We start from the raw sequence: 136,102 nt of genomic DNA on the forward strand, positions 1-136,102 counted from the left end.
CGTTGGGTTGTTTTGGGGTGGGCACTGTGTATTGTCATTGTAGTGTAGGAATTTTCGGATTGATTCAAATCGCTTCCGGATCATGGTCTGATTGTAAATTGGAGTCTGGTAGAAAATGTCAGAACTCGAATATTGCCTAACGTTTGGCTTCTTTACTACGCCCATATGCAGCACGAGTCTCCAAAACTTCTTCATCTCTGGTCCAACCTAGGGGCAACCTAGCATATGGCGAAACTAGGGTTCTGAGCAATGAATTGTTGGGCGTACAAATTGGTTTGGGCCACCATTAGATTTACAAAATCTTCAGAGGAAAAGATTTAGCTCAGTGAAGTCCGCATAATCTATCAGAATTCCTGAGTTGCCCACAAACTCAGGAATTTGGGGCTGATAATCGTCAGGGGGTGGGGTCCATGTGGGCTGCCTCCGCTGCTACCCTGGGGCACCTTCGGGTCCCTCATCAGCGGATGATGAGGGGGTAGAGGAAAGTGGCATCCTCTTCTCTCTGTAAACCTTTATTTAGTGTCAGGGGTGTGTATGTAGTGTTTCTTACACGTGAAGGGGCTTGTAATAAATTAGAAATAAAATTTAAAGAAGAAAAGTTTTCTGCACAGAAAGTCTTCTGCAGAAAAAAAAACTTGCAGAGCAGATGCAATCAGCAATGGACCCCCATTCAAGTGGGTCACAATACGGGCACGGACCTGCTACGGTCATGTGTAATATGGAGCGATGCGGAGCAGAAGCCCACTAAAGCACGATGGAGGCCCTCTGCACCGCAAAAAAATAGAACATCCTATTTTTTGCGATGCAGGCCGTCTACTGCGGATTGTTGACCCATTCAAGGTAATGGGTCCACATCCACAAACTGCGGGCACGTGGCTGGTGCCTGTGCAATGTGGACTTCTATTTGCATGGGCACAGGCCGCACACGTTCGAGCCCTTACACCTTATCTCTGTGGAGGCTCCACTCCTGGTTTTGGCTCGCAGTCACTGACCAAACACTGAGGCCTAGTTCACATGTCAGTGTTCGGTCAGTGATTTCTATCAGTAATTTTGAGGCAAAACCAGGCGCGGCTGTGAACACAGAACAGACGCAGACCTTTCCCTCATCTCTTATGTCCGTGGAGGCTCCTGGTTTTGCCTCACCATCACTGATGGATTGACGTGTGAACTAGGTCTGACATCATGTGAATAAGGCCTCGCTCACATTCCTATGTCCGTTTCACATCAGTTCATGGTACATCCATGAAGCATTTGTGTTTCAACGCACCACGGGCCATACGCTTGTCTGAATGAGCCCCAAACGCTACAATTCACACGTTTATTCCACAGGCAGAACGCACGGTTTTTGTCCATTTTGCAAAAGAGTTTCATTCACTCAACTCCGGGGAAAAAAAGACGGATGCCCCTGCCCAGAAATCATTCCAGCCGTCTGAACACGGTCTTAACATGGTGTGCGTGGACCACACATAGTTTGGCGGGTCTGCATATGCTCCACTAAAGTAAAATGGAGGCAGTGTCGGGGGTTCGGCTGGTGCAGCGGTCAGTCACAGAACCGCTCTGCCGCTCTGCCACGCAGCTCCGCCAGCAGCAGCACACCACGTGACTAGGCGGGGCTTGTGTCAGCGGATGTTGGTGGGGAAAACCTGTAAAAGGGGCGGGGCCACTTAGTCCAAGCCATGCGGCCTGAGGGCAACAATGGGCGTGTCCAGGAGGATTTCCTAGACAGAAGCACTAGGAGGGCGTGGTTTGAATAATCAAGGGCGTGGTTTTTGTTTGGCACCCGGTAATTCGGTACCGGCATTGTGTCGCCCAGACTGTGGGAAGCAGCGGACTGGAGGACGTGGGGCTGACGGTGAAAGCAGGATCGGGCATTATAGAGCGGAGGTAACGGGGAGGAAGAGGGACGGGGGAGCACGACGACACGTGTCACAGAGTTACATCAGACGTGTCACACATAGGCGCACAGGGATTTCTAGTGACGTCAGAGCATTGCATCATGCAGCCAGGGGAAGTCACCAAGTCAGGTTTTAGCTCTTTATAGTATAACGCAAAGCAACCTGCGGCTCCCCAGCTGCGGGGAACTACAACTCCCAGCATGCATTGGGTTGCAGACCACTGGGATGTATCAGCAGGTATTCAGGAGAGGCTGAGACTTGTAGTTCTGTACAGTGTGCGAAATGAGAGCCATTGCTGGCCAAAAAGTAACATGATAGCCGATCCATACAAAAGTGGGGTTGGCGCATTCAGTCCAGCATCCTGGTAGCCGCCAACAAGCTCTATGCATGGTGCTGGACCCCACGTATAGCGGTATACCACATGTATAGCACTATACTGCGCGTATAAGGGCTCTTTCACACGAGCGGATGCTGTGCGTGGAATCTGCTGCGCTAAAGAGTGCCAAACCCCGCTCCGGACAGCAGAGACACAGAGCAGTAACATGATTGATGATGCTCCGTGCCTCTCTGTGATCTTTTTACTACAAAATCACAGTGAGATAATGTTGTCACCGTGATTTTGTAATAAAAAGATCACAGAGAAGCAAAGAGCATCATCAATCATGTTACTGCTCCGTGTCTCTGCTGTCCGGAGCGGGGCTTGGCATTCTTTAACGCAGCAGATTCCACGCACGGCATCCGCTCGTGTGAAAGAGCCCTAACAGTGTACCAGACACATGGCAGTATACCGTACACGTATAACTATATACCCCACGTATAGCACTATACCACATGTATAGCAGAATACCGCACATTTAACAGTATACCAGACACATCTAGCAGTATACCAGACACATCTAGCAGTATACCACACACGTCTAGCAGTATACCAGACACATCTAGCAGTATACCAGACACATCTAGCAGTATACCAGACACATCTAGCAGTATACCGCACACATCTAGCAGTATACCGCACACATATAGCAGTATACCGCACACATCTAGCAGTATACCGCACACATCTAGCAGTATACCGCACACATCTAGCAGTATACCAGACACATCTAGCAGTATACCAGACACATCTAGCAGTATACCACACACATCTAGCAGTATACCACACACATCTAGCAGTATACCAGACACATCTAGCAGTATACCAGACACATCTAGCAGTATACCAGACACCTCTAGCAGTATACCAGACACATCTAGCAGTATACCAGACACATCTAGCAGTATACCAGACGCATCTAGCAGTATACCAGACGCATCTAGCAGTATACCAGACACATCTAACAGTATACCAGACACATCTAACAGTATACCAGACACATCTAGCAGTATACCAGACGCATCTAGCAGTATACCAGACGCATCTAGCAGTATACCAGACGCATCTAGCAGTATACCAGACGCATCTAGCAGTATACCAGACGCATCTAGCAGTATACCAGACGCATCTAGCAGTATACCAGACGCATCTAGCAGTATACCAGACGCATCTAGCAGTATACCAGACACATCTAACAGTATACCAGACGCATCTAGCAGTATACCAGACACATCTAGCAGTATACCAGACACATCTAGCAGTATACCAGACACATCTAGCAGTATACCAGACACATCTAGCAGTATACCAGACACATCTAGCAGTATACCAGACACGTCTAGCAGTATACCAGACACATCTAGCAGTATACCAGACACATCTAGCAGTATACCAGACACATCTAGGAGTATACCGCATATTTATAACAGTATACCAGATACATGGCACTATGCCACATGTATAGCAGTATACCGCACATGTATAGCAGTATACCAGATACATGGCACTATACCACATCTATAGCAGTATACCAGACACATGGCACTATACCACATGTATTGCAGTATACTCCACATGTATAGCAGTATACCAGACACATGGCACTATACCACATGTATTGCAGTATACTCCACATGTATATCAGTATACCAGACACATGGCACTATACCACATGTATTGCAGTATACTCCACATGTATAGCAGTATACCAGACACATGGCACTATACCACATGTATTGCAGTATACTCCACATGTATAGCAGTATACCACACATTTAACAGTGTACTGCACTTATAGCAGGAGGACTATGCTGCACGTATAGCATTATGTGGCACTATACCACACGTATAGCAGGATGCCACCATTCCAATATGCTTAACATATAGCAGTATGAATGGCACTATACTGCACACATAGCATTATGCTACACGCATAACTATACTGCACTTATAGCAGGATGCTACATGGTTGGCACTACGCTGCATGTATAGCATTATGTGCCACACGTGGCACTATACCACACATATGACGTATTCTGCACTTATTGCAGTATATGCAGCAACACGTGGCATTATGCCGCTCACATGGCACTATGGTGCAGAGAGTCACACAATATAAGTAACCCGGGAGGTCGCTGGTTTGGGTGCCTCCAGGAGAACTGCCAGTAGCGGACCCCCTCAGTAGCTGTTCACATCACAGGAGAAAACAGTGACACTGACAGCCGTGCCGGAACCATCACTTGACGGCAGCGGCGCCCGACAGACTTCACTGGCTATAATGGTGTCCGGCGTTTTACCTGATGAAGTAGCGCTGTTTGCTGCATTGGTTTGTCCACCATTTTTGACAGTCTGCAACGGAGACCTCGAAGGATTGGACGTCTTATAATCCAGGAAAGATTAAAGGACCTTAACATGTATAGCTTGGAAGAAAGACGAGACAGAGGGGATATGATAGAAACTGCTAAATACATAAAGGGAATCAACAAGGTAAGGGTACTTTCACACTTGCGGCAGGACGGATTTGACAGGCTGTTCACCCTGTCGGATCCGTCCATCCGCTATTTTGCCGGACCGCCGCTCCGTCCCCGTTGACTATAATTGGGGCGGAGCTCCGGCGCAGTACGGTAGTGCGCGGCTAAAGGCAGCCGGACTAAAAGTCCTGCATGTCCGACTTTTTAGTCCGGCGGCCTCTCACCGCGAACTGCCGTACTGCGCCGGAGCTCCGCCCCCATTATAGTCAATGGGAACGGAGCGGCGGCATAGCGGAAGGACGGATCCGACAGGGTGAACAGCCTGTTGGATCCGTCCTGCCGCAAGTGTGAACGTACGCTAAAAGAGGAGAGAATATTTAAAGGAAGAAAAACTGCTACAAGAGGACATAGTTTTAAATTAGAGGGGCAAAGGTTTAAGAGTAATATCAGGAAGTATTACTTTACTGAGAGAGTAGTGGATGCATGGAATAGCCTTCCTGCAGAAGTGGTAGCTGCAAATACAGTGAAGGAGGTTAAGCATGCATGGGATAGGCATAAGGCTATCCTTCATATAAGATAGGGCCAGGGGCTATCCATAGTATTCAGTATATTGGGCCAAATGGTTCTTATCTGACGACACATTCTATGTTTCTATCCAAGATGCCTGAACCTTTGTCTCCTCAGCATCCGACAAATGAATGTCAGCCGGACCTCTGTACAGATCAGACGGTCCTGCCGAGGTCGGGTAGGTTGGTCAACTTTTAGTGAGTTGGTATGTCGCCCCAATATCTGAAGGGGGACAAATAAGAGACCGGATAGAAAGGGTTCTCTACAGTAAGAGCAGTTAAACTGTGACCTGCTGGCTACTCCACGTCACCACTGAGGCCAGTGATAGGCTGCAGTGGTCATATGGAGTAGTCTGGTATGTCCTCGCTGGATCGGTGTCACTGGAACCCCTTTAATAAGAGAACATTGAACTGTAAAGCATCCCCTGGAGGTCATGTACCTCAGGACCCCTGTGCCCTGCCGCCAGTCTTTGCTTTGGCACTTGGTGGTGTGCCTGTTGCATGCCCTGTACAGTGCGTTTCTGCCATGGTGCGCCCAGTGAGAGGAAGCGTCACAGCTTTCCTCTCTGCTGCTGCCAAATAGCATCGCTCCCCCTCATTGGGACCATTGACCTCGGTTGCACTCGCCAGTAAATCGCTGTGTCTGCAGTTTCCACCAGAGATGCATGCACAGCGCCTGGCTTGTCTGCGTGTCATGCGGCAGGACCAGAGTCCGGTGTGCCTGGTGCTAGATAAGCCGTGGGCACAGTCTTCATACCTAGGTACTTTCAATGTCTGCTGCCTGACTGTCAACCAAGCACTTATCACTTATCCACTTTCCAGGGTTTGATTGCTGCTCGCCGGCTTTGTGACCTCTGTATCGATCGGACCAGGAATCATCATGAGTGTGGGGTTCATTGGCGCTGGACAGCTGACCTATGCCCTAGTCCGGGGCTTCACCGCTGCAGGTATGGTGCATTCATTTCTTTCATTTTCTGCTCTGTTGTTGCACGGTCCAGCGTTGCTACCACTGCTCTTGCACAGCCGGGCATTGCTGCTCTTGCACAGTCTGGCGTTGCTGCTGTTGCTCCGTCCGCTGTTGTTACCACTGCAGTTTCACAGTCCACCATTGTTACCACTGCTCTTGCACGGTCCAGCATTGTTACCACTGCTCTTGCACGGTCCAGCATTGTTACCACTGCTCTTGCACGGTCCAGCATTGTTACCACTGCTCTTGCACGGTCCAGCATTGTTACCACTGCTCTTGCACGGTCCAGCATTGTTACCACTGCTCTTGCACGGTCCAGCATTGTTACCACTGCTCTTGCACGGTCCAGCATTGTTACCACTGCTCTTGCACGGTCCAGCATTGTTACCACTGCTCTTGCACGGTCCAGCATTGTTACCACTGCTCTTGCACGGTCCAGCATTGTTACCACTGCTCTTGCACGGTCCAGCATTGTTACCACTGCTCTTGCACGGTCCAGCATTGTTACCACTGCTCTTGCACGGTCCAGCATTGTTACCACTGCTCTTGCACGGTCCAGCATTGTTACCACTGCTCTTGCACGGTCCAGCATTGTTACCACTGCTCTTGCACGGTCCAGCATTGTTACCACTGCTCTTGCACGGTCCAGCATTGTTACCACTGCTCTTGCACGGTCCAGCATTGTTACCACTGCTCTTGCACGGTCCAGCATTGTTACCACTGCTCTTGCACGGTCCAGCATTGTTACCACTGCTCTTGCACGGTCCGGCATTGTTACCACTGCTCTTGCATGGTCCGGCATTGCTACCACTGCAGTTTCACGGTTTAGCATTACTGCAGTTTCACGGTTCAGCATTGCTGCTGTTGCACGTTCCAGCATTGCTGCTGTTGCACGTTCCGGCATTGCCACTACTGCTGTTGCACGTTCCGGCATTGCCACCACTGCTGTTGCACGTTCCGGCATTGCCACCACTGCTGTTGCACGTTCCGGCATTGCCACCACTGCTGTTGCACGTTCCGGCATTGCCACCACTGCTGTTGCACGGTCCGGCATTGCCACCACTGCTGTTGCACGGTCCGGCATTGCCACCACTGCTGTTGCACGGTCCGGCATTGCCACCACTGCTGTTGCACGGTCCGGCATTGCCACCACTGCTGTTGCACGGTCCGGCATTGCCACCACTGCTGTTGCACGGTCCGGCATTGCCACCACTGCTGTTGCACGGTCCGGCATTGCCACCACTGCTGTTGCACGGTCCGGCATTGCCACCACTGCTGTTGCACGGTCCGGCATTGCCACCACTGCTGTTTCACGGTCCGGCATTGCCACCACTGCTGTTTCACGGTCCGGCATTGCCACCACTGCTGTTGCACGGTCCGGCATTGCCACCACTGCTGTTGCACGGTCCGGCATTGCCACCACTGCTGTTGCACGGTCCGGCATTGCCACCACTGCTGTTGCACGGTCCAACAGCTTCCACTGCCTGACGTTGCTCCAGATGACTTGTGTCCTGTAGCTTCCTTTTCACAAAGCAGAACGACCTCCATCAGTGATTGCTTCAGCTGGAGAATATGCTGTATTAGCAGGAGAAATTACAAAAAACTGCCTCTGCAGCTGCTCCACAGCTAGGGGGCCCCACTGCCGTAGGCTATTCTCTCTGCCTGGACACAGACCATAGGCAGCTCTCATCATTGTCACTTTGCATAAACGGCAGCAGTTGGGTTGTCCGGCATTAGTAAAACATGGCGGCTTTCTTAAAAAATAGCGCCATACCTGTCCACAGGGCGTGTGTTGTAATGCAGTCCAACTCCTTTTAAGGTAAGGAATGAGCTGCAAACCATATACAACCTGTGGACAGGTGTGGTGCAATTTTTGCAATAAAGCAGCCACGTTTTACCCATCCTGGACACGCTCCTCCTTCATACATATGCCCTCTTCTGGGTCATAGCGCTGTCCTGTCTTTTGTTACAGGGGTATTGGCGGCACACAAGATCACTGCAAGCTCCCCGGATACCGATCTGCCCACGGTGGCCGGACTGAGGGTGAGAGAAAGAGTTGGATTATAGATTATTCTGGTCTGATGGAGAACCATGCTCTGCCCTCCTTCCCCTGGCACCCAGAGGAGATGGGCACAGGATGAGGAGAGGTGGTATGCTCGTGTAGGGGCAGCAGGACCCTATCTGGTCAGTGGTTGATTGGGAGGGTTGGAAATTTCCTCTATTAGTGTGAGTATTGATAACGGACTGGCATCGAGAACGTCAGGTCAGCACCGCACGTCACGGCCATGAATATAGAGGGGCAGGTTGGCATATGCTATATGTAAGCCATTCTTAAAGGGGTATTCACATCTCAGACATTTATGGCAGGCAGACGGTGAACAGAGAGGTGGGCACGCATGTGCATATGGCTAGCTATTGACTTCTATGGGAGTTGGCTGAGCAGGCATGCACATATGTGGCCACTACAACCCTCAATTAGGAGGGCATTTTTTATCATTCGGGCAAAACCCTTTAACCTGGTGTTTAGTCGCCTTTCACTGGTAAGCGATAAGCTCCAGACAGGGTGATCTCCAGGTTAATCTGTATTTATTGGTGCAGTAAATGAGGCAGAAGGTAAGTCAGCTCGGGTCAAGGATCCATAAAGCTTCCTATCTCTCCTCACATTATCAGTTCCAGACTAGGCTAGTACTGACACCCACCACCACCAAAATCTAGAATTGGTCACATTATTGTTTTGTCCCCGGTTACCCCCACATCCAACAAGCCCACGTTCGCCCCACCGCTAGTTATTTACTTTTTGAGCTCCATTAGAGGATCTGGCAGATAACTGGAACCAATGGAGCCAAGCAGACCTCATTGACCATAATGGGGTCTGTTCAGGAGTCCTCTTTATTGGGGGGAGGGGAGAAGTCCTGCATGCAGGACTTTTTTGGACGCTCTTTTTGTTGGAATCTGTGGTCGATGCCCCAAACAGAGCCTCCAATGCAGATGTGAACATGCACTTAAGGGTCCATTCACACGTACCCAATTTCGTTCCGCAAAATGCGGAACGGAATTGCGGACCCATTCATTTCTATGGGGCACACGATGTGCTGCCCGGATCCGGAATTGCGGATCCGCATTTCCGGGTCCGCAATTCCGATCCCGAAAAAAATAGAACATGTCCTATTCTTGTCCACAATTGCGGACAAGAAAAGGCATTTTCTATGAGAATGCCGGTGATGTGCGATCCGCAAAATGCGGAACGCACATCGCCGATGTCCGTGTTTTACGGATCCGTGGATCCGCGAAACACACACGGACGTGTGAATGGACCCTTAGGTTCAATTCATGCAACAGTATCCATTTTGCAGTCCACGAATTGCAGATCCACAAAATAAGGATACCGACCATGGGAATCCCACGTTTTCTCCTTCTGCGTGTCCCACGCTATGTCACAAATGCCTATTCTTGTATGCAAAACACGAATAGGACATGTTCTATTTTTTTATTTCTTTTTTTGCGACGGACATCTGAATGCGGACGGAGAATACAGTCCTGACCGTCCAGATGCCGCATGGTGGACAATTGGGCGAAACTGTGGTTCTACCTTCAAAATCATGCGGCCATGATGTTTTCTAGATCTAGGCACCTAATTCCACAGTCACAGCTCAGGCTAAATTCTTAACCGCCCTGCAGCGCATATGCCCAGACGTGTGCCGTTGTACAGCTATGAGATTGCATATGTCTGTCGTTGGCTACAGTGTATTCTGTGACTGCAGGATCCCAGCCATTATTAGTCTAAGTCTATGGGCACGTCAGCTCATAGGTCAGGGTTTTTTCCTAACTTGAAGGCTATGAGGGCATCACAGAACCGGTGTAAATCGGAATATTTCTTTTTAGAGTTATGTTATCCTTAGGGTGAATTCACACGTGTTGTGTTTGCGACCAGAACTAACCATGCGTCCTACAGCCTTACATTATCCAGGTCTGCAGTGATGGTTTCCGCACTCAACCTAGGAAGTGGGCCAGCTCCTTCACCCCAACCCCAATACTCACAATAAGACATTTATGGTGGAGAGACAGGCAAACATTCAGTTTTAGGCTGGAGACTTAGAGGGCTTGTCTGAGATTTTAAGAAACTTGCCCAAAAGCAAAAAGTAAAAATGATTCATTACTTGCCTTGCTGGTCCTGCAGCGATGATGTCATCGACATCAATCATGTGACTGCTGCAGCCAATCCCAATTATTTGTAGGTCAGTGATTGACTGCAGCTTTTACAAGAATGATGTACATAAGGTCATCACTGCAGGAATGACTGGATTTAACAAGTCATTTTTCTTTTATATACAGTCATGGACACAAATGTTTGTTTTCACGAAGTCAGCTGCTTCAGTTTTTATGAAAAACCATGAAAATGAACTTCACAAAAACCCCATTTCCACTGCCACAAAATGATCTACTGACATCATGTTATCTTTTTGCTAGCTCAGGAGAAAGGGGACAAGGCAGTTGATCACTCTGTCATGCTTATTGAATTAGAAGAGCAGATTGGTTGCTTTGAAAGGGTAGGTGGGGCTTGAAATCATGGTCTTCTTCTGTTAACCATGGTTACCTCCAAGGAAACATATTCATATGCAAGGACACTGCCGCTTGTCAGATTGCACCTAAATCAACCATTTTTTGGACCATGAAGAACTTTAAGAAGAGGTTCAGTTGCTGTGAAGAAAGCTTCAGGACACCCAAAAACAAGTACAGCAAGGACCATCTGTAAGTTAGCTACGGGATCGGGTCACTACCAGTGCACAGCTTGCTCAAGAATGGCAGCAGGCAGGTGTGAGTGCATCTGTACACACAGTGAGGAGAAGGATTTTGGAGGATGGCCTGGTGTCAAGGGCAGCAAAGAAGCCATGCAAGAAAAACATTTAGGACAGACGGATATTCTGAAGGAAGTACAGAGGGACATCTGGAAACATTATTGTCAGGAGAAGAAGAGGTGAGAGCCACCATAAGTCCCGTGTCATGCCAACAGTAAAGCATCCTTAGACTGTTTACATGTGGAGTTGCTTCTCATCCAGTGGAGTGGGCTCACTCACAATTTTGTCCAAGAACAATGCCATGAATAAAGAATGAGATCAAAACATCCTCTAAGAGCAACTTCTCCCAACCATCCAGGAGCAATGTGGTGATGAACAAGGTTTTTTTCGAGCATGGTGGACTCGTTGAACGAAACATAGAATTTTTGGTCCACGACCAGGAAACTCCCTAGACCCCAATCCCATTGAGAACCTGTGATCAGTCCGCAAAAGCAGGTGGACAAACAAAAACATGAAAATTGTGATAAACTCCAAGCACTGGGTTACCATCAGTCAGGATATGGGCCAGAAACTGATGTCCATCATGCCAGGGCAAACTGCAAAAGTCTTGAAGGGTCAACACTGGAAATATTGAGTCTTTGCATAAACTTGATGGATTTATTAACAAAAGTTAAAAATCTTACAAAATGCTTATAATAGTACCTCAGTATACCTAATGTACTTCATTGACTTATAGGTTAGCAAGCTCACAATTGGTGGCATCAGAGGCATAGCTTTCTTTTCCTTTTGGAAGGAAGGCTAATTTGCATTTTCTTTCCCCCCCAGAAGCTCTACATAAGGTCTCCATAAAAAGAAATAGTACACACCCCGGATCCTGACCAAGGCCTCTCACGCAGTTAAGCCAGTTCTCTATGCTCTGCACTGATGAGGTGCTGGCTTAGCTATTTTATTTATGTTATGCTTCAAGGCCTGTTTAAATTGTCAAGCATTGACTTATACGATGATTATTTACATCTAGTGGCAGAAGAGGCAGAACTTTCTTTTCCTTTTGGAATGAGGGCTATTTGCACTTTTTTTCAGTATACCATAAGAACATCTGACAAAAAGATCTAAAAACACTAAAATGGCAAACTTTGTGAAAAACAAATATTTGTGTCCGATTTAAAACTTTTGGCCACTACTGTAATTTCTTGGTTTTACGCAGCTTTCTTGAAATCCCTTCAGGAATAGAAAATTGAATAACGGGTTTAAGGCATGTGCTTCCTGTTGGATCAAAACCAATATGACATTACATGCTGGGTAAGATTAGGACATTGGATAAAGTTCCAGTTTATACTCATTTTACTCCTTTTTTTTTTTATCGTCAGAAATTGGGTATAAATTTCACCACCAGTAACAAGGAGACGGTGAAGAACAGCGATGTCCTCTTCCTGGCCGTGAAGCCTCCCATTATTCCCTTTGTGCTGGATGAGATTGGCACTGACATTGAGGATCGTCACATGGTTGTGTCCTGTGCCGCCGGTGTCACCATCAGCACCATCGAGAAGGTAATGTCATTCTGACCACCCACTATATGTATTCCCATTGCGTGTAGCAGACGTTCTCGCTCTCAACCCGTTAATTCTCCTGCAACCCTACAGAAACTGTCCTGCTTCCACCCAGCGCCCAAAGTCATCCGCTGCATGACCAATACTCCTGTGATTGTCAGAGAGGGGGCCACCGTGTACGCCACAGGGACCCACGCCGAGGTGGAGGACGGGCATCTGCTGGAGCAGCTGATGCAGAGTGTGGGCTTCTGCACCGAGGTGGAGGAGGACTTGATTGATGCCGTCACTGGACTCAGTGGAAGTGGACCTGCTTACGTAAGTGCAGACAGAAGGGTCAAGATGTCTTAGTCCTTCCTAGATCTGAGATGTCCACTAATTCTGTTTAGGCGGCTGCTTTTAACCACTTAAAGAGGACCTTTCACCGATTTTTTACCCTATGAACTAACTATACAGACATGGAGAGCGGCGCCCGTGGATCTCTCTGCACTTACTATTATCCCCGGGCGCCGCTCCGTTTTGCCGTTATGCCCTCCGGTATCTCCGCTCACTAAGTTATAGTAGGCGGAGATACCAGTCCCTAAGTTATGGTAGGCGGAGTCTGCCCTAGTGCTGGCCAATCGCAGCGCAGAGCTCACAGCCTGGGAGGTTATTTTCTCCCAGGCTGTGAGCTCTGCAATGCGATTGGCCAGCGCTAGGGCAGACTCCGCCTACCATAACTTAGGAAACGGAGATACCGGAGGACATAGCAGGAGAACGGAGCGGCGCCCGGGGATAATAGTAAGTGCAGTGAGATCCCCGGGCGCCGCTCTACATGGCTGTATACTTAGTTCATAGGGTAAGAATCGGTGAAAGGTCCTCTTTAAGGACCACAGGTTTATACCCCCCTAGTGACCAGGCCCTTTTTTACAAATCGGCACTTCACAACTTTAACGGTTTATTGCTCGGTCATGCAACTTGGCACCCAAATGAATTTTACCTCCTTTTCTTCTCACAAATAGAGCTTTCTTTTGGTGGTATCTGATTGCTGCTGACATTTTTCGTTTTTCTGATATTAATCAAAATAGACCGCAATTTTCTCAAAAAAAGTGTATTTTTAACTTTTTCTGGTAAAATTGTTCAAATATAATTACATTTCTATACAAGTTTGTGTCAGAATTTATTGTGCTACATGTCTTTGATAAAAAAAAATCCAATAAGTGTATATTTATTGGTTTGCGCAAAAGTTATAGCGTTTACAAACTATGGTACAAAAATGTGTATTTCCGCATTTTGAAGCAGCTCCTGTCATGTTTCTTGAGGTGCTAGAATGCCAGGATAGTATAAATACCCCCCAAATGACCCCATTTTAGAAAGAAGACACCCTAAAGTATTCGCGGAGGGGCATAGTGAGTTCATGTATGATTTAATATTTTTTCACAAGTTAGCGGAAAATGACACTTTGAGGAAAAAAAATATATACTGTATAATAAAGTTTCCATTTCTGCTAACTTCTGGCAAGAAAAAAAAAAATCTCCTATGGACTCACTATGCCCCTCAGTGAATACCTTGGGGTGTCTCTACTTTCCCAAATGGGGTCATTTGTGGGGAATATGAGACTTTGTAAGAAAAAAAATAAAAAATCAATTTCCGCTAACTTGTGCCAAAGAAAAAAATCTTCTTTGAACTCGCCATGCCCCTCACGGAATACCTTGGGGTGTCTTCTTTCCAAAATGGGGTCATTTGTGGGGTGTGTTTACTGTTCTGGCATTTTGGGCAAGGCTAAATTGTGAGCAACCCTGTAAAGCCTAAAGGTACTCATTGGACTTTCGGCCCCTTTACGCACCTAGGCTGCAAAAAAGTGTCACACATGTGGTATCGCCGTACTCAGAAGTAGGGCAATGTGTTTTGGGGTGTATTTTTACAAATACCCATGCTGGGTGAGAAATATCTCTGTAAATTGACAACTTTGTATTAAAAAAATTAAAAAGTTGTCATTTACAGAGATATTTCTCACACACAGTATGGCTATATGTAAAAATACACCCCAAAACACATTGCCCTACTTCTTCTGAGTACGGCGATACCACATGTGTGACACTTTTTTGCAGCCTAGGTGCACAAAGGGGCCCAAATTCCAATGAGTACCTTTAGGATTTCACAGGGCATTTTTACGCATTTGGAATCCAAACTACTTCTCGCGCTTTAGGGCCCCATAAATGCCAGGGCAGTAAAAATACCCCACAAGTGACCCCATTTTGGAAAGAAGACACCCCAAGGTATTCCGTGAGGGGTATGGTGAGTTCATGTAAAATATAATTTTTTGTCACAAATGAGTGGAATATGAGACTTTGTAAGGAAAAAAATAAAAAATCAATTTCCGCTAACTTGTGCCAAAAAAAAAATATCTTTTATGAACTCGCCATGCCTCTCACGGAATACCTTGGGGTGTCTTCTTTCCAAAATGGGGTCACTTGTGGGGTATTTATACTGCCCTGGCATTTTAGGGGCCCTAAAGCGTGAGAAGTAGTTTGGAATCCAAATGCGTAAAATTGCCCTGTGAAATCCTAAAGGTACTCATTGGAATTTGGGCCCCTTTGTGCACCTAGGCTGCAAAAAAGTGTCACACATGTGGTATCGCCGTACTCGGAAGAAGTAGGGCAATGTGTTTTGGGGTGTATTTTTACATATAGCCATACTGTGTGTGAGAAATATCTCTGTAAATGACAACTTTTTCAATTTTTTTATACAAAGTTGTCAATTTACAGAGATATTTCTCACACACAGTATGGGTATATGTAAAAATACACCCCAAAACACATTGCCCTACTTCTTCTGAGTACGGCGATACCACATGTGTTTGACACTTTTTTGCAGCCTAGGTGCACAAAGGGGCCCAAATTCCTTTTAGGAGGTCATTTTTTACGCATTTGGATTCCAAACTACTTCTCACGCTTTAGGGCCCCTAAAATGCCAGGGCAGTATAAATACCCCACGAGTGACCCCATTTTGGAAAGAAGACACCCCAAGGTATACGGTGAGGGGCATGGCGAGTTCATGTAAAATTTTGTTTTTTGTCACAAGTTAGTGGAATATGAGACTTTGTAAGAAAAAAATAATAATAATAATAATTTTCCGCTAACTTGTGCCAAAAAAAAAAATCTTCTATTAACTCACCATGCCCATCACGGAATACCTTGGGGTGTCTGCTTTCCAAAATGGGGTCACTTGTGGGGTATTTATACTGCCCTGGCATTTTAGGGGCCCTAAAGCGTGAGAAGTAGTTTGGAATCCAAAAACGTAAAAAATGCCCTGTGAAATCCTAAAGGTACTCATTGGAATTTGGGCCCCTTTGCGCACCTAGGCTGCAAAAAAGTGTCACATATGGTAAAAGAGCAAACCTGCCTAGTAAAAAGGAATGCTTGCCAAGTAAAGCTGCGATCGCTAATAAAGATCCAAAAAACTCAAAAGTGATCTTTATAGCGCCGCAGCGATTTTACGGTGTTTTTGCAGTGATCAGAAAAAATAATTCTGTCACTGCGGTGGGGCGGACTGAACACAAGTGTGGGCACAAGATCAGGCCTGATCGGGCGAACACTGTGTATTTTTGTAGAGCCTAAGGTGACCCTAATGTACTGATATAGATCTGAATGCGATCAGTATTGATCACTTGCAGATACTATAAAGTACTAGTGCTGATTAGCGACAGCGATGGTGCTAATCAGGAACTGCGGTGCGGTGGGCGCTAACTACCTAACAAGTGGCTAACTAACTGGTGGTGATAAGGGACCCTTACAGGGGGGTGATCAATGACAGGGGAGTGATCAGGGAGTCTATATGGGTTGATCAGGGGTTAATAAGTGATTGGGGGGGGGGTGTAATGTGTGTGTGCTGCTTGGTGCTACTTACAGAGCTGCCTGTGTCCTCTGGTGGTCGATCCAAGCAAAAGGGACCACCAGAGGAGCAGGTAGCAGGTATATTAGAAGCTGTTATCAAAACAGCGTCTGATATACCTATTTGATTGGCTGGCAGGCTGTAGATTTTTAAAAGAACCGATGATCAGCGCTGGCAGGCTGTAGTTAAACTTGAATACTGCGCAATCCTGTGAGCGCGCGTTCACAGGAAATCTCAGGTCTCACGAGATGACGCCAATAGGCATCACTGAGACCTGAGAGCGCTGCCGCCCGGACGCCTATCGGCGTTACCGTGACGGCAAGTTGTTAAATAACATTAGATATTTGAAGGCAGATCCAGCTTTTAAAGGGAACCGGTCATCAACTTTTATGCTGACCTCACTGAGGGCAGCACACATTAGTGGGAAGAGTCCTGGTTATCCATAATCTCCTGCACTCTCACCCATCTGCTGATGATTGGCAGTTGTCTCCTAGAGAGAAAGGGAGAAAACTAGGTAGAAGACTGTCAGTCGTCAGCAGGTGGGCAGGAAGTCATGAATAACCAGGACTCTTCTCAGGTGGCCGGGACTCTTTTCCAGGCCCAGTCTGCAATGATTGTGATGTTGGTTCTCGGCAACCACTTACTTTTAACTTATAAATGACAGACGGCTGAAATCAACTCACCTGCCTCTACTTTATACTGCCGTTAGTATGGGCAGCATAAAGGTGATGACAGGTTCCCTTTAATACCATCTTCTAAGAAATGTTTGCAGGGCTGGGTAGACCCCCCCCAGGGAGACCACTTTTCACCATCTCTGCCTTCTCCATTATTGATCACTGTGTACATAGATCAGGAGCGGCCATGCTGCTTCTTGCTCCAGTCCTAATGATCACGTGATCTCTGAGGATCAGGTAACTGCACAAGCTGCCGGGTCTTAGCAGACCTAGATCAGCTCCGCAACAAGGCTGAACGCCTCCTGGGAGTATATTCCTCCTATATATGGGGCTAATACTTCCCCATGTCCATAATTTAGCAAAAAGAAAATTATATATATATCGCTATAATGACCACCAAAGGTCACGTATGGTCTTGGAAAGTGGGGCACAAAGTAAAATTAAAAATAAAGACCAAAAAAGCCATATTTCAGCTTCTTAGTCCTACCCACGGTGACTAAAAACGATATATCCCCCTTTACAAAAATACGCGTTAAAGAAAGGGGACTTAATATGAAAAAGAAAATGTAAAAAATACTTAACTTTTTTTTTTTTTTTACATTTTCAGATATAAAAACAATAAAAAATAAAGCTCACCGAAAAAAGGTGCTAAATTGATTTATGTCAAGAACAAAACAAAAATGTTACGGCTTTCAAAAGACACATGTACTAAAAAGACTGAAAATAAGAATGGGGGAGGGTGCGGCAGCCATCTTGAACTTAAGACTATAGTTGCGCCCGCACCGCTCCACAGCCAGGCACTTGGCAAGCAATACCATTGTGCAGTCTTCTTTACTTTCTGGGTTAAGAGTTGTCTGACAACTCTCATGGTCACCATTGTAGTTGTCATAGGGATTGCGTGTGAGATTTGACTCGGCTTTTCTTTTCAGGCCTTCACCGCTCTGGATGCACTTGCCGATGGCGGGGTAAAGATGGGCCTGCCCCGGCGGCTTGCTGTTCGTCTAGGCGCTCAGGCCATGCTGGTCAGTAACATTAGTTCTCTGCTTCAGCTTCTTTTCTCCTGAAGACGGCTTTATTAACTGTCTGATCTTTGATTAGGGAGCAGCAAAGATGCTTTTGGAATCGGAGCAGCATCCAGGACAGCTGAAGGACAATGTGTGCTCACCAGGGGGCGCCACCATTCATGCTTTGCACTTTTTGGAGAGTGGAGGATTCCGTTCCCTTCTCATTAATGCTGTGGAGGCATCTTGCATCAGAACCAGGTCAGCGTTCAGCCACCAGTATGAAAATGTTTCTGTCTTGGCTCGGGGACCACTGTTCTGTAGATCGGTGGGGGTCCCAGTGGTCAGACACACAGGAATCGTACATCTTGTGGATAGCTGATGCATGTTGTTTGTCCTATGCTATGAAAGGATATGAGAAGCCTTGAAGACAGAGGCTGTCTGCATGAGATTTACCTGGTCCCAGAGCCACTAGGTGGCAGTGTTGCACAGCTGAAAATACAGGAGATGCTTCTTCACCTACTGTAGAAATTAAAAGGGGTTTTCCGAGGATATTAAAGGAGAATTCCCATCACAGACAATGGCGGCGTATATCGTTAGGATCTGCCACCATTGTCTTACACCGAGAACAGAGCGGGGAAGGTAACGGAGGGCGCACTGCGCAGCCGCCCTACATTAATTTCTATGGGGCCGCCGAAAATTGCAGAGCGCTGGCTTGGCTATGTCTGGCGGCCCCATAGAAATAAATAGGAGCGGTGGCCGCGCAAGCGCGGTGTGCTCCCATTCACTTGTATGAGGAGTGCGCTTAGTGGTGACCGGACCCCAGGAAATCCGGGGTCCTCTAGCGTCCGCTCTCCCCGCTCTGTTCTCGGCGTAGGTGCAGGTCCCAGAGGTGGACCTGCATCTATCAGACAATGGGGCATACCCTAGTGATAAGCCCCCATTGTCTGTGATGGGAATACCCCTTTAATATCCTCAGGGCAGGCCACCATTATGTGATTGGTGGAGGTTCAACTCCCTGCACCCCAGAGTGCCAAAGCCTCTTCAGACAGCTGATCGGCAGGGATACTGAGTGTCGGACCCCCATTGCGAAACACTCGGACAACCACTTTAGTGTATTTTCAAAGTTACCAACTGTTCACACTGTCATTCGAAGGGAGGGGTCTCAGCACCCAGACCCCACCCCTAAGAGGAGTATACCAGGTAAGAATGTGAAGGCTTCATCCTCCAGTAGGGGGTGCAGTAACTATTCCCCATTCATATCCATTATTGCCCCCCCTCCGATTTATCTTCTTGCCACTGAAGTCAGTTCATGAATGGAAATATAATGTCAAACCATCTGTCAATGGTAGAACTGGGTGAATTGATGGAAGTGACAACACATTTTGCATCTCATTGTCGGGCCTCATGCACACGAGAGTTTTGCGATTTGGATGCGGACCCATTCACTTCAATGGGGACGCAAAAGATGCGGACAGCACTCCGTGTGCTGTCCGCATCCGTTGCGTGGTCCGCAAAAAATATATAACCTGTCCTATTCTTGTCCGTTTTGCGGACAAGAATAGGCAGTTATATTAATGGCTATCCGCGCCATTCCGCAAATTGAGGAACGGACGCCATCCGTGTTTTGCGGATCCGCAAACTACACAACGGTCGTGTGCATGTAGCCTTATTCTTCTACTTGAGTTGCTATTCTGTTAAAGGGACATTCCTATCAGAAAAGCATGGTCATAAGCGGCCAACTTTTGGGAAAAGTGGGTTCCCTGAGCCCCTCATTCACTGGCTGTCAGTTTAGTCACCAGAGGTCTGGGGACTTCTACCAGACATTGGCATATCCTGGGGATTCACTTTAAATTTCTAAAGTGGGAATATCCCTTTAACCCTCCCACTGATCGTCCTGAACTGTTTTGAACAAACACTGTTCAGGGGTTTTGTGTCCGCAGAAGAGGAGTGCACTTCTCGGGGCGACTTCTTATGCTGTCATTGGCCGACAGCCTCATTGTTGATCTTGTATTAAAGCTGAGAATCTAGTCTTTTAAACAAGACCACGATCATTGCACAGGCCCTGACAGATGCAAGTTACAGCCCTTAGAAATGAGTCCAATTGAAAGCAGTATATACCTGCAGCTTTCATTCCTGACCCAAATACTAATAGCTGTATCTCTTCATGTACATAATCTAGCCCTGTGATCTTAAAATAGTCCCCCCACCCGTCCGCTGGCTGACATCTCTGCCAGACTGGAGGAGGAAAGGCAGTGGGGGAGCTGACAGGCTTCAGGAAGAGAGAAAAAACAGTTTCTATCTCCCTGTTTTACCTGCACATTACCCCAATAGGGGAGAGGGGGGGGGGGGGGTAGCATGGACTTAAGTGCATGTTATCAATCCCCCTTCACCCATCAATCAGAATCTACAATAAAAAAGCTACATTTTTAGGAGAGCTTTTCCAATTTTGATGTGACTGTTGGGATGTTAAATCCCATCTCCTAAAAAGGGTTGTCTAGAATTAGAAAAAGTTTCTCCTTTTTTTTTTTTTTTTTCACGAACCAGCACCGCATTCATCCATGGCTTGTCTTATTGTTATTCACTTGAATGGGGATAAACTGCAATTCCAGACACAGCCTATGGACAGAAGTGGCGCTGTTTCTGGGGAAGAAAAAGAAAGCAGACCATTTTTATAATCCTGCCCAACCTTGTGTGTCTCTCCACCATCACAGGGAGCTCCAGCAATGCGCTGACCAGGAAAAAATCCCTGCCGCTGCCATCAAAAAGACAACCCTAAACAAAGTGCAGCAAGAATCGCCATCGGTTTCCACTGCCTCCTCAGGAGCTAAAGTGAGTCTCTTCAACAACAAGATGTCAGGATTTAAGAAGTTCTGAGAGATTCCAGGAACCCTCATCAAACAAATCCACTGACGAGCTGGAAGGCGCCGTCTGGGGGGGGGGGGCATCCTGCTCCTTCCCGCTACAGCCTAATATTTGGTTGTTTTTTTTTAAATCAAGTTCAAGAAAATTGACTGTAAAACATTTTAGCTAATTTTATCCTAATGTTCCCAAAAATTCTGCTAAGACTGTGCCGCCAGGTGATGTGTTGCTGCCACGCGCACCCATCTTACCGCTCTGTATGCATTTCATAGAGCGTGCTACGCAATAAGCGCCCTTTCCATATCATTTCCCATTAGCTCTTCATTGCATTAACTCATTCATAACCAGATCTCTTGTTCTGCACCACCTTCAATACAGGCAAAGAAGAAACCGAGATGTAAATGCTTAACCGCGCCATTTTGTTTTTGTAATTTTTGTATATTTACCTTGGTTTACGGCACACTAACAACTACATCTCCCATCAAACGGTTTGTCAAGACAATAAAGCACTTTCATCCTCCGGTGTAAGAGAAAAAGGCATTCATTCAGGGTCCATGACACCCATGAGATGAGCGGTCAGTATGATGTATGCAGAGATGTCACTGTAGGAAGCTGCGTTACAGAGCTCCAGAGCAGTATTCCCGGAGTGGAGCTTCAGGTTTCTGCCTCTGGTGTAGTGATCTGGAAACCATCAGTAAGTATCCATGTGAACACCATGTGTGTTCTGGTGTCAACCTAACAGGGACACATTATTTTTTTACAAAAAGTTGAATGAAATTTCAGCCTGCAGTCATTCATTTTTGACCCGATACTCAGTTTACTACCAGTTTCAAACTTTTCTCCCGTGGACGTGTGAGATGTGTGTGTCTAGGATGCTGCTGCCTTCACTAGCTCATGTATCAGCACAGCTTCCTCCCTTCTACAGCTCTTCAGGGATGTCTTCTTCCTTGTACCTCCAGACAAGGATGGTAAGGAGTGTGTGATTACCTATTTCAAGCTCTCCTCCCACTCCCTGATGGTTTCTCTAACCCTAAGTTCACACCTGAGCGTTTTACAGCGCATTCCTACGCGCTGTAAAACTCACAACAAGGAGAAACCAATGCTTCCCTATGGGAATGGTTCTCACCTGGGGATTTTACAGCGCGTGCGATCGCGCTGTAAAACGCCCGACGCTCAAACAAGTACTTGAGCGTTTTTTTGGGCGTTTGTCGCACGTTCCCGTACATAGACTTTTGGGAACGCGCGACAATGTGTGTTCGCTTGTCTCTGTATGCGCGATTGTAAACGCCCCTACAATCGCGCATACAGAGCGCTCCTTTCAGAACGCTCAGGTGTGAACCCGGGGTTAGGCCTCGTCCACATTTCCGTGTCAGTGACACATCCGTGGAAAAAAAAGCAAACTCGTTTCATCCGTTAAGATGTCCGTGAAGGATCTATGGTTGGTGCGTTTTTACCATCCGTGATTCTCTGACGTTGCTCAGCTGAAAATTAATTTCCGAAGAATCTCCTTTCAGTCTTCAGTGAAAAACGGACACAACACGGATGTGTGTCAGCGATTTTCACTGACCCATAGACCTCAATGGGCTTGCTTGGTCCGCATCACGGATCAAAGTACTGCATGTCCCCATAATTTTTTTTACTGACCCACAGTCAGTAAGAAAATACTGAAATGTGAACAGACGCAATAAAATCAACGGGTACGCGTGCTGTCCACAGAAAATGCAGACAGCACACGTCAGTGAAAAACGGAAATGTGAATGAGGCCTAACTGTGCTGTACTGTGAGAAGAGGGGGGGGGTAGAGCAGAGGATGATTGCACAGACTCTACAGCAACAACATGGCAGAAGACCATTTACAAGCGCTATTAAAGGGGTCCTCTGGGAATGATTTCAAATGATCGCCAGCAACCAGTACTATAATGTGAGGAGGACTGGTTGCCACTGGTTTATGGGGGTGAGGGGACGTGGTCTCACTACAATGCTCTACAATAGATGGTAATGATGCGATCCCGCCTGCTGTGATATGCCATCATGGCTGAGCAGCCTGATAGGAAAACTCACCAATATGTAGTATATGTAAGAGCCAGAGCGTCGTGAGATCCCGACCAGTCCGGCTCACATTCTAGGACAGATTGCTGGCAGCCATTGTAAATCATTTCTGGAGAACCCCTTTAAGGACAGCACTACATGAACAGTCCTGCTGCCGCTGACCTCAGGAGGGGGGCCTGACAGATTCCCTTCAACTCTGCATTAGAGGTATGGCCACGTGGGGCATTTCCGCACCAAAATCCACAAGTTACTGGACACAGGTTTAACCCTACGTGTTTCAAAAGGGGAAATCCACATCATAAATTGACGCACTGCAGTTTTAGAATTTATACTACAGCGTAATTTAGTTTGCAGATGGTTTTTTTTTCCTTCATGGAATTCTTAAAATGACATCCACTTTACTGCTGGTATTGTAAAATGAAGCAGATTCGCCGCACACACAATCCACGGTGAATATACCCATGGGAAGCAAATCAGCGATATACAGAATGGTGAGCGGGTGTCCGTACGGAGGCCATTTACACGGGCAAAGATCAAGAAGGAACCGTCCCATCCATATGCTGCAGTCATCCCTTCTGCACCTTACAACTGTGCATGCAGCTCTGCTGCCCGCGCATTACACACACACAGCTCTGCTGCCTGCGCATTACACACACACAGCTCTGCTGCCTGCGCATTACACACACAGCTCTGCTGCCTGCGCATTACACACACACAGCTCTGCTGCCTGCACATTACACACACACAGCTCTGCTGCCTGCGCATTACACACACACAGCTCTGCTGCCTGCGCATTACACACACACAGCTCTGCTGCCTGCGCATTACACACACACAGCTCTGCTGCCTGCGCATTACACACACACACAGCTCTGCTGCCTGCGCATTACACATACACAGCTCTGCTGCCTGCGCATTACACATACACAGCTTTGCTGCCTGCGCATTACACACACACAGCTCTGCTGCCTGCGCATTACACACACACAGCTCTGCTGCCTGCGCATTACACACACACAGCTCTGCTGCCTGCGCATTACACACACACAGCTCTGCTGCCTGCGCATTACACACACACAGCTCTGCTGCCTGCGCATTACACACACACAGCTCTGCTGCCTGCGCATTACACACACACAGCTCTGCTGCCTGCGCATTACACACACACAGCTCTGCTGCCTGCGCATTACACATACACAGCTCTGCTGCCTGCGCATTACACACACACAGCTCTGCTGCCTGCGCATTACACATACACAGCTCTGCTGCCTGCGCATTACACACACACAGCTCTGCTGCCTGCGCATTACACACACAGCTCTGCTGCCTGCGCATTACACATACACAGCTCTGCGCATTACACACACGGCACACAGCTCTACTGCATATACTTCATGCACTCTCACCGCTACTACATTGACATTACAGGTGCACACAGGCACAGCTCTGCTGTCTATACACACTGCACACACAGCTCTGCTGCACATACGTCATACAGTCTCACCACTACTACATACACATTACAGATGCACAGCTCTGCTGTCTCTATACACACTGCACACACAGCTCTGCTGCACATACGTCATACAGTCTCACCACTACTACATACACATTACAGATGCACAGCTCTGCTGTCTCTATACACGCTGCACACACAGCTCTGCTGCACATGTCATACAGTCTCACCACTACTACATACACATTACAGATGCACACAGGCATAGCTCTGCTGTCTCTATACACGCTGCACACACAGCCTCACCACTACTACATACACATTACAGGTGCACACAGGCACAGCTCTGCTACATATAAGTCATACAGTCTCACCACTATTACATACATAATACAGTTGCACAGCTCTGCTGTCTCTATACACGCTGCACACACAGCTCTGCTGCACGTCATACAGTCTTACCACTACTACATACACATTACAGATGCACACAGGCACAGCTCTGCCGTCTCTCTACACCCTGCACACACAGCTCTGCTGCACATACGTCATACAGTCTCACCCCTGCTGCATGCACATTTTACACTGAGCTAGACCGCCAGACCCAACCATTCAGCACTGCTGCATGCACGCTCCCCCTGACTCCTCCCACGCACGTGACCGATCACGTGGCCCTGACATCAACAAACGTCCTTTAACCCACTAGGCTCCGCCATCTACCGGGGATTCAGCGCCGGAGACAAGAGGCGACCGGGTCGTCGACTTCCGGGGCTGTGCGTCACGTGACCCTCACCGGCAGCGCTCGGTCCCTGCGCCGTCCTCCCTGCACAGGATGCGTTACGTCACCGCGGCCGTGATGTCATGAGGAAGGCGAAGGGGCGGAGTTGTGATTGACAGGTGCTCGCCGGGTTTGGCTGGGGCAGGTGACAGGTCATGTTGTGCCCGGGTGTATGTCATGTGTCTCCTCCGACACCCACCACCAAGGGGTCGCCCAGTGTGATATGCCCCCTGTGTGCGCCCACCCGTCCCCTGTGCCCCCACCCTCCATTACTCCTCATCTATTATTCATCATGTGTAGTGCGGAGCTGCAGGAATAACCCTGACACCCTTCAGCTCTGCTACATCTCAGTCGTGTACGTGCACCGGGCGGCTGCAAAAGTTTGTGAAATCAACATTGTATTATTCAAATAATATAAAGTGTAGATACAGATACAAATGGGGTCAGGATGCAACTGTAGCGAACAGTCAGCTGTGAGTAGCTCTGGTGTATGGATGCATTGTCATGATGGGAGCTGCACAGCTCTGTATTCCCACTAGGTGGCGCCATTTCATACGACTGGTCCCTATAGTAAGCGCTATACAGCACAGCGCCATGAGCGGCGGGGCCCTGCAATGCACCTGTGTCCGGCTTGTACGGGGGTCCCTCCTGGGGGAAGGGGAGCCGCCTAATCCTACTTTCCATTGTATGATTTCTTAACCTAACCCATTTGCCACAATGAAAGCGCTCATCGCCCATGGCCATTCTGCTGCCCCCTTCTTACCCCTACCTGGTGCTGCCTGAGGCGATCGCCTCACCTGGCCTCATTGGTGGTGCACCCCTGGTGGCGGGCTATAGGAGCTGGGGGGGTAGTCTAATCTCAGACTCCGCCATAGGACTCATACACACGAACGTTCACTTCAGTGGGGCCACAAAAGATGCGGACAGCACTCCGTCCGTGTGCTGTCCGCATCCGTTGCTCCGTTCCGTGGCCCCGCAAAAAAAAATATAACCTGTCCTATTCTTGTCCGTTTTGCGATCAAGAATAAGCAGTTATATCAATGGTTGTCCGTGCCTTTCTGCAATTTCGGAACGCACACGGACGCCGCCCGTGTTTTGCAGATCTGCAATTTGCGGACCACAAAACACACAACAGTCGTGTACATGAGGCCAAAGAGGTTTGATAGGTGCATGTCCCACCCCTGCATTTACTTTGAGGGGGGTAGGGGGACCCCCGTTCTTAAAGGGGTTGTCCTCTTTATGTATAATCTAGTTCAAGTTCTTTATTATACGTTCTGCTGCGTTTTGACGGATCCTGAAGACACACTCCCTTTTATTTAAAGGGGTTGTCCTCTTTATATACAGTATAATCTAGTCCAAGGTCTTTATTATAAGTTGTGCGCCATTTTGACAGGGCCCGAAGGACCACTCCCTTTTATTTAAAGGGGTTGTCCTCCTAATAATCTAGTCCAAGGTCTTTATTATATGTTCTGCGCCATTTTTATGGATCCTGAAGACACACTCCCTTTAATTTAAAGAGGTTGGCCGCTTTACATATAATCTAGTCACACGTCTGAGGCCTAAGTGCGGCCGTCTCTAGTACATCTTTATTATAAGTTCTGCCCCCCTGTTAGAGAAGTCTTCTGTGCCGACCACATGCTGCTCCTGAACCTAAAAATGGCAACCTTACTCCTCACCACCTTCCATTTAAATGCATTGCACCTGGAGCTGCGCATGAGCAGATGACTGTGTGGTCCCAGGAAAGTAGCGCAGGTGCAGCCTGTTCCTATGGAAGGCGATGGTAGATGGGTCACCTCACATTCCCCTCAGTCATAAGCGCATGCAGTTGGCACTGAAGACTTGACTAACAAGGGGACGCCACTTAAAGGGGTAGAGATATTGACGTGCTACCCTCAGGATAGGACATCAATAATCAGATCGGTGCTGCGCAGCGGTGGGAACGAGCAGTGTACAGTGTGGAGGCAGAAGGCGCCGTACACTATGGGGGGGCAATGTGTTTTGTGACACACAATGGGGGGAGATTTATTAAACTGGTGTAAAGTAGTACTGGCTGAGTTTCCCGTAGCAACCAATCAGATTCCACCTTTCATATTCCAAAGGAACTGTCCAAAATGAAAGGTGGGATCTGATTGGTTGCTATGGGCAACTCAGCCAGTTCTACTTTACACCAGTTTGACAAATCTCCCCCAATGTGTTTTATGACACACAATGAATGTAGTAATCACAGAACTCATTGTGTCTTTACGGAAATCTTTTTGTCGCACATAATGTTTGTGACACAGAATTCAGTTTGTTGTGTAGAATTCAAAAAAAAATTATTTTGTGTCACAAACTGCACTGTGAAGAAATGGCGCCCCATAGTACACTGTGTAGTTTCCAGCATAGCTGCAGTACTCCGGCACGGCCACTACACAGCGTATGGCGCTGTCTGCTTCCACTCCGTACTCTGTTAGTCTTTAGGGCCAGTACAGGTAATGGGTGGGGGTGCTAGGAGTCGGACCCCCACCAATCTGATATTGATGACCTACCTTGAGGGAAGTTCATCCCCTTTAAGGACCCGTGAAAACTCTGTGTGGCTTCTAATAAAGACCATGTTCACCATGTTCAGGGCTCATTCACACGACTGGGGCCGCACATCATGTGCTCTCCGCATCCGTACTCCCGTTCCGCGGCCCCGCAAAAAAGATAGAACATGTCCTACACTTGTCTGCAATTGGCATTTTCTATCATAGTGGCGGCCATGTGCGGAACGCACACAGGCCAGTATCCGTGTTTTGCAGATCCGCAATTTCAAGACCGCAAAACACTACTAAAGTATATATAAAGGTATTCATCCAGCCAGGATCAGAGTATGTGTGACACCTGCGTGATCTAGGAGTACATACAACATTGCGTGATAGGTTTTACACGTCACATGTAGGGGGGTTGCCTGGTGCAGCTGTATGGACGCTGTATGTGTGCAGGCAGCCTGTAGACGCCTGTGTGTGTACTGTGTGCACATGCACAGGATACAGCGTGCCGCTCTCTGATACAGCGCGGTGCTGACTCAGCATGACTCGCCTGCTCGGCTGCGCTTTCCCTCCCAGCCTATTTTTAAAGTTCTATTCTCCGGGGATTGGAATTGGTTTGTCCCCTGTGAACGGGAAAAGTCCTTCTTAACAGGGTCACAGATCAGGACCCGGGGGCACATGGACAGCAAGAGGTGAGGGGGGGGGGGGGGGTGAGTTCATGCGGGAACACGGCGGGTTTTGGAGGTCACACTAACGCATTGATTCCTCTGTCTATAGATCGCTGACACACGGTTCCCAGGGTATGACGACTCTCAGCAAGGGAAACAGCAAAGCTCTGAAGGTAAGTGGCTCGGGGCCATGGGGCTCAGCGACAAAAGCAACCTCTTCAAACAGCTGATCGGCGGGGGTCCTGGGTGTTGGACCATCACCAATCAGATACTGATGACCTGTCCTTAGGTCATCAGTATTAAAGCGGTTGTCTAAGATTAGAAAAACATGGCAGCTTTCTTCCAAAAACAGCGCCACCCCTGTCCACGGGTGATGTCTGGTATTGCAGCATGGCTCCATTGAAGTCGATAGGGCAGAACTGCAATATCGCACACAACCTGTGGACAGGGCTGTTTTTCAGAGAAGGCAGCCATGTTTTTCTAATCCTGGACAACCCCTTTAAGGGTTCATGCACACAACCGTATGCATTTTGCAGTCCGCAAAATACAGATCCGCAAAAAATACAGATAATGTCCGTGTACATTCCGTAATTTGAGGAACAGAACAGCCAGCCCCTAATAGAACAGTCCTATCCTTGTCCGTAATGCAGACAATAATAGGACATGTTCCATTTCTTTTGCGGAACAGACATACGGAAATGGAATGCACATGGAACGGACACGGAAACTAAATACGTTCATGCAGCTGGGGGGTTTTCTGTGCTGAAAAAAACAATGCAGAATCCACTGTTCATTTCAGTGGCATTTTTTTAAGTGGATTTGTGGCAGAATACACACCGTGAATGAACTCATCGCTTCTTTTTCCACGCAGCCATTTTTAAAACCAGGAGCTGGAAACAAGCACATTGTAAATTACCGTGTAGCTTTCCCATTGAAATCAGTGGAGGGTGGATAGCGCGTGTTTTCGAGTCACATTGAAAAAGCTCAGTGTGAACTCGGAGTTGATGCAGAAATTGTAAAAAAAATAAATCAAAATAAATTTTTGACTATTGTAACTGTAATAATTTGTCATCTGTGTTTCTCTTGGCAGAAAATCCTAAATGGGTGCTAAATTTTTTACATTAGTTTTTATTTTTTTATTTTAATCACCTAGATTTCCCCCATTTCCACCACTTTATCTAACCTAAACTCCTGCGCTGTATACAAATCTTCCTCTGGATGTGTCTATACAAATGAAGTGTCCTGTTGAATCTTCGCTCAGCCCCATCCCCTGGTTCTTTGCTTGATATGAGTTATCCTTCAGCATTATCCACTGGCCACACAAAAGTACTAAAAAGTGGCGCATGCACAGTGTATTCCCTTCTGTTATGCATCTGCACCAGTCCCACGCTCACTTGCGGGTCATCGTATTCCCTATTCATTTGACGGCCTGTGCTGCACAAAAATAATTCCTCTAAACTCACAAGGTGCAGACACCCTCTACTCATGTGGCAGGGTTCACCCGTACTGCGCAAGCGCAACATTTTTTTGCAGCCAGTGGATGATGCAGAAAAGTAGTTCATGTCAATTGAGAGGACCAGGGCAGGGGCTGAGCAGGGATTCAGCAAGACACTTCATTCATCCAGTTATGGATGGTTATCGGACGCTTGAGGGGTCACTTATATACAGCGCAGGAGTGTTTCCGTATAGTTTTATTTTAGGTAGATCTTTTCAACCCCCCTCCTGTTTATTTTTAGGTAAAGAGGGAGCCAGGGGAGAATGGCACCAGCCTTACAGACGAAGAATTGGTCACCATGTCTGTGCGGGAGCTGAACCAACATCTCCGTGGTTTGTCCAAGGATGAGATCATCCAACTGAAGCAGCGACGGCGCACCCTTAAGAATCGCGGGTACGCGGCAAGCTGCAGGGTGAAGCGGGTGACGCAAAAAGAAGAGCTGGAGAAGCAGAAGGTAGAACTGCAGCAGGAGGTGGAGAAACTCGCCTCCGAGAATGCCAGCATGCGCCAGGAACTGGACTCTCTGAGGTCAAAGTATGAAGCTCTGCAGAGCTTTGCCAGGACTGTCGCCAGAAGCCCCATCAACCCTCCCAGGGGAGCGTTTCCACCTGGCATGAGGCCTCTTATACCAGGAAAAGTAGCTGCCACTAGTGTCATTACCATAGTGAAGTCTAAAACGGAGGCGCATTCTTAGGGGGGAGTGGAAAACACGATGGGGCTACTGACCTTCCATAGCGTTTCCCAAAGCACAAGTACCCAAAGAATTCCTTAGCTACCGGAAAGGTTTCCAGCAGTGGAACAAGGTATCGTCTATGGGAGAAGTTGGGTGCTTTGGTAGGGAATACGACATTTCGGCATTTGTGTCTTTGCAGCAAGCGGGAAAGTGACGAATAGTGGGAGGTCTCTCACTAAGCTTCCTCTGACCAAGTGTTCAAGCACTTAGTCCACCAGAATGGTGAGTGACGGAGATGCAGAGTCAACGCCGGCTGTAGTTTCCACACTTGAAAGAGTCCATAGGATTTGTCTGTGTTTTGAGTTTTCCCGTCCTGTCGAGCCTTCAGTGTACAGTGTGACGTCCGGTTGTGCTCCACGTCTTGGGTCGGTATACGCAGTCCATATACTTGAAGTACGCGGTGTTGTGGCTCCGTCTGTACAGTGTGACGTCGGGTGGTTCTGCTTCTTTTGTGACTGGTGTGTGTTTGTGTGCAGTTCTCCTGCGTGTTGTGTAGTTTGTGATGTTGGACTTTGCTGCTCCTTTTTGGATCGTTCAGTTCGTTAGTGGTGTGAAGTCTTCCAGCCTGTGGGTCAGCTTGCTGTCCTGTGTTGTCAGAGTGTGTCCTCCTCCGTTGTGGTCGGTGTGCAGTCTTCACTTGGGTTAGTGAACGTGATGGTTTGTTCTCAATGTGGTGGAATATCCTTTGAAGTTGGTGGCGTTTTTTGTGCCAAAAATAATATATCATACTGCATTGATGGTGACGTTGATGGGAAGAGCCACTCTGCTCGTTTGTGACTATGTTGCCCGATCCATAATTCAAGTAGAAGATCTTTGCGTGAGGCTTCCTCTCTGAAAGACAATGGGCTTCTTCCTGAACATCCATCAAAGCCTGAAAGTACAGTATGTCTGCATAGTCATGGTGGTGGGACCGTCTTGAGAGGAGCCCATGGGCCAATCTTTTTTTGGACATTCATGGTCAGGCATCACAATTTGCAACCTTTGATCACGGCAGTTGCAAACTGAGGAAAACTGTGCTATGCTTAGATGACAAGAATTGTAGATCCTTAGGCCAGCCATGCTCAAGAGCTGCGTGTCGTCTGACAGCTGTTCCTCCCTTTCCCCCCATCCATACACAGATGTTTTTGGCTCGGCCAAGCATGCATGTGTTCTGAATTGGGAGTAAGCTGCTGCCATACACCTCCCCAAGAATAAAAGTATTGGGCATGTTGAAATCCAGCTACCCCATCCTTAACTCCTCCGGCAGCTGCTGCTGGGGAGAGTTAGGAGGCCCCCCATACACATTAGATGATCAGCCAACCCCGCTGTAATCTATTGTGTATAGTCAGGAATTGTCTATTTTTTTTTATAAATCTACCCCCGGCTATTGGGACCTGTGGAGAAATCCATACTCATCTGCTCCCCGCCGCTGATTTCTGGTCCACGTCCGTCAGCTTCCTGTATGAATTTGGTCCACATGTACCTCTGCGGCCAATGACTGGCCTCAGTGGTGACTTAATGCATCACCAATAAGTTCAGTCATTGGCTGCAGTAGAGCACGTGACCCTGACCACCCAGAGGTTTACAGGACAGGGACCAGAAGACCACAGAAAGGAGACTTAACCAAGTGGTGCAGATTTTTTTTTTTAAATATATACAATTCCTAACAGATTATTGTGTGGTATAATGATACGGTGTGGTGCCCCTGCTAAGTCCTCATGTGAGGTCTTCTGGCCCAAATAGTTAAAATCTGCTGGTTCACGTTACCGCCTTCGACTCCTGGTCTTCCATATTTCTGGTCCCATTGAGTCCATCATTCAGAAGTTGACAGTGTTGTACCTGGTTGCCTTGTAGACATGGGGTTCACCTACTTATGGAGTTGAGTACTTAGCATATCAATACTCCAGCAATTAGTGACATCACTGGATATTTTGGTGATGTCACCAATCCTAATAATTTGCACTGTAAAGTGATTGAATTACTATTGCCATCTATACACCAGGTTGGTTATCAGCCAGGAGGGATCTGGTGTGTTGTACACAGAAAGGACCATGGGTGGTGAATGTGGTGGTGTAGACAGGACTAACACAAAGCTACAGTCCTCCTGCTCTTGATGCTGCCACCGGTTTACACGTTTGGCATCTCTTATATCATGGATTGTAGGTTGTGCTTCTTTTTATTATGTGCACGTCGATGATCTGCATCCCATTAAAGGGCTGACAGACAGTGGAGAGCCGCAGTCTACCAGATTTATCCGTACCCTGCCTTCCTGCACCAGTCATGAGACTTTCTGGAAGGGGTGGCAGTGGTGTACATGCAGGACAACCGGCACATAACATTTCATTCAGGAAGGCAGTATTAGGGTGAGCATGATGAAAAAGTTTACCCCATCCCAATTGCTGCCTATAGAACTTAAATATTGCTGACCTATACTCATGGTATCTGATCATTGAGGTTCTAACTCCCAACATCCCCACCACTGAGCTATTGGAAGGAGCACTTGGACGAGCACTGCTGTCTCTTCCTCATGTCCACCAGTCAAATGGCCTAGGCTCAGCTCAGTCCTATTCAAGTGAATGAAACTGAGCTGCAATACCAATCCCAGCCACTATATGATGTGCGGCGCTGTGCATGGATTAGTAAGAAGAGACCGCAACGCTTGTCCAAGTGCCTTCAAATAGTTGACTGGCGGGGGTGCTGGGAGTTGGACCCTGACAATCAGATATTGATGACCTATCCTGAGGATAGCTCATCATCATCCTGAAAACTCCTTTAAAGGGGTATTCCCATTTGGGAAATTGATGACATATCACTAGGATGTCAGATAGGTTCTGGGACCCACTCCAATCTTCAGAAGGCCCCTAAAGTGAACGAGAGCACACCACGCATGCCCTCCATCCACTGCTTTCACTCCATTCATCCGATAAAAGTGAATGAGAGCGCACTGCACACGCACAACCACCTCTATGGGACTGCGAGAAATAGCCGAGCCAGCGATGAATGGTGTACAGGCAGCGCTCCGCTATTTTCGGAACTCCCATGACAGTGAATGGAGGGTGGCTGCGCTTGCACAGTGTGCTTTCATTCACTTTGGGAGCCTTTTCCATAGGCGGGACCCTCACCTCTCTGACATTGGTGGCCTATCCTAGCGGTATATGCTAGCGGAGATGAGAATGCCCCTTGTCTCAGACCCCTCTCTCTTCATTTTTTTTAGGGACCAGAGCTCAGTGCTGATCATATACATAGATCATACAGCATCATCATACTCATGGAGCTTTATTTTTCAGCATTTGATTAAGGCCTCGTGCACACGGCTGTTTTGGTCAGCATGCGAGCCGCAGTTTTGACGGCTCGGATGCGGAACCATTCACTTCAATGGGGCCGCAAAAGATGCGGACAGCACTCCGTTGCTCCATTCCTTGGTCCACAAAAAAAATATATAACCTGTCCTATTCTTGTCCGCAGTTATATTAATGGCTGTCCGTGCCGTTCCGCCATCCGCGTTTTGTGGATCCGCGGTTTGCGGACCGCAAAACACACAATGGTCGTGTGCATGAAGCCTAAGGCAGAGCCCAGCCCCCATACTTACTGAACTCACACGACATGATGTCCGTAATACTGAGAAATAGGAATGTACGCATGGGCCGTTGGAACCGCAAACATTTGACGTAATCAGGCGCTCTGTAACTATACATTGATCAGCTGAATGCATGGACGCAGAAGCTAGCTGTGCCCGTATCTTGCCATGTTCTGCCAAGTCATCTGTAGATAGATAGTTCTCTTTGACTACTTCCCCCATAATACAACATCCTCGATGGCTGCATTTAGCACTGGCCTCATAAGGCCGGACATGCACTCAAGATAGCGGTGACCAAGCAATTCATCTGACTGCTATCATATACACATGCATGCTACAGTCAGCTGAGCATGCATGTGTTCTCAGTAAGGGATGAAGCATTACACAGTGTCCATTCATACCAGCGTCTGGTCTGTGTAATACAGGACAGGAGTGGCCCTCCAGAGCGAGAGGCGTTCTCTTCCACTCCCCCTTTATTAACTCAAAACCCCCTATCAGGATATATAAAAACGTGTTTTCTAAACCGGACAGCCCTTTTTTATTTAATATCTCAAGTGCTTTTATAACGAACCAGGATATTAAATATCTCACTTTATAACGTATGGGTGGGAAGATGGAGAATGGGGCATTTGTCTCCGAGGAGGTATGGAGCTGGATCCCCATGCAAGAAAACATGGACCTTGGATAATCGGGTGCTGTTTGACTCCCCTCATTACAGTATGTTCAGCCATGCAATGGTCTCACTGTGAAAGTTCAGGTTTCTGCTCCTCACCGCAAGGCTTTTATGTGGTCGCACCTTCGGGAAAATCTGTCTCCGAGTCAGAGATGCAGGTTGCATCACTAACATATATACCGGTATTTATTGCTAAATTATTGTAGCATTTGCATCTGTACATACAAAGGGTATATGATGTTATTTATTCCTGTATATTTGGGATGTCCATTTCTGGGCCGTGGTCTCCAGCTGTCCAGGAGGTGCAGAGAACGGAGCGTCTCCAGGCCTGTTGGGAGCTACGGACGATGATTTGGGTGGGCCTCTGTTGTATATTATGTATGTTTGATATAAGGTCTATTTTATATTGTATATTGCCAATAAACATCTTCTAAAGAGCTGGATTCGAGTCAAATGAATGTGAGTAAGGGGGCGATACAACAGAAATAAGGGGTCAGTATTGCCTAGCTGTAAGGAAAGTCAGCAGCGTTATTAAAGGGGTTGGCCACCTTTTGGGGGAAGGGGGTTAGCAAACCCCTTTAATGGCCAGACATGCAAAAAGAGAAACATACTTACCTGTTCCCCGCTGCTGGATCCCAGCTCCTTTTATCTCCGTTCTTGACTGCCTCGCTTGGGTTCCAACATCGGCTTTGACACTGCTGCTGTCAGTCACTGGCTGCAGCAGTGACCTGCCACCCTTGCATCACATGACCAGTCGATCTGATGCAAAGGGAGCAGGGCTCCAATGCGCCCAGTGATTGGGGTCAAAGCAGATGTTGACAGCGGGGGACCCAAGAGAGGCAGCTTAGCGGTGTGGAGCAGGTAAGTGTGCTTCCTTTTTGTAGGTCTGGCCAGGAGAGGGGTTTGCCAAAAACCAACCCTGATGCAAGGAAGGACTTTGATACCATTAGTGTCTATAGTATATGGAGGCCTTTCTAAACCCACTACGTATACCACTGCTATAGCCTTAGTGTACAGTCATAACAGCACTTACCTGCTCACTTCTATATAGATTAAAAGTATTTTCTCCAGAACGAAGCAACATTTTTACGTACAAGGCTTTTTACTGCATGCTGGTTGCCTGTGGCAACGTGTCGTGTTGTCAGCATGTGTGTGCTCAGCCCCTTATATTCCTGGTTCCCTTCCCTGTCTTGTGCTGGAGGGGTTAACTATCTGGCTGCTGTGGATTTAGTTGTGTGCTAGGTGGAGCTGGGTGTGGCCTCTTGGCTCTTATAGTCTTGGTGTTGAGAGCCTGAGGTCAGATTCACTTCAGCTTTTTTGGGGCTGGATGCAATGCTCCTTTCTGGGCATTTCCAGCTGCCCTGTCCTTGAGGGCCACCTTGTGGGACATCTAGGTCCTTGCCTATGTCTACCCTTCCCCGTTGTTATGTGTGGTGCTGCACTTAAGGTTTGATTATTCCGCATGGTTGCTAGGCGTGTCCTGTTTGTTGTACCTCCGGAAGGGGGTCCCTGGGGTTCCCCGGAGAGGGAACTATACGACAGCAAGCTGTGGCTTCCGGTAAGTGTTCTTGTCGTTCTGCTGTCTGTGGTCATCTGGCCACAGGACACTTACCTGCCGTTCTGTTGTTGCTTTCAGTCTCCTCCTTGTTACTAGGCTTGTGGGAGACTCCGATTTATCCGTGTCGTGGATAAATCGGCCGTCTCTTGTTTCTGACTTCCATATTGCAGGGACCGATAGGGTCTGTAGGGCCCAGGTTCCGGTGCATGAGCCCTCCTACCATCTGGGTTTGCTCATGCGATTAGGAGGTCAGGGATAGGATGAGGGTGGCGATAGGAGGTGACCATCTCCCTTATCCTGGCTTCCAGGCCTAGTGGCTTTCCTAAAGTTCAGACTTTGGATGGTGGGGAGTTTCCCCAACTCCCCACCATGACAGAAGGCCAGTAGAGCTGTCATTTTGACAGCCATCCAGACTTCCAGCTACTATTCTAATGAGGATTACCATGCCGTTAAACAATTCCTTGTGCAGCAGCATAAACTGAGATTACCTTGCCATTGAGAACTTATCTCTCGGAGATTACTGATGCAGGAGGACAATGTGGGAGGGAAATTTTGTGCCAAAAAAACCCTGGTGTACCTGCTTTACAACACATTTAGACCCTTTCAGATGCATTTTTTTACTCCTTTGTCAAGGAACATGGTTTAAATATGGTAGAATGTGCAAAAAATGTGTCACGAATCTTGTCCTTTTTTTTGGAGTAAATTAAGCTGACAAACAGGTGGTGTAAAGTTAGACTGGACAGTTTATAGGTGCTTCTGATTTATCAGCCACTGGGATAAGGCTACTTTCACACTTGCGGCAGGACGGATCCGACATGCTGTTCACCATGTCGGATCTGTCCTGCCGCTATTTCGCTGTGCCGCCGCTCCGTCCCCATTGACTATAATGGGGGCGGAGCTCCGGCGCAGCACGGCGAAAGCTGCCGGTCTAAAAAGTCGGACATGCAAGACTTTTTAGTCCGGTGGCTTTTGCCGTGCTGCGCCAGAGCTCCGCCCCCGTCCCCATTATAGTCTAAAAAAAATGGTCTAAATGTAAGACGGTAAGGAAGCTGGCTTACATTTAGAATCGGCTGTGGAGAGGCTGGCGACTCTACATAACTTCAGCAATCCACTGCCAGCGCAGGGGTTTATTAAGACCAGCGTCTAAAACACCGGTCTTCATTAATGTGCCACATAGTTTTCTATGAATATTGAGTGTAAAAAATATCCCGCTGGAAGTCTCCTCCTTTTTAAGGCCCTTTCTGGTAAGTACAAAGAGATGAGGAGCTGGTGACGAAACCGATTTACAACTGATGACAGGACAGGAAGAAGTAGTGGGAACTGCGGCTACTCTGGCAGGAGATGCTCAGACTGAAGGTCGGGGTCACCAGAAGAAGACGAGATCAGAATGATTATAAGGGTACGGACACACAACGTTTTTTGGCCGAGGTTTCGAGGCAGATCTACCTGCAGGAGATCGTGGTCCCACAAGTGTCTTCATCCTGTGACTTCTAAGCTACAGCTACACGGTGACACTGGTGACGGCCAAGATCGCAGGGCGGCTCTCCTGTTTACTGTGACCTCAACATGAGTCCCAAAAAATCCAGCAGTGTTGGCCTTTCATGCAACTAGCGTGTTGGGTCGCTGCAAACATGCAAGTCGCACTAGGATCCCATTCATTTCTGTGGGATTACCGCTACACTGCGATGCCCCTGGGATCCTGGCCGTGACCAGTGTCACCGTAGCCACCGTAGCCTTAAAGCTGAAGAAAGCATTATGGAGGTTTATGTTCTTCAAAACCGGGGTGACATGGCCCATAAAACTTCGAATAGCAGGCTACCGGAAGAAATGATAGCGGCAATACTTTTTCTGGTTGTGACCAGACGCCACTTTTGGAAATCCTGCCCCATCTTGCATAGCCGTGACCCATTATGTGAAGCATCAAGCCCCCATCACAGCACATGTTCACCAACGCCGCATACTTTTTTGCACCCTACAGTCCTACAGCGCTATGTTAAAAAAAGACATCATTTTCCTTGTATCAAACACCACATTTCAATGGCTTGTAAATTAGTTCCAGCAAATGAAAACAAATTCTGGTTTAGAGGACCCCTTTAAAGGGTTTCTATCACTTGGTATGACATAATTAGCTGTCAGACACTAGCGATCCGCTAGTGTCTGCTCTGGCCAACCATCCTACTATAATCACTTGTGGGGCAGCGGTTTTGCTAAAAAAACTAACTTTTATTAATATGCTAATGAGCCTCTAGGTGCTATGTAGGCGTCATTAGCACCTAGAGGCTCCGTCTACTTTCATACACAGCCGCCGCCCAGCGCGTCCCTCCAGCCCGCCCATGTCCTCCTCCGTGTGACGCAGCGGACGAGTTCTCGCGCATGCGCCGTGCGCGGCTGTATTCGGCGCATTTGAGATCTCAGCTCGGAGCGGTCAGACATTCAATGCGCATGAGCCGAATACAGCCGCGCATGCGCACTGAATGTCTGACCGCTCCGAGCTGAGATCTCAAATGCGCCGAATACAGCCGCGCACGGCGCATGCGCGAGAACTCGTCCGCTGCGTCACACGGAGGAGGACATGGGCGGGCTGGAGGGACGCGCTGGGCGGCGGCTGTGTATGAAGGTAGACGGAGCCTCTAGGTGCTAATGACGCCCACATAGCACCTAGAGGCTCATTAGCATATTTATAAAAGTTAGTTTTTTAGCAAAACCGCTGCCCCACAAGTGATTATAGTAGGATGGTTGGCCAGAGCAGACACTAGCGGATCGCTAGTGTCTGACAGCTAATTATGTCATACCAAGTGATAGAAACCCTTTAAGATGCTCTTTTTAATGCATTTGCAACAAAGAAAGTACTGTAGTGTTATCAGAGCTGGTCAGTGGATGCGGATGGTGTCTCTTCCCTGACACCTCCATTCACATGAGCATGTTATCTCTATAGAGGGACCAAGATAAGTAGCTACCAGTTATCCCTGAAACTGCTTATCACAAGGGTGCGCACATGACCGACATGACCAGGCGGCACTATAAACAGTTCACAGACCAGCTCCTGCCCAAAGATGCCCACTGGTGCAGGACCTTTACTACCTTGGCTTTAGGAGTGTTCTACACAATTGTGATGTCCTGGGCTATCTCCAGAGCTCACATACAAATGTCAAGCATGACTGGCCACTCCATTCCTTTTGGGGCCTTCCACGGTGTACAGCGTCCCCGTTCTCATGGTCAGGTGGGGTCCCAGCAGTAGGACCTTGACTGATCTTATAGTTCTTTCCCTGATGCCTGCAGCCTAAAAGAATCCTACTTGCCTGCTTCCCATATTCTGGACGTTCCAGTCCTGCATGTTGGCTCCCACATGTCCATCTTCCCGTCATGGTCACCTGCTCTGCTGCAACCAATAGCTGGCTTCAGCATTAAAATGTGCACAAGAGACCCGTCACCACTGAAGCCAGTCATTGGCTGCAGAGGAGCAGGTGACCATACCGGAGAGAAGTGTACAAGTCACGGACCGGAAGATGGACACGTGGGAGCCAACATGCAGGACTGGAGCGTCGGGGAGAAGGTAAGTATGATTCTTTCCCTAGCAGAGTCGGCCTGCGGGCATCAGGGGAAAAAGATTTATTTCCAGACAACCCCTTTAAGGCTACTTTCACACTAGCGTCGGGGTTCCGCTTGTGAGTTCCGTTTGAAGGCTCTCACAAGCGGCCCCGAACGGATCCGTACAGCCCCAATGCATTCTGAGTGGATGCGGATCCGCTCAGAATGCCTCAGTCTGGCTCCGCTTGGCCTCCGTTCCGCTCAGCAGGCGGATACCCGAACGCAGCTTGCCGCGTTCGGGTGTCCGCCTGGCCGAGCGGAGCCAAACTGATCCGTCCAGACTTACAATGTAAGTTAATGGGGACGGATCCGTTTGAAGATGACACAATATGGTGCAATTTCAAACGGATCCGTCCCTCATTGACTTTCAATGCAAAGTCTGGACGGATCCGTCTGACTAACTTTCACACTTATATTTTTTTCTGAAATATAATGCAGACGGATCCGTTCTGAACGGATCCCATCGTCTGCATTATAGGAGCGGATCCGTCTGTGCAGACACCAGACGGATCCGCTCCGAACGCAAGTGTGAAAGTAGCCTAAGGCTTGGTATGTAGTTTTAAATCTGCAGCATGTCCTGTGTGTCACGGCTATGGCTCTGAAACTTTGGAAATGAACTGAATGGGAATTTTTGTTTTGTTTTTACAAACAGGAGTCAATATTGCAAGAATAAAAAAGGTTGATGAAAAAGAGAATATTTTTTTTCACTGGTGCGTCGTCAATGTTTAGTAAAGTACAAGATTTCTGCATGAACGAGGCCATTACGGCCAACAGATGAAAAGTTAAAGGGGTTCTGCAGTTTTTTTAAACTGATGATCTATCCTCTGGATGAGGTGTTTAATTTTTATTTTTTTATTTTTTTAACCCATCCATCCCTAATTTACTTTATCCCATCCATCCCTAATACATTCTGTATTAAGAATGCTATTTTCCCTTATAACCATGGTATAAGGGAAAATAATAAAGATCGGGTCCCCATCCCGTTCGTCACCTAGCAACCATGCGTCAAAATCGCGCCGCATCTGCACTTGCTTGCGATTTTCACGCAGCCCCATTCACTTATCAATATAGAGCTTGCTGCAATTTTTACGCAACGCACAAGTGATGCGTGAAAATCACCGCTCATGTGCACAGCCCCATTGAAGTGAATGGGTCCGGATTAAGTGCCGGTGCAATGCGTTCACCTCACGCATTGCACCCGCACGAAATTCTCGCCCGTGTCCTTGTCAGTGATGGAGCTGTGCTCAGGCTGGTCCAGGGGTCGGGTGGCGTTCTGGGCTGGTGAGCATGTGGCAGGGTGCCAAAGATGGTACCACAGGAAGAGGCCTGTAGTCAGAAGCAGGAATGGTGAGAGGGGAATTTTGTGGTCACCGGGCGTTCTGGCTGGGTGCCTACTGGCGGCTATGTTTGCTTTTTCAGCAAGTGATCCCCTAAGCAGGGGGACGGATGTCCGGTACGGCAGTGTTCCTCAACTCCAGTCCTTTGGGCCGACTTGCCGGTCATGTTTTCCGGATTTGCTTAGTATTGAGCAGGTGATATAATCAGTGTCAGTGCATCAGGACTGACCACAGGTATTCATACTGTGGGATCTTCTGAAATCATGACAGGCAGGTGGTCCCTGAGGACTGGAGTTGGAGAACACTGCTGTACGGCAATCTGAGGCTCCCCCGGCCGGAGCTCAGAAGGCAGGATCGGGCCTCACCCCACTGATGTTTGGTTCCGATCTGTCGGAAGGGCTCCTTGGTGTTGTGAAGGAGGCAGATGAGGGATGGAGAGCGGGACGGCAGGGATGAGGCACAGATTGTGGTTGTATGGTGCAGGAGCTCTCCGACAATGTGCTCGGTCAGGCCGCACACCCCAACTGAATGGTAAATCTTAATTGCCATAATCGCAACGCAAAAAGTGCGCTTTTGTCAGACTGAATTGTCCTGCGATTTTATATTTAAAGCCCCCTGCACACGTAGCATATTAGCTGTGGCTCTTCAGAAGGAAAATCTGCAGCGGATTAAAGGGGTTGCGTCACTTCAGCAAATGGCATTCATCATGTATTGTCATTGTCCATATTGCCTTCTTTGCTGGCTTAGTCCATTTTACATCACATCATACACTGCTCATATCCCGGGTTTACGACCACCCTGCAATCCAGCAGCTGTGGTCGTGCTTGCACACTATATAGGCAATAGCGCATGCAGCGGTGGTCGTAACCCCTGGATACAAGCAGTGTATAATGTGATGGAAAAATGAATCCAGCCAGCAAAGGAGGCAATATGGAGAATCCTAATACATTAGTAAGTGCCTTGTATTAACTTTCTGCGGATTTATAAATGAAATTCTACATGGGAACTCGCCTCACTGTAGAAGATCTTTGCTGGTTCAAAGGCCGAGTTTTCTTGTGATTTATGACATTTTTTCTGCATCAAGTCATGTGAAATCTCCATCCTGTTTTTCATGGAAATCTGCATTACCGTCCACGTGGCCCTGGTGTGTTTTTTTTTTTTTTTAATATATATTTTTTCACACAGGTTTAAAATCTGCATCAAGTAATTACAAGCCACGTCTTGACGCGGATCTAATCTGTGCGCATATCCATGTCAGTGCAAATTGCAAATATGTAGGGTCACCCTCCAATTTCCATCACAGATTCTGGGGATTTTTCCTCAACTGTTTGCTGTATAAAAATTATGCTGATTTTCTAATGGGAAAAAGGATGCATTTATATGAGGTGTTTTGGGCTGCACTACAATAAAACCGCATGCAGTTTTGCCTAGAACTGCTCCACCTGTTGCTTTTTTATGGGGTTTTTTTGTATCGCATTAAAACATGCGGTTTTGATCAAGTCAAAAACGTCTCATGTAAATACAGCCGAAGAGGTGTGCAGAAGGTAACCAATCAGGTTTTAGATATCATTTGCTCATCTGTTATAGACAAATGAGAGCTAGATTCTGATTGGTTGCCAGGGGGGGCACCACCTGCGGGCTCTCGTTTCTACACATGAGCGTTCTGTTGCTAGCCACGTGACGGCTCTTTCTGCAGAAGCGGTGATGACGTCACATCCGTTTCGGCGCCGCTCACGGAAGCGGAAGGTGTTTCTGAGCACAGAAGTTACTGGTATTATGGGCCGGGCGGAACGAAAAGCAGAAGCCCGTGAAGAAATTGTGCGGCGTGAGCAGCACCGGGAGCGGCGGAGACAGGTACTAGTGACCGGGCAGGTGTCCGCGGCTGATGGAGTCGGTGATTTCTATGTTTTGACCGGCTGTCTCCCTGCAGATCTCCCGAATTTTGCGCAAGCCGGCGGCCGAGCGGAGTCCCGGGGATCGGGAGCTGCTGGAGAGCTATGCGGAGCTGGTGCAGGAGCTGGAGAAGCAGGGGCTGCGGAGAGAACGGCTCCGGTACCGGGAGCAGGAGGTGGGTGTCTGCATGCGGTACCGCACCCGTGTGAATAAAGCCTTTCAATGTGTGCACCTTGCTCCATCCTAATGACAGCTCTGCAGGACTGTTCTACCCTGTGAACTGTGAGGACTGAGGGTTTTCAGTAGCTCTGCTTGCAGTCAGTGAAAGTCTACTTGTCATGATAGAAAGCAGCTTACTTGGCCCCCCCAGCCGACACGCCGACCCCTTCCCTGATGTGTTCACGCTGCGGAAAACGCAAAACCGCCTCCCGTTGCGGGCAGTGGGGAATCCACCGCACTGTATATGCCGCCATTGGTTTTTTTGTGTGTCTATTTGCAATCTGCATTGCTGGGGAAAAAAGCGCCATGTGACGTCCTGGAGCAGCGTGCAGCTGGTGCGTGCCGTTAATAACCGCGTCAGGATTTTTCGCACTTATTTTGCATTTCCACAGTGCATTTCTCCTGGGCAGTTGTAACTGCCCCATCTGAATACACCCAGCGGTGGGCGGGCCGGTGTCGGGACAGCTTTTTCAGCAAATGAGAATGGGCTTCATTCATTTACAGAAAGCAGAGTTATTGAAAGCTGCCATTCATTCAAAAAGTGTTAGTAAATTGCGTTTCATTCCCTTCTGAGGCCTCGTGCACACGACCGTTTCCATATATCCATCCACAAACTGTGGACACCCCCCACGTGTCATCTGCAGTACTCATGCACACGGGCAGATTGGGCATCCGTTTCTGATCCGCATTTCTTACAGATCACACACGTAGCCATCAGAGGGGTTGTGTCCCTTCAGTAAAGAGCATTTATCATGTAGAGAAAGTTACTACAAGCCACTTACTAATGTATTGTGATTGTCCATATTGCTTCATTTGCTGTCTGGATTAATTTTTCCATCTCGTGATGCACCGCTCGTTTCCATGGTTACGACCACCCTGCCATCCATCAGCAGTGGTCGTGCTTGCACAATATAGGAAAAAGGCCGGCCTCTCTGGTGGTCGGGACCGTGGGAGCTCATGTAGGCTACTACTTTTTTCTATATTATGTAAGCACGACCACCACTCATGGTCGCTCGTAACCATGGAAGCGAGCGGTGCATAATGTGATTGAAAAATGGATGCAACTAGCAAAGGAAGCAATATGGACAATCCCAATACATTAGTAAGTGCCTTGTATTCCCTTCACCAGGATAATCGCAGATGAAGTAAAGCCGTGGCCTAATAGCACTTACCACCTGACTTCCAGATGTGCCTTTGTTTTATCCTCTGAAAATCCAGTTTATTTGGTATGCAAATGAGCCAGTAAGGTGCCCAGAGGGGCGTCACTCATGCAGGAAGGAGCCCACACACGCCCCCTGCTGGGAGCAGGGAGAAGCTTGAATGGGATGTAGTAGGGGGAGGGGGGGGACACATTGTGGCTGGGGGCGTGCCTGGGCTCCTTCCTGCAAGGGTGACGCCCCTCTGGGCACCTTACTGGCCCGTCTGAGGGGTTAAATGTCTGATTGGCGTTCGCCCTGGGTGTCTGCAGTTTTAAAGGGAACCTGTCACCTCAAAAACGCATATAAAACCGCCAGCGTTGTCTTACACTAGACTAGCACGCTCATATTCATAGTCACAGGGGCATATCCACCAAGCAGACATGGTAGATAAAAAATGGCTGCACAACATCTCACATACAAACAGTAGAACTGAGAAATGGGGATCATTCTAAATAAAAATGGTATTATACCTACTATAAATGGAAAAATAGAAGCTCTTAGCGCACATTGTCGGGCCCATCTACCAGGCGTCAAGGTGGCTTCTGCAGTAGCCCCCGGTCTATTGTCGATCATGAGTTTGATCCGGTAATCTGATGCGCCATACATGACAAAAACAATGTTATCAGCGCCATCTTGCCGGTCAGCCTGAAGTCAAGGGGGCAGCGGCTTCCTAGCTTCAAGTCAAGGTAATCACGCCCCCTAACCGTCCCCTGGTGTGTGACATCCTGCAGTGCGGCCTGGGATCGCGCAAGTCTTGTGCGCTCCTTGTTACTGCGCGATCCCGTCTCCAACGCCTGCAGTTTGCCAGGTTTCCATTAGCACACCGCGCGAGACTTGCGCCATCCCAGGCCGCACTGCAGGATGTCACACACCAGGGGACGTGCTTACCTTGACTTGAAGCTAGGAAGCCGCTGCCCCCTTGACTTCAGGCTGACTGGCAAGATGGCGCTGATAACATTGTTTTTGCCATGTATGGAGCATCAGATTACCGGATGAAACGCGTGATTAATAACAGCCTAGGGGCTACTATAAGGTAATGCTGGCGGTTTTATGTGCAATTTTTGAGGTGACTGGTTCCCTTTAAACCCAGTGGCTTTGGCGCCCGCTGCGCTCTGAAGCAGGTGCCATTTTTAAGGGGGTTATTGTGGATAATGCCCTATTGTACAGATCGGCACCTGAACATTTTCTGGCACGTGTTAAGGAGCCCTTATAAGTCACTGTCATTGGAACGAGGCTTCCAGCAAGCGATGCGGGTGAAGGCGTCATCAATGTGAAAAGCTTGGAAAACCCCTTACACTTCTTTGGGTCTGCAAAAAAAAAAAAACACACGGAAGTGTCAGCATCCCTATGTCTAGATTATTTCTGTATTGCAGATGACAACGGTAAGAGAAAAATGCAGATGGAAGGTGTCCGTATTTTGCGGATCTGTAGTTAGCGGAATGTGCGGAAACTGACATACGGATTCATACAAGTGAATGGATCCATGTACAATCTGCAAAAAAATGTGGATCGCACACGGATGTAATAGACAGTCGTGTGCATGAGCTGAGCGCTCATTGTACGGGCACCATCACTTTACCAGCACATGTCTGCCCTTGGCTACCTCTGGCAGGCACCTCCTGCAGCTCCATTCATGTACCGGTCAGACCCTCGCTGATCACATGCTTGTCCCCTGATATATGGGCACAACTCCTTTTTTAAAGTGGGCTTCCAGGAGTTAAATATTGATGACTTATCCTCCGGATGGGAGGAGATCTGGCTCCTGACACCCCTCCTGAACAGGCTGTGGTCATTTCATGGTATATCAAGCACAGCGCCGCACATTGTATAGTGGCCGTGCTTGGTACTGCAGCTCATTCACTTAGGCTACTTTCACACTTGCGGCAGAGAGATCCGGCAAGCAGTTCAGTCGCCGGAACTGCCTGCCGGATCAGGCAAAATGTATGCTAACTGATTGCATTAGTAAGACTGATCAGGATCCTGATCAGTCTTAAAAATGTCTGATCAGTCGAAAAAATGCATTGAAATGCCGGATCCGTCTTTCCGGTGTCATCCGGCAAAAACGGATCCGGCATTTATTTTTTCACCTTTTTTTTTTTTTTTTTTTTCAGTCTGCGCATGCGCATACCGGAAGGACGGATCCGGCATTCCGGTATTCTGAATGCCGGATCCGGCACTAATACATTCCTATGGGAAAAAATGCCTGATCCGGCATTCAGGCAAGTCTTCAGTTTTTTTAGCCGGAGATAAAACCGTAGCATGCTACGGTTTTCTCTTTTGCCTGATCAGTCAAAACAACTGAACTGAAGACATCCTGATGCAAACTGAACGGTTTACTCTCCATTCAGAATGCATGGGGACATACCTGATCAGTTCTTTTCCGGTATAGAGCCCCTGTGACGGAACTCTATGCCGGAAAAGAACAACGCAAGTGTGAAAGTAGCCTTAAAGGGGTTGTCCACTTTAAAAAAATAAATATTGATGACCTATCCTCAGGATAGGTTATCTGTATTAAGGCCTCTTTCACACTTGCGTTGTTGGGATCCGGCATGCACTTCCGTTGCCGGAGGTGCCCACCGGATCCGGAAAAACGCAAGTGTACTGAAAGCATTTGAAGACGGAATCGTCTTCCAAATGCGTTCAGTGTTACTATGGCACCCAGGACGCTATTAAAGTCCTGGTTGCCATAGTAGGAGTGGGGAGCGGGGGAGCGGTATACTTACAGTCCGTGCGGCTCCCGGGGCGCTCCAGAATGACGTCAGAGCGCCCCATGCGCATGGATGACGTGTCCAATGCGATCACGTGATCCATTAGCTTGGGGCGCCCTGACGTCACTCTGGAGCGCCCCGGGAGCCGCACGGACGGTAAGTATGCTGCTCCCCGCTACACTTTACCATGGCTGCCAGGACTTTAGCGTCCCGGCAGCCATGGTAACCATTCAGAAAAAGCTAAATGTCGGCTCCGGCAATGCGCCGAAACGACGTTTAGCTTAAGGCCGGATCCGGATCAATGCCTTCCAATGGGCATTAATTCTGGATCCGGCATTGCGGCAAGTGTTCCGGATTTTTGGCCGGAGCAAAAAGCGCAGCATGCTGCGGTATTTTCTCCGGCCAACAAACGTTCCGTTCCGGAACTGAAGGCATCCTGATGCATCCTGAACGGATTACTCTCCATTCAGAATGCATTAGGATAATCCTGATCAGGATTCTTCCGGCATAGAGCCCCGACGACGGAACTCTATGCCGGAAGACAATAACGCAAGTGTGAAAGAACCCTTAATCAGTGGGGGTCTGACACCTGGCTCCCCCACCAACCTGCTCCTTGAAGAGAAAGCAGCGCTAGTACGAGCGCAGCCTTCTCGTCATTGACATCGCAGCACTGAGCAGTGTAATTGCATCTCGGCCGTTCCATTGACTTCTATGGGACGGCTCTGTAGTATGCACTTGAATGGGACGACTGAACTGCGCAAAGACCATTTGAAGAGACTACACAGCCTGCGCTGATACAGCGCTCTGGAAGAAAGAGAATCGGTATGACTATTTAAAAAATAAAGTAAAATCGTCGGACACTAAAAGGGCAAATGAATTGAATAATTAGATGAATGACCCATGTAGCACTTTGTGAACGTTGTGTTTCCATAACTGACCCACATGATATTGCAGGCCGGAGAGCCTCGCTCATTATGCACTGAATATAGATTTTGAAGGATCTTTATACTTTTTTCTTTTAGGTTGTTGATGGATCTGAAATCCTCCAGGAGAAAGTTTTGGAGCTGGCAGAAGCCGTACGTGGAGCGGAGCATATGGTGATCTACACTGGGGCCGGGATCAGCACGGTAAGAAGGAGACCCTGAACACCTTGTCAATCTGAGGTTGTTGGGTTTAGAAAAAAAGTCTGGATCTGGCCGACACACACAGGCGCTTTCTGTGCCAGTCTTGATATACCCTGCGCTGCCAGTGGATGCCCCACATTTATGACGAAGCGCAGGCCTCATCATAAGTTAGGTGCAGTCCATGCACCTAAACAGAAATCTACGACCGCTCTGAGCTGCTTCAGATTTCTGGCTTCTTTGCACCAGAAAGCTGGTATAAATGAAGATAAATTTGTCTTAGCTGTTGGGCTGCCCTTGCCACGCACCCTTTTGGAACAAGTGGCAAGGGCGGCATCAAAAGAGACACAGGATTTTTTTCTTCAAAAAGTCTCAAACACACGGCTTGTGGCTTCTTAAAGACCCTTTTCTCCCCCAAAGAGAAGACTTCTTTATATATAAAATCTCCGTTGCAATTGTAGTTGAAACAAAATGGAATTAGTATTTATTCTTTTTCTATTTTTTATTTTTAATTTTTTACCTTTTTTTTTTGTGCTTTTTTAAATAAGCACTGTTTAAAACAAAATTTTCCTTTCGGTGCTTTTTATCCAACTGACCATGGGATTGCCGAATAAACGTAAGTCAGTAAAAACGCATCACTTGAGCCGATGCTCACATGTGCAAACGCCATGTAATATGCCTATGGTATAGAGCACTACAAATGCCTATCAGAAAACTGCCATCCTGGAGGAGGCACATAATGGGTAATTGATTCCGTGTTATGTATGTTGATAGTTTTGGCACTATGCACTTCACTGTTACCTATACAGGGAGTGCAGAATTATTAGGCAAATGAGTATTTTGACCACATCATCCTCTTTATGCATGTTGTCTTACTCCAAGCTGTATAGGCTCGAAAGCCTACTACCAATTAAGCATATTAGGTGATGTGCATCTCTGTAATGAGAAGGGGTGTGGTCTAATGACATCAACACCCTATATTAGATGTGCATAATTATTAGGCAACTTCCTTTCCTTTGGCAAAATGGGTCAAAAGAAGGACTTGACAGGCTCAGAAAAGTCAAAAATAGTGAGATATCTTGCAGAGGGATGCAGCACTCTTAAAATTGCAAAGCTTCTGAAGCGTGATCATCAAACAATCAAGCGTTTCATTCAAAATAGTCGTCAACAGGGTCGCAAGAAGCGTGTGGAAAAACCAAGGCGCAAAATAACTGCCCATGAACTGAGAAAAGTCAAGCGTGCAGCTGCCAAGATGCCACTTGCCACCAGTTTGGCCATATTTCAGAGCTGCAACATCACTGGAGTGCCCAAAAGCACAAGGTGTGCAATACTCAGAGACATGGCCAAGGTAAGAAAGGCTGAAAGACGACCACCACTGAACAAGACTGGGCCAAGAAATATCTCAAGACTGATTTTTCTAAGGTTTTATGGACTGATGAAATGAGAGTGAGTCTTGATGGGCCAGATGGATGGGCCCGTGGCTGGATTGGTAAAGGGCAGAGAGCTCCAGTCCGACTCAGACGCCAGCAAGGTGGAGCTGGAGTACTGGTTTGGGCTGGTATCATCAAAGATGAGCTTGTGGGGCCTTTTCGGGTTGAGGATGGAGTCAAGCTCAACTCCCAGTCCTACTGCCAGTTTCTGGAAGACACCTTCTTCAAGTAGTGGTACAGGAAGAAGTCTGCATCCTTCAAGAAAAACATTATTTTCATGCAGGACAGTGCTCCATCACACGCGTCCAAGTACTCCACAGCGTGGCTGGCAAGAAAGGGTATAAAAGAAGAAAATCTAATGACATGGCCTCCTTGTTCACCTGATCTGAACCCCATTGAGAACCTGTGGTCCATCATCAAATGTGAGCTTTACAAGGAGGGAAAACAGTACACCTCTCTGAACAGTGTCTGGGAGGCTGTGGTTGCTGCTGCACGCAATGTTGATGGTGAACAGATCAAAACACTGACAGAATCCATGGATGGCAGGCTTTTGAGTGTCCTTGCAAAGAAAGGTGGCTATATTGGTCACTGATTTGTTTTTGTTTTGTTTTTGAATGTCAGAAATGTATATTTGTGAATGTTGAGATGTTATATTGGTTTCACTGGTAAAAATAAATAATTGAAATGGGTATATATTTGTTTTTTGTTAAGTTGCCTAATAATTATGCACAGTAATAGTCACCTGCACACACAGATATCCCCCTATAATAGCTAAAACTAAAAACTACTTCCAAAAATATTCAGCTTTGATATTAATGAGTTTTTTGGGTTCATTGAGAACATGGTTGTTGTTCAATAATAAAATTAATCCTCAAAAATACAACTTGCCTAATAATTCTGCACTCCCTGTATGCGGACACCATATTGAATTGCTGTCTTCCTCCTGTGGGTGCCGCCTTTCCCTGCACCTATTCTCTATGTATGGATTGTCCCTTATGTAATGCGTTAATAAAATGTACTTGTATTTTATGCGGTCTGGTAGTTTTTTGATGGGTATTTTGAACCCATCCGTGTAGTGCCGTCCACTGACTGATGATGATGACATGTGAGTAGTAAATGATGTCTCCTTGATTCTGACAGGCAGCTGCTATTCCAGACTATCGTGGACCGAGCGGTGTGTGGACTCTGCTGAATAAGGGCAGGAGCGTGAGGTGAGGCCATGTGATGTGCGGAACATCTCGCATCAGACTGACTCACACGACCGCACTCGGTCCCGGAACCGCGGCCTCTATATCGGCCACTTGGACTGAACGAGTCTCCCCAGACCCAAACTGGCTGCATCGTAATGATTTGTCATACAGTTGTTTCCTATGTGATCGTGTACATCATCACGTGAGCGCAGTACAATAGACCCGTGATCCGATGGGGTCTGATGATATCGTAAATCACTTGGATGCAGTCAGTTGGGGTCAGGGTTGCTGCAGTCGGTCCCAGAAATGCAGCCAACACCCTTCCCGCGGTTCCCGGACCATGTGAATCAGCCTTAATGGTGACTTTTATTAAGTGATTGCCCTTTATGTTCACAGCACTGGTGATTTAAGTGAAGCAGAGCCGACCTTCACACACATGTGCATCGCCCGATTACACAAAGCTGGACTGGTAAGAGGCCACAACTCCCATCATCCTATGATAAGCTATGTAATGATGTCTTATGAGCTCTGCATAATGCACCAGAGAGGGAAAAGTGCTAAACTGATGCAGAATCTTGTGTCTGGCCCATAGGTTGGAGTGACCGTATGTTATACTGTCCTATAGATCCACGGCTACCTTAGATAAAATCCATTCTGTCTCATTAGGTGCAGCATGTAGTCTCCCAGAACTGCGACGGGCTTCATCTTCGAAGTGGATTACCACGAGACGCCATCTCTGAAGTTCATGGAAACATGTATATTGAGGTACGGAGGTTCAGGCCGTTGAGACCTTTAATAAAGTGGCGTTATCTTGGTCCCATGAATGTGCCATGCTGATCATGGAGACATGTCCTCTGGTACAACAACAAAATATTCGGCATCTGGCTATTGATCATTCTAGGACCGATGTATTGATGACGGGAGCTCTTCCATGCCCCTGTCACGACAGGAACTCCCCTCAAGAATACAGACCCAACCCCGCCATTACGGAGGTGTTATCTTTTCCCCTTATGGCAGATGTCCGGAAGGAAAGGGGTCAGGCATGTTTTGTCTTGCAGTGGCTTGTTCTGAATGTGTACAGAAGGAATAGCTGTCGGCCAAATAGACATTCGGCCATCAGCTATCTGAGGTGCATGGGCACCTTAGCAGTAGGGTGAACCTCTCCCTGTAATATGCTACTGTCCTTATATTCCATGATTGGTGGGTGATGATGATGCCATATTGACCGATAGACCCAACAACTGACCCCTCCTCCTAAAATAAAGGGATCATGAAGCTGGGTAAAATGCAGCAACCCCTTTAAATTTATTGTGAAAGAGCACAGCTGCTGATTCAGAGCAGTGTCCACATTGGTTCAGGTGATGTACGTAGCACGGGCAGTCGGGGGATGCTGACTGACATTTCTGTAATAAAATTGCAAATGGTAAGTGCACTATATATAATACTGTAGAAGAATACTGCCTTTTTAAGCATAGGAAGCGGTATGAATACTTAATGCACTGACATATCAGACTGCTTCCGTAACGGGTGGAGGTTAGGCACAGGAGTTCAGAAGCAACAAACACCTTTGCAGGGATTAGGCAAGTTAGGAACCTTATTGCTCCTGTACCCTTCCATAAAGAAAGGTGCCTCATATGTCACAGGAAGAGCAGCCATTGGCCGGGCATTGGTTAGGCATGCGCTGGCCCTTGAAGAGCCAGGCAGAGCGCATGCGCCCTAAGGAAATATGCAGAGCAGGTGAGGCTGTGGAACAGCAGAGAGAACCCACAATCCGGCGGCCTTACCAGCCAAGAGAGGAGGTGCAGGAGCCGTGAGTATTCTTGCTGCCGTGCCCACTGGGAGAGGGAAGATGCCAGCAGGCACATACCACTGGCATCACACGGGGAACGCCATAAACAGTAATGGGTAATACAGAAAGGCTCCTTTTAAAGAGGTTCTCTGGGGATAATGACTTTTTATCTAATGCCCACAGCCGTAAAAAGAAGATTCGTACTTTCCAGCTCATCCCTCATGACAGCACAACAGGAGGTTGTTCCCCTTTGACCTTCTTGAGACAGGAAACGTGTTAAAAGGTCCCTCTCACCTCCACCCACCAGTGTTCTTCCTGTCCCTACAGGGGATAGACGCAGAGAGGTTCCCTGCTCTAGGGTTGAAGAGATTCTACAAGAACTTTTAGGGCCTAAGGCTGGGACTAGGATCGGGGGTGTCCATCCTCTCCTTCCAGGTCTCGAATAGCCTTGCTAACACCTCTTGGGGTAGAGGTCCCTTAGCAGCCCGGAACCCACCTGGCAGAGTCCGCGCCTATAGGTGGGTTCTCTGATGACCTGGGTTCGATCGTTGGGTTCATCCTCCTCCTTCCTACCCTATAAGTGGCCGTGCCAGTACCTCTTATGTGGAGCTCCCCTGGCTTGCTCCTAACCCTGATGAAGTGGGTAAAGCAGCTGGTGGTTACCTCACTATGGACGGCTATGGGTTCATGGAGCTTAGATCCACTGTTCCTTAATGGAGTTCAGTAGGATCGCTCCTCAGTGCGCCTGGAACAGTCAGCAGCCGGAATGGGGCCTTTTTCTTTTCTCCTTTCTTCTCCCTTTTGTTCATACCAACACCTCCTGGTACGGGATCCCAAGCTTGTCCTGGACCGGTATGAAGTTAATGGTACAGTTTGGTTACCTCCTCGTTGATGTCCATGCCTGCCGTGTGCCAGTGCGGTCTGCTTGGCTCTGTTTCTTACATTTACTTAGTAGAAATTCCGGAGTTAGTTGTTTATCATATTATAACAATGAAGCTCTTGGGAATGAACGGCAATGGGGTCTACAGTAATGGGGGTCTACAGTGGTTATATATATATGATGTTACAATATTTTATCTGGTTTTAGACAGTTGCTTTTACGCCATGGTACTTACCATATAGACTAGGCTTAGGTAAAGGGCATCCTTTTTATGGCCGATGTCTAATAAGACAATTTTTATTCTTCCTCTAAGTATTTAAGTCTATAAACAGAGGGAGGTCTATTGGTCAAGGATGCAGATAGAGACATTTCAGTTACGACTGGGTTCACAAATTCTATCATCAAGATTTAGTTTTCTGGCAGAATCAAAAAGTTTCTGTCTCAGGTTTATTCCTGATTCTATGAAATTGTATTTTTATCTAATGATAAATATCTGAGATTTGTTGTCCTTAGACTTGGTTCCCCCCTTCAATTATAATCTGGTACGTCTCCTGTTGTGCTGTCATGAGGGATGAGCTGGACAAAAGGAATTAGACTTACGGGTAATTCGGTTTCCAGAGAGTCCCTCATGACAGCACCCGGACATCCCCTCCCTTTACTAACTACTAGGTAAATATTGCATATAAGACTTTCTTATGATTTTAATAAATCGGTTGCATCCATCCTGGTGTAGTAATCATGGAAGAACACTGGTGGGTTGGAGGTGAGCGGGACCTTTTATCCTCTGTTTCCTGTCCCAAGAAGGCCAAAGGGGAACAAGCTCCTGTTGTGCTGTCATGAGGGAATCTCTGGAAACCGAATTACCGGTAAGTCTAATTCCTATTTTCTGGCTCCCTGCCAACTCCGGTCCTCTGTGCTTGTTCCTGTATGTCCTTGTACCACTCCCCAGTCTTTTTTTTATATATGGCACTGCATGGGCACGGTCACATGCTCCACTGCAGCCAATAATTGGCTTCAGCTGTGATGTGCCACTTGCGGCCACGTCACCACTGAAGCCAGTTATTGGCTGCAACTCCGGAAGAAAACAAGCCAGGGACCGAACGTGGACACACTGGAGGACTGTAGCAGTGGGGAGCAGGTAAGTGTGCATTAGAACAAGTCATTATTCCCAGAGAACCCCTTTAAAGGGAACTTGTCATTAGATTTTAGAACTTTGGGGTAATACCGTTCTAGATCTGCCCATGTCAAAATCTTCCAGTTCAGTAAAATGTCTCAAAATTAATAACTGATGCACATTATAAGTAGATGGCACACGAAGAGTCATCTGGGTGGTGCCAGCATGGTAAGAGTCGTGTGCTCCTGGCTGTGATCATGCCCATTGTGCTATAAATGGCCTCACACGGCAGGAACACACCAGGGCCATCTGGCACATGCACAGTGAACAGGGGTGCGCTGGCCTTGGCATCACCTTGGCATAGAAGCTGACGTATCCCGTCAATCCAGGCAGAATGGATGGAGTTCTGGTCGGTCGGGGAGAATGTATGTATGGATTAAACATCCGATACTCTGCAGAAGGCTTTGTGCGCTCCTGTCCTCAGAGGTCTCTTCTCTTGCAGGTCTGTACATCGTGTTCACCACACAGGGAGTACATGCGCTTGTTTGACGTGACGGAGAGGACAACCCTTCACAAGCACAACACTGGACGCTCCTGCCACAAGTGCGGGGGTGAACTGAGGGACTCTATTGTGCACTTTGGAGAGCGGGGGAAGTTGGCACAGCCGCTCAACTGGTTAGGGGCAGTGAAAGCTGCGAAGAAGGCGGATGTCATTCTCTGCCTCGGCTCCAGCCTGAAGGTAAATGAAGCTCTGCAAATCTATTGCATTCTCATTTTCTGCATCTTTTAACTTTTAGAGCTGTCACTTTCCGATTGTTGTAAAGCCTTGAAAGCTGCAGACTGTCAGTGCGCCTGGTCATGTGGTTGGGAAACATTTCGGAAGCCATAGGTGCACCATATGTAGTAGCAGCTGTATTTAAGGGGTATTTCCTTTTTATAAAGTGATGGAATATCACTAGCCAATGCTATCATTTCACGATCATGGGGGATGGACCCCTACCAATCCTTAGAGTAATGCAGAGTTGATGCAGGCTTTCGTAGCACGACGACGTCCCGTCCACCCGGTTTCTGCCATCTACCACCAACAGTAAAAGGAGGCAGTGCTGCAGACTCTTCATTCATCCTACAGGTCGGACCCCCATCGATCATAAAGTGAGGGTTATCCTAGTGATATGCCATCACTTTGAGATGGAATGCCCCTTCATGTAGCATATCAATATCACGTGGCTTGTGTTGTATCTGAGTCTTTATGCTTACTGTGAGGTCTTCTACCCTCGATCATCACCACCCTGTGCGATCTCTCCTTTCAGATTCTGAAGAAATACCACTGTCTGTGGGCAATGAATAGACCTAGCACAAGGCGGCCAAAGCTTTACATTGTAAATTTGCAGGTAAGTCTGTGTGCAAATTTTTGCCACCACTGTTGCTGGTGGTCTTATTGGTCACCAGACTCTGCCACAAATCAGGCAGTACTGTCCCTGTGGCAACCTTACAAACACCAGCAGCCTGCCCCGTGCAAAACTCTGCGGGAAGAAGGGGCTTTTATGGCAACAGTGCCACCCAGTCTTCTGTGTATGTTTCCCTCCATCAAATTTAACAGGGTTTTCTGAGATTTTAATACTGTTGACCTATCCTTAGTATCTGATTGGTGGGGGTCTGACACCCGGGCACCCCACCAATCAGCTGTTTGAGAAGGTTGTGGTCCTGTAAGAGCTGCGGCCTTCTTGCAGCTCACCAAGCACAGCGCCGTACACTGTATAGTGTCCGTGCCTGGTATCATGCTCTGCCCCATTCACTTCTATGGGGCTGAGCTGCTCCTAGGTCATATGAACGTGTTGTCACTGGCCTAGGGAAACCTGTGAGAAGGCTGCAACTGCGAGCGTCACCACCTTCTGAAACAGCTGATCGGATCCTGGATGTCAGACCCCACATCCTAATTGATTTTTGGGGGACAACTTGTATTTTTCATTGGTATTATTTTAGAGTAAATGCCACTTTTTGATTGCTTAAGTTTTTTTCGGTGGCAACTAAGAATAAATGAGCAATTCTGTCCTTTATTTATTTATAATTTAATTAGAGTATAATTTACGTGATATTTATGTAGTCCGGGTCGTTACGGACACGGCAATACCAAACATATGGGGAAGATTTTTTAATTTTATTTTTTGCAATTTATTTAATTGAAAAGCGTATTTTCAATGAAAAAAAAAGCTTTTTTTATATATTTCCATAGCATCATCACGACGGCATACAAGGAGATTGACCCTTGACCTCTGTAGGGGCAGGAACAGAGAAAGGTTAAATACCCCCCAACACCAGTGTTTCCTGTCCCTACAGAGGACAGGGCAGAGAAAGGTCTCCCTCTATGCAGGGAGATGAAGCTAGGAACCAGGACGCTTTTTGTTTTTTTCTTTTACCTGTGGAAATCGCTGGCATCCTGCATGGCATCCCCCTGCCCTCCCACAGTCCCAGTACTAACGCTGGGCAGAGGTATGTGGGGTATACTCGTTCCGGTTGATCCGGGGCCTGGTCCCAGGGCGATGGCTCCCTCCTGGCCTACTGAGGTTTCAGCCTGTGACGCATATGTGTTACGTCACTCCCGGCGCTCCGGAGGCCTGGATATTCAGTGGATGCTCCTGAGAAATCTGGAGCCCCTCACCTATTCTTCGGTTTGAGAGGGCGAAAGCATCCGGCCACGATGTCTGGGACAGAGGCACGATTCCCTAGAGAGTCCGAACCACCGCTGCCGCCATCCGTGAGTCCCCTCTGGGGGGGTTTTTTGCTTGGTCAGGGAGTCTGCTGATCCCCCTCTCCCGAAACAAGAAAAGTGGGAAAAAGATTATTGATTCCCCCCCCCCAGTCTAAGGCTTCTGTTAGTCTGCTTAACACAAAAAATGCTATGGGTCTCCTCTCTATCTCTTGAGGTCCCCCTTTTTTGCGTTCCCGCTAAGTCTATGTACGGGAACGCGCGACAAGACGCCCCAAAGAAGCTCAAGAACTTTTTTGAGCGTCGGGCGTTTTACAGCGCGATCGTACGCGCTGTAAAACGCTCAGGTGAGAACCCTTCCCATAGGGAAACATTGGTTCTTGCCTGTTGAGCGTTTTACAGCGCGTAGGAACGCGCTGTAAAATGCTCAGGTCTTATTGCTACCTTCTCCTCCTTTCAGGTGTCTAAAGAAACACCAAAAAAGATCAAGAGATCCCTCAGATGCATCTCCTGTAGTGGCAAACTTCCTGACAATTATCCCAAGAAGCTTTGCAAAAATTGTATATCAAATATTGTACGTGACGAAGCACCCTCTCTGAAGGAAGAACTTAAATCTATGATACAGGAGGAAATTCGTTCATCTCTAGCCCACCTATCTGCTAATCCCCCCCGCCCCTCAAGAGGAAGCGTGTTTGGTCACCTTTCTCTTCTGACTCTGAAGCCATAGCGGACGAGAGCGTCCACTCAGCCAAGTCATGGGAAGAGGGGGAAAGAGTCTACGATTCGGACTCGGTGGATAGTGGTCATAGATTCTATTTTTCTATGGAAGATATGTCCGACCTATTAAGAGCGGTCAGATCCACAATGGGTGTAGAGGAAGTACAACGCACCCATTCCGTACAGAAAGATGTTTAGAGGATTGTGAGTTAAAAAAAACACGCGTTTCCCATAAACGAGAGTATTAGAGATATGGTTCTAGAAGAATGGGCAGACCCTGAAAGATGTCTGGGAGTCTCTATTTCCTTTAAAAATAGATTACTATTTGATCCCGAGGAATCCAAAATCTTCAACGAGATCCCCAAGATAGATGTTCAGGTTGCTAAAGTGAACAAAAAGACATCCCTCCCTTTTGAGGATGCCTCCCAACTCAAGGATTCTATGGATCGCAAAGCCCACAGCCTCCTCAGGAAGTCTTGGGAGGCTGCCATGTTTAATATTAAAACTAACATTGCGGCTACCTCAGTCGCTAGATCCATGTTTCTCTGGCTGGGAGAACTAGAAGACCATATAAAAAAATAAAATTTCTAGAGAAGAAATCTTCAGTTCCCTTCCTCTCTTAAAATCTGCTACTGCGTTCCTGGCGGATGCCTCGGCCGAGTCGGTCCGATTCTCCGCCAGACATGCGGCACTTTCCAACTCTGCCAGACGGGCACTTTGGATGAAGTGCTGGTCTGGGGACAAGACTTCAAAATTAAAACGTTGCTCTATACCCTTTTCCGGGGAGTACGTTTTCGGCCCAGTCCTAGATAAAATTTTAGAAAAAGCCGCTGACAAGAAGGGGTTTCCGGAGGATCGTCCCTTCAGGTGCCGATTTCCCTTTCGCTCTTCCTCTGGTCAAGAGAAAAGCTACAGGGGGGGGGAAAGGGAAGTCGGGGCGCTGGAGTTACCCCAAAGGGGGAAGAGGAAAAGGTCAATCCTCCTCCCACCAGAAACCATCCGACAAACAATGACGCCGGAGTGGAGGGAAGACTCTCAAATTTCCTGGCGGAATGGGAATAATTTCCCAAAATCCCTGGGTCTCCAAAATAGTCGGTACAGGCTATCGAATAGAGTGGTCTTCAAAACCCCCAAACAAATTTTTGCTGACACGATTTCAACCCAACCTTTGGCAGGGAGTCCAGAATCTACATCAGATGAATGTAATCACCCCAGTTCCACCTCCAGAAAGGGGCCGAGGATACTATTTAACATTATTTCTAGTCAGGAAAAAAGAAGGCACATTTCGAACAATCATAAACCTGAAACCCTTAAACAAGTTTATTCTTTACCGGAAATTCAGGATAGAAACCCTTGCATCTACGATACCACTCTTAAGCAAAGACTTCTTTATGTGTACAATAGACCTGCGAGATGCTTACTACCATATTCCTATTCACGCCGATTCACAGAGTTTTCTCCGGTTTGCAATCCAGGATGTAACGCGGAAAGTTCATCATCATCAGTTCTCAAAGCCCTCCCCTTCGGGGTCTTATCGGTCCTGAGGATCTTTACCAAGGTGGTGGTAGAGATGGTTGCCTTCGTCAGGAGAATGGGACTTTTGGTAGTTCCCTACTTGGACGACTTTCTTCTGATCAGCGAAGATCTCTATCAGATCAACTTAGATCTGAAATATTTTCTCTCCATCCTAAACAACCTCGGGTGGATTATAACCTTATACAAGTCCATCCTCACCCCCTCAAGGAAAGTCAGTTTTTTGGGCATGATTCTAGACTCCCGAAGGCAAGCGGTATTCCTACCCCAAGAAAAGCTCTCGACTCTGCAGCAAAAGATCAAATCCTTTCAGAGAAGAAGGTCCTGCTCAGAGAGGCAATGAGTCTGTTAACATCCTGTATTCCGGCAGTTCCCTGGTGCCAGATTCACTTCAGTCTTGGATCCTGGGCGTCTGGAACAGGCACCAATTCGGGTACTTCAAGATCTAAACTGGTGGAAAAACCACGAAAACGTATCCAAGGGGACTCCCTGGCTGAAAACTCCCCTAATACAAATAGTAACGGACGCAAGTCTGTCCGGCTGGGGCGCAAAGGTTGAGACATTCTGTTCCTTAAACCCCAGGGACAGACCTCATGCCTTGGACGCCTTCGCCATCCGTTGGCATTGGAAACTATGCTATGCCTTCCCTCTGCTTCCTTTAATTCTGAAGGTAATCCAGAAAATTTGCCAGGACAAGGCCACAGTGATCGTGATTGCTCCCCTATGGCCGAAGAGGAGCTGGTTCGCATCTCTCCAGAAATACTCCCTCCAGGATCCTTAGCCCCTTCCTATGCGGGGGGATCTACTCCATCAGGGTCCAGTTCTACACCCAAACCCACAGCTTCTGAAATTAGCAGCATGGATGCTGAGACCCAGACTCTTAAACGACCAGGGCTTGTCAGATAAAGTTATTACTACCTTGAAAGCCTCCAGAAAGAAGGTGACAGCCGCAATCTACCTTTAAAATCTGGAAGCGCTTCTGTTCCTGGAGTGGCGACAAGTCTCCACACCTGCATAGACCCAACATTCAAAGAATCCTGGATTTCCTGTAACAGGGTCTCGACCTGGGGCTTAGACCCTCTACCCTGAAGGTCCAAATCTCAGCCGTAAGTTGTTTTTTTGACCAAGATATAGCTAGTCATCGTTGGGTCAGAAGATTTATTAGAGCAGCTACCGGACTCCGTCCAACAATCACCTCCCGTGTCCCCTCCTGGGATTTAAATATTGTCCCTACGGGTCTCACTCTACCACTATTTTAACCCATTACCTAATTGCAATAACCTCGGCCCGCAGATTAGGCGAGTTGCAGGCTCTATCCGTTAGGGAACCCTACCTTTCGTGTCCTAGATGATGGGATCATTCTCCGACTTGACCCAGGTTTTCTCCCTAAAGTTGTTTCCACCTTTTATCGGAGCCAGGAAATTACCCTGCCTTCCTTTTGTCAACACCCCTCTAGAGAGTCTTCCTTCCACTCTCTGGATGTTAGACGGGCAGTTCTAAACTATATTTCTGCTACCGGAAAGTTTAGAAAATCCGACAACTTGCTAGTTCTCTTTGGAGGAAGGTACAAGGGACAGAAGGCCTCCCGGTCTTCTATAGCTAGATGGATCAAGGAAACTATTTGCCTGTGTTACCAAATTCAAAATCTTCCATGTCCAGTCAACATTAAGGCCCATTCCACTAGGACCATGTCTTCCTCTCACGCTGAGAGAGCTGGCGCCTCCCTGGAAGAAATATGTTGAGTTGCCACTTGGTCCAGCATCCATACATTTATAAAACACTACCGCCTGGATCTTTCCAGATCCTCTGATCTGTCCTTCGGATGGAAAGTCCTCCTGGCCGTAGCCCCCCCCCCCCCCCCTTAACTGATATATTTTTTATATCTCCTTGTATGCCGTCGTGATGATGCTATGGAAAAACCGGAATTAGACTTACCGGTAATTCTGTTTCCATGAGATCATCATGACTGCACGTTATTCCCTCCCTACATATATTTCTCAATTTTTAACTTTGGAGGGTCTCCAGAAGGTATGAAGTAATACCTTTTTTCACTGTTTGTTTTTGTCACCACCGGGTTACTCTGTGTGATTTTGGAAACACCGGTGTTGGGAGGGGTGTATTTAACCTTTCTCTGTTCCTGCCCCTACAGAGGTCAGGGGTCAATCTTCTTGTATGCCTTCGTGATGATCTCATGGTAACAGGTTTACCGGTAAGTCTAATTCATAATAAATATATATATATATATATATATATATATATATATATATATATATATATATAATTTCTTTTTACTACTTAAAGAGGACCTTTCACCGATTCTTACCCTATGAACTAACTATACAGATATGTGGCCAATCGCATTGCAGAGCTCACAGCCTGGGAGAAAATAACCTCCCAGGCTGTGAGCTCTGCGCTGCGATTGGCCAGCGCTAGGGCAGACTCCGCCTACCATAACTTAGGGACTGGTATCTCCGCCTACTATAACTTAGTGAGCGGAGATACCGGAGGGCATAGCAGGAGAACGGAGCGGCGCCCGGGGATAATAGTAAGTGCAGTGAGATCCCCGGGTGCCGCTCTACATATCTGTATAGTTAGTTCATAGGGTAAGAATCGGTGAAAGGTCCTCTTTAAGGCCTCTTTCACACGGGCGTCGCGGGTGAGGGCCGGATGCAATGCAGGTGCGTTCAGGGAAAATCGTGCGAGTAGGCACGCAATTTCAGTCAGTTTTGACTGCGATTGCGTTCCGTTCAGTTTTTTCCGCGCAAGTGCAATGCGTTTTTCACGTGCATGAGAGAGAACTGAATGTGGTACCCAGACCTGAACGCGGACTTCTTCACTGAAGTTCGAGTTTGGTGTTCTGTAGATTTTATTATTTTCCATTATAACATGGTTATAAGGGAAAATAATAGCATTCTTAATACAGAATGCGTAGTAAAATGTCAATTGAGGGTTAAAAAATAATAAAAACATTACTCGCCTCATCCACTTGATCGCGCAGCTGGGATCCTCTTCTTCTTTGTTCTTGAAGGACCTGCAAAAGAACCTTCGCTGATGTCATCACCTTCATTCAGCAGGACCTGCACTGATGTCACCACGCTCACCACGTGGATGACGTCAGCGAAGGTCCTTTTGCAGGTCCTTCAAGAAGAACAAAGAGGACCATGTTATAATGGAAAATTATAAAGTAAATGGGGTCCCGGGTCATACATCCCTCGTCTCCTTAGCAACCATGCGTGAAAATCACACCGCCCCATTCATTCAAGTGATGCGTGAAAAACATCGCTCATGTACACAGCCCCATTGAAATGAAGGGGTCTGGATTAAGTGCGTGTGCAATGTGTTCACCTCACACGTTGCACGCGCGCAGAAAACTTGCCTGTGTGAAAGGGGCCTAATAGTCCCACAAGGGGACTATAACGGACAGCTTTTTGATTGCTTTTAAAATGCAATGCACTATCTCTATAGTGCATTGCATTTTAATGGCAATGCTTTTCTGACATTGACCAGCAGGCTGCTGGAAATTACTCAAGGCTGGTCTAGGGCCTACATCAGACCCCAGGCAGCCTTCACACACATATAGGCACCCCGGATCGGCACTTCTGACGGTCCAGGCTGTTAGAGTAGGGCCGCGGTTCTCATGTGAGAGTCGGGTCCCCGCTGCACAGGGGACCCATGCAGCGCTTAGACTGGGCCGCTGTAAAAAAGCCTAAGCCCCCTTAGTGACCTCCGTAAAAAGGTGTATGGGTGGTCACTAAGGGGTTAAAATTGAGCAGAGATCTGCTGGAATGGATTCTATGTTACACAGAGCATATCACCAAAATAAAGCATGTTTCGCCAGCCAACCTGGCTTCATCAGGGGTAATGGGGTAAATTCTGTCCATTACCCCTGATGAAGCCAGGTTGGCTGGCGAAACATGTTGGGGGACCTTAATTTGTGTTTTTTAGATTCCTATGTCCGAGTCAGTTCTGGCAACTAGTGCAGCAAATTACCAGTGAAGCTATCCTAGAGTAAACCTTGTTTGCCACAAAGCACTATTTCTTTCAAACACACATAGGACGGTACTGCACTGGTCTGCTAAACAGAGTTCAAGCATGGGGGGTGCACCCCCGATTACCATTGCAGATGCAGCAATTTAGCTTCAGAACTGACAGGGCATGAGATACTTTTAATCTAGTTTTTGCTCACATTCACTTCTATTTAGGAAAGTGTTTTAACTAATGGTACTAAAATTTAAACTTTTACTATCTGAGACAAGTGAGGTTATTAGCCTGAACGGGCTTTATTTTGGTGATTTATAGAAACCCTTCCCAGATAGGGTCGCGTTGTGAGCTACACAGAACATATGCTACTTATTTCTAGCAATTGTCAGCATAGCAGTGGTTTCCTCTCAGAAGTAGCATTCTCGTGGATATACAGTTCCCTCTGTAACAGGGCATGTTCTAGGCAGGGTACAGAGCGCCACTGTCACCCATCAGCACCGTGTATTTCCTCAGTGGACACCTAAAGATGCACTAGCCACCCGGAAAATCCATGGAAAATGTGATGAAGTCATGCGGCTTCTGATGGACGAGCTGAAGTTGGACATCCCAGACTATAACAGGTGATTTAAAAGAAAAATAATTCTTCTTATATTAATATGAGGGGGAGGGGGGTTGTGAGCTGAGAACCTCCAACAATCGGAAGAACAAAGGATCCCCCCGGTGGTGCCCACTCTGGTAGCACTTAGATTTTTAGATCCGTTCCCTTTCCAATTGTCCAAGACACAAACACACCTGGCATCATGTCATACCTTGCGTGAGGTTCTTCCATTAAAGGCTATGGACACGTTTAGGGGCATTTTTTTTATTATTGCATTTAGGGATCGACGGATATTGATTTATTTTTATATATATATTTTTTTGTTGGTGAACTTTGAAGCTGATAATTTATACCGATATTTTATATATTATATTAGTTGGTAGTCACTGAGGTGGTGGAAATTTGCATTTGGCACTAGTATATTATAAATTAATAAAGTCCTTTAGTTGGTAGTCAATTTATAATTTACATTTATAATAATAGTGCCAAATGCCAATTTCCAAACCCCCCCCCCCCCCCCCTCCTTCCTTCTCACTGAATTTTTTTTAACCCCTAGCAGACCTCAGATGAATAGAATAAAATAAAAAACTCACCTTTCCTGCACCGCGGCTCCTTTTCATCTCCGGGTCTGGTGTCGTGCTCCCCTGTGTCCTGCGGCCCGTGCTGCACTGTTACCTTGCGTGTCAGGTCATAGTGCGCGCACTACGTCCTGACTCTGTACGGGGTCAGGACAGTGCAGCGCAGGCCCCATCAAAGAAGACCAGGGAGGGTGAGTATCGGAACAGCTTGCTGCGCTTCTTCCCTGCTCCTGATGCATACTAGTGAGCGCTTCCATAAGCGCTCACTAGTATTCGTTTTATACACATTATCGGCAAGGTTAGGTGCCGATACTGATAATGTGCAAAATCCTTAATATCGGTACTTCCGATAATCAGTCTATTCCTAATTGCATTGTACTCATTTTAAGCTAAAAATAATGTTTTTAACAAAAATATGCCAATAAAGGGGTAAAATGGTATATAATCCCACCAAGCCTACCAAAACCTTCAAATGAGCATATATAAGGAGGTAGTGGAGATAACAAAACTATTTATCAGTCAGGTCTAATATTGCATATAGCAAGCACTTTCCACAAAACAAACAGCAAAGCGTGCACACAAGACAATGTGCCGCAGACAGGGTGGATAAAGATCAATGATTTTATTTTTAATCGGATTTTTTATTTATTTATATAAAATGCTTTTTGAGGAAAATATAATACCATCCAAAGGTTATTCCATCATCAAATAAAGATTAGTTTTTTTAATTATGTAGAATAAGGCTGTACGTGGACTCCCATATTGTTGAATGGATTAGGCAGTGGCTGAGGGACAGGCAAGAGGGTTGTAGTCAATGGAGTATATTCAGACCAAGGTCTTGTTACCAGTGGGGTACCTCAGGGATCTGTTCTGGGACCCATATTGTTTAATAACTTTATCAGCGAAGTTGCAGAAGGCCTCGATGGTAAGATGTGTCTTTTTGCTGATGACACAAAGATTTGTAACAGGGTTGATGTTCCTGGAGGGATACACCAAATGGAAAAGGATTTAGGAAAACTAGAGGAATGGTCAAAAATCTGGCAACTAAAATGTAATGTTGATAAGTGCAAGATAATGCACCTGGGGCGTAAAAACCCAAGAGCAGAATATAAAATCAGTGATACAGTCCTAACCTCAGTATCTGAGGAAAGGGATTTAGGGGTCATTATTTCAGAAGACTTAAAGGTAGGCAGACCATGTCAGAGCAGCAGGAAATGCTAGCAGAATGCTTGGGTGTATAGGGAGAGGCATTACCAGTAGAAAGAGGGAGGTGCTCATGCCGCTCTACAGAGCACTAGTGAGACCTCATTTGGAGTATTGTGCTCAGTACTGGAGACCATATCTCCAGAAGGATATTGATACTTTGGAGAGAGTTCAGAGAAGAGCTACTAAACTGGTACATGGATTGCAGGATAAAACTTACCAGGAAAGATTAAAGGACCTTAACATGTATAGCTTGGAAGAAAGACGAGACAGAGGGGATATGATAGAAACTTTTAAATACATAAAGGGAATCAACAAGGTAAAAGAGGAGAGAATATTTAAAAGAAGAAAAACTGCTACAAGAGGACATAGTTTTAAATTAGAGGGGCAAAGGTTTAAGAGTAATATCAGGAAGTATTACTTTACTGAGAGAGTAGTGGATGCATGGAATAGCCTTCCTGCAGAAGTGGTAGCTGCAAATACAGTGAAGGGGTTTAAGCATGCATGGGATAGGCATAAGGCCATCCTTCATATAAGATAGGGCCGGGGGCTATTCATAGTATTCAGTATATTGGGCAGACTAGATGGGCCAAATGGTTCTTATCTGACGACACATTGTGAATGGATTAATGGAATTCATTTACCAATGTCATGCTCTTCCAGAGGTTTTTGTTGATTATTGGGCAGTTTCTCTGCCTACAAGATATTATCACAGATGTTGGTTTACTTTTTCAGTTCTCAAAACTGAATTTGACTCAGCAGAGATCACAGGCCTCTTCTTCACAGCAAAAATGTTATAACATGAACAGAGTTGAGAAAAAGACCTTAATCCTAACTTCTACAAACCTATGAATGCAGAATCAACCTAATCAAACTAATATGAAAAGTTGTTCTAAAAATCTTCATCTACTTGCATATTATAAGTTATACCAGCAAGAATTAGTCTATGTAGAAAACTATGATTTAAATCAAGCCTTACTGACTAGTGATTTAAATCCAATCCACCCTGGCCGCAGATCAGCATCGATACCCCCCGGTTACTGGGGAAATATACTCCCACCATTCTGTAGTTACATGTTGTAGTAATAAATTGGAATGGTCTTACCAGTTAGGCTGAATTCACACGTCTGTGGAACACAGTCCGTCAGATACCGGACTGGCATCCTGCTGAGAGCATGAGCGCACTGCGTCATTAGTTGCTATGACGCCGTGCGCTTTGTGTCACCGCTGCTGTACAGTAATACACTCGGATAGATCATACCAGTGTATTACTGTACTGCGGAGGCACAAAGTGCACGGCGTCATGGCAACCAGTTAAGTTTATCTCCACTACCTCCATATATCACAGCTCAGTTCTTATCTTACTGATAAGTGTGACCTTTTGGTAATTTACAGATGGGGGGGGGGTCATTTATGATCACAAAATACGCTAATATTATATAAGGTTATTTGCCCTGCAATTTTTCTCGGCTCATGTAAGGTCTAAAAAAGTGGTCGTTGTGCGGAAGGGGACGGGTCGACAGGCACATCTCATTCATCATTTTCTGGAAGCTGGCTTACATTTAGACCGGTGCCAGCGCCTCTACATAACTTCGGTAGAGCCAGAGCAGGGGCCTATTAAGACCGGCGTCTAAAACTCTGGTCTTAATAAATGACCCCCAAGGTGTATTAGGCCGGGTTCACATCAGTGTTGTGTACTCTGGCACTGTAATCTGGTGTACATGCCGACTTTTAGCCGGACAAAAACTGCTGCACGCAAATTATTATTTTTTGTCTGGCCGAAAGTCTGCATATGGAAAGCAGTTGATTACCGCTGGATACCATTACAGTGAATGGGGACCCGGCGGGGCAAAGTGGTATCCGGATCTGGCGAACTCCAGCAGTGTGTTCCTCTGCCGGGACAGATTGCCAGAGTTCACAGATTTGGACCCAGCCCTAGATGACTGGCACAAAATGAAAGTATGATTCACACTGCTCAACGGTTAACCTTTTGTGACAAAAAGGCTAAATATTTTTAATAAATATTGAAAAACTGATTTTTAGCCCAAAATGAGTAATATGCAATCAGAAAAAAATATTGCCCTCAAAGGTGTACATAGCCTTTAACTCATAGCGAAAAACACAATTTTTCTGCCTAAAAACAGACGCAGACACTAGTAAATGTGCCCCTCTGACTTTTGTGTCACATCATGACCCCCATTGCCAATCACTAGAAGCGATGTTGCTCCACACAGGTAACCTTGCACCCCCACCATGGGGGGGGGGGGGGGGGGGGGGGGGGTTTCCCAGAACGAACAATTGTTCCCTATCCATGGGCTGGGGACCCCTCGAACACCCCTTCTCCTACTGATGATGAGGGCTGAGGTCATTATCCCTTTGGTGGATGGAGCAGTGGTCGAGCATGCACAGGGTTGGCCTCTCTGGAACATTGATGGTATATCGCTAGGACCTCTAGGTCCTGCTCCTATCACCAGAACGGGGCCCCTGAGCAGAGACCATCCTCACATGTGCGGCCACCATCTGTTCACTGCTATGGGAGTTCGGAAAGTAGCCAAGCGCACTCCGCTATTTCTGGTACCCCCATCGCTGTGAATGGAGCGGTGGCTGCGCTTTTGTGGTTTGCTTGCCCTTCACGGTTATTGGATTCCTCTAAACAGCCTTGGCTATTTTTGGATCTTCCATAGTGAGCTTTCCTTCGTTCTGGGGTTAGGGGGGGGGGTGGGGGGGCAGTGTACATGCTTGACCACTTCTCCATCCACACAAGGGACAATGACCCCCCTCACCACCCCAGTTCTCATGATCAGAGGGGATCTCAGAGGTCAGACCCCCACTGATCAGACATTTGATTCTGGGACCCCTTCTTCCAGCTCCTGGTATCTGTGCCGTGACCTGACTACAGCCTGTTTTCTAGATCCCTAGACCCAATCTTTTCTATGGCCGTACCCCTGCGCCCAGGAGAAGAAGCCAGCCACAGCCGTAAGCTCATCAAGGCAGCGGAGACGCCGGATACACGGTTGGATCAGCCGCTGTCCCCGCAGGCGCTCAGTGGCGGCTGGTTTGGTAAAGGATGTACCAAAGGAAGAAGGAAAGCCAAGTGACAATGTCCTTACTGCCTGTGTCATGCTGGGAGGCCTCCTCCTATCACCCATTTGCACTTTTGACCTTTTTTACATTCAGTGTTTTTAAATAAAACTTTCCAGTACAAACCCGTTTCCTGCCTGTGCGCTTGTCTCCCACTGTGGAAGGATGCCCGGAACAAAGATGGCCGACTCTTCAAGGCGCGTTGGCTGTTGCTATGGGAGCGGGGTTTTGCCTTGCGTCACTTCCGGGGGGAGGAACCGTTCTGCTTGTGGGACGTTTCCGGGTGGTTGACATTTCATTAAACTCCCCGAGATGATTCGGAACGGACACGGTGACCCCGCCCCGCAGGAGACGGCATCCCGGAGGCCCGTACGGGTGTGGTGCGATGGCTGGTGAGAGGAAGAGCCGCGCTGCGTGTGTGTATAGTCAGCGTGCGGGGGCACACCTTCTTAAAGGGGCAGTACACCCCGGACTGACCCGTCATCTGATCGCAAAGCTATTCGTGTATGCAGCTCTCCTGCCAACTAATGGCTGGCTCTGGATAAGGGGGAGTTCCAGGGCTACAAGAAGATGGCAGCTTTCCAGCAAAGAACAGCACCACATCTGTCCACGGGTTGTATCTGGTATTGCAGCTGGGCTCCATTGAAGTGAAGGGGACTGAGCTGTAATACCACACACAACCTGTGGGCAGGGGTGGCGCTGGTTTTGGAATGAAGCTGCCATCTTTTTGTAGCCCTTTGGAACCCCCCGCCACAAGGTCTCCACATCCCTTTCCATTCTAAGGGGGTATTTGCACGCTGCAGACTTGGTGCAGTAAGTTCTGCAGCCGAAAATGCCTTCCATTTGTGTGAACAGCGCCTTGGTCTTCTCTGCTCCATCAGATGGTATGTAAGGTCTGGTGAGGACGCGAGGCGCCGCACCCTCCCACCCGGAATTTGGGTAACAGGATCTACCCTATGGCTCCAGGATACAGAAAGGACAAGTTCTGCAGCTTTCTAAACACGCTTAACATTTAAACTCCCCTCCGTTAATATCTGTGCTTGCTGTCGGTGAATGGGGGCACGATTGTTTGCTTGCAGAGTGTGTAAACCTGCAGAGACCTGTTACCAGTGCCAGCGTTTGGTTCCTCAGTATCCGGTCTGGGGTGAACAGCTCGTGTACCCCAGTTACTGGTACATTGTAGCAACCCATCAGCACAGACAGGGAACAGATATGTGGAGGATTGTCTAGGCCGGATGCCATTGTAGCGAATCCGCAGCTGTAACAAGGATTAGGTCTGTAACGGTTCCCGTTCACTGACAGCAGGCCAAGATATGGCGAGAAATGAAAACACAAGGGTCCAGATTTCCAGGGTTTCTACACTTTTATTTTTGTCTGATTAGTACATTTTGGCCAAAGTATTCAGATTCTGCAAACTGTAGAGGACATTCAGTTCCCTAGAGCTCTGTGCTGTTCCTCTGTTGTTCCTCCTGGAAATGTGTAATTACGTTGACATCTGGTTGCTACCGTTTCCCCTAGTCAGAAGGGGTGACACAACAGTGAGTGGATGATGTCACCGAGCGTAGAAACGCGCCCATTTCACCATAGGAATGCTAACTCCCAGCTGTCGATTTAATCATGCATTGCCAGGAGGAATAACAGAGGAACGCCACATTGCAGAATCCTAAGGGGGGGGGGGGAAATTGAGGTTGTGTGGTAAAATGACTATGTGAATAATTGGTTCTTGCTGTGGACTGATGGCGCAGGTGTCACCCCAGACTGGTTGCCTGTAGGTGCCCCGGTGCCATGTTATGGTTGGCGTCCTGGCAGAGTCGGGATTTATTTTCTGTGCCTGTGGTGATCTGTAGAGGACTTTGCCCTTGTTTGGGGTACACGGTTCCAGCCTGGAGCTTGTACAGTGTAATTCCCGTGGTACGACGCGTCCTGTTTTGGCGACCTTTGTGCCTGTCCCTGTATTATCTGTGTAGAGATAAGCGGCGTCCTCTTGGGTTCCTCCTGTCGTCTGTGTCATCGCTCAGGATGTCACAATGATGAGATCTCGTGCAGTTTACAGCTTGTGGGGTGGCCCTGGTGCCCCCCAAAATGGTAGCGGAGGTTGAAAACCTATCCTGCTCATAGAGCTCTCTTCTGTCACTGACAGCAAGCAGAGGAGGGTCTGTCATAACTTGTCATTCCACAGGGACAAGTGACCAGAACATGGAGGCTCTTGTTTCCCATGAGACGGCGCAGACAACTGTGTTTTGTGTTGGTGCTCGTCCTTGCGTCATAATTTTTCAGTCAGGTTCATCCCCTGGTCTGAGATGCTCTGCAGTTCTGTGTGCCCCCGGCTGGAAGAGATGCTCTGCAGTTCTGTGTGCCCCCGGCTGGTAGAGATCTGCTGTAGCTCTGTGTGCCCCCGTCCGGTAGAGATCTGCTGTAGCTCTGTGTGCCCCCGGCTGGTAGAGATCTGCTGTAGCTCTGTGTGCCCCCGGCTGGTAGAGATCTGCTGTAGCTCTGTGTGCCCCCGGCTGGTAGAGATCTGCTGTAGCTCTGTGTGCCCCCGGCTGGTAGAGATGCTCTGCAATTCTGAGTGCCTCAGCTGGTAGAGATGCTCTGCTGTTCTGTGTGCCCCCGGCTGGTAGAGATGCTCTGCTGTTCTGTGTGCCCCCGGCTGGTAGAGATGCTCTGCTGTTCTGTGTGCCCCCGGCTGGTAGAGATGCTCTGCTGTTCTGTGTGCCCCTGGCTGGTAGAGATGCTCTGCATTTCTCTGTGTCGCCGTCTGGTAGAGATGCGCTGCAGCTCTGTGTGCCCCTGGCTGGAAGAGATGCGCTGCAGCTCTGTGTGCCCCTGGCTGGAAGAGATGCGCTGCAGCTCTGTGTGCCCCTGGCTGGAAAAGATGCGCTGCAGCTCTGTGTGCCCCTGGCTGGAAGAGATGCGCTGCAGCTCTGTGTGCCCCTGGCTGGTAGAGATGCTCTGCAGCTCTGTGTGCCCCTGGCTGGTAGAGATGCCCTGCAGTTCTGTGTGCCCCTGGCTGGTAGAGATGCCCTGCAGTTCTGTGTGCCCCTGACTGGAAGAGATGCCCTGCAGTTCTGTGTGCCCCTGGCTGGAAAAGATGCCCTGCAGTTCTGTGTGCCCCTGGCTGGAAGAGATGCCCTGCAGTTCTGTGTGCCCCTGGCTGGTAGAGATGCCCTGCAGTTCTGTGTGCCCCTGGCTGGTAGAGATGCCCTGCAGCTATGTGTGCCCCTGGCTGGTAGAGATGCCCTGCAGCTCTGTGTGCCCCTGGCTGGTAGAGATGCCCTGCAGCTCTGTGTGCCCCTGGCTGGTAGAGATGCCCTGCAGCTCTGTGTGCCCCTGGCTGGTAGAGATGCCCTGCAGTTCTGTGTGCCCCTGGCTGGTAGAGATGCCCTGCAGCTCTGTGTGCCCCTGGCTGGTAGAGATGCCCTGCAGCTCTGTGTGCCCCTGGCTGGTAGAGATGCCCTGCAGCTCTGTGTGCCCCTGGCTGGTAGAGATGCCCTGCAGCTCTGTGTGCCCCTGGCTGGTAGAGATGCCCTGCAGCTCTGTGTGCCCCTGGCTGGAAGAGATGCCCTGCAGTTCTGTGTGCCCCTGGCTGGTAGAGATGCCCTGCAGCTCTGTGTGCCCCTGGCTGGAAGAGATGCCCTGCAGCTCTGTGTGCCCCTGGCTGGAAGAGATGCGCTGCAGCTCTGTGTGCCCCTGGCTGGTAGAGATGCTCTGCAGCTCTGTGTGCCCCTGGCTGGTAGAGATGCCCTGCAGTTCTGTGTGCCCCTGGTTGGTAGAGATGCCCTGCAGTTCCGTGTGCCCCTGGCTGGTAGAGATGCCCTGCAGTTCTGTGTGCCCCTGGCTGGTAGAGATGCCCTGCAGTTCTGTGTGCCCCTGACTGGAAGAGATGCCCTGCAGTTCTGTGTGCCCCTGGCTGGAAGAGATGCCCTGCAGTTCTGTGTGCCCCTGGCTGGAAGAGATGCCCTGCAGTTCTGTGTGCCCCTGGCTGGTAGAGATGCCCTGCAGTTCTGTGTGCCCCTGGCTGGTAGAGATGCCCTGCAGCTCTGTGTGCCCCTGGCTGGTAGAGATGCCCTGCAGCTCTGTGTGCCCCTGGCTGGTAGAGATGCCCTGCAGCTCTGTGTGCCCCTGGCTGGTAGAGATGCCCTGCAGCTCTGTGTGCCCCTGGCTGGTAGAGATGCCCTGCAGCTCTGTGTGCCCCTGGCTGGTAGAGATGCCCTGCAGCTCTGTGTGCCCCTGGCTGGTAGAGATGCCCTGCAGCTCTGTGTGCCCCTGGCTGGTAGAGATGCCCTGCAGCTCTGTGTGCCCCTGGCTGGTAGAGATGCCCTGCAGCTCTGTGTGCCCCTGGCTGGTAGAGATGCCCTGCAGCTCTGTGTGCCCCTGGCTGGTAGAGATGCCCTGCAGCTCTGTGTGCCCCTGGCTGGTAGAGATGCCCTGCAGCTCTGTGTGCCCCTGGCTGGTAGAGATGCCCTGCAGCTCTGTGTGCCCCTGGCTGGTAGAGATGCCCTGCAGCTCTGTGTGCCCCTGGCTTGAAGAGATGCCCTGCAGCTCTGTGTGCCCCTGGCTGGAAGAGATGCCCTGCAGTTCTGTGTGCCCCTGGCTGGTAGAGATGCCCTGCAGTTCTGTGTGCCCCTGGCTGGTAGAGATGCCCTGCAGTTCTGTGTGCCCCTGGCTGGTAGAGATGCCCTGCAGTTCTGTGTGCCCCTGGCTGGTAGAGATGCCCTGCAGTTCTGTGTGCCCCCGGCTGGTAGAGATGCCCTGCAGTTCTGTGTGCCCCCGGCTGGTAGAGATGCTCTGCAGTTCTGTGTGCCCCTGGCTGGTAGAGATGCTCTGCAGTTCTGTGTGCCCCTTCTCTATGGAGCTATCTTGGTTGCTGTGGAGAGCGGAGTGTCGGTTGCATGCTGTGTAGCCTGCAGCGCTGTCATGTGTTCGGTGCCCGGGGGGGGGGGTGTATGCGGCCGACCGCGCCTCGTCTGCAGGGGGTGACACAACCTGTAGCGCAGCCTGTACAGGAATGTGGAGATCAGACCCCAGGGCGGGCAGTGCGGAGGGTGAGATCACATGTCGGCTATGGCCAACTCTGTGCCGGCAGAGACGGCACATGGCACCGCCACATCCCGCACACAGCGCCACCATATCCCGCACACGTGTGGTCCCTTAGAAAAAACATACGGCAGAAAAAATCCAATAGATGAAACGTACAAAGAGAGTAGATAGTAGAGGGGTAGAGATGCCCGCAGGGGGGCAGTCAGCGCTCGTGCCCCTTCCCTGTCATTACAGCTGGAGGTTGGGGGGAGGTGAATAACCGTAAATATGGGCTTTATATGAGAATTTACTTCTGCGGCCACTCGGGGGGGGGGGGGGCTTATAAACATGGCTACGACGAGCGGGTGCCAGAGCAGGTTGGCATCCGTCCATACCACAAAGGGCGTTAACAACTCCTGCTAAAAACAGGCTGATCCCTCCAAAGGGACAGTAATGTGTATGTGGGGGGGGGGGGGGGGGGGCGGGCTTAAAGTGTAGATTTACTTTTAAAGGGACATGATCATCAATCTATCACTTATTACCGCATATCTGATTATTCTGTGATTGATTTATGTTTAAATAAAAGGATGGTTTTCTGGATCTGCTCCACCTCCCATCTTGGCTCTTTAACTTCCTTTTTGTTTGGACTTTTACTATGACAGAGTCTTCTTTACAGGGGTTGTCCGGTTTCAGGAAGGAAAAAATGTATATAAAAATAAAATAAAAGACCATTACTCACCTAGCAGATTCCAATATGGGCAATATAATAATACTGGGGGAACTATGGGGGCTAAACAATTATACCGGGGGCCATATATTTATACTGGGGGTACTAGTTCGGGCCAGTATATATACTGGGGGGCGAGTATACGTCCTGGGGACATTAGACAGGGGCAGAATACAGTATATACTGAGGGGGCTGAGGTAAGAAAAAAAACAAATAAAATAATTAAATTCAGTTTTTGGCTACATGCACACGACCGTGGTGTGTTTTGCGGTCCGCAAAACACGGATGGCGTCCGTGCGGGTCCCGTAATTTGCGGAACGGCACGGACAGCCTTTAATAAAACTGCCTATTCTTGTCCGCAAAGCGCGGACAAGAAAAGGACATGTTATATTTTTTTGGGCGGGGCCACGGAACGGAGCAACGGATGCACCCTAAGGCCTCTTGCCCATGAAACGTAAGGGGCCCGTGCTGTGGATGGTAAATTGCGGTCCACAATGCACGAGCACAGTCCGTGGGGCAGCCGCATGCGGATCGCAGACCCATTCACTTGAATGGGGTCCATGATCTGTCCGTTCCGCAGAAAGGTAGAACAAGTTCTATCTTTTTGTGGAACGGAACACCACAGGAGCGTTCCGTAGTGCTTCCGTGGGGTTCCGTTCCGTGCTTCCGTTCCGCATCTCCAGATTTGCGGACCCAATCAAGTGAATGGGTCCGCATCCATGCTGCGGAATGCACACAGCTGGTGACCCATGTATTGCGGAACTGCCTTATGCGGTCCGCAGCACGGGCGCAGAGCTCTCTCGTCAGACCATCACTGGGGCCAGAGAGCTCCTCCTAGAGCCCCACACATTACACTAATCCGTGCAGTGCTCTTCTGTTTGTGTCCTGATCCAGAGCAGTCCAGTCAATTATAGAGCCGTCCTACTACTATTATCATCATGGGGATTACTCTTCAGATAAGATCTTCCCCTCAAAGCAGCAGTAAACTGACTTTGGATTACCTATTGATAGAGGAAGTACTATCATTTCTGCAGACTACGGCCATAGTACACAAGGGATGCAAATGAGCTCTTAACAAGCGCCACCTCTGATTCCACCAGATGTAAGGCGGCTATCCTATAAGTCTGTGTTCGACCCTTTAAATAGGCTCTGAGACATGACTTGGATATTAAATAAGCCAGCATCTCATCTGCAGACAGCTGTTTCAGGGTGATTGTCCCTCATCAGTGCAGAGCAGAGAGTACTGGCTGAGAGGCCTAGGTCAGGACTTGAAGGCGTGTTTGTGGAGGGGGGGGGGTACTATGTCTCCTAACGGAGAGCACCTTAATCGGCGTGAGGAGACTTATAGGCCATACATGCTCTGCGCGGATGAGGGGCAATCACCCTGAAACAGCTGTCTGCAGATGAGGTGCTGGCTTATTTAATATCCAAGTCATGTCTCAAGGAATATTTAGGGGTCGAACATTGACTTATAGGATAACTGTCTTACATCTGGTGGCCTCAGAGACCACCCTGGTCAGGAGTAAATGACTGAGAATCCTCTGTTTTCTTACAGCTATGACATGGTACATTATGGGCACTCCAACCAGCTGCGCCAGGCACGGGCTATGGGCGACTACCTGATTGCCGGGGTGCACACAGACGGTAAGTGATGTCAGCCCCATTCTATGTGCAGAGTGGAATTTAAAGGGGCACAAAATGTAAAATAAAAATGCAAAAACAGCAAATAATCCCTTAAAGGTGTTGTCCAGCATTGGGGCTCAGTGATGTGACACATGGGGGACATATCAGCACTGCCACCAGTCATTTGCTGCAGCTGCACATGTGTCCCACCCGTCACACCAGAGCGGGGACCAGAGGAGCTAGCATTTAGCAGTGGGGGAGTAGGTAAGCATGCTTTCCTCCGCAGGTCCAAGGTGGGGTGTCTGACAGAAAGGCCTCCGAAGCTGGACAACCCCTTTAATATCCTCCTTGCTTTGTACTGTGACATATTGCAACCCGGGGAAAGACTTCTACAGTGTGTGTCCCTGAAGACTAACTAATCCCCTCTGTCTCACCTGCCTCTAAGGGCTCGTTCACACGACCTTTGGTGTCCTGTTCCCGTATTGCGGACCGAATTTGCGGATCCGCAATACACAGCACTGTTCTGCTGTCATTCTGCATCACGGATGCGGACCCATTCATTTCAATGGGTCCGCAAATCCGGAGGCGTGGAGCGGAACACTACGGAAGCACTACGGAGTGCTTTCTGGGGTTCCGTTCCGTGCCTCCACACCGCAAAATGACAGAACATGCTCTATCTTTTTGCGGAACCGAGGGATCGCGTACCCATTCAAGTGAATGAGTCTGCGATCCCCATGCGACTGCCCCACGGAAAGTGCCCGTGCATTGTGGGCACGGGACACCAACGGTCGTGTGAATGAGCCCTAAGGCTGGGTTCACACCTGAGCGTATTCGATAAGCGCTGTTTACAGGCGTTTTTATCGGGCGTTTTTGTATTTTGGAAACGCACCTCGTACGCGCGTTCTTGCTATTGACCACAGAGGCGTACAATGAAAAACAGAGGTGTTACGCGCGACAATACGCCCCAAAGAAGCTCCTGTACTTCTTGGGGCGTAGGGCGTTTTACAGCGCGTTCGTACGCGCTGTAAAACGCTCAGGTCAGAACCATGCCCATAGGGAAACATTGTTTTTTGCCTGTTGAGCGTTTTACAGCGCGTAGGAACGCGCTTTAAAACGCTTAGGTGTGAACCTAGCCTTAGAATGAAGACCCACCACCCCTCACGTACACATAAATGAAAAGTCTTTAGGACCGGCCAAGTTTATGGGGGTCTCCCAAATCTGTGTGCCAGGCTGAGTGTGTACAGGGGAGTTAGAGGCAGGAATAGGTGTCAGCTAAACCAGAGTTTGAAGACTGCCCATATACTAGATCAGGGATGGCCAACCTGAGGCTCTCCAGCTGTTGCAAAACTACAACTCCCAGCATGCCCAGTCTGCCTACAGCTATCAACCTACAGCAGGGCATGGTGGGAGTTGTAGTTTTGCAACAGCTGGAGGGCCGCAGGTTGGCCATCCCTGTACTAGATAGCACAGGCATTCTCAGCTGAGCATGCATGTCTTCTGGATGAAGATGATCGGCGGGTCTTGCTAAAATTTACATGAATGTTTATGGCCACCTTAAAGTAACGGCTGCAGAAGCTCCCTCACTGCTCCGCCTGGTATCTGTTGTCACCTAGCTCAAAGGGTCACTAGCTTTTCCTATGTCATAGAGACATATCCATAGTTTAGATTGGTGGGGATCTGAGCGCTGAGACCCTCACCGATCCCTAGAACGAGGGGAGAGAGATGAGTGCACATGGTGCGCTTTCCTCACTGCTGAGGGCGGCCTATATAGGGGGCTCCTCTGATGTCCCTATAGAACTGCCTCCAGTGCCCACCCCTCAGTCATCCAAACACTGTTTGTGCGACTGGTATCCCGTACACTTTAGATATATGGTGACAAATCCTGACAATTCCAACCGGCTCCTCTGACAACCTAAGGCCAATTTCACACGAGCATAGTCCGTGCGAGAAGTACTCTCCGTGTGTCAGAGGTATGAACACAGACCCATCATGATTTATAATGCTGTGTGTTCCTGCCCGACCCCACCTGTAATGAATTGTACCTTTACACTGGCTGATCATAGAGGCGAACACTGGTACGAACACTCTTTCCCAATAATTGACCCCTGAGAATGCGCCATTGATGAATCCGACGCTCCTTCATCAGGAGATGGCGTCTTTGATGTACATAACCTCATCGTTTGCTGGCAGCAGATTGTCCTGTATAACCGGAGATCACAGCAGCGAGGGCCGCCACCGGCATGTAAATGAGGATCAGTCAATTATCAGGAAGGTTTGGTTCACTCCCAGTTATTGCCTGTAAATCAGCCCATGCACATTAGATACCTGCCGAAGACCCGTTGGACCAACAGCTGTCTCTCCTGGACCGAACCGCCAAGTGTGCATGCGCTGCCTCCAAACTCCTCGTCCTCTGCTTATCCCTGAGCACAAAAGGATGGAGTTTTTTTTAAATCCAATAAACCGATCCTTCTCTCCCCCAACATCTGCTGTCGGGTTTGAGTCGTGAGGCCCCCCACACACAATAGTTCAGTCTCTCCCAAATCGGTGGGATTGGCTGATGTCTATGGCTAGCATCAGTGATCACATATGATTGGGATGTGCAGTCACTTACTGATCATAGGGTTCCGCCTGCCGGTATCTCCATCCGTCCTCCGCATGAAAGAGCAGCAGCGCTCGAGTATTTGGCCTTATTCACGTGTCGTTATCCGTTTTTCATCCGTATCTGTGTTGCATCCATTTTTTTCCCTTCCATACATGCACTGAATTGTATCCTGCTGTGCACCGCTAGTGCCTCCTAACAATGGACTAAACATGGATGGCATCCCATAGAGCTGAATAGGGGGTGTTTGGTCCAGAACATTGGGGGACCAAAGTAGCGCATGCCTCCAACGGTCCGCAATAATTCTATTAAAAAAAAAAATGGACGTCTGAATATACCCATTGAATTCAAGGGATCCGTGTACTGTCCATTCATGTCTATGGGTCTAAGAAGACCACCACGCACATCATGTGGGCGGCGTCCGTGTTCGGTCCATTGTGCTCGGACTGTTGGAAGGAGACGTTTTGGAAATCCCGTTCTCTGTTGTTGTTGTTTTTTTTTTATTCATGCCCATAAAAAACGAGGGCAAAACTGGACGCAACACAAAAATCATCACGGATGAAAAACTGACCTGGAAACACGGACGTGTGATTAAGGCCTAGCCCTGCGACGCTGCCCACCAGCCGGGTTTTGCTTGACTGTACTTTCCTGCACAGCGGGTGGCAGGGGGCGCTCAGATTAAGGGCTCATGCACACGAACGTATTTTCTTTTTGTGTCCGTTCCGTTGTTTTTGCGGACCATATGCGGAACCATTCACTTCAATGGGTCCGCAAATAAAACGGAACTTACTCCGTGTGCATTCCGTTTCCATATGTCCGTATTTCCGTTCCCCAAAAAAATAGAACGTCCTATTATTGTCCCCATTACGGACAAGGATAGTACTGTTCTATTAGAGGCCAGATGTTCCGTTCTGCTAAATATGGAATGCACACGGATGTCATCCGTATTTTTTGCGAATCCATTTTTTTGTGGACCGCAAAATACATAAGGTTGTGTACATGAGCCCTAACTCAAAGACTTCATTCTTGTGATTGGAGGGGTCCTAGAGGTTGTACCCCCACCGATGCACTGGTTACTCTCCGTCCTTGCCGTTAGGCGCTCCCTGCTCTGGCTCCTGCAGAACTAATCTTTGCCTGCACCGGAAGGTTTCCAGTCGAGCGCTTGACTATCAGGATGCCACCGGCGGCCTCCATATCTTAATTCTACATGTCACGCTCCCCCGGCTCTTCTTACTTCTTTCTGATCATTCTGCCCGCTGCATCTTGGTGATGAGAGTCCAAGATTAAAAATCCCATCCATGTTCTCCCTCCTCTGGCGTAAAAATATCGCATGTCCTGTGTGGGTTGTACGGATATCATAGAGGAGCACAGATAGGCTCCTGTTCTTTCTAATGTCAGATTTTGCTGCCGGGGGTCTTTTCCCGCTATCACACTGGTAACTGGAGTGAATGACAGAGGGTATAATGGAGGAATAACTCTCTGATGGCGGGGGCCGCTCATGTAAAATGCCTTTTACTTTTAGAGGAGATCTCCCGCCACAAGGGCCCACCCGTCTTCACGCAGGAGGAACGCTACAAGATGGTGCAAGCCATTAAGTGGGTGGATGAGATTGTCTGCGCCGCCCCCTACGTCACCACCTTGGAGACCCTGGACAAGTATAACTGTGACTTCTGCGTCCATGGAAGTGAGTAACTTGGAATAGTGAAGAGATTGTGACTGCACCCTGATGGGGGGTGAACGTTAAACCCGTGTAATAATAAGACACTGGGTCATGAAGTATCTTATTTAGGAAGATTATAGGTAAGGGGTTAATGAACGCACGCAGAAGGCGCTGTTAGACGTCTTGCACAGGGTCGTATATTATATCTGCACTTCCAGGATATCCTCTCATTAGCAGGAGGGAGGGAAGTATATAACTTAGGCCCCATTCACACGACTGAAATGAATGGGTTCGCATCCCGTCCGCAAAAAATGCAGACCCATTCATTTCAGTGGGCCCGCAAAAAATGTGGATCGGACACCCTGTGCTGTCCGCATCCGTATGTCCATTCCTCATTTCTGCAAAAAAGATTTCCTATTGTCTGTTTTGCGGACATGGATAGGCATTGTTACAATGGATCGGCGAAAAAAAAAAAAAAAGAATGAAAAATGGACGTCACACGGACGCCATTCCTATTTTTTGCTGACCGCAAAATGCATATGATCATGTGAATGCACCCTTATTTTATTTAAAGAGGCTGTCCAGGATTTTTAGAATGATAAGCCATCAATATCTGATCAGCGGGGGTCCGACACCAAACACCCCGAGGATCAGCTGTGGCGCCAGTCTACATAGCTCCATCTATCTTGGTACCTGCAGCGCCCCCTCCAATCACTTGATTAGAAGCAATGCTGCACTATGCAGTCCTGTCCACTTCACAATGGATGGCGCTATGTAGTTTCGGGGCCTACTCCTGGCGTTAGGGAACAGCTGATCGGCTGAGTGTTAGACCCCCTCTAACCGGGTATTGGTAGCCTGTCCTGAGGATAGGCTATCGATATAAAAAAAAACTGGACAACTTGTTCTGCCCACTCCTTCGTTATCGAATGACCACATGATGAGATTTTCATGTTTGATTCTTAAAGGGGTTTTCTGAGACATTTTTATTGATGACCCTTTCCTCAGGATAGGTCACCAATATCAGATCGGCGCGGGTTCGACAACCTGCACCCCCACCGATTACTTTTTTGAAGAGCAGGCTGTGCTGGCATGGCACTATTCGGTGGGGGTGCAGGGTGTCGAACCCGCGCTGATCTGATATTGGTGACCTATCCTGAGGAAAGGTCATCAATAAAAAATATCTTGGAAAACCCCATTAAAGGGGTGCAGTCAGGACATATTGATGACCTATCCTCAGGGTATTTCATCAATATCTGATCAGTGAGGTTCCGACTCCCGGCACCCCCTCCGATCAGCTGCTTGAAGAGGAGGTGGCGCTCATGCTATCGCGACTTCCTCTTCCGAGACGACGCGCAGTGTAATCTTGAAGTCTTGGCAACACAGTGTAATTGCAAGTACGCACTCCACTCACGTGAATGGGACTACGCCGCCACTGCAGGCAAGACGACGCGCAGTGTAATCTTGAAGAGGAGGTAGCGACAGCAGAAGCGCCGCCTCCTCTTCAAACAGCTGATCTGTGGGGGAGCGGGAGTCAGACCCCCACCGATCAGATGCTGATGACCTATTCTGAGGATAGGTCGTCTATATTGCTGGCTGCATATCCCCTTTAACGCACAACCATTTGTTCTCCTGCTCTGCAGATGACATCACCCTGACGGTGGATGGGAAGGACACGTACGAAGAGGTGAAGGACGCTGGAAGATACAGGTCAGCAGTGGTCGCAGGTTGTCGGAGAGCTGTGGACTAAAGGACTTTGATGACATTGGGGGTCTCGTTTTTCCTTCCAGGGAATGCCAGCGCACACAGGGGGTGTCCACTACCGACCTGGTGGGACGTATGCTGCTCATGACGAAAGCCCACCACAGTGTAGTGAGCAATGTGAGGCTCTGATGTGTAGAATGGAAGTGCGGTACTGATCCATGTCCAGGTTTTCTAAGCTGTCGACGTTTCCTTCCACAGCAAGCTACTGAAGATTTCAAGCTTCACCAAGACAACTTTGGTAAGGTGGGTAACGCACTTTCCGATATGTCACATAGGCGATGAATCTTATTCTGACTCCCGTCACCTTAAATGGACCTGAAGTCTCTCCTGTTGTCAGCAGGACATGTCCTTACACAAGGCTGTGTATTACACTCCTTATCGACAAGCAAATGGTACCACCGTGTTGTCAATTTATTTTTACATTTCCAGGAGGAATAACAGAGGAATGACTTAATGCTGAGTTAAAAAGATGCTCCAGGACTGATATTTTATTACCATAAAGGTGATCCTCTTTAAAGGGATGCTTTTACCAGGACACAAACCTTTAAAGGGGTTGTCTAGCCCCATGATAAATGTATATCTATAGCTTATAATGTTATAAAATGACAAAACGAGTAATATTCACCTTACCAATCCCCTGCTGCTCCTGTGCCGATGCTTCATGGGTCTCCCGCCAGCCTCTGTTTACCCGACTCCAGTTATGTTGTGTCATCTCACTGGCTGCAGAGGTGATCTCCGTGAATGGCTGCAGTGGTCATCACTCTAGCCGGGTGAACAGAGGCCGGTGGGAGGCAGAGGGAGCCTCGGCACAGGAGCGGCAGGGCATCGGTAAGGTGAGTATTACTCCTATTGGAGTATTGGACATTAAATGCAACCTGTCCACAATATCAAAAAAGTTTGAGAAGAATAAATAAAAAAAATTGGAGCAAAAAAAAAGCAACACGAGCTCAACACCATAACAAAGTCCTTTATTATTGGAAAGTTAATGTTTAAAGATATGCATCATTTTTTTTCCCCTCATGGTGCACACCTTTAAAATTATGAAAAAATCAAAAAATTTCAGTTTTTTCTTATTAAAAATGGAATAGAAAGTGATTAAAAAGCCCTGCGTAGCCCAAAATGGTACCAGTGAAACTTAAAAGTTGTCCTGCAAAAATCAAGTCCTCGCACCGCTCCAACAGGGACACAAAAACTAATCAAAAAGTGATCTTACAGAGTAAAAGTAGAAGAGATAAAAAATATATACATTTAGCATTGACATGCAATACCATGTCATTTTGGGAGTTATGGCTTTTGAGATATAAAGTACCAACTCAGGTATACAAGCCTAGCTCTTATAAACTAGCAAATAAGCCTAGGGAAAGCAACGAGAAGGCAGAGGCGCTACTTTGAGCGCCTGTGCCTTCTCAAACAGCTGTTCGGCAGGGGTCCCGAGTGTCGGACCCCCACCAATCAGATACTGACGACCAATTCTGAGCATAGGTCATCAGTATTAAAGTCTCGGAAAATCCTTTTACGTGCACTGAGGGCGGGCCCAAGCCACTCCGTGCACCCTTGCTCTTCCCGCTTCCTCTCCCAGCTCCTCCCTGTCCTCGATTGGTTCCGGCTCCTGCATAGGCTTCTCACCTGGATGTGTCAGTCCAGAAGGAGCGGGAGGGTCTGAGAGAGGAACGGGAGGAGCAAGGATGCACAGGGTCAACCTGGTTTAATAGGGTTGATTCTGCTGACAGATGCTTTCTAGAAGATTTTTTTTTTTAAATAGATCTGGCCAGAAATACTTGGAATGCCTAGTCGGCCAATTGCTGGACTTAAGCCAATCACTGGTTGCTGCCTCAACCAGTGACTGGCATTTCCGGCGTGGAGAGTATGAGGGCCCGGTGGAGGATCAGAGAGGTGAGTAGTGCATGACGACAAGAGACTCTCGTGGTTTCTTTGAATTTCAGGCTCCAGCCTGATCCCAGGAGTCGTGTTACTCCCAGTCTAGTGCATTAGTGGATATAAGGACCATTAATTATTTATGCTGGTGTAGCTGGGATACTTACTGACGCCAGAGCTTGTTGCTATAGCAACAGATGGATGCAGCACAGGCCATCATGTGGTAGGACAACACAGCCGTTGTCTCGTAGTCATGAAGTGACCGTCTTAAAGAGCATCTGTCAGCAGTTTTGTACCTATGACACTGGCTGACCTGTTACATGTGCTCTTGGCAGCTGAAGGCATCTGTGTTGGTCCCATGTTCATATGTGCCTGCATTGCTGAGAAAAAGCATTGTTTAATATATGCAAATGAGCCTCTAGGAGCAATGGGGGCGTTGCCGTTACACCTAGAGGCTCTGCTCTCTCTGCAATTGACAGGGCCAGGTGTGATGTTTTTACTGCCCGACCCTGTCAATTAAAGTGGAGAGGGTGTGGCAGTTTCAGAGAGAACTGGGCCTCTAGGTGTAACGATAACGCCCCCGTTGCTCCTAGAGGCTCATTTGCATATAATAAAACATAACTTTTCTCAGCAATGCGGGCACATATGAAAATGGGACCAACACAGACGTCTTGAGCTGCCAAGCACACATGTAACAGGTCAGCCAGTGTCATAGGTACAGATCTGCTGACAGATGCCCTTTATAGGGGCTATTCAGATTGTATAGTGAATAGTTCTGTAGTGATACACTTTGGGAGAGATATATCAAAAGTGGTCTAAAAGAAAACTAGAACAGTTGCCCCTAGAAACCAATCAGATTCCACCCTTCATTTTTAAGAGCTCCTTTGGAAAATGAAAGTTGGAGTCTGATTGCTTGCTATGGGAAACTGAGAGAGTTTTCCTTTTACACCAGTCTTCATAAATCTCCTTCCTTATTTCAGTCAGTCCCCATTTGCAAGGACTCTTCACGTGGTCACTTCAATTGGGAACATTAGATGAGACTTGTCAGAGCTGTCCCATACTGACCAATCATATTGCAGCTTTCATTTTACCGGAGCAGTTTAACCACTTAAGGACCACAGGTTTATACCCCCCTAAAGACCAGGCCCTTTTTTACAAATCGGCACTACACTACTTTCACCGTTTATTGCTCGGTCATGCAACTTACCACCCAAATGAATTTTACCTCCTTTTCTTCTCACTAATAGAGCTTTCATTTGGTGGTATTTCATTGCTGCTGACATTTTTACTTTTTTTGTTATTAATCGAAATTTAACGATTTTTTTGCAAAAAAATGACATTTTTCACTTTCAGTTGTAAAATTTTGCAAAAAAAACGAGATCCATATAGAAATTTTGCTCTAAATTTATAGTTCTACATGTCTTTGATAAAAAAAAAATGTTTGGGTAAAAAAAAAATGGTTTGGGTAAAAGTTATAGCGTTTACAAACTATGGTACAAAAATGTGAATTTCCGCTTTTTGAAGCAGCTCTGACTTTCTGAGCACCTGTCATGTTTCCTGAGGTTCTACAATGGCCAGACAGTACAAACACCCCACAAATGACCCCATTTCGGAAAGTACACACCCTAAGGTATTCGCTGATGGGCATAGTGAGTTCATAGAACTTTTTATTTTTTGTCACAAGTTAGCGGAAAATGATGATTTTTTTTTATTTTATTTTTTTTCCTACAAAGTCTCATATTCCACTAACTTGTGACAAAAAATAAAAACTTCTATGAACTCACTATGCCCATCACGAAATACCTTGGGGTCTCTTCTTTCCAAAATGGGGTCACTTGTGGGGTAGTTATACTGCCCTGGCATTCTAGGGGCCCAAATGTGTGGTAAGGAGTTTGAAATCAAATTCTGTAAAAAATGACCTGTGAAATCCGAAAGGTGCCCTTTGGAATATGGGCCCCTTTGCCCACCTAGGCTGCAAAAAAGTGTCACACATCTGGTATCTCTGTATTCAGGAGAAGTTGAGGAATGTGTTTTGGGGTGTCTTTTTACATATACCCATGCTGGGTGAGATAAATATCTTGGTCAAATGCCAACTTTGTATAAAAAAATGGGAAAAGTTGTCTTTTGCCAAGATATTTCTCTCACCCAGCATGGGTATATGTAAAATGACACCCCAAAACACATTCCCCACCTTCTCCTGAGTACGGGGATACCAGATGTGTGACACTTTTTTGCAGCCTAGGTGGGCAAAGGGGCCCATATTCCAAAGAGCACCTTTCGGATTTCACTCGTCATTTTTTACAGAATTTGATTTCAAACTCCTTACCACACATTTGGGCCCCTAGAATGCCAGGGCAGTATAACTACCCCACAAGTGACCCCATTTTGGAAAGAAGAGACCCCAAGGTATTCGCTGATGGGCATAGTGAGTTCATGGAAGTTTTTATTTTTTGTCACAAGTTAGTGGAATATGAGACTTTGTATGAAAAAAAAAAAAAAAAAAAAAAAAAAAATCTGCATTTTCCACTAACTTGTGACAAAAAATAAAAGATTCTAGGAACTTGCCATGCCCCTCACGGAATACCTTGGGGTGTCTTCTTTCCAAAATGGGGTCACTTGTGGGGTAGTTATACTGCCCTGGCATTTTCCAGGGGCCCTAATGTGTGGTAAGTAGGTAAATGACCTGTGAAATCCTAAAGGTGCTCTTTGGAATATGGGCCCCTTTGCCCACCTAGGCTGCAAAAAAGTGTCACACATGTGGTATCGCCGTATTCAGGAGAAGTTGGGGAATGTGTTTTGGGGTGTCATTTTACATATACCCTTGCTGGGTGAGAGAAATATCTTGGCAAAAGACAACTTTTCCCATTTTTTTATACAAAGTTGGCATTTGACCAAGATATTTCTCTCACCCAGCATGGGTATATGTAAAACGACACCCCAAAACACATTCCCCAACTTCTCCTGAGTACGGCGATACCAGATGTGTGACACTTTTTTGCAGCCTAGATGCGCAAAGGTGCCCAAATTCCTTTTAGGAGGGCATTTTTAGACATTTGGATACCAGACTTCTTCTCACGCTTTGGGGCCCCTAGAATGCCAGGGCAGTATAAATACCCCACATGTGACCCCATTTTGGAAAGAAGACACCCCAAGGTATTCAATGAGGGGCATGGCGAGTTCATAGAAATTTTTTTTTTTTGGCACAAGTTAGCGGAAATTGATATTTTTAATTTTTTTCTCACAAAGTCTCCCGTTCCGCTAACTTGGGACAAAAATTTCAATCTTTCATGGACTCAATATGCCCCTCACGGAATACCTGGGGGTGTCTTCTTTCCGAAATGGGGTCACATGTGGGGTATTTATACTGCCCTGGCATTCTAGGGGCCCTAAAGCGTGAGAAGAAGTCTGGAATATAAATGTCTAAAAATTTTTACGCATTTGGTTTCCGTGAGGGGTATGGTGAGTTCATGTGAGATTTTATTTTTTGACACAAGTTAGTGGAATATGAGACTTTGTAAGAAAAAAAAATAATAATTCCGCTAACTTGGGCCAAAAAAATGTCTGAATGGAGCCTTACAGAGGGGTGATCAATGACAGGGGGGGTGATCAATGACAGGGGGGGTGATCAATGACAGGGGGGTGATCAGGGAGTCTATATGGGGTGATCACCACAGTCATTGATCACGCCCGTGTAAGGCTTCATTCAGACGTCCGGATGCGTTTTGCGGATCCGATCCATCTATCAGTGCATCCGTAAAAATCATGCGGACATCTGAATGGAGCTTTACAGGGGGGTAATCAATGACAGGGGGGTGATCAGGGAGTCTATATGGGGTGATCACCACAGTCATTGATCATGCCCCTGTAAGGCTTCATTCAGACGTCCGGATGCGTTTTGCGGATCCGATCCATCTATCAGTGGATCCGTAAAAATCATGCGGACGTCTGAATGGAGCTTTACAGGGGGGTGATCAATGACAGGGGGGTAATCAATGACAGGGGGGTGATCAGGGAGTCTATATGGGGTGATAACCACAGTCATTGATCACGCCCGTGTAAGGCTTCATTCAGACGTCCGTATGCGTTTTGCGGATCCGATCCATCTATCAGTGCATCCGTAAAAATCATGCGGACATCTGAATGGAGCTTGACAGGGGGGTGATCAGGGAGTCTATATGGGGTGATCACCACAGTCATTGATCATGCCCCTGTAAGGCTTCATTCAGACGTCCGGATGCGTTTTGCGGATCCGATCCATCTATCAGTGGATCCGTAAAAATCATGCGGACGTCTGAATGGAGCTTTACAGGGGGGTAATCAATGACAGGAGGGTAATCAATGACAGGGGGGTGATCAGGGAGTCTATATGGGGTGATCACCACAGTCATTGATCACGCCCCTGTAAGGCTTCATTCAGACGTCCGGATGCGTTTTGCGGATCCGATCCATCTATCAGTGCATCCGTAAAAATCATGCGGACATCTGAATGGAGCTTTACAGGGGGGTAATCAATGACAGGGGGGTGATCACCACAGTCATTGATCATGCCCCTGTAAGGCTTCATTCAGACGTCCGGATGCGTTTTGCGGATCCGATCCATCTATCAGTGCATCCGTAAAAATCATGCGGACATCTGAATGGAGCTTTACAGGGGGGTAATCAATGACAGGGGGGTGATCACCACAGTCATTGATCATGCCCCTGTAAGGCTTCATTCAGACGTCCGTATGCGTTTTGCGGATCCGATCCATCTATCAGTGCATCCGTAAAAATCATGCGGACATCTGAATGGAACTTTACAGGGGGGTGATCAATGACAGGGGTGTGATCAATGACAGGGGTGTAATCAATGACAGGGGGGTGATCAGGGAGTCTATATGGGGTGATCACCACAATCATTGATCATGCCCCTGTAAGGCTTCATTCAGACGTCCGGATGCGTTTTGCGGATCCGATCCATCTATCAGTGGATCCGTAAAAATCATGCGGACGTCTGAATGGAGCTTTACAGGGGGGTGATCAATGACAGGGGGGTGATCAATGACAGGGGGGTGATCAGGGAGTCTATATGGGGTGATCAGGGATGATCAGGGGCTAATAAGGGGTTAATAAGTGACGGGGGGGGGGGGTGTAGTGTACTGTAGTGGTGCTTGGTGCTACTTTACTGAGCTACCTGTGTCCTCTGGTGGTCGATCCAAACAAAGGGGACCACCAGAGGACCAGGTAGCAGGTATATTAGACGCTGTTATCAAAACAGCGTCTAATATACCTGTTAGGGGTTAAAAAAAACACATCTCCAGCCTGCCAGCGAACGATCGCCGCTGGCAGGCTGGAGATCAACTCTCTTACCTTCCGTTCCTGTGAGCGCGCGCGCCTGTGTGCGCGCGTTCACAGGAAATCTCGGCTCACGCGAGATGACGCCTATTGGCGTTAGCGTAGCCTGGGGGAGCCGCCGCAATGACGCCTTTCGGCGTTACAGTTGCGGGAAGTGGTTAAGAAATGAAAGCTGTGCTGTGATTGGTTACTCATTGGTTTCTGTGAATCTCAGATACTAAAAAAATCGCTCTCGTTTTGTCAGTTTCTGCCCACACAGCTGAGGGTTTGTTGCATTGTAATAGTCTGGGCAGTCTTAAACGCAGCCTCTCTGCTCTGATGTACGGAGACCATTTTCTCACCTGTGTCTTAATGGTTGTGTCACACAGGATGCCAGGGGCAGCAGTCCGTACACAGGAGTCTCCCAGTTCCTTCAGACGTCCCAGAAGATCATGCAGTTTGCCTCGGGGAAGGAACCGGCACCAGGAGACACCATTATATACGTCGCTGGAGCTTTCGATCTCTTCCGTATCCTTTGATTTCTCACAATCTGGGTTCCTAATATTTTGCAGTATACAGACCCCTGTATCATGTACTAGGGGCCTCCTGTTCTGTTACCTCTAGAACCACTTAAAGGGGTTGTCCGAGTTTTTTTTTGTTCTTTGTATGTTTCTAACTAATCAAATGTAACAGCTTTACCATGCACTTACTGCATCTGTAGTTGCTCCTTTCTCAAATTTCACTGAGGGTCACATGACCTGTGATGTCAGCTTCTCTTCCTGCTCGGATGATGTTTCCTGCCCTGAGAAGCCTGAGAGATCAGATATGTGTCTGTACAGGAGACCACTGATCTGGCCACGCCCCCCTACTCTGTGTCTGCTGCTGTCTGCCCTGTGTCTCCCTCCCACTGGATACTTCAGGAAAGATTAACCCCTTCAGGAGCACAGACTCAGGGCTGAAGGCTTTACTGAGTAGCTTTGGGCATAGGAGCTGACAGACTAGAGGAGTTCTGCACAAGAACAGGTAGGGTGAAGATCCTGTGTGTATCAGCAGTGTCATTATATAGCTGGGACTTGTAGTCCTACACATACAACATGCTGCTGAGTCTCCCAGCAGGCAGACATGTCACTCAGGGCAAGACTTGTATTCACTCCCTTTGCAGAGCAGGGGGAGGGGCAGAGATTGTTGTTATTGCAGCTAAACAAAGGGCCAGAAGAGAACCGGGGAAATGAGGAAATATATATATTTTATTTTACCTAAAACTTGCTTAGCTTAGTATACATTGCTGCCCATCAGATTTACAGTGCTATATATATTTTTATTTTTTTCATAACTCTGACAACCCCTTTAAAGGGATTTTCCACAACGCACACATCCACAGGATATATAAGTAATCACTAGGGGCTCCAAATCTGCAACCCCCACCACTCCCTAAAACATGAGACCCGTGGGGAGAAGATCGAATGGCGCTGCGGCTGAGCACGGGACTGACTCAGGTGGCCAAGTACACCACCAGCTCTTTCTGTAAGGGCTCTTTCAGAGGGGCGTGTCCTGTGTGCGTGATTCCCCGTTATGAACACTGCTCGTCTCTCAGGAGCGCACTGCATTATACTGATTTATAATGCTGTGTGTCCCTGCATGACCTTACTTCTACAGAATCATACGTGTACAGCATTATGTCAGTATAATTCTACTTTCACACTCGCGTTTTGGCTTTCCGTTTGGGAGATCCGTCATGGGCTCTCGCAACCGGTCCAAAACTGATCAGTTTTTGCCCTAATGCATTCTGAATGGAAAAGGATCCGCTCAGAATGCATCCGTTTGCATCAGTTCAGTCTCCATTCCGCTTTGGAGACGGACACCAAAACGCTGCTTGCAAAACAGATCCGTCTTGGCACACAATGTAAGTCAATGGGGACGGATCCGTTTTCACTGACACAATCTGGCACAATAGAAAACGGATCCGTCCTCCATTGACTTTTGGCTATGTTAAAGATAATACAAACGGATCCGTTCTGAATGGATGCAGACGGTTATATTATCTGGACGGATCCGCACAAAACGGGAGTGTGAAAGTAGCCTAATATAGGTAATAAGACGCCTTCTGTGTCCCAAAAAACTGTTGCCACAATCTTTCCAGAAATCAGAGAACAAAGATAAAAAACTGAAATAAAAACATCCTGCACGATATGATAAATACATATGCGGATGTCCATGGCTGCATTATAAAAACAAATCGCAGAAAAAAAATAATAATGCACTAACACAATAGATACAAGCATTATATGTGAACTAAGCCCTCATTCTGATAATATAAAATCTGAGACTCTTAGCCAATACATTTTGATCAAAACACATCTGTGCCCACCTACCTCCACCAAGGTGGTCTCAGTCAGGCAGGTCCTACGCTAAACCTACCTATGCCGTTATGCATCTATGTTCAGGAGCGCAGACCCCTGCACATATAGTGTGCTGCTCCTAGTCACCTCCATGTGCAGCAGCAACCAGTGGGAGGAGGAGCGCACACACCTATATGTACCACCTAATCAAGGTCGCCTATGACCACTTTATCTCACTGTGATTTTGTAGTAAAAAGGTCACAAAGAGGCAAAGAGCATCATCAATCATGTTACTGCTCCGTGTCTCTGCTGTCCGGAGCGGGGTTTGGCTCTCTTTCACGCAGCGGATTACACGCACGGGATCCGCTCGTGTGAAAGAGCCTTATTTGATAGGAAGGGCAAAAGTGCAGAGGAATGCTACTACCAGGATAAAATAGGAGCACAGTCACACTTGAAGGTGCTACTCCCTCAAGCATATACTACAAACTAAACAGAAATCACAGAACAAAGATAAAAAACAGAAATAAAAACATCCTGCACGATCTTTCCAGCCAACTGCTGCACGTGAAATGTCTTCGTCGTTGGTGACTCCTTGCGCTTCTGTTGCATGGACCATGGACCATGGTGGTGGACCCATGTTTCAGCACCTGTAATAATTTGAGAATATAAGTCTCCCGGATGTTCTCTAAGCATGTCTAAATTCTCTTGGCTAAATTGCTGGCGACAAGTTTTCTGCTCAGGCGTCAACATTCTTCGCACCCACCGGGAACTGACCTTTGACATCATCAATCCATCATGAATGATACTGGAAACTGTGCCAACTGAAATGCCTAATTCATGAGCTAGAACACTGGCTTTGACCCGACAAGCTTCCAAAATCATGACCTCCACTTTATGGCACACTTGCTCTGTAGATGCTTGGACGAGTCGCCCTGAAAGGGGTGTCGTCTTTAATTGATTCCCTACCCCATTAAAACTGCTTGGCCTCATCACCATATACAGAATCATCCTTTCATGGCTTTCTTTAGCCCTCTTCCTTTGTAAGGAATTTACTCACCGATCGAAGCCCCAAATCCCTCGCTTTCCTTGTAGACCCGCACTGTACTGCACCTTCCATACTGTCATTTCCAGCCTGAACTGCTACTGTGTGTGTGTTGCATGTCCATACATGTCTGAACCTGCACAGACCAGCTCGGCTCTCGAACACTGACAGAACATGCTGGGGTAGATAACTTATTGAACACCCCTCGTGAATCAGTGTCTATAACGGGGAATCACACTCGCACATGGAGCTCCGAGACTGGTAAGCCATTTTTATACGTGCAAGCTGTGCACAAGGGTTAAAAATAAAAAGAGGATCGCCTGTCACCGGCGCTCTGGTTGCAGCTTTGAGCTGTCGTCTTCTTCACCTCCGGTCCCCGCTGGAAGTGTGACATACTGTCTGCACGCACGTCACTGCTGCCAGCCATCAATTGACCGGTAGTGGTGATGTACGTGCAGCCGGCAAGTCACACTTCTAGTCCAATGGGTGAAAATGGAGATTGTTGTTGGAACCGGAGCGCTGGTGACAGTCTCAGAGACCCCTCATGTAGGGCTTATAAATGCGGCCTGGGCTGCCTTTACACAGAGAGAATTTGTAGCCTTCGACCAATAATGCAGTAGAGTTCTGCAGTCCCTGCTGCTGTTTATGCACAAGGCCAACCTATTAAAGGGAACCTGTCACACTGAACGTGGTGTCTGAGCTGCAGGCAGCAGGTTATAGAGCAGGAGGAGCTGAGCAGATTGATATATAGATTTATGGGAAAATATTCATTATAACTTGCATTTAATTCATTTAAATTCCTGCTCATTCTTGGCTGTGAAGTCCAGGAGGCGGTCCTATCAGCGATTGACAGCTATCTCTGTATACACAGTCATAGAGGGAAGGCTGTCAATCACTGATAGGACCGCCTCCTGGACTTCACAGCCCAGAATGAGCAGGAATTTAAATGAATTAAATGCAAGTTATAATGAATATTTTCCCATAAATCTATATATCAATCTGCTCAGCTCCTCCTGCTCTATAACCTGCTGCCTGCAGCTCAGACACCATGTTCAGTGTGACAGGTTCCCTTTAAGAAGGATAAGAAAACAACCACCAATAGTGTTCCTGTATAAAGACTATGGCATCACAGTTATTGCCTAATTGTTAACATAGATTTTGACTTATTCTGTGATCATCCCTTCTGTTTGTTTGGACATGCACAGGGTCCATGTGGCTGAAGGTGGGGTCACATATATACACAGGGTGTTCTTGTAGTCACACTGCATATAAGCAACCCCCCATTTAAGCCACTTAGGTTCCAGACCTCTGGTGTGCACTATGTCTCTCTAAATTGCACCACCCCTTAGAGGGGTATTGCCATCTCAGAGAATGTCTGATAGGTTCGGGTCCCACCACTGGGACCCGAACCTATCTGGTTAACGGAAAATAGCCGAGTGCTAAGTGCTGAAAATAGCCGAGTGCTGTCTCGGCTATTTTTGTCAGCCCCATAAAAGTGAATGGGAGCCGCGCAAGCGCAGTGCACCCTCCGTGACTTTCAAGGCTCCTTTTACGAGATAGGTGCAGGTCCCAGAGGTGGGAGATATGCCCCGATTGTCTGAGATGGGAATACCCCCTTAACCTCCTCCCCCAAGGAAAAAGTGTTAGCACTAGTTTTGGTTATAGGTAGGTCAAGAGTAAAGCTGGCCGTATACTACAGATTTTGGGACAGCCGAAAAGTCAGATTTAGACCAAACTGCGTCTTATCATGGCACAAACAAATGTGACAGATCCTGAGTGATGCCAGATATCTACCAACCCCTACGCCTTGTTAGGTTTATTTGCTTCTGGTTGGGTGATGTAGTTGAAAAGTTGTTCATTCCAAACAATAGATCTGCATCCTGTCAGTGAACGCCCAGACCAGGCCATAGTCAATCAGTCATTTAGTCCAAATTGACATTTGTTACTTATGGCATCGCCATCCAAGATGCCAACCATGAAAGACTGTTCAGAAACTAGTCGTCTGAAACCCCAGTTTAGGACGCGGCAGGCACGTCTCACGGATTTGTGTGCCATTTCTTAGCACTTTGGTTAATCTGTCTTGACAAATTCTATATCTTTGACTCTGCGTCCGCCCTGTTCACGGTTTTTGGATCCTTCATGACTTCCTGCAGATATCGGTCACATAGATTTTCTGGAGACGGTCCACAGCTTAGCGGAGAAGCCGTACGTCATTGTGGGATTGCATTTCGACCAGGTAACTAAAAGCACAGGTTTGGCTCCTATCAGTGGAAGGTTTTGTCATTTTTACCGACCGTCTGTCCTTGCAGGAAGTAAATCACTACAAGAGGAAGAACTACCCCATCATGAACATCCACGAGAGGACTCTCGGCGTTTTGGCCTGCAGGGTGAGAATAAAGAACAAAGTAGATCTGCAACTGATGAGCCAGATTTTGGTGGGGACAGAATGAAAATGGTGAATATGCAATGACCAGATCCATGCCCTTGCTGTGTTAATCGGGACAATTCCTTTTCACTGTGCAGATCCACCATTAAAAGGGGTTTTCCTACAATACAAAGGTATCCCTTATCCAATGGATAGGGGATAAGTCTCTGATCGTTGGGTGTCTGAATACTGGGACTGGATCACGAAAACGGGAGCCCCGTTCCCCGAAGTGAATAAAGCAGCAGGTGGAACGTGCACCACCGCTCCATTCATTCTCTATGAGATTGCTGAGCACTGTATTCGGCTACTGTATCTCCGTCACTGCCATAGTCATTAGAGCAGCAGTGCGCATGCTCAGCCTGCTGCCCCATTCATTCGGGGGAACAGGACCCCCATTTTGGTGAATGGTGGGAGTCCCAGTGTTTAGATCCCCCACTTATCAGATTGTTATCCTGTATGTAGGGGATACCTTCTAAGACATTGTCCGCACTGTGGCTACTACAGGCTACCTAGTCCTGTAATCTAGGGTCTGCTGGTAAAAATAATTTCATGCAGTATTCATCAAACTAGCAGATTTTCTTATTTTTCCTTTTGATTATTTAGTTCACCATCTTTTTAATTCCTTTCCCTGTAGTACGTTTCCGAAGTTGTTATCGGAGCGCCATATTCCGTCACTTCTGATCTTCTGGATCATTTCAAGGTGCGTTTAAGTCCAGGAAGTTGGTTGGGACAGGTTCACATAAAGGGGTATTCTAGCCAAGTACAGTTAGGGCATGGCTGTATAATTTCATCAGTGGCTGCAAAAACTGGGGAAGCTGGGGAGAGCTACGTTCCTGCAAGTCCCCCAGAATATAATGGAGCATGTCCTCACCCCAGAAAACTTGTCTGTGGGATATATTAGGCAGCAAGTGAACAGGCAGTTCTGGAAGTTGATGTGTTGGAAGAGTAAGGCTCTCAGCGACTTTGTCAGGGACAGATTATCACGGAGAGACGACTGTGTCAGGGCTTTTGCAAAATGGCAGGTATTGTGGGGTGTTCTCAGTATACAGCGGTCAGTACCAATGAAAAATGGAAGCACAACCAGTGAAATAGTCATGGGTGCCAAAGGCTTATTGGTGTATGCGGAGAACAAAGGCAAATTGCCGAACAATTTCACAGGATGAGAAAAACAAGGCTGCTATCTTCCAAAAACGGTGCCACACTTGTCCTTGTGGTATCCCATTTCATTTAATGCTGGCTACAGTACACACAGGGCATCGCAGACTTGCTGTGTAGCCACAGACGGGTGCCCATGCTAACCCCTGTCCACTGCTGAAAGTACCTACAATGGGCTCATAACACCACGCAACAACAACAAAAAAACTTTTAGTCTACTGGGCAAAAACCATTTGTCCTATACTAAATCGAGTGTGCGGATTGCAAATCCGAAGTCAGAATTGTTGTAACACGTCACGAAATTTTGCTATGCATAAGTATGCCTAAATGAATTAAGCCCTTGGAAAGCATTGAAGAATTTTGAACAGAACGAGTTTTACTCCAACAATTACCTGATCTACATCAAAGTTTGCGTAGTAAACAGTGTATGAAAATGTCATGGAATAGCAACATTTCCAAAAAAGTCTAGTTTTTCAGTTTAAAAGTCTTACTTGAGCAAGGCCCAGCATTTGCGTGTGTGAACGGTCATCTTTTCCCGTTGCTAAAACCAGCAGTAGTCCCCCATCATGTTGGGATTCCAGTGGCCTTGATACCTGTTCTCCATTGTAGAAATATCTTTATGGAACCGCTCTCCATGTTTGTCACTTACGTGTCCCAAATTGGGTGGGAAAAAGTCTACATGGGAATGTAAGAAATGCACTATCAATGACATTCGGCAGCCACGTTGTTCATATGCTGTAAGCATATTGTCTACTAATTCATAGTTTGCAGTTTGTCTGTTCCCAAGGAAGTTCTGCACTACGAGCACAAATGCCTCCCAAGCTGCATAACGCACTCGCTAAGTCGCACACACTTCAAATCGGTAGCACTGAAAAGAACAGATCGTCCCGCAAAAAATTAAGCCCTCACACAGCCCCGTACATATAACTACAAAAAAGTTATAGGGGTCAGAATATGGTTCTAAAAAAAATAATAATAATTTCATCAAAGGTTTTAAAAATATATATATTTCAGTATTAAAATGCAAGAAAGGTTAGACAAGTGTGGTATCGTTGTAGCCGTACAGACCTGGAGAATGAAGATAACAGGTCAATTTTACCGCATAGTGTACAGTGTAAAAAAAAAAAAAAAAAATGTTTTTTTCCCAATTCTACCCCATTTGGAATTTTTTTTATTTTTTTCCCCACATCCTACTACATGGTATGCAACCGTAGATGGTGCCAATAGAAAAAAATAAGCCCTCATAAGGCTATGTGAAAAATGGAAAAAAAAATTTAAGTTAGGACCATGGGAAGGCCGGGAGTGAAAAACGCAAAAATGGAAAATCCTAGGGTCCTTAAGGGGTTAAAATCTAGACGTGTCAGGCAAATTCCGAGTTCATTTTTGGAATCGTCGCGCTCATTTTAGTTTAAATCACATGTTTTTCTCTCAGTAGCAAGATCATTGTTGCGCGGTGTAACCATCAGAACTGGACCATGGAGCAATGGAAGAAGGTGACCTTGTCTGATGAATAACATTTGGCATCATGTAGACGGCCGGGTGTTTGTGCCACTGCCAGGAGAGGCAGTGTTCTGATGTGACACGTCATCTACCTATGCACTGTACAGACTGAGTTGTCCCCCCTCGTGATGGCAGCAGCTTCTGTCATCAGGATAATGGCTGGCCACATTCAGGAACAGGGGTTCCCCAGTATTTTGGATGATTGTAGTGTAGTGACCTTAGCTTATAATACTTCTGCTGTTCCCGCAGGAGAGCGCTCAGTCAGAATTCATTGATTTGTAATGATTCTTTTTTCAGGTTGACCTTGTTTGTCATGGCAAGACCGACGTTCTTCCAGACAAGGATGGATCTGACCCTTATGCAGTGAGTATCTACTGCTGACAGTTTATGCCGCAGTTATTGTTTTCTCCAATATTCCTACACCTCATCCTTCCCTCGTTTCTCTTATATTTCTAGCCCCGAGGTTTGTGGAGCAATTTCATTTCACGTGTCGGTTTTTTTTTTTTCAGTTTATGAAGCAGCACTTAATTTTCTTTTCCCCTCCGGGCCCCCTTCTTATTTGCTGTCCCTGTCAGGCAGCGCTCACTATACCGCTCCTGTCATTAAAATGTACCGCTATTTCAGGAGCCGAAGCGCAGAGGAATTTTCCGAACAGTCGACAGCGGGAACAACCTCACAACAGATGATATTGTGCAGAGGATCATAAAAAACAGGTCAGTATTATCCTGTTACTGTATCTTTGCCAGCCCAACACTAGCAGCCACATAGAATGCAACCTGCCCACCTCAGCATCATTTAGGGGTTGCACAGAGGGCACCAGCAAACAGTTCTCCCTTTTGAAAGTTCTGCTGTTCCAGCACCACACGGGATGTCCTTGCCATTTGGGGTCCCTGCAGGACCAGAAGTGATGAAGTCACATGACCACTGCTGCCAGTTCGTGGCCTCAGCGTTCACATGTGCAAGAGCGGCACATGCCTCTAGCATCGGTCATAGGACCATATCCCTTCTGGGGACCCGGAATGGCAGGATTTTTGACAGGTGGGTGTTTTTTTTTTTTGTTTTTTTTTTAAGCATACTAGTCGCCCAGGTTTTAATTTTGCTGTTATGTGGGGCACACTTGTGAAAGGGGATTAAGCCCCTGCCAGACACCTCTGGTGGCTGCTTATCTCCAGTAAGAACAAAGAATAGGACAGGATTGAATCCAACAGCCCCATCCTTCTTTCCTTGCCTTGTGCCCTAAGGGGAGAGTTGGGACACTCCCAAATACATTAGATGTCACTCCCACCAAAGAAATCCAGCAGTGTTGTATTTCTTGCGACTCGCACGGCAATTCCATTCATTTCTATGGGATCACCGCTACTCTGCGATACTGGATGTGACCAGTGTCGCCATGTAGCCGCAACCTAATCTCAATATATATGGGAACCTTTATTGTCCAGCGATCGGGGTGCTATGCTGCAGCCGGGCATACAATGTATTGTCAGGAGAGCAGCGAGTATCTTCATTAACCCCACCTTTGCATTACAGTGGTTGTAATTATCTCCTATGAAACTCCTCCTATAGGTTGGAGTATGAAGCCCGGAATCAGAAGAAGGAAGCAAAGGAGCTGGCAGTCGTGGAAGCACAGCAGAGGCGAGAGAGAATCATAGAGGGCAAAGAAAACTGAGCGTCTGCTCCTCGTACTCACACTGCTATCCTCCTCTGTACTACAACCTGCACTCATCCATCATACACACGGAGTCCTCTCATCTGCGTTATACCAGTCATGTCCAGCAGATGGCATGCAAGCCTTAAAGGGGTTTTCGGGATTATCATATTGATGACCTATCCACAGGACAACGGTGGAGGTCTGACTCCCGGGACCCCCTCCGATCAGCTGTATGAAGAGTTCACAGCGTTCCATGAGCCCTTAGGCCTCTTCCTAGGCTAGTGGCGTCCCGTACATTGGTCACATGGCCTACACTCAGCCCCATTCAAGTGAATGCAGCTGAGCTGCAATTCCAAGCACAGCCGCTATACAATGTACGGCGCTGTGCTTGGCGAGCTGCATGGAGGCTACGGCGCTCACAAGAGCATGGCGCCCTCCACAAACAGCTGATTGGCAGGGGTGCCAGGAGTCGGGCATCTCATATTGATGACCTAGCCTGAGGATAGGTCATCAGCTTGTAAATCCCTTTTAACAATTATAGGCTAGGGTTCTCCCTAACATGCTGGCACTGCCACTTCTAACTACATTGGCATCTTAAAAACAAGATTTTTTTAGGTAATTTATTAAAATCATGAGAAAATTCCTTTTATCTAAAGCTGCAGAGAGAGCTTTCTTTTTAACTATAGGAATTGGCCTCTTATCTTTTTAATACTGTGCGGTGCCACTGGCATTTCACAGGGACAAGATTGGCATGTCTAAGGGCACAGCACTGCTCGTCTGGAAGAATTCAGCGTGACCGGTCCCCTGTAAGGTCTAATGCGCACAACTAAAAATGAATTTTTTTCTTGAAGTTCTGATGGTTCTATTTTGCGATGCTAGGATCAGAATAATACTGAAGGAGGATTACACGGCACTGCTCCTATGAGTCCTGTTTTAGAGAGAGGAGCAGTGTCTTCTGTGTCCCTAAAGCTGGCCATAGACGTTAGATAATTCCTAATTATCCCCAATCCTGGGTCCTGTTTCCCCCATGTGAATGGAGCGGTGGTCCAGCATGCATACTGCTGCCCCATGCAGGCTCTAGTGGACTGACGGAGATGGCTGTTTGTGGCAGTCCCATAGACCTTCAGTGTGGTGGCAACGTGCTCCATTCAGAGGACATGGAATCATGATTGGTGAGGGTACCAGCAGCTGGAGCCCCACCAATCAGACACATTACCTAACCCGTGTACTGGTGATAAGGTTCAGTCAAGGGCCAACATATCATACATAATCCATAGGAACTTCCTGATATAATGTATTATTCCACTGTACGTATAGCTGATGGTTATGAAGGAAGAAAAGCCCCCCAGCATCCTAAACACTGGTGAGGCTCCACCACCCCGTCTATACATAGCTCAGATCCTGCTAACGACTCTACTCCTAGGACAGTGGTTGGAAACATCTGGCTGTCCAGCGGTTATAAAACTACAACTCCCAGCATGCACTGAAAGCAGCTAACCATCTTGGCATGCTGGGACTAGTAGTTTTACAGTAGCTGGTTGCACAAAACGGCCAGACATGGAATAAACTTTAACTGGTTTTAAAATAAAGCTCAATAGTCCTACTATTTAACCTCTATATTCTTTAGTGAAATCAATTCTGTAGCACATGAATACTGATAATCGTCTCGTAAATCTGTACTCTTTCCCCCCATATACACCCGGTTCTGCCTATACCATCATATGCCATTACTCCTAAATATATTGACCCCCCCCCAGAGTCCTGTCTATGCTTAATGACAATTTGCAGTGGTCAGACATTTATCTGAGTGTTAAATTAAATTATTATAATTGTTAATCTTCGTGTATGTGTTTTCACTGGCAGCGGTGCGTGTGCGCAGTGGGATGGATGATGGGCTATATGGGGATTGTGCATATGGTGGATAATGAGGACATTTACGGCATCACTGAAGCGGTGACATGTTTAATGCAGTTCAATCGTCACTATAACTTCTGATATGTCAAAGGTTGTGGTGGTCCAGGACCTGACAGATCAGCACTTACCGTCAGGAACCTGTTGCCTTCAGATAAGCAATGGAAGAACCTCCTGATCTATTACAATATAGGGAGCACCAGGACTTTTATGTCTATAGCCAGCCTACACCACCTAATCTCTTATGTTGCTGCCTGGCTCTGACAGAGCACCATGACAGGCCGGACAATCCCCTGGGCATTCTATCACATTCACCTTAGACATTTATGGAATATCTGCAGGGACCTGCACCTATCTGCTGGGGGCGGACAGTTCAGGAGGTAGACTGTGCTGGGGGCGGACAGTACAGGAAGGTAGACTGTGCTGGGGGCGGACAGTGCAGGAGGTGGACTGTGCTGGGGGCGGACAGTACAGGAAGGTGGACTGTGCTGGGGGCGGACAGTACAGGAAGGTAGACTGTGCTGGGGGCGGACAGTTCAGGAGGTGGACTGTGCTGGGGGCGGACAGAACAGGATGTGGACTATGCTGGGGGCGGACAGTACAGGAGGTGGACTGTGCTGGGGGCGGACAGTACAGGAAGGTAGACTGTGCTGGGGGCGGACAGTACAGGAAGGTAGACTGTGCTGGGGGCGGACAGTACAGGAAGGTAGACTGTGCTGGGGGAAGACAGTACAGGAAGCTAGACTGTGCTGGGGGCGGACAGAACAGGATGTGGACTGTGCTGGGGGCGGACAGTACAGGAAGGTAGACTGTGCTGGGGGCAGACAGTACAGGAGGTGGACTGTGCTGGGGGAAGACAGTACAGGAAGGTAGACTGTGCTGGGGGCAGACAGTACAGGAGGTGGACTGTGCTGGGGGCAGACAGTACAGGAGGTGGACTGTGCTGGGGGCAGACAGTACAGGAGGTGGACTGTGCTGGGGGCAGACAGTACAGGAGGTGGACTGTGCTGGGGGCAGACAGTACAGGAAGGTAGACTGTGCTGGGGGCGGAGAGTACAGGAAGGTAGACTGTGCTGGGGGCGGACAGTACAGGAAGGTAGACTGTGCTGGGGGCGGACAGTGCAGGAGGTGGACTGTGCTGGGGGCGGAGAGTACAGGAGGTGGACTGTGCTGGGGGAAGACAGTACAGGAAGGTAGACTGTGCTGGGGGCAGACAGTACAGGAGGTGGACTGTGCTGGGGGCAGACAGTACAGGAGGTGGACTGTGCTGGGGGCGGACAGTACAGGAGGTGGACTGTGCTGGGGGAAGACAGTACAGGAAGGTAGACTGTGCTGGGGGCAGACAGTACAGGAGGTGGACTGTGCTGGGGGCAGACAGTACAGGAGGTGGACTGTGCTGGGGGCGGACAGTACAGGAAGGTAGACTGTGCTGGGGGGAGACAGTCCAGGAGGTGGACTGTGCTGGGGGAAGACAGTACAGGAAGGTGGACTGTGCTGGGGGAAGACAGTACAGGAAGGTGGACTGTGCTGGGGGAAGACAGTACAGGAAGGTGGACTGTGCTGGGGGCGGACAGTACAGGAGGTGGACTGTGCTGGAGGTGGACAGGACATGGACTGGGCTGGTGGTGGACAGTACAGGAGATGGACAGTGCAGATTTCTCCCATTCTCTTGGACAGTTCAAGCAGTTATGGTTGCCAGTGGTGAGTGAATAGCCACAGTTGCTCAAATGGATTGAGATCTAGCCTCTGACTTGGCCGCCACAGGACATTTTTGTTCTCGAGTCATCATCTATCTTGCGTTGTTTAGGTCTCATGACTTTCCAAACTTTTAACCTTCCTGACTTTGTACGGCTAGTGCTGGTATTTGTAGCCGGAGCTTTGCCCACAGAAGGCAACCTCCCACCAGTTCTGATCTTTGGTGTCTGATGTGGATTCATTTACAACCTTCAATTATATCTGCAATTACTGATCAGCGGTTCCTCCCCTGTTTTTAATGAGAGCTCGAGGGAGCAGAAGCCTTGATGATCTGGAGACCTTCTCCACCAAGCTCATTACCACAGGTGCCTAGTCTAGAGAAGCGGGCAGCTGAGGGAATGGAGCACTCACGTCAAGCGCCCTTCGAGGGCTTATTTCTATTTTGTCATTAACGCTTAATCACTCTATTCTGTAACTTTCTCCTAGATTTTGTATGTCAATTCCTTGCGTTTTCATATTAGTTTGCTGTCCGTGAATGAGAACACTTCCAGAGGCAGTAAACTTGTACATACCTAGAGTAATCTTTCTCTCGGCTGAGTAGTGGGTGCATTGATTCCAGTCTAAGCAATTATGCTAGCTAAAGACTTCAGAAAATTGCTAGCTTGCACACACATCATTTCTCAGGTGGAAAACTCCTTAAAGGCATGTACACCTTTGGGGGCATTTTTATTATTATTATTATTGCATTGTACTTATTTTAAGCTAAAATCTTTTTTTCAATTGGTCTTTATTAACAATATGGAACCCTTTTTCTGTACAGAGCTGAGATGCTCTACTAGCTGCCTGTGGATTTTCTGTCATCTGGAGAGCTGACAGGCTCCTTATCTCTGCTCACTGACATTATAGCTCAGTATCTTATCTTATGACTTGGCCCTGTATGGGGAGATGATGAAGATTATAAATTGTTGATCATGCATAGATTCTCTGGGGGAAATTTATCAAACTGGTGTAAAATAGAACTGGCTTAGTTGCCCATAGCACCCAATCAGATTCCACCTTTCATTTTTCACAGCTCATTTGGAAGATGAAAGGTGGAATCTTGCTATGGGCAACTAAGCCAGTTCTACTTTACGCCAGTTTGATAAATTTCCTCCTGTTCATATGATATATTAGTGCATATGGACATCATAAAGGGGACCCCCAGCTCAAGACCCCCCTGTAGGTAATTGATATGTATAGTGAGTACAAAAACTAGCACAGCTAGCACAGGACTTTACAACGGAGCAGAACACATTCATTATGTGTGAAGGAGAGGTGATTTAACCACTTCCTTACCGCCGTATAACTACAGTAGTGTCGTTTAAGATGGCTCCCTCTCCAGAGCAGAGCGAACGCCATAGCCGGTGCTGTTTTAAACAGCAGACACCCGGAATCAATGTCTGCGATCGGCAATAATGCTGATCACTGACATTTAACCCCGAAGATGCTGTGGTTAAATGCGACCAAGGCATCTGAGGCGGCTTTCTATCGTGGTAATAGCCTGGGACTCTCAGAAGAAACACAGCCTTTTACAGCTGTAGGTCTTAAGGAGGCTCCATAAGAACATAGCAAATGATAATTCTTTACAGTGTAAAGCAGATGCGAGCTGAAGATTGCATATTCTAACCCTCTAGGGGGGCTGTCGACGTGTCCCAAAATGCCTTTACTATTAAAACATAAATGTATTTATCCTACATATTGAAAGCCGTAACGAAGAAAAAAGATAATTGAATAAAAAGTGATCAAAATACACATGTCAAAATGGTATCAAGGTATCAAAAAAAATGAGCCCTCACACATAACTAGAAAAAAAAGTTACCAGAGAGTGAAAACCAAAACCCATAAAACTGTTGTGGATTTGTTTTGTTTTTTTCCCAATTCCACCTCATTTGGAATTTTTTTCCAGCTTCCCACTACATCGTATGCAATATTAAACGGTGCCATTAGAAAATACAATTTGTCCTGCAAAAGAAAAAAAAAAAAAAAAAAGATATGGCTCAGGGAAGGCAGGGAGTGAAAATCAGAAATTTTGCCACCAAGCCTACAGTGTGTGAAAATACCCTAACTTGATTTATTATGGTCTCCGAAGCTGGCAATCGAAGTCACAGGTTCTGCATCAATCTACAACTCCCTTGGGAGAACCTAACAAAAATCACATTAAGGGCTCATGCCCACGGCCGTTGCCCCGACGTGGCTGTATTGCGGCCCGTATACAGCTGGTCCCCTAGTTAAATGGGTCCGCAAATCCGGAGATGCGGTGCGGAAGAACGGATCGGAACCCCGCAGAAGCACTATGGAATGCTTCTGTGGTGTTTCTGGTCGTGCCTCCGCGCCGCAAAAAAGTTGTGCATGCACTACTGTTTTGCGCTGCGGATTGCGGACCCCATTCAAGTGAATGGATCTGCATGCGGCTGCCCCACGGTCGTGCCCGTGCATTGCGGTCCGCAGCACTGGCCCGGCCGGCACACGGCAGTAGGCATGAGCCCTAAAGGGGTTGTCTAGGATGTTATTATTGATGGCCTGTCCTCAGGATAAGCCATCACTAGCTAATCAGCAGGGGTATGACACCCTGAACCCCCACCCATCAGCTGTTCCAGAGTAGCTCTAGCGCTAGGACGTCACGGCTTCACCCATTGTGTAGTGGACAGAGCTGGTAACTGCAGCCGTGCTCCCATTTACTTCAATGGGAGCAGCTCTGCAGTAACCAGCTCCGGTTACAAGACGATGGATGGAGCTGAGTAGTTCTAGCACCGACTTTTAGCAGATTGGTCGAGTGTCGGACTCCCACCGATCAGGTATTCATGGCATGGTCTGAGGATAACTCATCTTGGACAACCCTTTTCTAAGCCTTCTTGTTATTTTCTTATTCTCTTTAAAGTATTAAAAGCCATATTCCTTTATTGGATAGTAAACTACTCCGCTCACAATTACTGGGGATGCCGTATCGGTCGTTACTACACTTTCCTCCCAAAAAAAGGGATCGAAGACCTAACCTTGATTTGAGTTGTCAGACCTGCATGTACGTGGAAGAGGCAGGTGTCAGTGGAGGATTGCGGGGGCGAGAGCTGCAGCAGAATGTCAGATTAACCCTGACCTGTCATTAATAAGAATAATTCACCCTGACAAATGACTAATCCAGGAATGGACACGTGAAGGAGTCTAGCCGTATAATTACCACTATAATGGAGATGCTGGTGTGACAAATCATTGCTGCGTCCGGTTCATTACCAGAGGGTCATCCTGAGCCCACAGGGGCAATGAAACGTGTGTGGTCATCAGATTTCAAATGATGGTAAGGAGCATCTCCACCTCAAAATACCTGGAAGCCCATTTTATGGTCTAGAGATGTGAACCCCCCCCCCCCCCCCCCCCAATTGATCAGCTGATTGAAAGGGCTGGCGAGCGCTGCCCCTTAGGGCTGTTTCACACGAGCAAGGCCATGGCGGGAATCGTGCTCCGTGTGTGAGCGTGATCCTCCGTTCTGGACCTGCAGGAGCGCAGGGCATTATAGTGATTTATAATGTTGTGTGTCTCTGCTTGACCTTACTACAACAGGATCATACTGACCGTTTATGTAAGGGCTCATGTATACTGGGCACTGGATGTCCAGGGGGGCATTATTTATACTAAGGGCACTGCAGGGGTTGGGTTAAAAAAAAATATAACAACACACTACATCCATTTTTAATGGCTGTTAAAAACTAACGCAAAAATGCCATTAAAAATGGCTAGACGGACAGAAAAAGGTCCAAAAATGGCCGTGATAAACTAGGACTCCTAATCCCAGAATGGGTCCGAATTAAAATAAATGAATAACATGTCGTTATCTTTTGCAGGACTTTGATATTGAGGTCACCAGTATCAGATCAGTGGGGGTCCTACATCCTAGCACTCCCACCATTTAACTAATTGAAGGACTGCTGCGTTTACTTGGCACAGCGGCGTACATTTTGGAGTGTCTCTAACTGGTACTGCAGCTCTCCGCACCAGCGAATGAGACTGAACGGCACTACCGTGATGGCGCTGGGCCAGGTAAACGATAAGGGGGACGTAGCGGGGAACAGATTCCCTCAGCCCCTTCAATCAGTTGATCAATGAGGGTTCCAAGAGTAGACCCCCCTCCCCCCACACTGATCTGATATGGACGACCTATCCTTAAGGAAAATCCATTTAAGCCCGCATGGGTAAACGCATTTAAGATCCGCATGAATTTCTGCACTAAAATCCGCAATTTCTAACAGTGTTTTTTTGCTGCGGATTGGATGCGGTTTTGCCGCAGATAAAGGGTAAGTTCCACAGCTAAAACCACAAACACGATTGACATGCTGCGGATTTGGAAATATGCAATACAGGGCAATTTCCACGTAGGAATCTGCACAGTAAAAAAACTGCACGTATTCCGCAACGTGTGCAGGTGGCCTAATGAGTTGCAACAAGAAGCCATATTTATCTAAGTCCTCGATGAAAGGAGGAGCTGGACATAAATTGAAAAAAGGGTAAGTAAAAATAAAATAAACTTCTAACCTTATAGATTACGGTGAACAGTGATGACCAGTTCGCCATGTTCGCCCGCGAACACATGCGAGCTGCCATCTTAACTCACAAGTCCGGCGATGCACAGGTAAGTCCTTACCTGTGGGGGGTTCAGTCAGCACAATCCTGTATGCAGGTGCACATCGCTATGGCGAAATACACATACAAACGCAAAAACACAAATGCAATAGCACTCTGCAACCAGCACTCTGACCTGCCTCTAGAGGCGACCTTGACGTGGTGAGTGGCTTATTACGCTTTGGCCAAAATATACACCAATGCCTCATTCAACATCCAGCACAGAGGCAGGGCAGAGTGCTGGTTGCAGAGTGCTATTGCATTTGTGTTTTTACGTTTGTATGTGTATTTCACCATAGCGATGTGCACCTGCATACAGGGTTGTGCTGACTGAATCCCCCACATTTTTTCTTTGTAGTATATATTGGAGGTGTGGCGATCTCCATGCAGTCATTGCACACCTGACCAGTTAGTCTGCCCTGGAGGCTGGTTTTAAAGTCAGTATAAAACTGAGTCTGCTTTTACAGCACCTACCAGTAGCCATTTGGCTCCAGGAGAAGTATATAGTGGGCTCAGCATGCATGTTGGTACTTGCATCCCTGGATCCGATGAAAGCTGTCACGGCACCGGACGGGGTTAAAAGCAGAGTGTGCCTGGCGTGCATGCTGTACCTGCGCTCCCTGGACTTTGTGTGGCTGTCATGGCCCATAAACAGGTAGGAACTAGTGTTAGGGACCACTCATAGAGGCGACCTTGACGTGGTGAGTGGCTTATTACGCTTTGGCCAAAATGTACACCAATGCCTCATCCAGCATAGAGGCAGGGCGGAGTGCTGGTTGCAGAGTGCTATTGCATTTGTGTTTTTGCGTTTGTAAGTCCTTACCTGTGCCTGTGCCCGAGCCGGTCTGAAACAAATGCGGTCACCGGGAGCAGGCAGTTCCGAGAACAGCCACCGGGGGCCTTCATCGGGCTGTTCTCGGAACTGCCTGCTCCCGGTGACCGCATTTGTTTCTCTGCTTGACCTTACTACAACAGGATCATACTGACCGTTTATGTAAGGGCTCATGTATACTGGGGCACCTAGATATCCTGGGCACTGGATGTCCAGGGGGGCATTATTCATACTAAGGGCACTTTCAGGGGTTGGGTTAAAAAAAAAATAACAACACACTACATCCATTTTTAATGGCCGTTAAAAACTAATGCAAAAATGCCATTAAAAATGGGTAGCGGCCAGAAAAAGGACCAAAAATGGCCGTGATAAACCGGTGACCGCATTTGTTTCAGACCGGCTCGCAGCACAGGCACAGGAAAGGGCTTACCTGTGCCTCGCCGGACTTGTGAGTTAAGATGACAGCTGGCATGTGTTCGCGGGCGAACTGGCCATCACTGACGGTGAAGCCTTTGGTCTGACTGACGACCCAGTCCATGATACCAAATAATTTACACAGGAAATAAGAGAGAGCGGCATGGACATGGTCATGTGACCACAGCCCAGAACGGAAGATCGGAGTAATAAAGGTAAAAGAAATACATTACAAAATTACAGCTGCCTCCATAAATGATTATTTTATAGGCTGTTGATGCAAACTGGAAAACCCCTTTAAGAGACATCTGCTGCTTCTGTTTGGCTCTAAGACAGGGATGCCCAACCAGCGGCCCTCTTGCAAAACTACAACTACCAGCATGCCCTGATAGCTGTAGGCAGTCCAGGCATGATGGATGGTTGTAGTTTTGCAACAGCCGGAGGGCCGCAAGTTAGGCATCCCTGCTCTAAGAGGACTGCCTAGAGCAGTGATGGCTAACCTCCGGCACTCCAGCTGGGGGGAAACTACGACTCCCAGCATGCTCCATTCATTTCTATGGAGTTTTGAGAACAGCCAAGCAAGTGTGCATCTTGGGAGTTGTAGTTTTACCACAGCTGGAGTGCTGGAGGTCAGCCATCACAGGCCTAGACCATGAATCGGTCACCTCTAGCTGTTCATAAACTACAACTCCCAGAATGCTTCATTCACTTCTGTGGGAGTTAGAAGAACAGCAGAGCATGTTTGCACATGCTGGGAGTTGTAGTTTCACACCAGCTGGAGATCCCTGGCCTAGACTGTATCCACCTCTCTTCTATGAGATTAGGCATGTGCAGCCTCTGGATGCAACAAAAATGTTTTCATCCACTGACAGTAAACGGAGATCTTGAGATAGAAATGAAACACCAAGTGTATTACAAAGTTGCAGAATTTATCATTAGATAGCGATTAAGGTTTAATTACAAAAAAAAATGGAAAACCCCCCATCGTGCACTCGTCGTCCACCCCCCACATAATGCTAAAATGTGCGCTTTCATCCGCCCCCGTCAAGGTGACAGCCGGCGGTATGGAATCATGTACAGTTTTCTTAGTTATTCCAATCAGAAAGTGGAAAATTACTTTGGAATTGATCTGATGATTAGAGGCGCACATTAGATGCACCGTGACCCTCGTTATCTGCTTCTTAATTACTGCGCCATGGACCAGCGCGTAATGTCACCGAGACTCCCTGAGACGGGGGGGGCACTTTTATATCTTCTACTAACACAGTGTCTGATCATCGCTCCTGGGCGCCCATACACTGCCGGATGACCGCTCCTTTACTGGAATACACTGCTGCGGTTCTCGCCCCCTGGAGGGCGCTTGGCGTCGAGTCCCTGGCAGGTGTCTGGTGATGGGGAGATGTTCATCAGAGGGAGACGCCCGGGAACAAGATATTATTTATGCATTATTTGGACGACGGAGATTATAAGCGCAATTAGATCGGCGCTGACATAAATCAGATCTAGAAGGCGAATAAAACCGCACGAGAGAAGGTTATTTGTATGTAAATTCCAGCAGCTGGAGACCCGGGGGGGATTTGTATTACTAACAGACTAGACCTGTCACATCCACTCAGCATTACCTCATAGATCTGCCCGTGTGTGAGGTAATGGACCAGCGAATTCTGCTTTTCGCGTTTTCTTTACATACGTATGGAGTGCAGGTGTTTGCCTGTTTATTAGCCACGTCCTTGGGTGGGCTACATCTACGTTTGGGATAATTATCGTAGATGGTTGGTTGTCAGACCGAGGAAGGCTGTGAGCCAAATTTCCGAAATTTTTTCGCACTCCGACCCAGACGCCAGCTCCTTTACAAAAGGCTCAGGTATTAGTAATAGGCACTTTGGTTAAATATGTGCTTCATTATGATGTCATATTTTTATGTCAAAGATGGAATCGGTGCATTTCTACTCGTCGACCCCGACTCTACAGCCCTGGTAAGTACGCTCCACTTCACAGGGGCTCATACCGGTTTTTCACGTGCATGATACAGGCTGGAATCACATGTGCAGGTTTTTCAGTTTTTCAAAGCCAGAAGTGTATTCGAAAAGAAAGAGAAGTATACATCTCTTCCCTTCTGCATCCACTTCTAATTTTGTATTGCGTATACCGCCATAGTGTGCTGCACCTGTCTTATCACCCGCACACACTGATGCACCCGGATACAAGAAGGTGAGTCATATGTGTATTTTTGATTTAGATTTTTTGAGCCAAAGCCAACAGTGGGTTCGAAAGGAATGAGAAATACACTTCTCCTCCCTTCTGCATCCACTTATAATTTAGTCTCTGCATCCGAAATTGCGTATACCGCCACTGGTCATTTCACAAACACACACATTGACGCACGCACGCACACACAAGAAGGCAAGTCATCCGTGTATTTCATTTATTAGTCGAACCATAATGTTCTAATGCAGCAGATACAGAATCAAGTACAAATCTACACAAACGTCTGGCCCCTAATCTAAAGGTCAGGGGTCCGGAGGAATTAGGAATGGCGCGTGGCAGTCTCTGGGGTGGCGGTGGGGTCAGGGGTTGAGACAGTCGGAGCTGTCCAGCGACAGGTAAATCTGAGCTTTGCACTGGAAGGTGCTGGAGGTGTCGGGGAGCAGCTCGCAGCTGTGGAGGTTCGGGGAGACGTCTTTTACACACAGAGCCTGTGGAGAAAGAGAAGAGATGATGAGATTTATATAGCACCGATATATACCATAGGGCTGTGACAAGACTGTGGAATATTTAGATATAAGATATCTTGGCTTGACAAAGGCTCCATTGAGAGAGCTGAAACGTTGCTGTCTGCACATGTGGGAATAAACATCACTTTTTTCACCGTTATTCGTGTGCTGCCTTGGATTCTTCTACATAGATATAAGATAGATAGATAGATAGATGCCATGTATACAATTCTCTGAGCTCTGTTACTCCACAGCATACAAAGGTTGTGAACATGGAGGAAAAATTTGCACCCATTGGGGGGCATTTACTATTATGGACTTGTTTTTTTTTTTTTAAAGTGGCCAAAATTATGAATAAGTGAATGCTGAAGCCGAGATATGAATGACTTCCCCTATGGAAACCCTTAGTATAATAGTCTTGAAACAACCAATCAGGTTGCTGCTTTCATTTTCCAATGGGTCTCTGGAAAATGAAAGGTGAAATCTGATTGGTTGCTATGGGCAACATCTCCCTGTAGCTTCCTGATCAATATTCCCCAGTGAGTGGAGTAGTTAAGTGGTCAAGCAACCAATCAGATTCCATCTTTCATTTTTTTAAAGGAGCTGTCAAAAATGAAAGGTGGAATCTGATTGGTCCCTATGGTCAACTAAGCCAGTTCTACTTTACACCAGTTTTTTAAATGCCCCCCTTAGTTATCATTTGTAACCTAAAAGAGTCCTTCCACTTAAATTCAGGGCTCAGAAACCTTCCTCACTCGGCTGTTCTTGTAACTCCCACAGAAGTAAAAGGAGGATTCTGGGAGTTGTAGTTTCAGAAGAGCTGGAGCGGCGGAGGTTGCTGATCCCTGCTTTTGATAGTTGTTGGCTATTCCTCCTGACCTCCCCCTTGCACATGCATGCTCAGTTTGACTGAGCATGCATGTGTTCTTAATGGGGAGAGGGGAATAATCGGCTGCCAGACTCCTCCATCTTGAGATTGATATGAAATAAGAAATGCCTGCTCTTTCTTCCCCCAGACATCTGCCATTGGGGGAGTCTTGGGATACCGCCACACACACATAAATGGACGTCTGGTCCCGCCGAAAATCAGCAGGTTCAGCCGACGTTCATCTAACATACGGCTGTAATCACATGTGCAGTTGTTTGAGCCAAAGCCAGGAGTGTATTGAATAGAAACTGGGAAAATAAAGGAAGGACTTGTCCTTCTCCTTCCTTCTGGATCCACTTCTCGCTTCGACTCCAAAATAAACAAACTGCATCAAAAACTGCACAGTGTAAAGGAAGACTAACCAGACCCATTAACAACAATGGCAGTTCGGACCAGGTGACAAACTCATAGGGTACAACAGATACTCACCATACTTTTGAGAAGCGCTCCTTGCCGTTGGCTACCAAAGTTGTTCAAGAAGTTGTCTTCCATGTTCTCGGCGCTCTCCCCCGCGTTTTCAGGCTCTGAACGTCGAATATCCGGAGATCTGCGGATACCGGACAGCAGCCCCGACGCTCTTCCCACAGAGTAGTAGCTGGGGCCGGTGGACTGCTTGTACCAGGCGTTGGCGCGTTGGCAGGAGAGCAGCAGAGCGAGGGCGCTGCATATCACGGTCAGACGCAGCGAAGAGCGAGAGCCTAGAGACAGCATGGCGAAGACGTGGAGCTCGGGGCTGTGGTGAGGAAAGAGTTCTAAAGGAGGAAAGAGTGGCAGACTTTTATAGAGGAGAGGGGTGTGCATGCCAGCTCAGACCGGGGGGGGGAGGATGGCGAAGTGGGAGATGACGGGGCGGGGGGGTGGTGGAGGGATGTTGTTATCCTCATATTAAGCCCATGACAGCTCTCTGATCAGTCAGTAAATCTGCGGAGAAGCCCAGGGCGAGGGATATGGAGATGTTCTGCCAAGTGACAGATCTCATTTGACTGGGTAGTAAGTGATAAAGAATCAGTACTTCTGATTGCAATATGACAATTGACCCAAAAAGCCGGTCTCGGCGGTGACAGATGCTGCGTGCACAGCTCCCCAGCTAACCAGAAGTGATTGGGAAGAAGCCGCATAACTGATTCTGTCAAGTGAGAACATATTGGAAACATATTGTGTCCCTGGGAGACACTGCGGCAGATCGCTGTATGTGTGCGCTGGTACGCCCCCCCCCCCCCCCGGACCATTACTCCTCGTATCTCCAATATCAGCTGCCCCCTGATCTGACACTTGCGGATAATCCGACATCTGATGAATCGATTGCTTCTTATCTCGGTCAATGTGCTGTGACTCACAAGATTTTTTATTTTTTTTTCGGTAACCTATAGGGCGGCAGACAACGTAGGACACAGAAGCGCTAAACAAAATCCTACTATGGCATCCAGTACTAAAAAGAGTGAGCGGTGTGAACAGTGTCCCAGGTTCCTTTACTACAGCATGGGCCCCTCAGAGGAATGTATTTAGAGGTCCCATTATCATTTAAAGGGGTTTTCCTCTGGATGGGCCATCAGTTTTTGATTGGTGGGGGTCCGACAGCCGGGACGACCGCCGATCAGCTATTTGAGAAGGCACAGGTGCTTGCAGTAGTGCCGCGGCCTTCTCCTGCCTAGTCATGTGGCCTAGGAGCAGCTCAGCCCCATAAAAGTGAATGGAGCTGAACTGCAATACCAAGCACAGCCACTATACAATGTACGGCGCTGTTCTTGATGAGCTGAGAGAAGGGCGCGACGCTCACAGGCGTGTCGGTGCCTTCTCAAACAGCTGATCGCTGGGGTCCCGAGTGTCGGACTCCCACCGATCAGATACCGATGACATATCTGGAGGACAGGCCTTCCCTAAAATCTCAGAAACCCCCTTTAAATATGTTTCCCAAGTTATAGATATTGATTCTGTCCTCAGGATAGGTCTGATTGGGGGAGGGTCTGGCAACACTTTGCAGCAGCCGCAGAGAACAGAGCCGGAAGTACAGCTCCATCCACTGTGTAGTGGCCATGCTGGGTACTGCAGCTCAGCTACCATTCATTTGAACGAATGCCATAAGATTACCAGTCACAGACTCCCCAAACCAGTGCCTGATCCTGTTAATCCATAATAGTACCTGCCGCAGTGCCCCCATAACGTTGACCGTCACAAGGCAAAAAAACAGTGTCTGCCACAATAATAGTGACAGTCACAGTGTGCCCATTGCAATATCTGATGCAGGGCATAAGGAACAGCTAACTACATTCCCCTTGTATTGGTGTTAACCACTTCACTATGCCAACTCTCCCCATATTATTGCTGGCTGAAGTCATAGTGCCAACCACATGCCCTTTCTTCTTATCTTGGAGAGGTGTCTAGCTGCCAGTCCAAGCATAGACGTAGTGAGGGGTTGACTGGTTGGGTAGACAGGGCGGTCACTGCTGCCTGCAGAGTAGCACGCACTTACTTGTGTAGCCATACTCCTGCACGTGCCAGTATGCACCATCTAATGTGCGGGGAAAGTGCTCCCTGCCGATACTACAGGGCTCCCAATGTCAGTGTGACCGCGTTCAGGGGCTCATTCTGTCCCTCATCCTATTTTATGATTAGGGTTATCCACAAATTGGGATCTGGGACATAGAAACATAGAATGTGTCGGCAGATAAGAACCATTTGGCCCATCTAATATGCCCAATATACTGAGTACTATGAATAGCCCCTGGCCCTATCTTATATGAAGGATGGCCTTATGCCTATCCCATGCATGCTTAAACTCCTTCACTGTATTTGCAGCTACCACTTCTGCAGGAAGGCTATTCCATGCATCCACTACTCTCTCAGTAAAGTAATACTTCCTGATATTACTTTTAAACCTTTGCCCCTCTAGTTTAAAACTGTGTCCTCTTGTAGCAGTTTTTCTTCTTTTAAATATTCTCTCCTCTTTTACCTTGTTGATTCCCTTTATGTATTTAGCAGTTTCTATCATATCCCCTCTGTCTCGTCTTTCTTCCAAGCTATACATGTTAAGGTCCTTTAATCTTTCCTGGTAAGTTTTATCCTGCAATCCATGTACCAGTTTAGTAGCTCTTCTCTGAACTCTCTCCAAAGTATCAATATCCTTCTGGAGATATGGTTTCCAGTACTGAGCACAATACTCCAGATGAGGTCTCACTAATGCTCTGTAGAGCGGCATGAGACCCTCCCTCTTTCTACTGGTAATTCCTCTTGCTATACACCCCAGCATTCTGCTAGCATTTCCTGCTGCTCTATGACATGGTCTGCCTACCTTTAAGTCTTCTGAAATAATGACCCCTAAATCCCTTTCCTCACAGTCCTAACCTCAGGATCTATCACTGATTTTATATTCTGCTCTTGGGTTTTTACGCCCCAGGTGCATTATCTTGCACCATTTTACAATCATTGATAAAAAAAAATACTGCACCAAGAAGGAGTTTTGGAATGTAATGATTATATATGTAAGTTTATTAGGGAAAACTGTACAATTGAAAGGAGGCTCTAGGACCCTATTGAGTCACCCCTAGCCTGGGTACAGGATGAGATATGGCCTCTAGCTTGGATACAGGATGAGACACGACCTCTAGCTTGGATACAGGATAAGATACGGCCTCTAGCCTGGGTACAGGATGAGATACGGCCTTTATACAAGATGAAATATGGCCTCTAGCCTGGATACGGTATGAGATATAGATGGGCATGGAGGCATACAGGTTCCTGGTATCCCGCAGCACATTTGCCCACAGATGTTGCAGCTGGGCCTCTAGATCCTGCATAGGTTTCTGAAGCTGGTGACCCAGCTGGTCCTATAAATGCGCACTTGACAATATATCTGGTGACCGGGCAGCCAAGGAAGTGTTGCAATATGGAGGAGGCATTCCTTGCTGTGTTTGTGGGCGAGCATTATCCTGCTGAGAAATGCCAGTTGGAAGTCCTGCCATAAGAGATAACACACGTGGTTGTAGGATGTCCTGCACATATCGCTGAGCTGTTAGTGTCCCTCGTCTCTCTACTAGGGGTGACCGACGGGAGAATACGATGGCTCCCCAGATCATCACACCAACAGATGGGGCAGTGTGTTGCTCCACAGCAAAGGCAGGATTGAAGTGCTCACCACGAGGCATCCATACACAAACCCAACCGTTTTGGGATCCCAAACAGAACCTGGATTTGTCACTGAAGGAGATATGGTTCCAGTGGTAACGAGACCACTGAAAAAGAAAGCGACGTTGCCTGGCTGTCAATGGTAGGACATGTAATGGGCGACACAACACCAAATTTCCTTGTGCTAAGTACCTGGAAATTGTCCGGCCAGAGACAGGGGTGCGTGATGAAGACGCCACCAGTGTCTGGATGGTGAACAACGAAACTGTGGGAGCTGCTCATGCTTGTCGTAGGATCCGCTCTACTTGTGGTCTGTCTGGCCATCCGGATCCTGTTCGCCATATGTGCATGCCCTCACGTAACCACCTCTCCCAACACCTCCTACAAATCATCAAAACGACAATCCTGCTTCTCTCAGTCCAATAATGTGCTTCCTCTCAAAATCTGTCATATGGACAAAATGTCTTCCAGTGCATTGTAGAGTCATGTCCAGCAGTCAACGATCTGTCACCATGAGGTATACTACCCAAAAGTAGCCTCTGAGAACCTTTTTATAGTGCAGTGAGAGAATCGCTTTTACATCCTCTTGTGACAGGAATTGTCTAATCCAGGCATCCTCAAACTGCGGCCCTCCAGCTGTTGTAAAACTACAGCTCCCACAATGCCCTGCTGTAGGCTGATACCTGTAGGCTGTTCGGGCATGCTGGGAGTTGTAGTTTTGCAACAGCTGGAGGGCCGCAGTTTGAGGATGCCTGGTCTAATCAGACCAGACCTGTAATTACTGACATATCTGCTTGAGACATAACTGCATGCTGTGTCCGTGCTGCATGCAAATTTTTTGGGCAACCATTGACTTCCATTTGCAGCCAAGTATAGAACATGTTCTGTCTTTTTGCGAAACGGGGCATATGAATCTGGAAAGCCCAAGGATCATCTGTGTGCTTTCCACATCCGTATGTCCACAGAATAGAATATGCCCACAAAATGTGGACCCATTGAACAAAAAAAATGTGGATGGCACATGGACCACATCCGTATTTTGCGGATCTACAGTTTGCGGGCCACAAAATGGACATGGTCAAGTGCATGAGGCCTGAGGGTGGGTTCACACATAGGTATTTAATGCTGTTCTGTGCTTTTGTGTAGTACAGTTTGTTTACTTTTTGCGTTTTTTTTCTACAGTAAAAATGCCAACTCCAGATGTCATCTGCAAGTCTGTGGGAACTAAAAGAAAAGGCAGGAAACACAAAAAACACCACTTAAAGGGGTTATCCAACCCCCATAATGCCCGGGCCCCTCATACTGGTCATACCTACCCCTCTCCCCGTGCCGCTTCTGATGGCCACACGGCCGCCGCTGCATCTCCCTGTCGCATGGATCAAAACATCCGGCGACGGGGGGAGCAGCCAATAACAAGCCGCAACGGGAACGAGCCTCCATAGTATCGCAGGTGACGCTAGGGAGGCTCGTTCCCGTCGCAGCCTGCTATTGGCTGCCAACCTCCCCCCCCGCCGTCACAGGATGTTTTGATCCACACGCCAGGGAGATGCAGCAGTGGCCGTGCGGGCATCAGAAGCGACGCGGGTGCCGGGGAGGGGGGTAAGTATGACCAATATGAGGGGCTAGGGCATTTTGGGGGCATTATAGGGGTTGGATAACCCCTTTAAGTGGTGTTTTGGGGTCTCTGGTGTTTTTTGAAAAATGCAGCATGTTTATGTTTTTGGCAGAAAAAAAACATGATTCACACAGAAAGAAGAAAGTCATAGAAGCCACTCAGATTTTTTTCCATATTGCATGTCGTTTTTAAGTGAGCAACAAGAGCACAAGGCGCGCGTTCTCCACATATTAGAGAATTACTCTCCATCTGACATGTTTGCAGCCACTCTTCTTCATGTATGAAATATTCATCTGCCGCTCTGCAGCGCAGGACCGCACAGCTGGCACCACTAGCCCCCTCCCCAAGGCACAAAGGGAGCCCAGCTGTTATTACAAGCAGTTAACGGGATAATTTGCCTCCGTTATTTACGCTCTTCGGAATCCACATTTCTTTACAGCTCTTAATGGTCCCATCAGGAGATTTCCAGGCAGGCGTGCGCTCACTATAATACCAAGAAACCTGATCATCGCACCAGTCACTAGGAAATGTTACCCGGGCAGCATTGTGGTGTTGTAGAGGTGCCCTATGTGCCACCTTAGACTGACCCGAAGCCTGGGTATGAATACTTTGGAAACAAGAATTTTGCACAGCTGCCCCATCCTCAATGAGATGGTGGATTTCTAGGGTGCAATCTCAAACCACACTCGAGTGTGCCGCAAACTTGTACGACCATTGATGGATGCGGGTCGGCATGGCTTGCCAGCGGCAGCATGTGGTCCCGGCTCCATACTGGGGTACGGCCACACAAGGCTGGTGCACTGTGGATTTCGGTGCAGATTCTACCCTACGCAATGGAAAGGTAGAAAACTGCCACAGAAATCCACAGCAAAAATTGACATATCGTGGATTTGTTAACATCTCACCCAGATCTGCACAAAAGTCCATATGGACTGTTCACACCATGAAAAATCCACTGCGGGCTCTGCAGCAGAAAACCGGATTTCGGGCCTGGTTTTGCATTTTGCTTACCGTGGATCATCAGGGTTCCCTCATTTCGACAGCAAGATATACTATCCAATATGACGCATCCGCAGAGCTTCCAACAACTGTGCGAAGATAGACAAAGAGAAAGGCCGATCCCACCAATTTCAGAGGGACTGACCGAGGGTACGGCAGCAGATGTCGAAGGGAGAAAAGAGAGATCGGGCATGCTGGATTTTAAGATGCCAAATCTATTGCCCTTTTAGGTCTGACACTGACATTTTCTGCTCCTCACTGAAATAAACACAGAGGCTCAGCCGAGTATGCATATGCACAGTTTACACGTAATAGCACTCTTTAGGGCTCATGTATTTTTGCGGTCCGCAAAACATGGATCCACAACCGATAACATCCATGTGACGTCTGTGTTGCATCCGTTTTTTTGCGCATCCATTGTCACAATGCCTGTCCTTGTCCGCAAAAAGGACAAGAATGGGACATGTTTTATATTTTTGCAGAACCGACATGCAGACATACTGAAACGGAATGCATACGGAGTCATTTCTGTTTTTTTCCGTGGACCCATTAAAGTGAATGGTTCCGCATCCCGGACCTCTAAAAAAAAAAAAGAGAATGGAAATAAAATACGTCGTGTGCATGAGCCCATATGTTTATGGCCAACTTTAGACAGTCAGTCAGCATGTGTGATAACGAAAGCTGGTTACCGACTGTCTAAGGGCACCTTCACACGCGGCAGATTTTGTGGCAGGAAATTCCACGACTGAAAATCAGTTCCGTTCATTTGAATGGGGCCCTAAGCACATGCATTTCCGCAATCCCCATTCAGGTGAACGGAACAGATTTTCGGTCGCGGAATTTCCTGCCACAAAATCTGCCGCGTGTGACGACACCCTAAGGCCACGTGCACACGTTGCGGAATATGCACAGTTTTTCCGTGCGGATTACCATGCAGAAAGACTGCAGCACAGTACAGCACCAGCAACGTGTATAAGATTACACAAATCTCATCTACACTTTGCAGATTTTTTTTTTCCGTGCAAAAATTGACCTGCATTGCGGATTTAAAAAATCCGCAGCATGTCAATTATTGTTTACGGTTTTAGCTGTGGATTTTACCTTTTTCAACGGAAGGTTGAGATCTGCGCCACAACCGCTACAAAATCTGCAATAATACATTGTGCATTTTGGTGCAGATATGCTGCAGAAACGCACATAAATCCACACGGAAATTTGTGCGGATTTTATGTGCGTTCACTTGCCACCGTTTGCAGGTGGCCTAAGGGCGCCTTTACACGCTGAGAATTTTGTTGCAGAATTTTCAAGCCTCATTCAGGCGAATGGAACTGATTTTCAAAAATCCCCAAAATCTGCAGCCTTTGAAGGCGCCCTAAATGTTCACCGAACCTGCCGCTTTCAGTGGGACAAGCCAACCATCTAAAGTGTATAGGGGGGCCTCCCGACGGTAGAAGTCAGAGGAAGTAGGGATCAGGTAGTCGGTTTTCAACATGGTGGCTAGTTTCAAACGAGCGTGTTCAGACTGGGAAACACACTCCATGTAAGAGCAGTATTGCCCAGGCTCCTGTGACACAAACCTACAGCGTTATAATGCTATGTGTTCCTGCCCGACCTCAGGTCTACCGAACTGTACTCACATAATGTCAGTACAGGTCAGTACAGCCGAGGTCAGACGGGAATTCACAGTATTATAAGTCATTATAATGCTGTGAGTTTGTGTCACAGGAGCCTGGGAAATACTGCTGTCACACAGAGCACGTTTCCCAGACTGGATAGGAAACTGACCGTCTGTTTTCGGCGCAGGCACAGTGACTGTCGGACCGCTCCCTGCGCCGGCATCTCCACTGCGCCTGCGCCGATGACGTCAGAGTGCTCCCAGGAACAGACGACGCCCGGCCTCAAGCAGTGGAGATGCGCAGGCGCAGTGGAGATGTGCAGGCGCAGTGAGCGGTCTGAAAATCACTGTGCCTGCGCCGAATACAGACGCACACGGCGCAGGCGCGAGAATTCTGCCGCGATGGAGGCTGTCAATCTAGAGATGGGCGGGCTGGAGGGACGAGCTGGGCGGCAGACATGGTGAGTAGACGGAGCCTCTAGGTGCTGAAAAGACGCCCCCATAGCACCTAGAGGCTCATTTGCATAGCAATAAAACTACGTTTTTTAGGGTAACCGCTGCAGAGAAAGGGATTACAATAGCATGGTTAGGTAGAGCAGACACTAGCAGATCGCTAGTGTCTGACAGCTAAATAGGTCAAAATGTGGTGGTAGAAACCCTTTAATGACTAGGGGACATTCCGATGCTTTCCGAACAAAGACATGCTGTTGCTTCTATTTTGAATCCACTTCAGACACCCTGAAAGGAATAGTACCTATATTTAGGCAAGACAGACTATAAATAGACGACTGGCCAAGTCTAACAAATACATTCTTTAAGGAAGTATTTAAAAGAGGAATTCATTTGGGAAGAATTCAAATAGTGTCTGCACCCTGTTTTTTGTTTTTTTCTTGTCAGCAAATTTCTATCGCTTCTTATCTGTCGCTTTCATTATGCTCTCTTGTATTTTATGATGTTATAAAGCATTAAGTAATTTTATGCTGAAGGTAAGCAGCAAATGATACTGTGAAAACTGTACTAACTTTATTGTGTGTCCTGGATAACTGTTATACGCCCCACTACTTTAACGAGGGGAAACCCGCTAACCCAAAACTAGTGAACGCAAGTGACAGTTTGAAGGGATAATACTAACAGTCCGTTAAGGAGGAAGTTGAGCATAGACATAAGTCCTCTGACCCAGTTGACAGGATTGTCGGAGCCTTTACGGTTCAGTACAGCCAGTCCTGGGGAGAGTTCAGCTCTGCTTCCGTCTCAATTCAGTTATGAGAAATGGGTGCAAAGCAAGGAAAGGTCTCTCCACCCCCTCCGAATGTAGGAGAAATATGTAAGGATTATGTAGCCCGGGTCTGTGGGACTGATTATTATTTAGTTACTCCCTGGGTGGATAATATGGCAGGATGGACAGAGGGGATGAAGAGTATAAATTTGTTCCCTCAGGAAGGGGCTAATGACACCTTCCATATGGATATGGTAAAAGGGTTATGTTTGGGTGACACTGAAGCTTACCTATATTATGGTCCAGACCCCCAGTGGGACATGCAGTATATGAAGTTGGGAGGGGAAAATTGGCTTACTTATGCACCATATTGGTATGATAGACCAAATAAAAAGGTTAAGAAACAGAAGGCGGAGAACCAGGAGGGATATAAAAAGAAACATGAGTTAGAAAAAGAATTGACAAGGGGTTCACCTCAGAAGCCCCCTCCTCCCTATTTAGGAAATATCCCACAGATATATCCATTCCTTCCAAACGATTACTTAGATTAAAAGGACAGTACTTTGAGTCCCAGGCATTATTTCATTGGCTCAAAAGGCGAAGAGATAACACTCTAGCATCCTTTCACAGCGCACACATCTTCTTCGGAGCATCTGTGGGGAGATGGAATTCAGACACTGCCCACAGCGCAGCTCTCTGCCCCCCTTCCTCTCCTCATAGCGGTGCATAGACAGAGCTCGAGTAACAGCAGAAAGGGGAGGGGGGAGGCTCCTGAGATAGGAAGAAGTTTGTGGCGGCTTGGGATTGACCAGTTGCAGTCCTGGAGATACAGAAAGTATAGAATACAATTCACACATCTCTAACGCTAGGGATGTCATAGCTCCCATGCGCCTTAGATCACAAAAGTATTTTCCCAAACCTTAACATATACCTCATCATGATGAGGACAGTGACCTTGAGGAACAGTTCCCTTTTATGACTGTAGGGGACACCTTGTTAAAGGAACCTATTGAAGTAGATGATATTAATAAGATTGTTATTATACCCATAGTCCCTGTGGTTCCAGACGTACCATCTCTGCTATCAGCTATTCCTGCCCATGCAGAGTTTTTCTCTGTTATTGATTTAAAGAATGCATTTTTTTCTGTCCCAGTTGACAAGGAGACACGGCCACTTTTTGCTTTCACATTTAAATTTCGCCAGTATACTTGGTGTAGAATGCCTCAGGGTTATGTAGACTCCCCAGTAGTCTTCTCCATTGTCCTCCAAATTACACTGCACCCTTGGACTGCCCCTCATGGTTCTGTCCTTCTACAATATGTGGACGATCTCCTCATATGTAGTCCTACTCGGGAGGCCTGCCAGGCAGACTGTGTTAGTTTACTACTGTGGTTATGTGAAAGCGGTCACAAAGTTTCTAGGAAGTAATTACAATGGTGTATGGAAAGTGGTGAGTATTTGGGCTTTGTTCTCAGTAAAGGTGAGAGGAAAATCAGCCATGACAGAATTACCGCCGTACTGGGTCTGCCCCGCCCACAAACCAAGAAAGACATGTTGACCTTTCTTGGCATGATTGGTTACTGCCGCCAATGGATTGCTGATTGTTCCTACTATGATAATATTCTGAGACAAGCCAGTAATACTGAGATGCCTGACTTCATTAAATGGTCTGATGAAATTTTGTTTTAAAGTTGCTTCAAAGGCGCTCCATGAGTGCGATATATTGTGGCAGCGGTATCGCAGCAGAACCGCAAAGTCTGCCGCATAAAGGGAGGCACTGTAATAAATAAATATGATGCTGCGCTCTGGGATTTTATTATTAAGGGTATCCCAATGTTTTTTTTAAAAAATTTTAAAATATGGTACTTGGTTACTATATGGTGTAATGATAGGCGGTATTGTTATTTCGATTTCATTCTCCATTGTTTTTACTTTATGTTTTCTTTCCATTAGTAGGGTCTGTCTGTTTATTTGGTTTATTTCTGATTTTTGTTGTATTAGTTTTGTTTTGTCATAACCCTTATATTCAAATTTTTTCTGTAAAATCTCCGCCTCCCTTTCGTATTCTTTTGTTTTTGTGCAATTTCTTTTGAGTCTCATAAATTGACTCCGTGGAATGTTTTCCAGCCATCTAGGAAGATGGCAGCTCTCCATGGCAATGAAACTGTTTCCGTCAGTGAGTTTGTTGTAGGTTTTGGTGAATAGCTTGTCCCCCTCCGCATAGATGACTAAATCTAAAAAGTGTATTTCTTTATTACTGTATGTTGACACAAATTCTAAATAAAAATAATTTTTATTGATTTCCTTTAAAAACTCCTGCAATTTTGTTTCCCCCCCATCCCATATAAAAATAATATCATCAATAAAACGCCGCCAGAGGACGAGACCCGCACGGGGGGCGCCATCAGGGTGGATGCCAGAAGAAGCACAAATAAACTTCTTGGGGGAGTGTATTAAGTTCATTTTAACTAAAAAAAAATTTTTATATAATGAAATTTTTTTACCTCCAGACATGGGGGACCGCGATGGGGAAGAGATTCGCACCGGGGTTCGCAAATCTATATGTCGGATGGTGGGAAAAGCTTTTTATCCTTCTAATTCAAATCCTGCGCCTGTCTTCATTCGGCGCAGGCGCTCTGAGAGAAGGAGGCTCGCCTCCTCAGCACTCCCTCAGTGCGCCTGCGCCGATGACGTCTTCTCTTTCGGTGACGTCATCGGCGCAGGCGCACTGAGGGAGTGCTGAGGAGGCGAACCTCCTTCTCTCAGAGCGCCTGCGCCGAATGAGGACAGGCGCGGGATTTGAATTGCAGACAGGGCCAGCCGGAAGAGGAGAGCGCTCCTTGGCCCTGTCAATCAACAGGAGGAGGGGGCGTTTTTTTGCGGCGACTACCAGCAAGTAGACGCCCTACTTGCTGGTAGTGAAGTGATTTGCATATTTTAAAAGATCGATTTTTAAGGAAACGAAGCCACAGACAAAGGTAAGAGCCCTAAATAGGGAATAGTCGTTAAATAAGGATTTTAACAAGCCCAAAAAAAAAAATTGTGTTTTGGGGGTGACAGAAGCCCTTTAAAGAAATGTCCAAAATAGAAGCGAAATGGATATTTAACATGGACACCTTAATGCCCAATGGTTTAAATGCTGAAATAGAGCTGTTTGCGTTTGAATGACGGCCAGCAACAGATCCGTATAAGAATGGCACAGAAGGGGTTAATATTTTGGAAGTTGGACATGAGCGTTTAGATAGAGAGAGCGTTAATAGCCATGTAACACTCCCTGATGAAGAACAGCGTCTTTTCGAAACGCGTTGGAGAAGAGACACCTGTGGTCATTGACGACCGCGGTAGTGACGTCACTCGCTGCTCCTAGTGAGCGCAAAACTTTGTCCAACCTCTACCTGCTTTAGCATCGCGCCACCGGCCGGGGCGCGAAGCAGCACGACAAACTATACGGTACCTTGACTGTCTACATTCCGGACTCCAGCATCGATGATTCGGCGATCGACATCAATGAAATCGACAATCCCTGACCTCAGGAAGGTGAATCACCGCATCGAGCATCAGAGCACAAGCAAGAGTCTACATTACAGGTACACTGGTTGAGCCAGATAGATACTTGTAGATTGGTGTATACTCATGTGCTGGATGTAACTAACACATAATATTCCCGCATTAAATATAAATACGTCCATAGTCCCAGAGCGCAGTATCATGTTTATTTATTACAGGGTCTGATGAAATGTTACAAGCTTTTAGTCATTTGAAATGTGCGATGGTTTCAAGTCCTGGTTTGGGCCTGCCCGACTATGGCGTGATGTTTCACTTATTTGCCAGGGACAATTGTAAAACCATGGCAGGAGTCCTGGTGCAGGATCATGGAGGTAAATTCTGCCCTGTTGCTTTTTTCTCAGAAGTGGTTCCCGTACAGGTTCAGGGCATGCCTGCGTGTCTCCGGAGTTTGGCAGCCTGTGCTATGGTCGCTGAGATGGCCACGTCGATCATCCCACCACTCTGCATACCTCACACAATGTTCAAGCCCTATTGAGGTCAGAACATACATACGCAACATATGTCAGCACAAAGACTGAGTGGATATGAAGTTTTGTTGCTATCTAATCCTCAACATTCGGTCCAATGGCTATACTGAATGCCCTACTTGGCTACAAGGGAGAGCAGGATGATTTGCCTCCTCCCCATGCATGTACTGAACTTATACATGGACATACCTCACCTAGGCCTGACCTACAGTCCACACCCATTGAAGGAGCACCTGATGTTTTTGTGGATGGATCCTGTTGCCGCCCTAATGACAACACTCATCATGCTGGATACGCTGTGGGTCAGCTCCCTGATGTTATACTGGAATCAAATCCTATAACTTTTCAGTCGGCCCAAGCAGCCCTCACTAGAGCTTTTTGAGGGGAGAGATGTAAATGTATACACCGATTCCAAGTATGCCTTTGGGGTTGTCCATGATCATGGGGTAATCTGGCAGAGGAGAGACAAATCTCACATTCCACCCTAGTACATGATCTCCTGGCCGCCATCCAATTACCAAGCAAAGTTGCTATTATCCATTGTAAGGCACATACTGGTCTCCAAACGCACATAGCTAAAGGGAATGCCCTAGCTGATCAGGCAGCAAAAGAAGCTGCTATTAGAACGGCAGCAACAGTTCACATGCCTTCCCTAGTTCCGGACATTACCCTTACTGACAATCTATTGCTCAGCCTCCAGGATTTGGCTCCCAGTAGCGACAAAATGGAATGGCAGTCGGTAGGTGAGGTACAAGACCCTAATACAGGTCTTATCTGCAAAGAGGGGAAGCCATGTATCCCAGTTGCAAGTACCCCGATTTTAATTGCACAATATCATGGTCTTGGCCATAGGGGGGCACAGGCAACCACTGACCTCATTCAGAGAGATTTTTTTATACCAGGTCTTAGATCAAAATGAACGAGATGTTGCTCGTGCCTCTCCTTTCTCTCCACAGGAACCTACGCATCCTTTCCAACCAGGAGAGGTGGTGATAGTCCAGCGCCTGGCAAAAGGACGAAAACAGACTGAGTTCCCGTTTGGACCACCCACCCGAGTGGTAGCAGTCACCAGAACAGCAATTCTCACAGAAGAGGCTCCAATCTGGATTCACGATAGCAGAGTGAAAAGGGTCCCTGAGGCTTCTTCTCCGGTGATGGACAAAGACAAAGAGGGTGAAGCAGGTGTGAAATCCCTGAACAAAGAGGGGAGCTCGGAAGAAGTTTCCCTGAAAAGTGCCTTGCCACAGGCTGAAGATGATGACCCCACAATATTCTGGGAGATTTGTTTGTCTGCTGATAATTATTAATCTTTGTGTTTTCTTGCCAGTCTGGCTTATTACATGTATTTATCACCCAGAGGAGATGAGTTTCTTCTGCGGTGCACCAAATAATCGGCCAGTATATAAAAGAGCTCAGGAGCAAGATCCCTTGGCTCCCGTCCCCTTTTATTCTGAACAGAATAGTATAGTCAGGATGGCAAATGCCCTAAATGTTAGTTCATTGTGCCTTAAAGACTTACAGAGCCCACGGGATCTTATACAAACGTGTTATTGCTGTGCCTACACCCGATGAATCCCTCCTTGAAGTCTGGGCGATGGCTAACAATAGTCTAATCTTTTATTCCCTTGTATGACTTCTGTGGGGAGTGTCAGAAATTAGGAAATAGCAGGGATAATATTAGAATAATTACTATTAATGTGACTGCAGCAGAGACTTGTTTTACCTTTTCCCAGGATATGACTTTATATTGTGATAATAGAGACATAAAAAGTGGATTACCTAAGAATAGTGTATATGATTATATTGACGACACCTGTAAAAAGAATAGTAGGCTGGCGAGCTCCCTGGATAATTCCATGAGTTGTAATAAGACCATTGTGACTCCCAATATAATGCTCCCTAAAGGATGGTTTTTGTCTTGTGGTAACAGCACTTACAATTACATTCCTGCTAATGTTATTGGAGGTCCCTGTGCGTTATCCAGGCTGACTTTGGCTCTTCCCAGTCAACCCTTTATCAGGAGAGCTTACAGATCGGTTACCAAGACTTTATCAGAAGACTGTGACTCTACTTTACCCCTTCTCAGCCGTACAGAATATACAAGTTTGGGCGCCTCTATATTAGGAGTGCCTGGACTGGCTATATATAATACTCGTACTATAAATTCTATTGCATGTGACTTGGCTAAATCTCTGAATCATTCCTCTATCGCCTTATCAGACATGCTTCTAGATCTACAAGGCGTAAGAGGAGCAGTGCTAGAAACTAGATTTACTGTAGATTATCTGTTACTTAACCACCTCCGGACCGCTGTACGCACAGACGCGTCCTGGAGGTGGTTGATTCATTCCTCCTGGACGCGCCGGCGCGTCCTCTCGCGAGACGCGAGATTTCCTGTGAACGCGCGCACACAGGCGCACGCGCTCACAGGAACGGAAGGTAAGAGAGTTGATCTCCAGCCTGCCAGCGGCGATCGTTCGCTGGCAGGCTGGAGATGTGTTTTTTTTAACCCCTAACAGGTATATTAGACGCTGTTTTGATAACAGCGTCTAATATACCTGCTACCTGGTCCTCTGGTGGTCCCCTTTGTTTGGATCGACCACCAGAGGACACAGGTAGCTCAGTAAAGTCCCACCAAGCACCACTACACTACACTACACCCCCCCCCGTCACTTATTAACCCCTTATTAGCCCCTGATCACCCCTAATCACCCCTGATCACCCCATATAGACTCCCTGATCACCCCCCTGTCATTGATTACCCCCCTGTCATTGATCAACCCCCTGTAAAGCTCCATTCAGATGTCCGCATGATTTTTACGGATCCACTGATAGATGGATCGGATCCGCAAAACGCATCCGGACGTCTGAATGAAGCCTTACAGGGGCATGATCAATGACTGTGGTGATCACCCCATATAGACTCCCTGATCACCCCCCTGTCATTGATTACCCCCCTGTCATTGATCACCCCCCTGTAAAGCTCCATTCAGACGTCCGCATGATTTTTACGGATCCACTGATAGATGGATCGGATCCGCAAAACGCATCCGGACGTCTGAATGAAGCCTTACAGGGGCATGATCAATGACTGTGGTTATCACCCCATATAGACTCCCTGATCACCCCCCTGTCATTGATTACCCCCCTGTAAAGCTCCATTCAGACGTCCGCATGATTTTTACGGATCCACTGATAGATGGATCGGATCCGCAAAACGCATCCGGACGTCTGAATGAAGCCTTACAGGGGCATGATCAATGACTGTGGTGATCACCCCATATAGACTCCCTGATCACCCCCCTGTCATTGATTACCCCCCTGTCATTGATCACCCCCCTGTAAAGCTCCATTCAGACGTCCGCATGATTTTTACGGATCCACTGATAGATGGATCGGATCCGCAAAACGCATCCGGACGTCTGAATGAAGCCTTACACGGGCGTGATCAATGACTGTGGTTATCACCCCATATAGACTCCCTGATCACCCCCCTGTCATTGATCACCACCCCTGTCATTGATCACCCCCCCTGTCATTGATCACCCCCCCTGTCATTGATCACCCCCCCTGTCATTGATCACCCCCCTGTCATTGATCACCCCCCTGTCATTGATCAACCCCTGTCATTGATCACCCCCCTGTCATTGATCAACCCCCCTGTCATTGATCACCCCCCCTGTCATTGATCACCCCCTGTCATTGATCACCCCCCTGTCATTGATCACCCCCCTGTCATTGATCAACCCCCCTGTCATTGATCAACCCCCCTGTCATTGATCACCCCCCTGTCATTGATCACCCCCCTGTAAGGCTCCATTCAGACATTTTTTTGGCCCAAGTTAGCGGAATTATTATTTTTTTTTCTTACAAAGTCTCATATTCCACTAACTTGTGACAAAAAATAAAATCTCACATGAACTCACCATACCCCTCACGGAATCCAAATGCGTAAAATTTTTTAGACATTTATATTCCAGACTTCTTCTCACGCTTTAGGGCCCCTAGAATGCCAGGGCAGTATAAATACCCCACATGTGACCCCATTTCGGAAAGAAGACACCCCCAGGTATTCCGTGAGGGGCATATTGAGTCCATGAAAGATTGAAATTTTTGTCCCAAGTTAGCGGAACGGGAGACTTTGTGAGAAAAAAATAAAAAATATCAATTTCCGCTAACTTGTGCCAAAAAAAAAAAATTTCTATGAACTCGCCATGCCCCTCATTGAATACCTTGGGGTGTCTTCTTTCCAAAATGGGGTCACATGTGGGGTATTTATACTGCCCTGGCATTCTAGGGGCCCCAAAGCGTGAGAAGAAGTCTGGTATCCAAATGTCTAAAAATGCCCTCCTAAAAGGAATTTGGGCCCCTTTGCGCATCTAGGCTGCAAAAAAGTGTCACACATCTGGTATCGCCGTACTCAGGAGAAGTTGGGGAATGTGTTTTGGGGTGTCATTTTACATATACCCATGCTGGGTGAGATAAATATCTTGGTCAAATGCCAACTTTGTATAAAAAAATGGGAAAAGTTGTCTTTTGCCAAGATATTTCTCTCACCCAGCATGGGTATATGTAAAAAGACACCCCAAAACACATTCCCCAACTTCTCCTGAGTACGGAGATACCACATGTGTGGCACTTTTTTGCAGCCTAGGTGGGCAAAGGGGCCCATATTCCAAAGAGCACCTTTTGGATTTCACTGGTCATTTACCTACTTACCACACATTAGGGCCCCTGGAAAATGCCAGGGCAGTATAACTACCCCACAAGTGACCCCATTTTGGAAAGAAGACACCCCAAGGTATTCCGTGAGGGGCATGGCGAGTTCCTAGAATTTTTTATTTTTTGTCACAAGTTAGTGGAAAATGATGATTTTTTTTTTTTTTTTTTTTCATACAAAGTCTCATATTCCACTAACTTGTGACAAAAAATAAAAACTTCCATGAACTCACTATGCCCATCAGCGAATACCTTGGGGTCTATTCTTTCCAAAATGGGGTCACTTGTGGGGTAGGTATAATGCCCTGGTATTTTAGGGGCCCAAATGTGTGGTAAGGAGTTTGAAATCAAATTCTGTAAAAAATGACGAGTGAAATCCGAAAGGTGCTCTTTGGAATATGGGCCCCTTTGCCCACCTAGGCTGCAAAAAAGTGTCACACATCTGGTATCTCCGTACTCAGGAGAAGGTGGGGAATGTGTTTTGGGGTGTCATTTTACATATACCCATGCTGGGTGAGATAAATATCTTGGTCAAATGCCAACTTTGTATAAAAAAATGGGAAAAGTTGTCTTTTGCCAAGATATTTCTCTCACCCAGCATGGGTATATGTAAAAAGACACCCCAAAACACATTCCCCAACTTCTCCTGAGTACGGAGATACCACATGTGTGGCACTTTTTTGCAGCCTAGGTGGGCAAAGGGGCCCATATTCCAAAGAGCACCTTTTGGATTTCACTGGTCATTTACCTACTTACCACACATTAGGGCCCCTGGAAAATGCCAGGGCAGTATAACTACCCCACAAGTGACCCCATTTTGGAAAGAAGACACCCCAAGGTATTCCGTGAGGGGCATGGCGAGTTCCTAGAATTTTTTATTTTTTGTCACAAGTTAGTGGAAAATGATGATTTTTTTTATATATTTTTTTTTTTCATACAAAGTCTCATATTCCACTAACTTGTGACAAAAAATAAAAACTTCCATGAACTCACTATGCCCATCAGCGAATACCTTGGGGTCTCTTCTTTCCAAAATGGGGTCACTTGTGGGGTAGTTATACTGCACTGGCATTCTAGGGGCCCAAATGTGTGGTAAGGAGTTTGAAATCAAATTCTGTAAAAAATGACGAGTGAAATCCGAAAGGTGCTCTTTGGAATATGGGCCCCTTTGCCCACCTAGGCTGCAAAAAAGTGTCACACATCTGGTATCTCCGTATTCAGGAGAAGTTGGGGAATGTGTTTTGGGGTGTCTTTTTACATATACCCATGCTGGGTGAGAGAAATATCTTGGCAAAAGACAACTTTTCCCATTTTTTTATACAAAGTTGGCATTTGACCAAGATATTTATCTCACCCAGCATGGGTATATGTAAAAAGACACCCCAAAACACATTCCCCAACTTCTACTGAATACGGAGATACCAGATGTGTGACACTTTTTTGCAGCCTAGGTGGGCAAAGGGGCCCACATTCCAAAGAGCACCTTTCGGATTTCACTGGTCAGTTTTTACAGAATTTGATTTCAAACTCCTTACCACACATTTGGGCCCCTAGAATGCCAGGGCAGTATAACTACCCCACAAGTGACCCCATTTTGGAAAGAAGAGACCCCAAGGTATTTCGTGATGGGCATAGTGAGTTCATGGAAGTTTTTATTTTTTGTCACAAGTTAGTGGAATATGAGACTTTGTAAGAAAAAAAAAAAAAAAAAAAAATCATCATTTTCCGCTAACTTGTGACAAAAAATAAAAAGTTCTATGAACTCACTATGCCCATCAGCGAATACCTTAGGGTGTGTACTTTCCGAATTGGGGTCATTTGTGGGGTGTTTGTACTGTCTGGGCATTGTAGAACCTCAGGAAACATGACAGGTGCTCAGAAAGTCAGAGCTGCTTCAAAAAGCGGAAATTCACATTTTTGTACCATAGTTTGTAAACGCTATAACTTTTACCCAAACCATTTTTTTTTTTACCCAAACATTTTTTTTTTATCAAAGACATGTAGAACAATAAATTTAGAGCAAAATTTATATATGGATGTCATTTTTTTTGCAAAATTTTACAACTGAAAGTGAAAAATGTCATTTTTTTGCAAAAAAAATCGTTAAATTTCGATTAATAACAAAAAAAGTAAAAATGTCAGCAGCAATGAAATACCACCAAATGAAAGCTCTATTAGTGAGAAGAAAAGGAGGTAAAATTCATTTGGGTGGTAAGTTGCATGACCGAGCAATAAATGGTGAAAGTAGTGTAGGTCAGAAGTGTAAAAAGTGGCCTGGTCTTTCAGGGTGTTTAAGCACTGGGGGCTGAGGTGGTTAAACATAACATAAGATGTCAAGATTTTAAAGGAATGTGCTGCTTTAATTTATCTGACCATTCCAGATCAATCCAGTCCCATATTCAAGGGTTACATGAAATTGCTAATAATATCAAGAAAGATGTTGATTCATCCTCTTGGTGGGACTGGTTATTGAGCTGGCTGCCGGATTTGAGTTGGTTGAGAAAATTATTTATCAGTATTATAATTATAATTGCTTCCTTGATTGTTATATGTTGTTGTATCCAATGTATCCCTTCCCTCATACAGATGTTTTGCGTAATGTGTCCAAAACCCACAGACCCTGGACAATCCTATGCTACGTACCTCTCTATGAGAGAAAGAAGATAAGTCATATTCATGACTTAAGAGGGGATTGAAGGGTTAAATAGAATAAGTTAAATGATCTGTATGCGGGACAGGATGCCGGGTGACATCGTTCTAGAGGGAGAATATGTTTACATTAGCCTTATGTCCATAACGGGAATGGAGTCTGCCCAGCAACAGTGAACATGTGAATCACATCTGTTTCTTATATGTGTGGAAGAATGTCTATAAGGTGCTGAAGTCCAAGACTAAAGGCAGAAAGGTTTCAGAAACACGCCTGTGTGTGTATCTTATTGAGATCACCCAGATAGGTTTAGCGTTAGGTCCCGAGCTACTTGAGTAACCTTGGCGCGGTGCTCGGGCTCAGACATGTCCTCACGTAGGACATGTTGGCTAATCTCTCAATTTTAACACCAGTTTGAGGGCTTAGTAAGACCGCAGAGTGCACCTGTCTTTGTTTTTGTTGTATTATATATACTGTTTATCACATCCACACATTTGCTATCCTGTGTAGGATATCCATTGTGGTACTTGTGGTCCGCTGCAGGCATCCTCCATTGTATGCATTTTTGCTGGGGATTGCCATTAGCAGCGGACCACAAGTGCAGGATCTGCCCCCCTCCCCCGATATAGATGCACCACTGCATACGGGGTTGAGCACGTCCTGCTTTTTAATACCACGCCAATTTGTAGTTTGTATTTCGACTCTAGAGCTGATCGGCAGGGGTGCGGAGCGTCAGACATTGATGGCCTATCCCGAGGAGAGGCCATCAATATGAAAATCCTGGAGTACCCCTTTAAATGGAGCTGTCTGAGACCATCTCAAACAACCCCTTTGAGAGTCTGAAGACCTTCTTTAGTTATAAAACAGATTATTAGCTGCAGTAATCCATGTCCTCGAGGGGATGCTCTTATGCCGTCTTACAAAGACTTTCCAGAGTTGAAGCCCCCCCCCCCCCCAATCCTATAACATGTCTAACGTCAGACCAAACAGCCATCATTCCCCACTGAGGATAATTAAGAATATGTTGTCTTATAAACATTGATTAAAACTCGCCTTAGTCATGTAGTGTCACGCTGCGGTGGTGAGTCAGGTACCACTCAGCCCCTCCCCCGCTATATGCTTTTAAATACTGTATATTACTGGGGGAATAATCAATGACTGCGGAGGAGGCAGATTCCAGAGGTTTCTAATACTTACACCAGACTGCAGGTGGTTGGACCCCCAGTTATCTAATGTGGATTAGAAGTGTGGTCACCAAGGTTGAGGGAAAGAAGGATCGGGATTTTAACATGCTGGCTAAAGCGCCACCGCAGATGGCATCAGTACTGGTATACGTCTAATCTAGGGATGCCCAACCTGAGTGTCATTATCCTGTACCCCGAGTGTCAGTGTCATTATCCTGTACCCCGAGTGTCAGCGTCATTATCCTGTACCCCGAGTGTCAGTGTCATTATCCTGTACCCCGAGTGTCAGTGTCATTATCCTGCTGTTGCAAAACTACAACTCCCAGCATGTTTGGACAGCCTACAGCCACTAGGGCAGGGGTGGCCAACCTGTGGCTCTCCAGCTGTTGCAAAACTACAACTCCCAGCATTCCCATGCTGCCTACAGCTATCAGCCTACAGCAGGGCATGATGGGAGTTGTAGTTTTACAACAGCTGGAGAGCCGCAGGTTGGCCTTCCCTGCACTAGGGCATACTGGGAGTTTTAGTTTTGCAGCAGCTGGAGGGCAGCAGATTGAGCATCCCTGGTCTAATCCAATGTGGAAGGAGGATTCAATGGTTAAAAAGGAGCCGGGACCAAGAAACTGCTCAGGAGGAATAAGGCGGACAGAACCAGAGGTTGGGGCAGAATCACCACACCTCGTCCCAGCGGTCGGACCCCACCATTCAGATACTTATCTCCTATCCTGGACTGCGTGACCTGAAGATCGCCATGT

At 47.3% G+C, this 136,102-nt stretch overlaps 5 protein-coding genes across 6 annotated transcripts; 4 read left to right on the forward strand and 1 right to left on the reverse strand.

Annotated features, from left to right (window-relative positions):
• The first annotated feature begins 1,726 nt into the window (after positions 1-1,726).
• Positions 1,727-21,553, forward strand: PYCR1 (pyrroline-5-carboxylate reductase 1). Its single transcript, XM_040434901.1, has 8 exons — positions 1,727-1,884; positions 6,131-6,255; positions 8,248-8,318; positions 12,439-12,618; positions 12,712-12,933; positions 18,092-18,184; positions 18,261-18,424; positions 20,878-21,553. The coding sequence occupies exons 2-8, from the start codon at positions 6,189-6,191 to the stop codon at positions 21,038-21,040; spliced, it is 960 nt and encodes a 319-aa protein (XP_040290835.1). The 5' UTR covers positions 1,727-1,884; positions 6,131-6,188; the 3' UTR covers positions 21,041-21,553.
• A 3,397-nt stretch (positions 21,554-24,950) lies between these two features.
• On the forward strand, positions 24,951-32,332 carry MAFG (MAF bZIP transcription factor G). 2 transcript variants are annotated; one of them, XM_040434903.1, is made up of 3 exons: positions 24,951-25,426; positions 28,595-28,658; positions 30,222-32,332. In XM_040434903.1, the coding sequence occupies exons 2-3, from the start codon at positions 28,620-28,622 to the stop codon at positions 30,672-30,674; spliced, it is 492 nt and encodes a 163-aa protein (XP_040290837.1). In that variant the 5' UTR covers positions 24,951-25,426; positions 28,595-28,619; the 3' UTR covers positions 30,675-32,332. The 2 variants fall into 2 exon arrangements, with proteins under 2 accessions (XP_040290837.1, XP_040290836.1); XM_040434902.1 differs by lacking the exon at positions 24,951-25,426 and adding an exon at positions 28,382-28,509.
• Positions 32,333-36,265: 3,933 nt separating this feature from the next.
• SIRT7 (sirtuin 7) lies at positions 36,266-69,489 on the forward strand. The gene is made up of 11 exons (XM_040434904.1): positions 36,266-36,500; positions 43,122-43,279; positions 43,356-43,493; positions 48,467-48,571; positions 51,136-51,206; positions 51,582-51,654; positions 51,852-51,950; positions 55,471-55,707; positions 56,279-56,359; positions 64,420-64,526; positions 69,197-69,489. The coding sequence occupies exons 2-11, from the start codon at positions 43,130-43,132 to the stop codon at positions 69,381-69,383; spliced, it is 1,248 nt and encodes a 415-aa protein (XP_040290838.1). The 5' UTR covers positions 36,266-36,500; positions 43,122-43,129; the 3' UTR covers positions 69,384-69,489.
• Positions 69,490-69,614: 125 nt separating this feature from the next.
• Positions 69,615-101,485, forward strand: PCYT2 (phosphate cytidylyltransferase 2, ethanolamine). Its single transcript, XM_040434905.1, has 13 exons — positions 69,615-69,758; positions 76,668-76,756; positions 80,857-81,018; positions 82,635-82,701; positions 82,782-82,872; positions 82,954-82,998; positions 90,333-90,471; positions 95,478-95,560; positions 95,634-95,711; positions 96,384-96,449; positions 98,702-98,767; positions 99,029-99,117; positions 99,968-101,485. Exons 1-13 carry the CDS (start codon positions 69,679-69,681, stop codon positions 100,068-100,070), a joined length of 1,158 nt encoding a protein of 385 aa, XP_040290839.1. The 5' UTR covers positions 69,615-69,678; the 3' UTR covers positions 100,071-101,485.
• Positions 101,486-111,972: 10,487 nt separating this feature from the next.
• NPB (neuropeptide B) lies at positions 111,973-118,827 on the reverse strand. The gene is made up of 3 exons (XM_040436288.1): positions 118,635-118,827; positions 113,626-113,948; positions 111,973-112,250 (listed from the first exon to the last, which is right to left on the reverse strand). The coding sequence occupies exons 1-3, from the start codon at positions 118,756-118,758 to the stop codon at positions 112,122-112,124; spliced, it is 576 nt and encodes a 191-aa protein (XP_040292222.1). The 5' UTR covers positions 118,759-118,827; the 3' UTR covers positions 111,973-112,121.
• Positions 118,828-136,102: the final 17,275 nt, after the last annotated feature.

Source organism: Bufo bufo, chromosome 6 (assembly GCF_905171765.1).
Source record: "Bufo bufo chromosome 6, aBufBuf1.1, whole genome shotgun sequence".
Lineage (NCBI taxonomy): Eukaryota > Metazoa > Chordata > Amphibia > Anura > Bufonidae > Bufo > Bufo bufo.

Coding starts and splice junctions, on each gene's coding strand:
- PYCR1 (XM_040434901.1), top strand. CDS start 6,189: ATGAGTGTGGGGTTCATTGGCGCTGGACAGCTGACCTATGCCCTAGTC. Junction 18,185..18,260: donor TAGGCGCTCAGGCCATGCTG/GTCAGTAACATT, acceptor ATCTTTGATTAG/GGAGCAGCAAAGATGCTTTT. Junction 18,425..20,877: donor GCATCTTGCATCAGAACCAG/GTCAGCGTTCAG, acceptor CCACCATCACAG/GGAGCTCCAGCAATGCGCTG.
- MAFG (XM_040434902.1), top strand. Junction 28,659..30,221: donor GAAACAGCAAAGCTCTGAAG/GTAAGTGGCTCG, acceptor GTTTATTTTTAG/GTAAAGAGGGAGCCAGGGGA.
- SIRT7 (XM_040434904.1), top strand. CDS start 43,130: ATGACGTCACATCCGTTTCGGCGCCGCTCACGGAAGCGGAAGGTGTTT. Junction 43,280..43,355: donor ACCGGGAGCGGCGGAGACAG/GTACTAGTGACC, acceptor GTCTCCCTGCAG/ATCTCCCGAATTTTGCGCAA. Junction 55,708..56,278: donor GCCTCGGCTCCAGCCTGAAG/GTAAATGAAGCT, acceptor CTCTCCTTTCAG/ATTCTGAAGAAATACCACTG.
- PCYT2 (XM_040434905.1), top strand. CDS start 69,679: ATGATTCGGAACGGACACGGTGACCCCGCCCCGCAGGAGACGGCATCC. Junction 76,757..80,856: donor TGCCGGGGTGCACACAGACG/GTAAGTGATGTC, acceptor TTTTACTTTTAG/AGGAGATCTCCCGCCACAAG. Junction 99,118..99,967: donor CAGAGGATCATAAAAAACAG/GTCAGTATTATC, acceptor CTCCTCCTATAG/GTTGGAGTATGAAGCCCGGA.
- NPB (XM_040436288.1), bottom strand. CDS start 118,758: ATGGAGGCTCGTTCCCGTTGCGGCTTGTTATTGGCTGCTCCCCCCGTC. Junction 113,949..118,634: donor GAAGCGGCACGGGGAGAGGG/GTAGGTATGACC, acceptor TTCCTCCTTTAG/AACTCTTTCCTCACCACAGC. Junction 112,251..113,625: donor GAGCGCTTCTCAAAAGTATG/GTGAGTATCTGT, acceptor CTTTCTCCACAG/GCTCTGTGTGTAAAAGACGT.